This window comes from Rousettus aegyptiacus, unplaced genomic scaffold (genome assembly GCF_014176215.1).
Source record: "Rousettus aegyptiacus isolate mRouAeg1 unplaced genomic scaffold, mRouAeg1.p scaffold_m13_p_7, whole genome shotgun sequence".
Taxonomy (NCBI): domain Eukaryota; kingdom Metazoa; phylum Chordata; class Mammalia; order Chiroptera; family Pteropodidae; genus Rousettus; species Rousettus aegyptiacus.
This window is the reverse complement of record NW_023416310.1, coordinates 81,144,770-81,288,948: the sequence shown is the minus strand read 5'-3', so window position 1 is coordinate 81,288,948 and position 144,179 is coordinate 81,144,770. Positions and strand designations below refer to the sequence as shown.

Here is a 144,179-nt window from a genome sequence, read left to right as displayed (position 1 = left end):
TCTGGAGAGGTGAATATGAAATCCAGGACAGGGGGAGAGAAGATGACCATATTTTCTCTGTTATAGTGATGAATCATTTTAATCTAAACTCACATATTTTTTTAATTGTTGTAATTTTGAGAATACTTAAGAAAACAAGGGAGACCTTCAGGCAAATTTCCATTTGTTGTACTCCCTCTCAAAACTACACTCGAACATCAGAAAAGAACTTTTTTAAAGGGCACAGAACCACAAGGACAAAGAAAAAAGAGACAACTGCGGCAACCTCTTGAAAGCTCGATGAGTGGTAGAGTCTAAAGAAAAAAATCTAAGGAAAGCGTGCTCCTAAACCAGCAGTGTAAGAAGCCAAGAAGAAATGCGGCAGGCTCTGCAGAATCTGCAAGGGCTCTGGAATATGCAACATCAGAACCCCTGGGAATGGACATGCAAGTAAAGTTAAAAACAAGAGGACTGTTTGAAAGACCATGACAGAAGGAGTCAGAGAATCTGGAGAACGAGTTACAACCCGGATCTTTTCTCTACTTCACGCAAACAGTCTGTGCATCATCTCTGCACCCACGGGATAAAGGGGCCTTATCCTCTAGAGGACATAAGTTTACTCACTAGTTAGGAGTGCAAAACGCACAGTTGAAGGAGGAGATAATATACGAGGAAAGGGGATTCTCCATCAGAAATTCCATCCATGAAGACCATGAAGACCATTAAGATCCCACTGTAATGGTGTCCACAGTCCAGAAACCCTCCACATGCACTAAGGTGCTTCCTATAGGCTGTTCGTGGCCCCACTCTTGGGAAGGATCACCATTATCAGGGGGAAAAAAACTCAAGCATGAAAGGTAGGGTTTCAAAGAAATAAAAGCAACTTGGAGGAAACAAAGTCTTTGCAAGAAAAATAAAACTTCAAATAAATTCTCTCTGCTTTACTCAAAATACTAGACAAACTATAACATACATAAAGGAGAATAAGGTACTATGAAAAGAAGGAAGAGGAAAAACAAGGCAGAAGGGAGAGAACGAGGGAGAAAGGAAACAAAGGACAGAACAAAAAAGAGCTACTGGCAAAAATAAATACATATATATTTACATATACACACTTACATAGATATATATGTATACATGGGTATGTATGTGTGCTCTAATCAGGCCATACTGGGAGGTACAGTAGTCAATCTCTGCAATGGCTTTTTTTATAAACACACATGTGACCCAGGGTTGGCCATCCATTATGGGATAACTTTGGGAAAATCCCCTATGTGGGCTTTAGAGCCCTCACCCCTGAATCATAACAAGCATTGAAGAGGATAGTTTAATAGGCTGTAAGTTATTCTTTTTGACTTAATGTTTTCTTAATTTTAGCAAGGTAATAAATACATCCACGTGACTTTAAGTGACAATCGGATGGTGGGGTCAAGACTGGGCCATTTGGTCAGGGAGCAGTCCACTGTCAGCATACCCTCTTGTCTAGGGGAATAAGCCTGGCTCTCAGTATTCTGAAAGCATTTCAGGACAAGAGGGACAGGGGATTTCACTGTTCAAGTTGCAGACATTCAGTCTCACCATGAAACCAGCTGTACAAACCTCTCCTTTGTCAACTTCCTATTTTCTCCCCAAATGAAAAAGTAGCAGTTTCCAGGCTACAAAGGGAGAGAGGAATGATGTGGGGTTCTGCATGCTCATTACACAAAAGTTCAACAAATCCCCATTTTCTACCTTTTGCCATGCCTCATTTTATCTCCAATTCCTAAACCTTTCCAGATTCAAGAACATAATTTTTCTTTTCTCTCATTAGCTTCATCTACTTCAAGCTTTAGGTTCAATTTTCTAAGGCTGGCTAATTGACTTTCTAGTATTCTATCTGCTTTTGGTTTCCCAAATACTGTAGATGTCTTTCCTGTTGTTGATGTTGTCCCTTAAGTTTCATTTCTTAAACGAATACTTCCTTTTTATTCATTTTGGAAGGTTTAGAAAGGTGCAGAAATACATGTATATGCTCAATCCTCCGCATTTAACGAGAATTCTTTTCACAGTGTCCTTAAGTCAATGTCTATGTGCCCTTCTAGGAGATTAGCTGTATGTCTTCACTGAGAAGAGAAAATTTTATTATGTCCTAAAATCTCCTGTTAAAAAACTCTTATATTGAGAAATCATGTGTTTTTGCTTTTCATGGTTTTCGAAAACAACAGTGATCCAAATATCCAAATATGAAAAAAGAATGGATGAGATGTCACCAAAGGTCCATAATGTCTGCTCTAAATAATAAAGAAGGCAGAAAATTCATTTCCCGTCAAACACACACACACAAACACACACACACACACACACACACACACACAGAAGGAAATGGGATTGCTAGAAATCCATCTCCTTTTACTTGTCCATGTCCCTTCTACGAGAACCACACCAGCTCAGAAGCAAAGACTTTTCAAAAAGGTTAAAAAATCCCACTTTCAGGAAATTACAAGTGCTGAATGGGAAATATCTGAAGACTGACTTGGTACTGTTTCATACAGAAAGTAAATGGAGACCAAAACCCTCTGATGGGTCTCTGTCTCTTGATGTCTTAGAATTTGCATTCCATTTGGAATCAGAAAGCATCTAAGTAAGACTTTCTCCAGTGAACCGGCAGCCCTGGCCCAAACTAAGGGGTAGATTGGAAGGGTTTCCTCAATATTATTTCTGGTGTATTGATCTTGCTCCTATCAGATGTCTAGGAGTCAGTCCATTACTACGGTACATACTGCCATAGTATAATATACTATTGATAACACTGACCATCAAGTTTTGGTCCCTTCTTTCTACTTTGCATCCTGGTTCCTGATTCTTAAACCCAATTGTTAATATCCCAGGTTTCCCTATTTCTACATCAAATTCCTGGCTCACAGACCTCAGGCTGTCTCCGAAGACTAATCGATCTGAGGTCTTACACTGCCCCTACAACCAATACCATCAGCTCTATTAGTACCGATCTTAATCCCTCTCTCCTTTTTTCTGATTCATATTTAACAAGTGTTAACCTGTTGCCAGCCATGTTTGTGACACCATCACTCTTGGTCAGAAATCTCTGATGTCATCACAGATAGTCATCATAGAAAAAATCCACTGTACACAGCCTATAAATAAATCCATGCACAAAATATTTTTACCTAAAAATTACCCAAACAGGTGATATGACTTCTTAACCAGCTTCTTTTTCACCAGATATCTACCTAAATATCACTCTGAGGTATCTCCTTAAGGCCTGTTCAATCCTATGTATCTTTAAAGGGGTTAATCATGTGTCACCCTTTCTAACAGTCTCACCTAATATTTTGAGTTTCCTTTCACCCCTCCTTTACCCCTCCTCTCAGTTTTATACGTAATTGTGTACTGTTTTACATTGCTATTAACTCTTCCTGATTAAATAAAGGTCAAAGAGATGAGTTTGATGAGAGTAAATGATAGATGTAGAGAAGTCAGAATGGTGAGTCAAGCTAGGAATTACACATATTCCTGACCAACGAAACAGACCAATTGAGACAAAAGTAATTATTAATGTACACTGTGACAGTTATGTAATCTCGTTATAAAAGAGAAAAAATTACACTGTGCAGTTAAGTCATGATTCTATGATGACCCTTCCCAATTTATTTACAACTAAAGATCTGGACATTATGAAATCAGAATAGCTTAATTCTGCAGTTCCTCTTATTTTTTCTATCAGTTTTACTAATTGCTAACAAACCCTTCCACCCACACACCCATCATCTTCTTGGCCCTAGGGACCTAGATTTCCTTCTAGCATTGAAGTCATGCCACTTGGATGTTCAGAGGCAAGAGATTTATCTTGGATTACAAAATTATGAGAAAAACACCCTTAGGTACTGTTTGCCATGTGTGTCAAAAGAAATGCAACTTAAAAATTTGGGATTCCCCATCTTAGGAAAAGGTGTTTCAGTAATCCACATATAATTGGTTAACATACTCTTTTCAAACATCATATTGTCTCATGATATGGATACTAAAATTCCCCTGGGTCACTAAGAATGAGTTTACTATATTTTCTAGGTAAACTCAATACCTATAAAAGGTCACAGAGGAAGATTTCTGATGTGAAAATGTTAATAAAAACATAATCAAAGGAAATGTTTATTTGTCGAAAAAAATAGGGCTGAGCATGTAGTATGAATGCATTTGCCAATGTCCCAAGAGAAATCAAATAGGAGAGACCCAGATCCAAGCATGTAGTAATGACAAATATTTTGGTTATAACGATAAAGAAAACATCCTAACATCATTTAGGTGGGAGAAAAGAACAGATGACCAACAATAAATAGAAACAAGATTGGCCCTTGACTTAACATTAAATTGTGTTTTGAAGGAAAAATCCAGTGACCCAATAACTTGCTATCCAGATCACTTCTCTTAAATGTATAAAATTATGGTCAGGTGCACAAAATCTCCAAAAACAAACAAACAAAAAATCCTACTTGATGATATACTCAGGTGAACTGAAAGATAAGTCAAAATTAAAAACTACTGAGAAAGACATGCAATAAAATCGATCTCTATACTGAATTTGCAGCAAACATTGGAAATCTGGTTTGATTACATGTTATCCACTGCACCCGAGGATAAAAACTGACTCGGTAGTACCTTGCACCACTCATCTGTGTGTCTCTCTTTCTTCATTCAAGAAAATATATTTTTTCAGCTCTCTAAGAAATGCAGCAAAAAAGGCTGGAGACTGTGAATCATCTTCCCTAAAACTTTACAGCAATTTCTGGCAATCTACGGTAAAAAGAAGGACATTAAGCACTTAAACAATTTGTTCAACCTAATAAACTTGTTATCCTCCAAAAGAAATAGAAACCACAATTCTAGTGCCAAGGCTTTTTTAAAAAATATAAATAATAGGAAAGTTAGAAATATAATGGAAAATCACTGATCATTGTCCAAAGCAGAAATTACAGGGTCTAGGGGAAAATGTGTTATAGCTATTCTCTAAAACTTCTAATATGATGTTTACATATCCATTTAAGCAGGAAAAAAAGATCTATTACCAAAATTATTAAACTTCGGATACTTGCCACAAGTACTTAATTTGGGAGCTTCTGTTATTCGACATGAAGCTACCCAACATAATTGGAAAGCATGGCACTACAGAAAATAATTCTCATTTGTGAGGGAAAATTGAATTTATTTTCAATAGCAGTGTTCCTTTCACTGACTTTAAGGGGAAAAGATGCCATGTGGAGTGTCCAGACAGATGTGTATATCATTTCCCAAGCTATTTATCAACATTTTATAGCAAGAGGAAATCCATATTTAAGAAGTAAATTATCTGTATGTGAGTGTTTTGTTTGGTTCTTTTTTGCAGATGCCACAGCCACATACATAACTCTTGAAAAGAGTTCTTTATTAAAAAAAAAAAATAGTCTCTTTCTACAGTACTTTCTCTTGCCACTCTAAGAAAGTTGTTGGCTGTGCAATGATGCTCATGCTGAGAAGGACAGGGGTATGGACAGGGGATTGAATGCAACTTGAAACCCCTGAACAGAAGAGCAGAATCCAAGAACCTCCTTCCCCTGTCCCCAGGGACCCTGAATCATAACAGAAGAGCCAATAAAGAGAGACTGGAGCTGTTCCAAGGAATTGACCGTTTTAAGTAATGAGAAAAATCTTATCTGCTCTAAAGCCATATCTTAGAGTCCAAACATATTTTCATCTGAAACTTAATGGGAAAAAAAAAATCACATAATATAGCAGAAAGAGTTTAAGCTTTAGAATCGGAAAGACTGGAATTGAAATCCTAACTATCCACCGCTGAGATACAATTTGGACAAGTTATTGAAAATTTCTTATCCTCTGTCTGCTCATTGGCAAAATGGGGATAATGATACCTGCCTCACAGAGTGCTTACAAAGCTTTGAGTTTATATATGTAAACCACAAAGTTACTCCATAAATAGTATTATTATGTCCCCCTTTGACTTAGAGAAAAGAAGAAATCGAGGGGCTTACTATCTGAAATAAATAACAAGATCAACCCGTGAAAATTTATTGTAAACTTACTATGTGTCCTTCAAAGTTCTGGGTATCATAGAGCATTTAAAAATTATGGTTTGCACCACATTAATCAAATAATAGCCTTCCAAGAATCATGGACTAAACTATGAGCACTGGAAAGAGTGGAAATGGGAAATCTCTGTAGGAAGAGGCCTGAGAAGAGGGAGATGGGAGCTGAGCCTTAAAGAATGAGCAAATGAGAGCTAGAGAAAGCAAGGGAGGATAGAGTGACCACAGAGGAAATTAAGGGTGTGTGTGCATGTGTTTGTGTGTACATATGTGTATGACAGGGATAGAGAGAGAGGAAGGGATGGAGGGAGGAATGGAGGGATGGAGGAAGGGAGGGAGAAAAAAAGGGAGAGAGAGAGGACCTATCAAATGAACTCAAAGAGAGTCTGGAGGCTTTGAGTAGAAATAAATGATAAAGATTTATTCAAAGTTCTTAGAGTTTGCAAACTGGGAACACAGCTAGGCAAAAACCCAGAAGTGCTCCAAAGAATAAATTAAAATTAAAATTTCTTTTAGTAGAAAGTACCATCTTGAGAATAATCAGTCCTGCATTCTTAGCCCTAGAAATGGTCCAGGATAGTTATCAGTCAGATGTCATGCAGTCTGGATGCAGATAGTCCAGAAGATGGGCACCAGGAGGTCTGATCATGTCTGATGGTCTGGATAATGGATGTCAGGTGGATATATATGTGAATCCTTCAGGAGGGATCAGGCAGGCTGGATGCCTGAGTCCTTCAGCGGGTAATCAGAGGGTTATCTGGCAGTCCAGATGTATATCCAGGCATTGATGCAAGACAGGAAAGTTGAAAATAGTTTGAGGTCCCAGGCTGGTTAGAACAATCAGTCTTTCCTCATGCCTCAACCTTCATAACGCTACTAATTTTAGCAGCGTGGTTAAAGTGACTCCATTTTATACATTACCCAACTTCACTCAGTCCCCAGACTACATTTCGAATACCTAGCTGAGTACCAGTACTGTATTAATTGCCTTATGTAAAAATCACATTTAATCATCAGAATAACTCTGTGAGAAATTACCTCCATTTTACAGGTAAAGAAACTGAGATTGAGAGAGGTTAGAACAAAATGCTATCAGTGACAGAGTCAGCATTTGAACCCAGATCTGCCCAATTGAATTCTTAGGCTTTTCTCAACAGCATGATTATCTAAAATATGATATATATGAGCAGGCTGGAGAGTCCTGTTCCTGGTGAGAAAGGAGCACTTTTATGTTCAGAGACCTATAAGCATATTTTGTGACAAAATTTTAAATTTTCTAAAATGCCAAGATTGAGATTAATGTCCCATTAGCCACTCTAAAGTGTAGGACTTCAGCTCTTTTCCCCACAGGCAAAATTCACTTAGTAGATCCAAGAACCCCTGGAAAAGACTACTATTCCCTTCACATACTAAATTCTCTTCTCACCTCCTCCTAACCCAAGTAAATATTGTTTCTCACTCAAGAAGGAATCGATTTTCATTGGTATTCATTTGAAGTAGGGAAGGTCACAGCTTAGAACATTGGAAATGTATTGTCTAAAGAGCACAGTTTGTGTTTTGTTTCCTGAGAGATCTTTAAAGGTGCCTTGGCTTAGCTGACTTTCCCTCTCCTCCTGCATCCAAGACACATCCTCCAGGGAGAAAGTCAATTTCAAATCTTCACACTGCAGAGTTTCTGGGGCAGTCAACTGCAGAATGCAGATCAGTCTGTTTCTTCTCTTTTGAGATAAATGGAATCTGGGAAGTTTCGAAGGAGAAGTTTTTGAGCAATCCGAAGGGCCTGGTGATGATGCTTTAATCAGACCAAGAAACAAGGTTCCAATCTGAAAACCAACTTGACTCCAGCTGGATCCCCACTGAGTATTTATTTTATTTCCCCGATCCTCCTCAAGCTTTGCATTTGATATGTAAACATTCTCAATTAGTCTAGTCATTAAACAGCTCCCCTTTGCAAAAGTTCCTCCACGACAGGAGGTTTGTTCTTAAAATGGTGTGTATGAGAAATGAATTATTCTGCAGTTTCCTAAGAAAGAGCTCTGTAGAATCTGGAAGTGTCTGAGGTAGTCTTAATTCCTCAGACACAACATTATCTAAGAACATGGTGGCTCCATATATTCTTTCCTAGTATCTCACTCTAATTTTCTTTTTTATATTGCCGATATTTTACATAAAATTGTCTGGAGAAAAAAAAAAAAAGACTGTACTTTGAAGGAGCAAATGTTAGGCCAGGCTTTCTCTGCTTTGACTGGTGCTGGTAAGGGTCTTGAATATTCATGCAGAATACATTTTTTTTTAATCACATGAACTGAATATCGCTTCTTTTTCCTTTCTCCAACATTTTTTCCACTCTGACTAAAATAATTCAAACCTTGGGGCTGGGCACCAAGGAGATTACATAATTTGTAACTGTCAATTGCTATGAATGGCCTAAGCGAATATATGAGAAGCTATACTGACCTGCAGCTCCATTCAGGTAGTAAGCAAATGAAGATAATCCAAGAGGTGAACTACTAAGAGCCATAATCCAAAACTCCAAAAGAAGAAAGAGCCTCTAGCCTTGTAAAAATAATGCTATATATTAGCATATGTGTCAGGCCTGTGGTAAATTTTTTACAAACATTCCCCCATTTAACCCTCATAACCCTCATAAATGAGGAAATGAGGCATAGATTGTTCACACAGTAAAGTAAGTGGTAGAGCCAAGGTTTGCACCAGGGAGTCTGACACCCCCAAAATGCATTTTTTGCCACTGTGCACTCTCATTTCTTTCACGTTCCAAACTGTTAAGCCCCATGAGATCAAGGACTTGATCCATCTTGTCCATTTATGTACCTCCTGTCAACCAATGGTCCCTGGTTCCAATTCAATGCCAACAGGAATCCCCGATTTGGAGTAAGATGAAGAAGGAAACTCTTATTCAGTACAAACGACTCAACTGTGATACAGCATAGCTGTGAGAACCGCAGGGCTATGGCACAGCAGGGCCATACGGTGGCCCCGGGGCGAGGCAGTCTTGGGGCAAGGAGGCCCTCAGGCTAGACAGCACTGCTCTGCACCAGTCCCGTTTGGTCCACTCCAGCAAGATGTTTTTGGTGTTTCAGCTCCAGCCAGGGAAACACAATCTTCAGTCTTCAGTGGAAAGGGAGAGTACACTCCCCCAGCCAGAAGGGAGCTGCCTGATAATAGAGATAAGGCCCTGCCCTTGGTCCCTAATTACTCCATCCTCATGCAAATAAGGACGCCAAATCCTCACAGTTCGATTGGTCCAAAAAGCACTGTCCTGACTGGTCAAAGCGGAGCTGCTCTGACTGGTTGGTGAAGATGCTGCAGGAGGTAGGCAGTTCAGTGCAAGCTTCTCCCTGAAGTGCACCTTGCATGAGAGGCCCCTGGTTAGAAATGACTGCTGGCCTATGTTTTTAAATTTCAGCCCAGTTAGCCACCAGAAGCCCTTCTTGGTTGGTATCTTCTTTCTCAGGGTAGACACTCCAAAATCCTAGAACAGTGTCTGGCACATCGTAGGTGCCTAATAAACGTTTACTTATTTATTTTGATAATTTAATAATGAAAACATGAATAAAATCCTCAATCTTATTCCCTTGGTCTTCAGATTTATTGAATAATCCCCACCCCAGCTATTTCTATAATGTGGACTCAGTCAATGGACACCTCAAATGGCCACGCCCTCCTTGACCCCACTCCTGTGAATGTTTTGTTCTTCCTTTTGCATAACCCTAATGAGCCTCTAATGTACAATTCCCAAATATCATTATTTTCCAACATTTAACTAAATGGGATTTGAGGGCAACAAAAAGGAAATAGTTTGGTTTTCCACAATTACCCAGTCTTGCAGCATGAGGTCCATGGGACTCCTGCTTGAGAACTACTGAAGGTATTTGCTGGATGCCAGGGGCCTATTTCAGACCTTCAGCTCAGTGAAAAAGCAGAGCTCAACCTCCCCTGTCTTGCTGAATGTGCTACATAAACAAGGGCAGATTATACATTTAAGGATCTTTTTTTCTCCCAGTGATGTCAACAGACCATTCTCACCTTTAACTCATTAAGTACAGAAGCAATGGTCTCAAGATAACTTTATATGTCCCTTTAAGAAGAAATACATTTAGATTATTTTTTATTGGTCTTTTTGTGACTCCTCTGAGTAAGACGAGAAATTAAGAATACTAGAGAACTAGGCAAATTAATTATTTTAAGTGTCAGTCTACCATTAAGTGAGAAGGTTGAATTTAAACTATTCAGCTCTAATAGCCTGTGATGGGCTGGGATCCCGAGCTTTAGCTAACTTCAGATGAGCCACAGAAAATCAAGCCTCCCAATCTTCACTGATCCCACTGCCCTAAGAGCAGGGTATGAACTTTGATTTTCAATCACACACCAGAAAACGTGAGGGGGCCATGGGTGGGAAGAGACAGAAAGTTAGGGAAAGAGACTGGCTGGTTTTAAATGCATTTGTTCATAGATGGTCTATGAATTTATAAACGAGTGTGTAGGGGGCTGAGAGAGGGATTAAGAGAGAATATTTTGATATTTTCCTTCTGTGCATATTCAAGGGTAAAAAATAACAGTAGAATGATTTTTATTTATCTCAATATTTTTATACCTTACATAAGTCCAGATATTCTGATTTCGAAGGATCTGAAAAATTCAAGAAATACAACATAAAAATGCTATTTCTATTTTAATCTCAAAATGCTCAAGAGTTTGATAGGTGTACTTCCTATATCCAGTTCCCTGAGCTTCTTATTATGTTGCTGTTGAATTCCTGAGAGACCAAGATATACCATGTGAATCCATAGAGGGCTTATTTGGCACTGATATTTCCAGGATGCAGCACTTCTTGTCAGTATAGTTGAAGCAACAAAGGTGAGTGTCTCAAATGCTGCTGCTAAGCTTTTTAAATTCTCTCCATAATTTATTGCTATCTAAATGGTAGTGCTTTGAATTTTCCTTTAGAAATGCACCATTTAGGATATTACCTAAGCACTCTTTCCCTGTGAGAAGAATTAGGTGTACTCCACTATTTTATTCACTTGCAAAACCAATGAGATTTACAGACATTTTAGAGGTTAAAAGTTATTTTCACAGGACTTATCAATATGTGAAATCCCAGTGTCTTACAAGATACTATTGTTAAAATACCATTGCAAGGATGATTTTATAATGCAAAACAGAACCCGCTTTTCTGTAGCTACAAGAGACGGTAGGAATTTTTCTCCTTATGGCACAAATATTTTTTGCGCCAGCAATTTAAAAAGGCTACAATTTGAAGGCTAATGCTGGAATTCCATTAGTAGCTCAGTGAGCAAAAGAAGATGACTGAATACGTGGAACTGAAAATTTGGGGGGTTAATGGGAGGGTAGAATAGGATTTTTAGCAAATGTGAACATACAATGTTTTTCATTTCTTTGGGCCAGATCTCACAACACTTAAGTACCCCTGTGCTTAGTGCCATGGCCCCTACCACTGTTCTTTCTCTATACCCTTTCTCACACAATGACATGCATTCCTGTGGCCTTGATTAGCTTCTCTTTGCAGGTGACTCCAGATTATACCACTAGACTGACTTCCCTTCTAGGCTCCTGACAGGTATATATGCAAGTGATCGCTTGGAATCTCTAATTAGAAGACTCGCAAGCATCTCAAAGTGAATATACTCAAAACTGAAATCTTGATTTTTGGTCCATGTAGCCTTCCCTTCCGCTCTGCCATTGGCCTCTAATTAAATGGCACCACTGTGTATCTACCTAATTTTTCAGTCCGGAAATCTAAGAGTCATCCTTAATGCTTCACTTTTCATTGCACTCCTGTAAATTTAGCTACTTTATCATCAAATCTTATCTATTCTGCTTTCAATTTGTCTCTTGATTCTATCAGCTTTGCTTCAGCTCCACTGCCACTACCCAGGTCCAGACTATGATCATGTCTTGCAATCAACTTCTAATTGATTTTCTGCTTTTGTCCTTGCCCCAATCCAACCCATTCTCCCTAAAACGGTCAGCGTGATCCTTCTAAAACTATAGATAAGAAAATGTAAGTCGCTTGCTTAAATCTTTCCAATGGATTCCCCTTATATTTACAAAATCTTCCAAACTCTTTAATGTACCTCCAAGAGCTTGCATGTTCTGTGGCTGCCTGCCTCTGCATGCTTTCTAACCTCATTCCACCCCTGTCTCCCTCCAACAACACTGCAGTCACACTAGCTTTTTCAGTTCCTCTAATACCTGAGCTCTTTCCCACCTCGAAACCTGTAAACACAATAGTCCCACTACCTGGAACATACTTCTGCTCATCCTTTAAAAGACTAGCACCTTCTTACTCTTCAAGGCTTAGCTTTACTGTCACCTCTTCTGAGAGGCTTCCCGGAGTATTGCCTCTAAGGGAAATCTCCTTGATGACATCTCCTCACAGCGCCCTGTTGATTTTCCTTATGACATTTATCTGAAGTTCTGTTAAGTATAACCTCATTTGTTTACCTGTCATTGTCTAACTCATCTGCAATCTGTGAAGACAAAGACGTAACCACTCGGTTCTTCATTACACACCAGCGCCCAGCACTGGGCCTAGAATGGAGTAGGATTTCCATAATCTGTTCATAAAAATCCTGTTTACACACAAATGTATAAATTTTAGGATTACGTAAAGCAGAAAATACCTATAAATATATTCTCTAATTTTTCAATGGGAAAAAGAAAAATCTTTAAGTCCTTTCATGATTATGGTAATTCTTTGATATGGGTGGAAGAAGGGGAGGGTGGAGGCTATCCTGTGCATCACAGGCCATTTAGCATAATGTCTGGCCTTTATCCACCAAATGCCAGTAGCATTGCTTCCCCACCTGACATGTGACAGCTGAAAATGCCTCCAGATATTGCCAAATGTCCACTAGGGTGCAAAATTTCACTCAACTGAGAACCATTGACCTACATAATAAATATTTAATTTGTCATTTTAATTCCCCTTCTCCCCCTCTAAATAAAATATTAAGTAAAGTCAATTCACCAAGAGTAAAAGTTACAAGTTTAATTTTGCATGTAATTAGGAGTAGAAAGGAGAACAAAATCCAGCAAACAGACCTCTGATTTAATGCTAAAGTAGACTCTTGATTCATAAGCACCTGGTTGATCTGCTTTTCTGAATATGAATATATTCACTTTGAAAGATAACAGTAATTACGGTCCCATCAAAATCAACATTAATTAATGTCAATTAATTGGAAAGACAGTTACACTGAATTAACAAAAATTCTTTGAGGCGTGGAAATGTTTTCCCCAGTTTTCGGAAAGCCTTATACCAAATGCTTGGTTTCTAACTATACTGGTATATCACTAAGGCTTTCAGACAAAACGATTTTAAATAATAAATGTATATTTCATAGTTAGCTTTTCCGAGTCAAATCTCAGAATCACATAAATATTTTAGATTTTAGTTGCATTTTAATAATTCATATAATGTGCATTCCCATGTGACTTCAATGGGTGCTTAAAACTCTAAATGTGAATTATTTACTCATATTTCATATATCAGCTTGTCTTATTTCTTAATCAAATTCATTTGTCTTCTGGACCAGGTGTAGCATCATGTTGTCTTAGAGATATTCCCAAAGTTATGTTTAGAAAATATCAACCTATATCGTTAAAGCTATATAAACAGAAGATGGAAAATCGATCCTTATCATAAAATATCTATGACCACTAATTAGTCTTTGTCATGAAGCTAATGCTGTACTAAGTGCCTTACATACTTTATATCGTTTAGGCTTTATAATAAAATGTCCCTTTGATGTAGGGACTATTCCATCTATTTCACAGATGAGGTAAACAAAAATTAAGTAACTCATTTAAGCCATAGTATAAAGTCAGGAGTGGAAACTCAGGTCCCTCTGACTCCAAAGACCAAATTAATAACAACCAAATGGTACGCCCTGCTTGGTGGAGCTGAGAATCAATCCATGTCATATATCTCTGATGGCCAAGTTAGTCACAATACCTGGTCACTGACTTTTTCTGGAAAAAAAAAAAAAACTGAGGCTTAAGGGAAGCCTCATCTCTCATCCTAGAGGAGCTACAAACTAGAAGTGACCAAAGTCAAGTAAATTATTCCCATACTTGTTCATACACCTTGGATTAAATCAGACATGAATCTAGGAAATGGGGAAGGGATACCATATACACTTACTGGTCCTCCCAGAATTCAGCCTTTACTGTTTGGCCATGTGGGCTAGAATGATAAATCATCCTGGTGTGCCCAGGACCATTTGGTTTTAGCACTGAACATCCTACATCTGGGAAACCGTGTCTATGGACGTGTCTCCTCTCTACCTTCTACCAAATCTCCCTGATTCCAGCTGCCTTTCTGCATCTCTAAATATTGCTTTTTGAGGAAACATTATGATTTTACTATGTGGCAAACATTATACTAGATGCAAAGGATATCAAGGCCAAAAAAAAAAAAAAAAATCAAAATCTCCCTACAGGTACTATCTTTCTGCTATATTATCCTTTCAAATCTATCTTTTCAAACACCAGCCAGGACTAAGACATACCACCTGCCATCACACTCTATAAATACCAGGTCCCATCTGCCTGGCTCTTCCTCCTCTAGCTAGTTGCTCTAGCAACTGCCTGTGTCCAACTGCTGTTCCCACATGGGCCAGTCTATTCAGTCACTAATTGAACTCCTCATCCTATGCTGACAGAGTATTCAGGACCTCTTTTCTGAATATATCCATTATTTCTTATTCCAGCATGAGATATTTTGGAAGTCTTTAGAGAATGTGATTATTTTCTTTACAGTGCCGATGACCCTCGACCCCTGATTACTCGGAGAAGAATTGAATTTTTAAGTGCTTCCCCACAAATCGATGTAGATATTTCTTACGAAAGGAAGTAGGAATGACTAAAAAGGGAAAACAGGAAAAATGGGTTCTAAACAGAAGCCACTTGTCTAACTAGCCTACCAAGCTAAGAGGGAAAGCTGGAAGTGGCTAAAAGAAAAAAATATGCCTCAGGAGAGCTGCCAAGTTACTGGTATAAGTATTTTCTAAATTCTAGACCATAGATCCACAAGTAAAACACTAGAAAATAAAATGATTACCAGAGGATCTCCCTTTTAAAAGATAATTGCAATTTCTTGAAATCTTGTTTTCCCATCCTTAGTACTACTTTTCGTTTCTCTGCCCCTTTGTGTTCTGTGTTTGTGCATTTTTCCCTCTACTTGATACAGCATCTAGGTTTGACATCTAGGTCTTCTCGGTACTTCCCTTATCTGCTTTTCATAAAGAACATATTTCTGAGTGTGCTGGTATCAGCTCAGCCATTTATTACCTCTGCTACCTTGAGGAAGCCACTTTATCGTTCAGAATCCCAGTTTCTATAACATGAGTGGAATGATAACATCCTAATAAAATAACTAACATTTGACTTATACGTCATGAATATCTATTGGTTTTACCTACCTTACATATATATATTTATACATATATAAATATATATTCATACATATATATGTGTGTGTATATATGTATATATACACGTGTGTGTGTGTGTGTGTGTGTGTGTGTGTGTGTATCCCTTCACCTTATAGCTAGTAACAGAAGCCATCTTACAAGTGAGAAAGAAAATCATTACTCTAAGTAGTCTGGACTGAGTTTAAACCTTCATAATACACTTCTACCCAGCATTTAACTTACTTTTCCCACCAATATGATTCTGATTTTCTTTGCAGAATATACAGCTCCCCATTCTTAGTCATGTTCTAGCTGAATAAGTGAGCCATTTGGGGCTTAATGCAATTGATGTATCTCACCCTCCAGGCCACAGATATGGTTCAATGGGAGGCATGTGACCCAATGCTAGTCAAATGAGTGGGGGGGTGAAGGCCAGATATCATGTGAGAACACTGACATAGTGTGAGATATAAAATCATTTTGACCCTGTAAAAAGAGAAACTTCAGTTGTCAGGGCCACACAGAGAGGCTGATAATAAAATCAATGACACAGGACACAGAGCAAGAGATGGGGGGAAATCTGATCCTGGATGACATTGTTTGTAAACTGGTCCGTACTTAAATTCAAATCAATTATGAGCCAACAGATTTCCTTTATTTTTTCTAACAGTTTAAATTTAATTTTTTGTCTGTTGCAAACAAAAAAAATTTGAGCCAGCATGAGACCCAGGCCTGGCCAATCGAAGAACATCCATCCCTCAGGTTAAGGTAACTAAGGTTCAAGTGTGCAAAAAGAAGCCGAGGCAGGATTTCCTAGGACTGTTTGGCCAGTGCTGTTGGAGAAAGATGTTTCTTTCCTTCCCCAGGGCTACTAAGCACCCTCTCCTTGCCCTCTGCAAGGAAAGAACCTGTCTCAGAAATGATTCTCTCTTTCTAATCACATTCTTTGAATTATGAAATCCAGCCGTGCCAAATTCAGGTCTAGCCTTTGATTTTTAGTTATGTGAAACTTTCCTTTTGTTTAAGTTAAATTATATTTTTGCTACCTCTAACCGAAAAGATCTTGACTAGCCCCTCTGTGCTAGATACTCTGGAAAGACATTTATGTACATGAAAAACCATAATTATTCCAATTTCATAGATGGGGAAAGTGTGGCTCAGAGAAGTTAAGTGACTTCCCCAAAGTCATACAGCAAGTAATTGAGAGCTCCTGAACGCAAAATTTTGTTCTAAATAATTCGGTTAAATGGCTTCCAGATGATTCCCTAAGGTTGTTCATAATTCTCGAATTCTGATCTAGCAGCTAAGCTCTATGGAACTAAATGAAGTGGGGCAGTCTTAATGGATGACCTCACTGGCACAGCCTCAGAAAATATTTCATCACAGGTTCGCCCTTCTAAATTCCTCAACAGAGCTCCTAACAGAGCTATGGATCTTTGGTTCATCACTGTCAAACTCAAGTAGTTTGGCACTATTCCTTTTCCTCCAAAAGTGAGAGTGCCTCCCAGGTATTTGTTTACTGCTTGGTTTAAAGGAGTATATAATGTCGGTGCCCAAAAGCAGAGGCAGCAACATTCACATTCCACTGCTTATAAACAAAATAAAAAGTAGGCAGCTAAGGATGTCAAATAATATCACTTTCTAGTATTCACTTCAATTCTTGTTGGTGCATAGTGGTGGTGATGGTATATTGGTGAAATTATCTGTAAAATAGACATTTAAATCCAAGCAGGGAGAATTCTACTATGAGAAACAAACAAATAAACAACAAAAAAAAGCAGCCTCAACTAAACCACCCAAAAAAGTAAGCCCATCCCATTCCATGGTATATTATTAAATCACATTCCATTAGTTTTTCCTTCTTTTTCAGAGTAAAGAAAGACCTGAGTGGGATGTAGGTTTGGTTACAACTTTCCTGTACTGCTCAATTATTACTGCCCAGACACTGGACAGCATTTAGAGCTGGCCCTTATTTATTCATAACATTCATCTCTTCTGGCCCAAAGAGGAGAGTAAGGACTTAGTTTAAGCAACTGGACTCAGTCCTGCCTCTCAGCCTCCGGAAATGGGTATATCCACAAAACTCTGTATCAAGGTATCGATCTGGTATTGCTGCCACAACAAATTACTACAAATTTAGTGACTTAAAACATGAATTTATTCTCTTACGCTTTGAAGGTCAGAAATTGAAATGAGTTTTAAGAAACTAATAACAAGGTGTTGGGGAGGCTGGTTCTGTCTAAAGGCACAACGGGAAAATCTATTCTTTGCCAGCTCCTAGAGGCTGCACCATTCCCTGGCCCTTGGCAACATCACTTCAATATCAGCTTCCATCATGATGTAGCCTTCTTCCACCTTTGAGCTCTTACCTCCCTAAGGACCATTATGATTATCTTTAGGGCCCATAAGATAATCCCATACAATCTTCCCCTCTCAGGACCCTTAATTTAATCACATCTCCAAAGTTTATTTCAACAGTTGTAACAGTCATGGGTCCTAGAAATCCAGATATAGATATCTTTGGGGGAATTCCCCAAAGGACGCTTGGATTACATGCACAAAATCTAAAATAAAAAATTTTAAATAATCAGATAAACAGTTGTGAAACCCTAGGTAGTTTTCTAGATGGAGTGGAAATGGTATGAAGGAGAAACATCCATGCATCATCATTAGTAGAGCAGTCTAATTTACAAGGTAGAGTTAGGCCAGACCCAGGCAAACTGGACTTGGAAGCCGAAAAAGAAAAGGTTGTAGTCCTAGTTCCCCCACTTTCCAGCTCTGTGAGACCTTATATGAATTCCTAAACCTCTCTAAACCTTATATTCTCTGTGAAGCAGAGGTACTTACCCCCCTCACAGTGCCACTGTGAGCATAAAATGTAAACCATGTAAAATATTAGCCCAGTGCATGGAAAGTAGTAGGTAACCTATAAATGTTAACCATTTGTATAATATTAATGATAACAATAATGATAATAACTTTTTATTGTTAAACCTGTGAAATAATTGACTATATTGGCCAGGGAGGTTTGGAAATTCTTAGGTTTTTTGTTTGTTTTTTGTTTTTTGTTTTTTTGTTTTTTTAAGCAAGACTAGAAAATTATTTTTTTCTCAAAGACCATCATAATTATTAGAAGCAAAAGGGATCATTTTGCCTGAGGTCCACCTCTAGCAAACAAGAAGAAATTATCGATCCCCAACTTGTTATGCAACCCTGCACTCTTCAGAGCAGGAGATTAAAAAGACTAAGATGTGTCTATGTCCCCAAGAGGCTTGCAACGTAGTTAATGTTGACAAGACAAACTTATTTAAAACACAGGGAAAAATAAGAGACAATATCAAGTTGCATCTAAATTATGCAGCATAGGTTACAAATGCAATAAAATATAAGGAGAAAAAGAGATTATTATAGGCTACAGTGGTCAGACAAGAGAACCGGCACAAACTAGAACTTGAAGGATGAGTAACGTTTTGGTAGCCAGCATTGGGAGATGCGGAAAACTGAATGAGCAAAGAGGCAAAGGGATAGCAATCACTGTAGCCCAGCACCAAAACTATGAATGTTAAAGACTAATTAATGTAAGGACACAGTCCTAAAAGAAAAAAATACATGGCAGTGGTTAAGAATAGAGACTCAAGAGTCAGATGTTTTGGTTTGGATCATGTCTTCACACTTGCTAGCTCTGTGACCTTAGACAATTCCTTTAATTACTGTGATCCTCAATTTTCTCACCTATAAAATAAGGTGGATAGTGCCTACCTTATAGTTTGCTGCAAGATTAAAGAAGATAAAGAATATGAGCACTTAACACAAAGCCTGGAACACATTAATAAACGTGATAAACACTATTTCCAGTTATAACAGAAATAGTAATCACATTTGATTGTAGAATCATAGATATTCAAACACAAAATATAAAAATTATTTTATCCAGTCCCCTCATTTAAAAATGAGAGAAAATATCTGAAACCCAGGGAAATGAGATGACTTTCTCAGGCTGTCATTGGCTGACTTAGAATCCACAGTTCTTTCTACCACACCTGTCAGATTCAGCATTCCTATTCCAAAATAACTGGTTGTTGGTACTCTTGAATATGCTAAATTAGCACTGATTTAAGAATCCTTTTCAAAGAATTGCTGAGTATTAGCTGCCTCCAGTAGTAGGGAAGATATGAGCAAGCCAAAATCAAGAAATAAAAGTTTTCAACTCTGCAATAACCACTCCACCAAGAGAGAAGCTGAACATGGCCACTCTGGACTTAAACTCATCTGCTTGCTTCTCCAGCAGGCTCTTTACCCCATCTTTCAGCTAGAAATATTCCACTTTGGTCTCCTGGAGTTTAAACAAGTCCATTAAAAATCTCTCATATATGTTGGAGAGGTTTTTTTTAAAAAAAAAATGCACTAGGATTTTTCAGCCTTGGAAATGTATATAAAAATAATTTCACAAAATACTTGGTGTGATTCCTAATAAAAACATTCTGAAATGCTTCCCAAAGTTGGTCCAGGAAGGGATGAACAAACAATGTTCTTACACTGCCCTCTTCTGGTGAACAGCCAAAGGAGACAGCATGATGCATGATTTAAGGAACTAGCTCAATTTCATTTTAAACAAAATCTCTTTTGTAATCTCCTTGCCCCAGTCCTATGGATAGGCAGCTGTAGGTAATTTCCTTGCTAGAAATAGTCACATTGAATGAGTAACTCATTAAGGTCAACATGAAAACCACTTCGGTACTCTGGAAGGGCAGTAAGTAGGAAAAATATTCTCAGCTGTCTTTGCATCAGGCAGGAGCAGTAAAGCTGGACAGAAATAGTACTTGCTTCTTGTTTTCTGAGCATAGATGGTGTGAGGTTTCCTCATATACCAAGTTTAGCTAAATCGCAAGAGGATTCCATTAAACATACGGAAAGCAGCAGGAATATCCACCTGAGCTTCCTTTCTTGGTAAGACAGAAGGAAGAAAAGACCGATTTCTACAACACTGTCGCTAAATAGAGATCAATTTGTGGAATGAATCCTGGCCTCTGATACATCTTTCCTCCTGAAATGTGAAAAAAGGCTTGAGAGATGATTTAGGCAGATACGATTCCTCTTTATCCAGATAAATATGTTAGTTAATAAGACGGTCTATGTCGCAGTGACAAACATAAAATCTCAATAGCTCAATCCAAAAAATAAGTTTATTTCTCACTCACATAAAATCCACATTGGCCAAGGTTCATCATCTTTATCACACTGCATTGTAATTGTGTGTGTGTGTGTGTGTCTGTGTGTGTATGTATATATATCTATATACATACACACACACACACACACACATATATTTTTTTTTTCCATAGCAGATCATAAGCTATGTTTGGGTAAGAACTACGTTGATTTGGTCCCCTGTTTTATCCCCAATACTTAACACAAAATCTGGCAAGTAGGTACTCAATGAATATTTGTTGAATGAATAAAAGCATGAAGGAACAGGTAAATAAATGAAGCAAGCTAAAGACCTCCGGGCATCATTTCCATGACCTCCCTTTCTCTATATGTACTTTAGGTGCAGATCACCTGGCAAATGCCTATTTTATATTAAGGTAGTATTACCCTCTTCCCATAGGCCTCTGTCACAGTAAAGTTGTACGATCTCTTTTAAAGGTCTTCTTAGTAAGACCTTGAAAAGCTGGGAATGTGAGTCAACAAGGGTGGGAAGTAACTATTCTTAGCAACCAGGCTTTGTAATGCTTGGGTTAGGGAGAGGGAGATGGATATGGGACACGGCCCTCTAGAGCCCTTAGAGACAGGCAGCTTGGGAAGCCACTTCACAAAACGGTGCCAGCACAAAGCAGGAGAGATCAAAAAGGGAATGCAAGACCCAGCAAGATCACAGGGAGAACATGACAGGGGAAATATTCTAGTTTGGAGGAAAAAAGAAGAAAATGGCACTGTAAGATGTAGTCACTCATCAGAACAAAACATATCCATACATCGTACCAGCAGCATGAAAGACTCTGGAAGATCCTTTTAATTTCTTTTTTCTTTTTGTGCCTCTCCATCTTTCACTGACCAAATACTAACAAGTCATTCTGTAACCAAGCACCTTGAATCCCCTTCCCTAAAAATCTTAACATTTCGGCATGTTTTTAAGCAAAGACCTTTAAAACCTTTATATATTGATGGCTACCCCAAGCTGGCAGCTTTGGCACTCCACATCCCTAAGTTAAGACAAGGAACCCTCCATGTGTTGATTGAAGAATTTACGGATTATTATTTTGCACCTAAAGCAAGGCAGGGAGTGTGTGTGGAATTGCAAAAAGTGCTGCGACATAAAATCTCTGACCCATAAAGTTCGCAGTTCAATAAAAACTCTTCCAAGGAGTACTGAGTCCATCTGTGTATGAGATTTTCAGAAAAGGACCAATTCTATGGATCACAGCCCTATTCTTTGCACTTAGAGATTAAGGATTGGCTTGCAATTTGTGCTGAAAAACAGAAAGTAGCCCAATTCCTTCTTCCTCCTTCCTGGACCAAATGCACTAGATCATTCATCTCCAACAGAAAGTGCAGTTCCCCACTCCCACCCCGTGGTTAGAGGGAGAACTGCACTGTCATTAGGGGCTTATATTTGCCTGACCTTCTGCATACTCACATTAGGCAATGATGACTATTTCTGGACTGCAAAATACTAACTGAAGAACAGATAGATTATATAGTGCGCCTTCTAAGTGGCATGTTGCTATGGTTTCCCACTGAAAGAACTGAATTCTCGCCATTAGGTTATCTGAAATCTGCAGGATTGCTCCAAAATGTTTCTGCAGAGCAACGGACTGTCCTTGGAACACAACTCCATCTATGTGATCAAATCGGCCTCAGATTAGCAGGGAACACGATGTGTTTTGGGAGGAAGGTCTTCACTGAACACAATAAGATTTGCAGAGCATTTATAAGACACCAAAACTGAGGCGCTGACCTCTGTTGATAAGGAACCTTTCCTGTATTTTTTATGTATGTCCCTTATGCCACAATGCTATTGACTCTGAACCACCTGGGCATGAAAATGGGAGCACAGCACTCTGTGCTTAACACTCTCCGAAAGCTCTTAAGATAAAACTCAAATCCTTTCTCATGGCTGGAGTACTTCAACGCTGGACTACTTCTCTATCGTCGCCCTACCTCACTCCACGCTTCCCCCTAGTTCTCAATCTGCTACACTCACTTTCTTTTACTTTCCTAAAGCTTTCTCTAAAACCTCAGGTTTTTCCCTGCAGTAGGGTCTTTGCACATGCTGTTTCTTTTGCACGAAAGGGCCTTGCCCCATAACTGGCCTGCCTTAGCTCTCACAAATCCTCTAGTTCTCAAATTAATGACCACATCCTGGAATACCCATCACTCCAATCTAAAGTTCTTATTTATACCCTCCGACAGGACTCTGCACTTTTATCTCACAGCGTGTGTCAAAATTTGAAATGAATTGTATATTTTTGTGATCATTTAATACATGTCACTTCCACTAAAATAAAGCCTTGAAGACACAGGCAATGTATTTTTTGGTTTCTGCTATGTCCTCAGCATTTACTACAAGACTTGGCATTCAATATTGAATGAATGAATTGCCCCATTGACTTCAATCTCTATTTACTTAGTAATCAGGAGAAACGGAATGTCTATTTATCACTTGAACAAGTATTAAAAACTCAACAAAATGCAAAGATCTGTTGCCCTCAAGTAGCTTAGAAATACAGTAAGGGGAAATATGTAAGGTAAAACAAATAGCCATATACAAGTTAAAGAGCAATTTACATGGGACATTTCTTGTTGTCTCCCAAGAACCGAATGACAGTCATGGGTAATTAATGTCCGCATATGGAACATAGTTGTGCTATACATACATCTGAAAGGCTTATTAAAAATAATACAACCAGTACAGGAGTAACCCTTTGTTCATCACAGACTTCCAAACAGGACGACGAAAGCCCAGGCAAGAAGAGAGAGTACATTTTGAAGGGTATCTGTGGGAACAAAGTGCTGTGACATTTATCCCCTCTTTCCTCAAGTCCCGTGAAGGACCAGCCAGAGAATCCTCAAGGGTATCGGGGAACACAGACCCAGAGTGCAAGTGGAAGGGGAGGCAGTGCTCATACAGAAAGGTAGCAGAGCGAGCATCCCCTCGAAAGGACTCCTGCTTCAGGACAAAGGGAATGCCAGGAGGCACTGCTGATTGACAGTTTCTAAGGGGACGTCGATAGCCCAAGAGGGCAGCAAGTGTTGCTCAAGGGGTATTAAAGAGTCCTTATAAGTGCCCCATGATAGGAAGAGCCAGAAGGCTCTCATCATGAAAGAAAGCACCATCAAATTAACCAGCAGAAAACAAGTAATATTCTTCCCATTCTCTGTAAATTTGGCATACTAGCACACGCATTACACACATACACATGCATACCACATACACACTCTATGCTCAACTCTAGCGCAGACAGAAGCAGCAGAGTGAATGGGAAGACCAGGTGGAATCTACAGAACCAAAGAAGGAGCCATGTTGCCCTTCCCAGCAGAGTACCAGGAACCAGGGGCCAGGACTAGGGGGAAGCGGGTGGGCCAGGAATAAAAGTCAAATTGGATAAGACATTAAAGTTTTTGATTTAGGTTGTACTAGATTTTATAACACCCGATAACAAAATGAGTCAAATACCTGAAAGTGTATGAGATGTGCTGAAGGTATCTTCTGATTTGGAGGTGATCCAAAGAGTCCCGTTGAAGGCAATGCTTGGAAGTAACGATGCTGATTCTTGACCACACTTCCTAGGTCCCGTCTGTCCAACGAGCCAACAACATAAAACAGAAAATGATCATTCCAATGAGAAGAGTAAAAATAAAGTACAAGGGGATATCTAAGTTCATGGGATTAACTCAAAAACCTTCTCTGCTTAGGAAATAACTTACCAACCAAAGTTCTAGAAATATTAGGAATAACAGAATCATACTTGTACCTATTACATATGCAAAATATATTCATATTTTTCTCTTCCTTCAGCAAAAATTATTCATGAAAAACATAAATTTCTCATCAACTCCCAGGAAAATTGTGTATCCTGCAATTGTGGATAATTCAATAATTTTCGTGAATGTGAAATGACAATATATTACATCTGAACATGTCATCCTATGCAAAGAACGTCAATAATAAATGTCTCTCACTTGATAATAACTACCCTGGGTGGTTAGTAGAGAAAATATACTCCCACTTTACAAGCAAGGAATTTGAGAACAAAAGAGGGGTCTGCAAATTATGACTCACTGGCTAAATTCACCCCACCACCTGTTTTTTGTTATGACCCATGAGCTCAGAATGGTTTTTACATATTTTACTCACTGAAAAAATTAAAGGAAGAATATTTCATGACATGAAAATGATATAAAATTCAAATTTCATTATTCATCAAGTTTTATCAAAACAACCAACATTTATGCATTTTATAGCTGCTTCCATGCTACAGTAATAAGAATGAGCACTTGTGACAGAGAGTATATAGATAGAAAAGCTTAAAATATTTACTATCTTATCACAATATTATTGACTATATTCTCTAAAAAGTTAAATGGCATCGAATTTCACATGCTTCACTGCAAAAAAGTCATAACACCGCTGATTCAAGACATAAATAATTTCATCATACTTCCTAAATCATAACAATAAATATTGATAGTGTTTATATGCTTTGATTTACCCCTTCTTTTGGCCCACTGAATTTCTTTTGGAAAACAACATTTTATAAAATTTGTGAAACTTTTGCTTGGAATGCCCTTCTCTCATTCCTGGTATGTCTTAATTCTTACAAAACCTCCAGGACTCAGATTAAATACCACATCCTGAGAAACCCATTGCCTTAAACTAATCTCAACTGTGTGTTTCCTTTTATACTCTCTGACAAGACTGTGCATTTCCTTTTATACTCTCTGACAAGACCTCGCACTTTCACTTCGTAGCATTTATCAATAGAGTGCTGTGACCTGGGCAGGACCTTAGCAATCATGTAATCCAGAGTCAGCAAACCTTCTGTAAAGGGCCAATAGTAAATGTGTCAGGCTTTTCAGGCCATAGAATCTCTAGAGCAACTATTCATTTCCGCTACTGTAGCATAAAAGCAGCTACAGACAATATCTAAATGGGCATGCCTGTATTCCAATAAAACTTTATTTACAAAAACAGGCAACTGGCTAGATTTGGCTAGTGATCTGCAATATGCCAACCCTTGATATAGTTCATACCCTCATCTTAGTTTCATATGATTTTTCACCCCTGGAACTTATCACACAATCTGATTTAGAGCAGATTTATATTTGATAAACTTTTGATAAATAAATGAATAAAGCAAGCAAGAAGAAAGGAAGGAAGGGAAGAATTCAGGAATGCAAGCAAATGTATTTATAGTCCTTTTTTTGAAATGAGCTAGTTAGGGAGACAAGCTATACACATGTGACAATACCCTGTGTTACAAAGCAGTGTATGTAAGAGGCTCAGATAACTGACAGACATCTGAAATCAGAAAAAAAAAAAAAAATCATAGGTAAGGTCAGATATGCACTGAATATAAAAGTTTGTTGCTTGTTTTTGGTGTTTTGGTTGGGTTGGGTTGGGTTGGGCTGAGTGGTGAGAGAAGGTTGAAATCAATTAAAGTTACACAAAGAATAATCACATGTGCATAAAAACTATTTTCTTGTCTACAGCTATGCTACCCTGAACAAGCCTGATCCCATCTGATCTCAGAAGCTAAGCAGGGTTGGGCCTGGTTACTAGTTGGATGTAAGCTCAGGTGCTATAGGCATAAAAAATTAAAATTAAAAAAAAAATGATAAGGGCTTGTAAATTAACGAGGTCCTTGCAATCTGTGAGGTCAACCAAGCGTTGCCTTGCCTAAAAAAAAAAAAAAAACTATTTTCTTTATTAAACTTATTGGAGCAGCACTGGTTAATAACAATATATGACTTTCAAGTGTATAATTCTATACCACCTGTATATCACATTGTGTGCTCACCACCCAAAGCCTTCCATCACCATATATCTGACCTCCTTTATCCTCTTTCTCTTCCCTCCAATCCCGCTCCCCTCTGGTAATCAACATAGAGCTATCGCCACTGTTTTTAAAATGTGACATAAGTCTTTTTGTAGAAAAAGTAATCCTTAAGTGGTGAATATAATCATTTTTAGTTCTAGAATTTGGGTATATTAAATTTTCTTAAGATATAGCATATTTTATTAGAAGCCACAGAATCTCCAACTATAAATTACCTTAGGCCAGTGGTTTTCAAATTTTAGATGCCCACGGATCATCTAGAGATATTTTTAAGAACACAGATTCTTTGGCTCTACCCTAGGCTTTCTGAACCAGAATCTCTAGTGTAAAGCCAGGGTATTTGCATCTTAAACATTTCTCCCTCGTGTAATTCATTTTACAGTTAGTCTGTGAAGAACACTGCTTCAGGCTTTTGTTGTCATGGAAATTGAACTTCTGTATTAATGTAAAGATGTCATGATTCCATGGGAAAAATACTTTTTTTGTAGAGAGTAAATGTCACTACGTCAAAGTCCATTGTTTTCTTAATTTTTCCAAGTATATATTATTGCTAGTACCTTCCAGACACTGATCACCTTCCAAGATTTCAAGTTTTTTGTCTTCAATTGACAATTAATATATTAATTTAAAGGACTACGTGTTGCTTAATATCATTTGCCTTTTTTTCAGAGTTCTCAATGCATTAACCATGCCTCTAAAAATTAGCTTACATATTCTACAGCTATCCTATCAAGTTATAGAAAAATTGAGTGTTGTTTTATTTTGAACCCATTTTTATAATATCAGAAGTCAAACTGTTTCTTAAATATGCACAGTATTATGAATTCAGAGTATCTTTTATTAATATTTGGTATCCCTAACTGGTGACAGGGTCCACTAATTATCATTACCAATGAATGTATGCTAGACACTAACAGGAAGCACACTATTTAAGAACTTAAATTTTTTATTCTCCCTACTGTCTAGCAAAATGTTCTCTATAGAAAGACATTTTCTGCCATCGGGTTAGCAAGATTTGATCACGATACTGAACTATACTATTAGCATGAAGTCAAAATATGCCTGTGCAGATGCTCATGAACAAAATACCATTTCCTTTGGTCCTCCCTCTTATAAGGAACTAATTATTTGCGCCTTAATGTGGACAGATTTAGAGCTATAATGATAAAAGCTAATTAAGTGAACATTTACTTTATACCAGATAGTATACTAAGCACTTTAAATATCAGTATCAATTTGTTGTCATGACAGCCTGTGATAGAGATTCCATTATAATCCTCATTTTACAAATGAGAAAACTGGAGGTTAACTGACCACAGTCAAATAGCTGCTAATAACAGAAATAAGGTTTGGATTTGTGGTCATCTGACTCCAATCCCGTGCTACACGTTTTCCCAAAAAATATGAGATCCTGGTGTACTGGAATGACCACTGGGCTGAGATCCAAGAGATAAATGTTCTTGTCTCAGCTTGACACTAAGTAACTGGGTAGTTTTGACCATGGTATTTCCTCTCTTTGAGTTTCCATTTCCTCTTCTACAAAGAGTAGTAATTGGATGACTAGATGAATAATAAAATTACTTCCAACATTAATACACCACCATTTAAGAGCAGCCACTCTGCACAAAAAGAGGACTAGAAAGACAATGAGAGCCATCTGGATGTGCAAATGATGAATGGCAAAAGCTGTTGGAGGGGATAGTCTCAGATTAGCATTCAGTGCCGCTGGGGTCCACACACCACACTGCCAGTCTCCAGCAAATTGCCTGCAGCTGTACTGATCTAGAGGCCATTTAGAAGGCAGAACCCTTGACAAATTGTTCAAGGTATTTAGTCTTAGGTTTCCCAGGAGCCCATCCAGCTCCATAAAAATTAGTTGTCTTGTGACTTTGCCAACTTTGCTGTTAGAAGTAGAACCGAGTTGTTTTTGTTTGTTTGTCTGAACTTGAATACCACTTCCTTCTAGATAGAAAGGACACCTTTGCAAATTCTTTCTTGAGTAGCTGATGATGGAGGATTTTCACAGTAGTCAACAAATGAAAACCATCTAAATAAATACAATGATGGGAGAAAAGCTGTAGTATTTTTGTCTGCTTCCACTTTTATAGAAGTATGCCTCCAATATGCATGCTCCTAGTTCATAATGCTCTACCAAGATTTGCATAGATTTTTTTAGGACTTATATTCTCATTATTACTATTTATTCGTATTTGAGATCCCACAGAAGTTTCATTGTCACTCACCCTAGCCTTCCATGCCTATCTTTTTCTTTATGTTAACCAAATGTTTCCCGAAGTATGATTCCCAGAGAGCAGTGTTGGAGATGACAAAGAAGTCCCTCGCAGCACACAGAGAAAAGCAAACAGTTCCAAACCTCACACATCCCTATTATTAAATTGTTCAAAGCCATCTTCGCCACTGGTAATTTTTCAATGGCTGTATTTTGTTTCAAAGTCCTGGGCTCCCTTCGCCATGTTATTTGGCTCTTCGCATCTCCGTGGTTCCTTAATCCCTTGAAATACCCTCTCAGAAATCGAATGCCCATAATTTTTATGCAGAAAAAATGTCTATTTCTATTCCTCTCTCCTCCAGACCATGTCCAGAGCCTATTTCTTTATACTCTCAAAGAACTCTGCCATTGGGATGCTTATTTACAGAAAACAATTTGAAGCTCCATTTACTACGACCCAATCTTAGTACAAATATATTACTCAGATATAAGTGGGTCTTCATAGGGCCCAGAATCATAGGAGTGTATTACTCAAAAAAATAAAAAAAGGAATTCTTACTCCTCAACTTATTTTTATAAACTTAAAAAAAAAAAAAAACCTCATTGTATCACATCTTAAAAATCATTTCCCATTTCTCTCCACCCCAATTTTCATGTTAATTGCCCAAAATTGTTCTCCTCCCTACCCAGTCTTCATTTTCTTAAAAAAAAATTTAAATTACACAATAGTCCCATATTCACACTCTTTTCTCATTCCTCTCCAAAACTCTCTTTTGTACAATCACTTTTTTTTTTTTTGGCATATTTCATTTGCAGTACCTCTCAGCTCTTTCTGAAAAAATCTCCCTTCCCACTCCTGGTTCACCAATTGATTTGATCATTGTAATAGGTAAAGAGAGACAAGACAGTGTAGGCAAGAACAAAATTTTCTGGTTCAAGTATTCGGGAAGAAAAGAATGGGATACTCATACATCATGAAGTTTTGCTCCTTTCACAAATAAATTAAAATTTTTTAATGAAGGGAAACAAGACAACAACTGAATTCCAGCTAAATCTTACACTGACGACTGTCACGTCTGGAGTTCTTAGGACTTAAAAGAGATAACATGCCAGAAACAAATTAAAGTTCTTTTTGACATAGTAAAAAATATGATTGAAAAGAGGCTTAACTTGAAAACTGTATCTGAAAAATGACAGCTGTGAATTGATTTGAATGCAAGAACAACTATTAAAGAGAATCAAAAACAACTATTTGCTACAAATGCAAAAGAATCTTATGAAGAATGTATTTGTAGCTCTAGGCAATATTCAGGCAATAGAACAAAACAGGACGCCGTACAAAGAACTTTAGTCCAACTGATTTCTGAGGCCAGAATGCATATGCAATGGAGCTCTTGAATTCAGTTAAGCTGCATTGGTTGCCAACAATAGAAAATAGTTAATTAACTTAATCAAAATAGAATGTTTTTATAAAAAATATAAAGGAATTCAGAGAATGAAGAGGGAGGTTTAAAACCAGCCATCTCTCTCCCTTGCTAGAATGCTCCCTTATGTGAATTTCTTTAAACTATAATCAAGATCGACACCACACCATTGATATTGCCTATACATCATGCATGGCTTGGCCCCTTCAGACCTCTCCAGCAGTTTATTTCACCTCTCTCCCTTACTCTCTAAATTCGACTCACACTGACCACCTATTGGTTTCTCTTCTACCATTGTCCTCTAGCCTCAGGGCCTTTGTACATATTTTTGTCTCTTAATAAATGTATTTCCTCTTCACACCACCTCCTTCAACTACTCCTCATCTACTCATCTTGCAAGCAAAAGCTTAAGTTGCACTTCTCAGGTGAGTTTCAGGTTGAATACATATCTGAAAATCCAAATAACAAGATTATTAATTTCATCAGGAAAAAAGTTGTGAAAGGAACAAAAATAATTATATACCACATGATGAAAGTATGAATAATTTTACAGACAACAATCATATTGCTGAACACTGAATTTTTAAATCAAAATTATGAAATAACTGCATTGGGTGGGAGAGGGAGGGGGAAGGTTAAATAAAGCTAAATCTTTATCTTCCTTAGCAGACAGATCACCAAAAAAAAGTGACTAACTAAAACTGAAAAATCAAGATATAACTCTAAAAGCTTGTTATTTAGAATTTTGGAGATATATACCAAAAGAAATAGATGGAAAAGTTCAAAATATTTACCTCTGGAGAATCAGGGGTAGGGAAAAGCAGGAAATAGAGAGGTGACATTTCTTTAAAAGAAATCTTGAGAAACTATTTGATTCTTAAAGTTATGTATACATATAATTTTAATTTTTAAATGACGGTATTTTTAAAAAGCAGTTCGTGAGCTAATGAGAGATTAAAATATGAAAGATAAGATGAAGACAGGAATGAGACTAATGCATATTGTAAAAACCTGTGCATCTCCAAGGGATGGCCCCTAAATTTATCTCCTCTAACACTACCTTTGGAAAGAAATTTTTGTCAAAACTCTTGTTCTCAGGAAAATATAAATCTCTACGATTGCAATTAGCACCATGTGTCTAAAAGAGCGCCCTCCTTTTAAATTGCCCATTGGTATGCTACTGGCAGAGTTTCCAGCAGTGGAAACTGGGAAAGAACTGTCGAGAAGATTTTCTTCCCCAGAATGCATCACAACCATTGGTAACGTTTTGTTTTGTTTCAAAATGAAAAATGAAATGTGATGGCCAGTGTATGTTCCAAGGCAATTATTTCTAATATGGAATATAATAAGAAGGTCATGTTCTGTAGCAGAGAATACCTAAGTTTGAGGATTAGGAGGACTGAGTTTGAACCTGTCCAATACTGAGTATCTGCAATGTTGCTACTCTGAATTGAAACATTGTGTATGTAAAATATACATACTAGGAAAATTTAAATCTCATTTGTAGTTTGTACTATATTTCTGTTGGACTGTGCCATTCTGGTCTTATCTCTTGCATGTAGTGGTTGCATGGTAATGACATTACTGCAAGTCACTACATTCACTGATCTTTAATTTCCTAAGTGTAAAATGGGGGTTAGATAAATGTCCTCTAAAATCCTTTCCAACTCAGAAATTTTATGAGGGTAGAATCCTAAAATGTGATGGATATTAATAAATTTTAGACTTAAAAAAAAAGTAAATGGCGTGCACGCACACACACACACACACACACACACCCATAATGAACTTACCTCCCTGCCACCATCGACCCCATTCAGATATCTTTACCAAACGTTGCTCTCACCAGTCACTAATGTATGTCCTGTGTGAAATGCTTTACGATTATTTTGTTACATACTAATCTCTGCATGATGGAATTAGTATTATTACCCTGTTTCACAGATAAGGAAGCTGACGCTTGAAAAGAAAAGGGACTTTGGAAGACCTCAGAGCCAGGCTTGAAGGAGTCATGATGAACTTTCCCCTGAATTCTACACCTGAACTTGTCATCATTGTGCTCTCCACCCCTTTACAGAAACCAAATTGGTTTTCCTTTGGAACTTTATAATCACCCCGACGTTTTGAGTCACTACACTTATGCTGTGTTGTTTTTCATCCCTGGATGCTCAGCACCTGAAAAGGATAGTTAATGAACATTATGTACCATAATATTCTAAAATTCTGAGTCGACTTGTTTTAAAATGAATGTTACACTTTAAGGTATGCCTATAAAATAATGTGAGTGGTTGGGATTTTAAGACTAAATAGCTCAAAAAATATATATGCACAATTGTTATCCACTTCAGATGAGTAACTCTGAATAGTTATTCAAACATTGTTGTCTTAATTAAAAAAAAAATTACCTCTCTTTATAAATTGTCTTTGGAGCCTACACTATATTCTTCTGAATGTCTGTGGCACAAATTTTGTCTTTTTCTTTATGTATTGTTTTTGTTGTGCCAGAGAACAAGGTATCAAAAAGGACTCAACAGCCCACCCAAAGAGACTCCTCTTGGTCTACAATGGAACATTTTGAGCATCAAAAAGGGCTAATAATAGCATCTGATTAAAATATTTGAAAAACCATACTTAAAAAAATCAACTCATCTATCACCACTGGAATTCGCTGTATCACCAACCTGTACTCTAAAAATGGGCAAAGAGAATAATAAATCAAGCATTTAGCCCAACTTTATGAATAAATTATTTTTCAGAAAAGCCAAACATTGCTGAGGGAAAAGTCTTTTACTGAACTATTCTAGCTAATAAATGTAAAAAGAATGATAAACTAGGAAAAATCAATATTTTGCAATCCTCTAACAAAATAATGGATCAGAGCAACAATCATCATAGGTGAAATTTGATAAACTTTTTAAGGAAGAAATCAGGCTGATACCACCTGAAAGTAGAATCTTCAAAATTATGTGTCTCCTCATGTAATGCAATAAGAAGTAAATAAAACTTGCTCTAAAAAAGATGAAAAAGAAAAAAAAATAAAGAACCTAAATCTAATCAAATTCAGTTCTAACTTCCTATTTACAAAAAAAAAAAATATGGTGGTTTAGAGAAAAAGTTAAACACCAGAAAAAAACAGTCAGCTGTATACAAAATCTGGTACAGCCTTCTGGAAAATTAACTTGGCTTATTCAACAAATAGACAGCATTCTTTAACAAAAATTTTAAAAGGAGAGACTATTGTAGATTAAATATAAAAACCAAATGTAATGTGCACACCTTGCTTGGACTCTGAATCAAACAAACTAATTTAAAAATATATTTTTTGAAATAATCAGAGAAACTTGAATATGGACTGGGTATTAGATAATAAGAAATTGTTAATTTTTAGGTATGAGAATAGCATTGTGATTGTGCTAACATATACCCTTATATGTTAGAGATGCATAATAAACTAGTAACAAGATAGATAACACAATATTTTGTATTTGTTTTAAAGGATGAAATATTCCAGCAAAAACAGCACCACTGCTACCAATAGTAGTAGTAGTAGAATAGGGATGAGAAATAAGGTTAACAAAATGTTTATAATATGGAAACTGGATGATAAGTACATTAGGGCTCATTATATTTTTCTCTCTACATCCGTAAATGTTTGAAAATTTCTATAACAAAAATAATTTAAGCTCCAAAGAATTTGTAAGTCTCACAAGTGAAGTGCTGATTTAAATGTTTTATTCTGTTTTGCTGAAAACTGTTTGTCTACACTGAGTGGTTTTCTTCTGTGTTTCTGAAAGCAATTCCAAAAGAAGAGAACTGGGCTTTAATTATTACTCTGGTGAACTTGGGCAACTAGGCCTCTACATATCTTGCTTTATCATAGTCAACTCTAAACCTGAATGACTTGATCACCAAGGTCTTTTCAAATAATATTCTAAAGCTGTTTTGCTCTATACTAGAATAACTGTATAAGGGAATAGCTTTTAATGCAATAACAACCATTTAATTATGTAAGTATTCATTTTAAAAATAATTTAAAAGTTAGCTTCATTACCTATAATGACTATGTTTAATATTTGACCACAGTGACTATACAAGTTTGGAAATGTTCAAATAAATCATTTCAATGAACAATAAATTGCCTTCATTTGTACTTTTCAGTAAGAGGAAACCTATAACTCCTGGAAATTCTTACCTGCTAATAGTAATCTAATCTTCACTGTCTACATAGCTCGGAATACCAAATAATAGCTTAATTGGCTACAATCAATGGACTGGTTGCCCCATCATTTGACAAAGATTCTTCAAAACAGTAATCTGCTATACTGTACAGACTAAAAGAAACTGGAGATTTTATACTCTTTGAAAAGTTGTGCTAAGGACTTGACGTTGACTTTGTGGATCAAATATTACCAGTTGAACTAGACATTACATCCTCACTTTCCATACACACAGAGGTGAAGTGAGGCCAGCAGTTCAATCTAGTTTGGGGTTTGGTTTTTAGTTTTTATTTCTGTTTTTGCTTTTTCATTATCACTCCATTATTTTTTTCACAACTCCATTCTATTCACTTTCTATACTCTTTCAATTCCTAGAAATTTTTTAAATTTAGGATCAAACAAAACACTCTTCACATGTAATGTTTCTATTGCTTTCTTTTGATAATTTTACTTAATTCAATCGCTAAATTGCCCCAGGCATGATATGATCCTTAAACTTTTTCATAAGGCAGAGCAATTTTTTATATCTCATGTTATTCCTCTTACTTAAGCTAATTTTAAAACTCCAAGTCATTGCTTTTCAACAGGGGAAGAAATATAACTTGCAATCAGTAAAATAATTAAATATTTGTATTGGAATATTGCAGATATAATTAACTACGATCCTAATTAAGTTTAAATCTGAAATAACTGAGTGATGGGCAATTATCTTAAAAAATAAAATTGCAGTTATTTACCTCTATTACTCAATATGAGTATCTTCTTTACTTAATTGTAAATAATAAACCGACCTGTCAATAATTTTACATGTTAAAAGATGTCAGATCTAGAAGAGAGTAGAATTTGATTCTACAGTTTTGAAGTTTTTAGAAATATCCCTGGTTTCTTTTCCTGCCTTAGGAAATGAATAATCACACTAAGAGTTAGAATTTTGAGGAAGTTTAGGCAAGTACCTTTTGTTTCACTTTTCAAAGTCCTTTCAAGGTAAAATTTTCTATTAGTTTATGAAATGAGAAGTCTGAAGAATTTGAAATAAAGTATTGCTTTTGAATTCCTTCATGAAATTTATATCAAGCTATAAAATCCCTACCACATAATTCTGGGTTGAAATATTTGAATTTCCCTTGAAATGAACTTCCAGATACAAGTTATCACTGTTTTCAAAATTCCGATGGGACACAACTTGCAATTTTTTTGAACTTTAATTGCTAAACCATACAAACATATATCTCAACTTCAAATAGGTCACCACATTGCATACCTTCACAGAGTAGCATGCCATCCTACTCTATGTGAATGATACCTCTTGAGCTATACTATACGGCCATGTGTAGCAGCCCTTACCTCTGGAAATTTCATGTTCAATTCCACAAAAATTTTCTACCAAGAGCAAATACTCAATAACCGCTTATTAACTAGTAGTTTCTGGTGAAGCAGATTCAGTTGAATATTGGTGGGATATTAGAAGACTCATGTTACAGAATTTTTTTAATTAAATGTATTGGGGTGACATTGGTTAACAAAATTATAGAGGTTTCAAGTAGTATAACTCAATAATATATCATCTGTATATTGCATTGTGTGTTCACTCCCCAAAGTCAAATCTCCTTCCATCACCATATATTTGACCAAGTAGTACCTGATGAGACAGTTTTTATCATATTAAACTCTCCTAACCTAGGCTATATCCATGCAGTTCAGTAAATTTTTGGCAATCTTTGTATTCATTCATTAGAAAGAGACAGTCAAACTAGACTTGCAATTCAAATCAACAGTGTAATAGTAGGTGTTGACCAAGCAAATACAATGAATACCAAAATCGTTTTGGTCTAAAAGAAAGATCTAATAATCACTCAGTGACCAACACAATATAAGGTATTGCAGCTATAAGTGCCCTGAAAAATGCTGTCACAAATATCTTTTCTTTTTCTTTTCAACAATGCTATGAGGTGGTATTATCAATATTATTATTATTATTATTACACATTGGAATAAACTGCGACTTTGAGAATTTAAATATATTAACTATAATCACAACAAGCTACTGGTAGCACAAAAATTCTGAAATTCATGCTGTTTAACTCCAAAACTTGAGTACATTCCACCACACAAAGTCAAGTTCTATTTTAGTCATTCTTTAATTCTTCCAACCTGCACTCTTATTACTTGAATGTAACAAAAAAAAAAAAAAAAGTAAAATGAAGAGAATTAGGTTACTTGAAATAACTGTGAAGAAAACTGCCAAAAATAAAGACAGGCAAGTCATTTTGATTTGCATACCTTTGATTTGAAAGTTCATAAAATGAATGACAAGGAACATGTAGCCTACAAGTTGACCTTCATCATTAAGAATTTTTTCCCTTCAGTAATTGGCAGCAGTCTCAGGAACAGGGAGAGGCAAGAGTAGAATATTAGAACTGGAAGCATTCCTTAAAGCCTAGACTTATTCCAAAAATCTGGGTTCAAATCCAACTATGTGTCCTTGAGCAATACTGAATGTCGCTGAGCCTCAATTTCTTTGTCTATAAAATGTAAAGACTAAGATCCACCCTCACAGCAAGTATAATGGGATTAAATGAGATAGCATAAGCATGACATCTCTATATTGAACAGTAATAACTGTTCAATATAATTACATCTAGCCCAATAATCCCCAAATGTTTAAGGGTATTGTTTTACGTATTTCTTTTTACTGTATCTACACATACCACATCATGTGACATTTTGAGGTAGATGCCAAGTATACCGAACAATCATTATTAGGTAGTTTACATTTAACTCATCAGACACTGACCAGCACAGTATCTCAAGAGGCAACCTGTTCGGTCTGATATGGCTGACATTCTCCCCTCTTGCTTATCTATTCTAAAACCACCAGCTTCTCTCATTCCTCCTAAACCTCATCCTCCTCCTGCTCTCACCTCTGAGTACCCCTAGAACTGTCCCCTCCCAGGGCCTCAACTCCCACTCTTCACACCTGAATTTCACTCATGTATTTACCTCTGTGTCCAGTACTTTTTCCATAACCATCTTTGCCAGAGACATCTCTTCAGAAATGATAAAACTGTAATCCAGTGATGTTCCCCGAATTGCTCAAAGTCACACAGGTGACTAAGGCCAGAGCCTGAGCTACCTTTAGCCTTTTTTGCAGCAAGTCTCCCAAAGCAGGAACATATTCATATTAGCTTTGGTTATTCAACACAAAGAGACATGACATGCCCATGGTTATAAAGAGGCCCACTTTTTCCACTCATTTGGATGTAGTTTAATATCCCTCTGCTTGAAGACTTCCTGACCTCTTCTATTCCCCCATTTTAATTATAATCACTAGCAAATTACTATCACACAGTAGACCCTTTGAGTGTCTTTTGGGGGACGACATAAACACACACACACACACACACACAATCCAGACTCAGAGAAGGACCTTGGTTTATGAGTTGTTAAAAAGTGAACACTGCATTTTTCTTTTCCTTTAGTGATAAAGAACTGAAATGAGAAAAAAAAAAAAGTCATACTGGGGATCATTAAAAATGTTGAGTGACAACATTTGTTTTTACAGGGATCTCCAAATATTGTAATCATTCCAATTCTAGAATTTCATGGATTCTTTTTATGAGGAAAAAAGTAAAGGGAATAATCTATTACCTAATTCTGGACTGAGACTGAGTCACTGTATAAACAAACTTCAGCTGCAAGTCAATCAATTGCCTTGAGGAGTGAAAACAGTGAGTCTTCCACGTTTAGATCTGCAAAATAGAACCACTTGACATTGTTCAGCAGAAGAATGAAGTACAAGTCAATATCTCCTGGGTTTGCTGGCTTTCTGCTATTTTGTAATTCTAATTTGTCCAACAAGCCTGCAAAGATGTACAACTAACAGGAGTTTGTACAGTACCATGAAGGTACAAACACTGGGAACTTGGCAACCTGAAATTTTTTTGTGGCCGAAGTTAATAAGATTCCAAAGTTCTTGGAAAAAGAAAACTTATCAATACATTCACGATAAGACACAATGGACTAATTGCACAGCCTGTCCTTCCTACATTTTCAACAAAACTCTGGTCTAGGAAAAGCCAGGATACTACTGTTCTACTGTTCCTTCTATCACTTTTTCTTAGAGAAGTCATCTAAGCTTTATGAACTTCAGCCCTCTCTTCACCTCTAAAATAAGATGATAATTATATTACCTACTATTCTTATGAGAATTAAATGAAATAATACATAATACATCTAAAGCATTCAGCAATATGCCTGGCATACAGTAACAGCCTAAATAATTAGCAGCTATTATTTTTATTATAATATATGGCAATGACAGTGTGACCGGAAAATAGCTTGAAGATTACTCAAGCCAGTTTACATGTGGTTAGGGACAAAGGTAAAGGTAAAAAGTTAAAAAGAAAAGAGATAACATTTCCTTTTCTGTAAGACTGTGCTAAAGAACGATTCCAGGTTTACAATAGTAGGAAGCCAAGGACCTATAACACCCAACCAGTCTTGTAAGAATGGACCCTGGGTTAACCTAAACAGACTGGGTTGCCAGATTTAGCAAATATAAATACTGGACACCCAGTTAAATTTGAATTTCAGGAGAATAACAATTTCTTTTTTGTATGAGTGTTCCATGAAATATTTGATACATATCTTTATATTAAAGGTATTTTCTATATATCTGAAATTCAAATTTAACTGGGCATCTTGTATTTGATTTGAGAACCCTAATGAACACCTAGGCTCCAAAGTCAGGAGAATCTAGATGATGTAACTATAGCAACCTTCAAAAACTACAGGTAGAGATCCATTTCTAACTAAGCAACTCAGAGAAGGCTTCACAAGGAAGTTGATATCTCAGCTACTTTTAAAGGATAAGTAGAAAAGAAGCATTTCAGATAGTGTATAGCATAAGCTTAAAGACTTTCTTTCAGAAGGCTTCCAAGAGCCCTAGAAACTAATATCAAGGTCCCCTCAAATTATGGGGAGACACAAGGATAAACTAAGCAGTAAAATCATAGGTAATAATAGGAAAGATGAGTAACTCCATTAAGTTAGCTTCAATTATGAAAATAGGATTATAAAAATACATTATTTCCCAATATCTTTCAAAAAAATTGCTACCTGCAGAAAGTGTTCCATGCCAGTATAAACAGACACCCTGAACTTATAATATATTATTGCTCTTTCTTTTTATGGACTATATTAGAAAAAAAAAAAGACTTTGTTATAACTGACAGAATGCCAATTGAAACGAGCTTAATCAACTTTATTGAGTCAAGAAACTTAAAACTTTGAATCCAAATGATAATTTCATTCTCTCCTCCTTCCCTCTGTGTGCTTTTGTGGTCCTTTTTCTTATAACACAGAGGCTTATCATAAGGTGTTAGGCAGGCTATGACTTCAGAAAAGTCAATAAGTTTAGTAATCCCAGAGGAAAGTAAAAGCTTCTTTTCCCAACACCTCCTTACTAGTATTTAAAATCCTAGGGAAGGTTCCTGATTGGCTCACTTGTTCATATGCCCACTCTCTGTCCAATCATTGATCACCATTTGATAGGGTAATATGATTGGCCAATTCTCAAAGAAGTAAGTTAATATCAGTGGCACTCCCAACAGAACCACTTGTACTGAAGAAATAACATTTCCTACAAAAAAAAAAAAAAAAAGAGGCAACGGTATTGTAAATGAGAAACAGGGAGAAAGTATTGCTGAGCTGATTAAAAACAAAAACAAACAAAAAAACATGCCAAGCACATAGATATAATGCCTCTGTTTTCAGAACTACAATTTGAACAATGCTCACCCTTTTAAGGGAGGCATACCAATCCTTCCTAATGCATCCTTTCCTCATCCCATCTCAATCTAGTTTGACTGACTCTAGACAAGAAATCATAATCCTTAAGGAGTTAAACAACTTGCACATTGCAAAAAAAGGTCAATAGACCTAGCAACATAACTCACTTTTTCTGAATTCCTGACATATACAGCAAAGGCAAGCACTCAAGCAAAAATACATACTTCGTGAGAATGCAAAATAAAAATATAAACAAAAATAATGTGAAGAATGGATAAATTTTCCACTCCTACACAGCAGATTTTATTTCCAAACATCTCATTCCCTCTCAAAAACTGCAGTGCAGATTTTGCAAGCACGATGGGTTACATAAGTAGGATTATGTACTCTTCATGCAAACTCTGAAGCCAGCTGTCCATCCAGTTCTATTTCCCAGTAAGGAAAAAGGATTACTGCACAGCTCCAACACAATGCTGGATAGATATTGATAAATTCTGACTCTCTCATTTCAAGTTAGGAAAAGAAAAATACATTTGGAAAGCTCATTCAACTCGCTCTCTTAATGAAGGCAATGGAATTTTGACATGATGATGATTTTATAGTTATATAATTAGTATGTATATCAGGAATCCACACAACATATTTGTGTATCATGGGTTTAATTTTGTCCTTCAAAAATTCATTTAAGTTCTAACATCCCCCTCCAATATCTTAGAATGTGACCTTATGTAGAGATAGGGCCTTTACAGAGGTAATCCATTTAATATGAAGCTATTAGCATGAGCTCTAGTCTGACTAGTATCCTTATAAAAAGAGAAAATTTGGAAACTGGCACACACAAGAAGTCTAGGTAAAGATGAAGGTAGTAATTGGGGTGATGCTTCTACAAGTCAGGGAGTACAAAAGATTGCCAGAAAACTGCCAGAAGCTAAGCAAAAGGCATGAAACAGATTCTCCCTCACAACTTCAGAGACAACCGGCTCCACCAAGATCCTGATCTTGGGCTCCAAAATTGTGAGACAACAAATTTCTGTTGTTTAAGCCACCTAGTTTGAGGTATCTTGTTATGGTCGCTGTAGGAAACTAATACAGTAAGTGGGAAATTTTATATCAGGAATGAAAGAATGAGTACATTACCTCTAAGAACTTCAATCTTTTATTATTATTGCAATCACTTTATAAAGAAAGGGTTTAGACTATTCTCCTTGGACCCAATAAAAGTCAGAAATTGAGGTAACTCCCTTCATAACACAGGTCAAAAATTTTACTATTTTATTCAACAAAATTAGATTAATTGAAGCAAAATTAGGTTCCTTCCTATTGTCTAAATCGTCCAGATAATGGTCTTAAACACTCAACTTCGGTTGGTCATTGTGAAGTAAACCCGATTTTAAGTAAAGGAGTTCAGATCACTTTTGACCAAAAAGACTTACGGCTCCACCTGTCTCTATTCATTGGCTCATATGGAAGAGGCAGGGTTTCCTCTCTTAACCTGTGACTACCTGCTAAGCAGTTAGGTCCAGTGCAGGGTCTGATCCTGTCTTCCCTTTCAGTTCCATGTAGGTTCATGTTTCTTTTTGTGCAAGTGGCAGGAGAGGGGTAGGGAAGGGGAGGAGATAAAGCTGGAAATGCAAAAGTAGCAATCTCAACCATCTGTGTCTATGTGTTTACGTGTCAGCTAAAGATCAAGACTCAGTTGCTACCTGGGCAAATATCTAGGTTTTTCGACTTTTCTATTTCTGTTGCACTAGTATCTCACCCAGCCAAGAAAAGGAATCAGAGCTTTTGTGAAAAAAAATTATAAAGCCAATATCCCTGACCCTGTGATCCAACAAATTTCTTTTATAGGCCAGTATACAGTTTTAACAGAACGATATAGTCTCCAGCTACCTTTCTATTCATTGGTCAGTCTGAACATGAAATTCAATTGGTTCTCCAATAGATAGTGAAAAAGCAGAAAGCAGAGAAGGAAGTTCTCATCTGGCCCTAAGGTAGCCTGGACAGTCTGGGATTTGCAGTCATTTCAAGCTCAGTTGGAGTCATCAGCAGGCAATAAAAGTAAAACAGGGTTAAGGTTACTGCCTCATAAGAAACAAGGGTTATGGGAGAAGCATGCCATCCTGTCCTTGTCTCTGCTGTCTTTTTGCTAGAAAATGTGGCTAGTTACCAATTGCAGAAGCCCACATAGGAATGCAAAGAGCATGGCAGATGCGCCAACCTATGCATTCAAAATAGCAAATGTCAAATTGTTTTGTGTAGGTAAATGGAGAGCATTTGGAAAAGGTTTTGAGGTGCATATGTTTTGAGTGAAAGTAAAACTGCAAAGCCTCAAGGATATCTTTACAACTTCAGCCTCTATCCCCCCCACCCTCAAACCTGCGCAATTCCCCCCACACCCCTCGCCTCGCCACCCCCTGCAGAGGACACCTCTTTCACTTCAGGCTTAGTTATTGCCTCTCTGCATGCCCCACCCCCTTGAGACTCAACTCTTCACATTGCCCTTTGGATTTTAGAACTTGCTTCACTTCAATTGCTCTATTCATACCACATTCCCGACCCTTCCTTTGTTTCATCCCTATAGATGAAGATCATCTCTGTCTCATTATCTTATCCCAGTACCAGCTTACCAGCCTGGTGGTTCAAAGCCTTGGTTTGTTGCTATTGTTACTTTAAGCTTGCTCCATACTAATAAACACGAGATTTTATGCCAAATGCTACTTCCTGTTACTTGATAGAGGCTGCTTCAGGTGCTGTGTCAAGACTCTGAGGTCTCATCCTAACATCTTTGGAAAGGATGCCTCAACAATTAGCAATTCTGTCATGCTCACTGGACAGAGAAATGGAAAAGCACTTGATACATATTTACAAATTCTTCTCTGTATCTCTAAATCTTGTGTTTTGGTACAATTATTCTCATTCTCTCTCTCTCTCTCTCCCCCTCTCTTGCATGCACACACCATTTTTAAAAGAGTCATTTTAGTTAGATATTCTTATATTTAGTAGTTGAATCCATGTGATCAAGGCAATTTTAACCACATGGTAGCACCTTTGTGTTGCAAGGCCAGACATTTAAAAATAGGGTCTGCAAATCTAACTTGTAAAAAGATAATAACACAAAAATATTATTAAATGATAATATATACACCTATATTAACCATATTGCCTTGAAAGATTCTAAATCCTGGTTCCACAACTTACTAGGGATGTGACTCTAGACAAGTTATTTAATCTTTGTATCTAAGTTTTTTATTTGTGCAATGAGTATAATAACCTCATAGGGTTGTTATAGAATTGCATGAGTTTTTAGTTGGAACATGTCTGGCACAAAGTAAGTGCTGTATACATGTTTGTGACATAAATAATAAAATTAACAATTAAAAAAAAAGAAGAGGGCATGAAATGACCCATTTTGATGGACTAGGAGGGAAAGAGATCTGGTCTAATGCATGGGGTAGAGCCTGGGAGAGCAAGCCTACAAAAAAAGGACTTTTTTTTTACAAATGAGGCTAAGGAACATCCCAGGAGATCCTGAAGTAAAGGAGGGGGCCTCTGAAGGGAAAAGGCATCAAAATCACGTGGCTTTATTCCAGGGCTTTTGAAGCTGTAGGGAACAGCTTCTGAATGGGATAGTATTAGACTCTGTCCTCAAAATGAATAACCTTGAAACTAAAATCCACAAAAAAAAAAATCATGTGAGTTAAAGTTTCTGTAGTCTATCTTTAAACAGAATTTAGGGAAAAATCTATTTAAAACAAGCATTTAGAAAAACATAATTTCCCTGGCATGATTATTATGTGCTTCATATTGGCAGGAAGACTTCATTTCCAGTGATATTTTCAATTGTTAAAATTAAAAAAAAAAATCCCTGTCGCTTGCTTTGCAATCCATAATTTTGTATTTTTAATTTCAATAACTCAAGTGTCTCTAAGCAGAAATAAGCTGCATATTCATGAGCCCTGATTTGCTGTAATGATTATTTCTGAGGCTCTGTATCTGTGAAGACTCCAAGTACTTGAGTCCTTGTTCTCAGGCAATTATATCATATTGGCTCAAAGCTGAGGGAGTTGAGAGACACCCCACTTCTTCATTTTCTCTTTGAAGGGTTCTGTTGATCTATCTGAGGTCAACTTACCTTGCTCCCAGATGGGGCTAATAATTAGTTGTCCCAACATTAGAAGAGGAATAAAATCTATTTAATATGTTAGCTAGAGGACTGTTAACTTTGCATCAGTCAGTCTCTGGTCATAGACAGCAAAGGGAAAAATCAAGGGGGAAAAGGATAATATTAAAATAAACCAAGCAAAAAGTTAAGGAAGGAAAATATATATCAACAATGTTTTCATGGCGTAAAAGGAGTCAAATATGTGGTGATAGAAAGAAATCTAACTATGGGTGGTGAACACACAATGCAGTGTGTGTGTGTGTGTGTGTGTGTGTGTGCACACACATATATATGCGCCTTACTGTTGAATTGTACCCCTCAAACTTACTGGACTTTGTTAACCGATGTCGGCATAATAAAAATTAAAATTTAAAAAATAATTTTAATTCAAAGAATAGAAAAAGAAATTTTTTTAAAAAAATTTAAAACATAGATGGTCAAAGGAAAAAATTCATACCAGGAACTAGAAAACTATCTAGAAATCATCTATCTTCCTGTCTAAAACTAGCCTAGGTTTGAGGTTCTAAAAAAATGGGAGTTTGAATGTCAACCCCGATACTTACCAGCTATCTATTAAAGGGCAAGTTCCTTAAACCTCTAGACTTTGCTTTCTTCATCAGAACAGCTACCCCCCATCCGTGAAAAGATGATCCCACTTCCCTCTAAGGGTCTGCTGGGAGACTCAAGTGAGAGGTAATGAAAGCATATACGTGGTATGGAGTCTAGCACAAAGTATACACTCAATAAATGCCAGTGTCTTACTCTAATTTCTCTTTTTTGTCCCCCCCCCCCTTCTGGCTTAATATCTATTCGATTTTTAAAGGCCCCTTTAGCAACCATTCCAAACTGTAACAAGTATCCTATTGAGGTAGTTCTTCCTAAAAGATAAATCTCTAGAGGTCATCTGTTGATTTGCCTGGTCTTTCCCTAGATAAAATGGAAAGAACACAAGCCAGGGTTCAAAATCTGGCTCTACCATTTACCAGATATATGACCATGGATTTTCTAACCTTCAGTTTCCTCATCTGCAAAATGGAGAGGAAAAAAAATTATAACTACACTGTATCCTTTAGAATCAAAAAATATAAATTGTATGAAGGGGCTTACCATAGTATTTAGACAAAGTAGTAGATTAACAAATACCACTTGTTGTTATATCTAGTCAATTCTTCCTAGTTACCCAAGAAAATGCCAGCAAGAAGAAAACAGCACTGTGGGGACTGTGTCCTTCCTTTATGCAATTATTTGTCAATAGTTATGTGGCCAAATCGTTCAGTTCCAGAATCAGCTTAAATCAACAGCTAAAGTCCACCCAAAACCACCATTTTTCAGGCGTTACAGTTGACATCAGAAAATTAAACTCCCCTTCTGTGGGTCACAACGCAGAAGAAATAAGAGATTTTAAAGACATGAGATCAAAATAATTACATGTCTTGGGGCAACTGCTCAGTTTCTTGGAGCGGTTCAAATCTACAGCTTTAAAAATCCAACCCGACAAACCATTGTTTTCTGTCATTTGGTCTGTTTCTATGTTTAGAGGAAGTTGAATTTGAGATATACCTTATCAGTATAAACAAAGCCACAGCATTTTTAGCCCTTGATTTAGAGAATAAATCTCTACTAGGGAAATAACCTTTTTCTATATAATTTTGAGAGCAAGGACTATGTTTTAATCTCTGGATTCCTAAAAGTACTTAGTAAAATGCCTCCAAATTAGTATTTGTTAAATGTATCATGGAGAATTACTAAATTGGGGAGGCAGAGAACTCCTCTACTTTTCCCTGGCTCTTTCCTTACTGTACCACTCACAAAGGACAGTGCAGTAAATTTCCCCCTCTGAACCTTTGCACCTGCTGTTCCTCTCTCCCTGTGATGTTGTTCCCCATCTCATCAATTAGGTGGATTATTCTTCTTCCTTCAATTCCTGGCTTAAGTGCCACTTCCTTCCAGAGAACATTCCAGATCATCCACTGTAAACTTCAGTTACTTACTATCTTACCTGCCTGGTAGCTTCTTTAATTGTTCTCATCACAATTAAAATGACCAGATGGTACATTTTACATAAGCAGTGAGATCATCTTGCTTATCTGACTTGTTCTTTGCTATATGCCTAGAGCCTAGCATTGTTCCTGGCAGATAGAAAGGACTCAAAAATTGCCAACAAAAAAGTGAGTAAAATAACACAAAACAGTGACTTAGACTAAAGTTTTGACATAGTATTAGGACTACATAAACTGACTCCTATTTGTCTTCTGTTAGAGTTAGAAAATGTCGACTTATTTTACTTTCTTCATTATTTAAAAACTAATCAATTAATTAAATTTATTCCAGGGTGTAAATTTAGCACATTGGTGGATTCTGCAGGCTTCACACCTCAATCTGAGGCTTCAGCTTGATCCTAGGTAACTATTAAGGCCCCTGAAATCAAGATTGGTAATTACATTGAGCAGTTTTGTGTTTCTGTTGAAAACTGAATCCTACTTACCATTCAAGAGTTCGACACATATGCTTCACTTTTTTCCTGTTTGGTTACAGCAAAAGAGTAGGTCAATTCTCAGTACAATGATTAAAATGGCATTTCCCAACTTTCTCCCAAATCTTTCTATATGAATGAATCAGAGTTGACAGGCCATTACAGCAGTACAGTACCCAGCTGACAATATTGACTGAAAAGCAGCTACCTGGCTTATTTTCTGTTGACTTAATGATGAGACAGGCACAAATGGAGCTTGCTGTCTTAGCTTTTAGTCCTTAATCCTGTCACAGTGCTTAACCACTACCATATTGGTCATGTAGAGAGAGCTATCAAACTAAAAATAAAAGCCTGGCCAGAAAATTTTGAGACTATCACATGGCCATATCGCTCTTGTATCTAAAATTGTCTCTTTCACATATTAATGAATCATAGGAAAATATGCTCCAAATGCCTCAATAAAAATAATTTTTGCTATATAAACATTCTTAACCGTTTTATAATTTTGTTTGTTAAATTATTTGGCTTTATATGGCACATTTAACTTACATCAGCAATCACTGCAAACAGAAATTCCTACGAGGTGAGAAAATCAATCTAAAAAAAGTTTCAAATTGAATAAAATTTTAGGACTAATATATTGAGGAATTATTAAAATTAATGTTATATTTTATAATATTTGATTTAACATTTATTCAATTATGAATTTTTAGCTTCTTCTTGCATTTCTGAGTAAATTAAACAATTTTTTTCAGGTCCCCAAAACAGCCCCTTAAAAAAGCCATAGATCCTACACTTTTAGGGGATAAATCAGCTCTGCATGTGCCTAATCTATGCAAAAGTCAAATTTAGAATTGGTCATTTTCAATAGATAATCATTCCTCTATAGTAAAACCACTAGTGGATTATCTTGAAATTGTGCACAAAAATAAAATAAATAACATTTGATCTATGGAGTAGAGAAATGAATAAGGCTCTTGACCCCCCTCAGAGAAAGCCTTAATGATAATGAAATGTTTGACAGACCTAAGTAGAGTTGACTAAATCATAGGTAGTCAAATTTTTTTACTCATATGAATTTAGATTACATAGAGTGACCAGAAATATCTCTAGTTGTTCTGCATAAACCAAATACCCATGCATTTTTATTTGATGGTGGACGTGACTACATTAAAATATTTTACTCTGAAATTGTTTCTTTGGTGTCTTACTATCTGGAAACTTATGGTACCCTAGATATTTTTGCAAAAGTTGTTACAACTAGTTTCAAAAAATACTTTGCATACTATACATTCTCTTATATATACACTGAAAGGCTTCAAATTACTAATATTTTTTTTAAAGTGTACATGGGACGCAAATAAGAGGAAATAATCGAGGGCATGAGATATCTATATTCCCATTCCCTCACAGCTCAGTATTAGCATCCGTTGTAATTTGAAGCAACCTTTTTAAATCACATTGGTGATTAGGTAATTTTCCTCTTCAGCTATCCAATTTTTCTGAAGCTCGTATCTTGAATCGAGTGCATTAATATTAAAGCTTCAAAATAGCAACCTCAGAAAAAAATGTATGTTCTGACTTTCCCCCTCTCAGAAGTGACTTCATCAGTTGCTGCAGCCATCAGATGCCCAATCAGCTGAATACCAATGACAATGATTAATATTTATTGAGCACTTGTAATATGCCAACACTGTGCCGAGCACTTTACATACATTACTTCATTAAATTTCTACAGCAACACTATGAGACAAGTTATCATCTCCATCCTATAGATGAGGCAACTGAGGATCAGAAAGTTTAACTAAACTGTAGAAGTATCACAGTTGGCAAATAGTGTAATCAGGATTCACAGCCAAGCAGTCTGACCCAAAAGCTCACACTCTTATCCTCTAGTCCAGTTAATTTCTTAAGCAGATAGTTTAATTCAGTTGATTATTTAACAGACACAGGCAAAATTCTATACAATAATGGATTTTTTTAAATTAGATCAACAATCCTGATGTAATGATGAAAACACCACATCTTGAACTCCTGCCAACTAAACTGATTATTTCTTATTGTTAATCATTCAATACGATTTAATTGGTAGTGAATATTGACAAAGCTTTTCTAAATATGAAAGGTAGGGGAGTCCAGGCATCCTCATATTGATGGCATCAGCTTAAAAGATGTACTCTAAGAAAGCTACAGCTTTTAATCTTCAAAGTAAATATTGATTGACATGTTATTTTTCCTCTAACTTTTGAAAAAGATGTGGAAAGAGCATAAAAGGGTGAGCTAAGCTGAGAACATGATTAAGGAGGAGAAGATCAAGGAAGAAAGAAAAGAAGCCCCACTATTCTGTGCTCCTTGATATCTATTTGAATAACTTCACTTGACTTGGGTGATTCGTCAGGGAAATTGATAGTCATAGAACTAGGAATATCCAAACCCACTTGAAAAAAAATCTGCTTTGTCTTCTTGAAGGCTTCTTTTGTGGTCTTTATATTAAACACAAGCAAGAAAAGCACAAAAAAAGGTTTACTGGATTCATTGCAGATCCCCTTTGACCTTCTATCTTAGTTCTTTTAGGTTGCTATGACAAATGCCACAGACCGGTACCTTATAACAATAGAAATTTATTCTGCACAGTTCTGAAGGCTAAAAGTCCAAGATTAAGGTGCCAGTATGAACCAGTTCTAGTGAAGACCCTCTTCCAGGTCACAGAAAGCTAACTTCCCAGTGTGTCCACACTTGTTGGATGAGACAATCTAGCTCTTCAGAGCCTCTTTTCTAAAGGCATCAATCCCACTCACCTCCTAATACCATCACTCTAGGCGTTAGGGTTTCAACTTATGAATTTTGGATGGACACAGCATTCAGACCACAGCACTTTCCTAGACAGATATAATCTCTTCCTCTGCCTCCCCGCTTCTCTTCCTTTAACCCCCCTACATCTCCCCCTCTCCCTCTCCTCTGTCTCTCTCTCTCTCTCTCACACACACACACCACCACCACCACCTGCCACCACCAAAATGACCTTTATTTACCTCACAATTACATACGCACCTCAACTACTTAAGAGCTGCTATGATTCTAATACTCATTCATTTCCACATGCTTTCATCAAAGGTTTATTGAGTATCTGTTAAATCCCAGATACTATGAACAAGAAGTGTACAAAACAAATCATCTATCGTTCATATTGGATTTTAAGGGTCTTTAGTTAAGGAAACAAACTTTCATAAAGAGAGAGTGCTAACATTTTTGAGCACTTATATGCCAAGCTATTTCCATGTATCCTTTCAACCATCCCAAGAGCCTCATAATGTAGTATTATATTTTTTCCATTTGCTAATTGAAGTAATTGCAGCTTAGATAAACCAAGTAATTTATACAGAATCACAGAGCTAGTGACAGAACTACTGCTACTATTACTAGTAGAGATACATATAAATATATTCATTTACTATGTGCCAAGAATTGTTCTAAGCACCTTACATGAATTAGCTTATTTACTCTTATTATCTTCCTTTTACCAATAAGGAAACAGTAGCACAGAAATGTTAAAAAAAGAAAAATATAATTCTCCAGTTACCCTACTAGTATAGCAGATGCATCATACCAGTTCTTAATAACTCACTCATAGAATCTGACCATTCCAAAACCTATGCTTACAACCACTAAGAAACTGAAAAATAATGCATGGTGTCCCCAATTATGCAAATATATCAATATTCCTGGCTGGAATATGAATGAAAGAAGAGGACTTAAGAATAATGGTTTATTGCAACAGATCCAACTTCTTTCACAATACTTTCTGATCTCAATCTACAAATTATATTCAGAAGTTATAAAACCCATCAGAGAAACAGGGCTCCATTACAGTGCCATCCCACGGCTCAGTTTCCATCTATTTTTCCTGTTTATAATGATGAAGTGAGTGACTAATAGCCATTTCCCATATAACAGTGCTTTCCAACTTTGCATAGTGTATTCTGTAAGCTCCATGAGAGCAGAAATTAGGTCCATTTCTACTCACCATTTTGTTTAGAAAACTGAGCATAGTGATTGGCACACAGTAGTCACATAATAAATTTTTAGTGGCTAAATTCTGAGAACACCTGTCAGAAAAAACATTTAGGAGAATTTCTAGGTCTCAGTCCAGAGTTAGGCAAGTGAAGGAAGCACTCATCCTGGCACCGAAAAACTCCTTTTGCCTCAGGCTCCAACATGACACAGATATAGATCTAGATAAAGATCTCATCTTTATATACATTTATATACATTTGCATAAATTTCGATATTTTGTTCCTATGGATTATTTTGCATTTATTTTTCTCCGCCCTGATTACACACTTTCTGATCACCCACAAGCTCAAAAAAGGCAGTTTAAGGCAAGACTATAAATAAGTGATTCAGGCATGGATCCTGTCTTCCTGAACTCACTGGAAAGTATGTGATGTCATCTGTAAACACGACTATATAGTACGAGGGTGTACAGAAGGTGATGTATGCCATGAGAAATCACATGTAACTTTCTATGACCTTTGAAGTTGAAGGGTAAGAATTTTAAAGTCCAACTGGAATCAGAATTTTTTTTTTATTTCTAAGTCCTAATTAAATTGATTTATTTTCGATAACAAATCTAGCAAAGACTAAAATGCCATCCCAGCCAATAAAACCAGTGAAACCTGTGATGTTGGAAGATGGAGAACAGTTATTTTAAAGCTTTATGAATGATTCCTATATTATAAAACTTGGGGTTGAATCTGACTATAATTTACTGAGATTTCAGAAAAATTACTAAGTCCAATGAACATTCCTCCAGGATTTAGTGAGAGTAGTTTACTGGCAAGTTAAGTGAACCTGGATTCCAAACTCAGGTCTACCATTCAGCTGCATAGCCCTGAGCTCACTGCTAAACCCCTCTGACCCTCGGTCTTCTTCAGTGTAAATTGAGAGGTAATAATATTTATTTCATGGGATGTTATGAGAATTAAATGAAATAATTTATGTAAAGTGCATGGCGCATGTTAGTTGCAAAGGCAGTGCCCCCACGGATTTAATTAAAGCTTTGGCTTTCTGCCTCTCAGTGAACAAAAAACTTTGAGTGTCATAATTAATGGAAAAAAAACAAAAAATAGAGTGTCAAAACCATACACAGGATAGAAATGAATGAGCTGGCATCTTTACAAACTCCTAGGCTCCTTTTTTATCTCCTAAATGTAGACTTTTCTGACTGCTCGAAAAGTGGCACAAGACTGCCATCTCGTGATGCAATGCATGAAAACCAAACCCTTTGTGTCTAAGAACCAGAGCTCTAAATCCTTTCAAAAAGGTACCTCTAATTTAAAAAAAAAAAGAAAAGAAAAGAAAAGAAAAGAAAAGAAAAAAAGAGAAAGAAACCTCAATACAAGTCTTGATTGGCAGCAAAGTGCTGTCTTTTTTAGTCACAGCAACAAATATACTGACACAAACGCTTTGAGTTCTGTTCGACCGTGTGCCCCACCTTTGCAGCCAGGGTCTTGCTGTTCTGTGGTCTTAGCCCTGTCTACCCTATCAATGCTGGCTATCAGCCACTGATAACATTGAAAAGAATTTAATTGATTTACAGTGTTTTATTTTTTAAATTTCCTAATGCAAGGTTATTCCTTCGGAGGTTTGCATTCGAATTTGAATTTAATTTGGATTTTTCTCTTTTTTTTGGCATTTCATTTTATTCTGTATTCAGTTAAGGACACAATTGCTTAAGAGAGATTTCCCAAACTTTAATGTGTATCAGAGTTATCCTGAGGGCTTTTAAAACACAGAATATTGGGGCCCATTGTTACACCTTCTGGAAATGTGGATTTCTAATGAATTCCCAAATGATATGATGTTGCTGGTGTGGAGACCATACTTTGGGAACTATTGACCAATTTCTGACAGGATTTCATAATGGGACATGGCTGATGAGAAAGGAAATTTTTAAAGGAGCACCTTTGCAGGCCTCTCCTATAATATCTCCTATATTTCTGAAATCCATCTATTCTCTCCAACCCCACTGCCACTTCAGTACTTGACCTCAGCTTCTCCCCTCCACTCCTGCAATGGTCTCCCTCAGTTCTGCCCCTCTGCAATTGATCCCCCAGATTAAAGTGATGGAAAGCATGTCACCATCAAGCCCCATTAAAGGCTTCCCATGGACTTCAAGGCCCAATTCAAAGGTATCTCTTAAGACCCTTTATAATCCTCCCAGCTTCATGTCCAGTCCAACTCTAGCCAACCCTACACCTCATTTATTGTGCTCTTTCTAGCCCAGTGGTTCTCAGCAAGCAGGTCCCCAGACCAGCATTACCAGCATTACTTGTTAGAAATGTAAATTCTCCAGTCCTTCTAGAACTACTGAATCAGAAACTTGGGGTCAAGTCCAACTATCTGTCTTCATTAAGCCTCCAAATAATTCTGATGCAGCCAAAGTTTAAGAACCAGTGCCCTTGTCATCCTCAACCATTTCTCAAGAATGTCACACATTTTCTCTCACTGCCAAGTTTTCCACATGCTTCTCTAGGAATACCTGCTTCAATGCGGAGAAGACCTGTGAGACTATCTACACCCACTATCCGACATGTCACTGCCCTCTCAAACTCACCAATGGTTGCCTATTGCAAATCTTATATATAAATAGATATATATGTACATAAATGTACAAATACATATTTTATACATAAAAATAGATTATATAAACATACCGATATATATTTGCATATATAGACACATATCTACATACATATATAAAGCCAATGAAATTTGCATTAATTTCTGTATTATTTCCTATTCACTGAAGGATTTTTTTTTTTCTTTGTACCTAAAATCACAGTCATTTCATTACTAACCTGTACTGTGGCACCTATTCAGTTGAATTCTAGGCTTTTGAATGCATTCAGTTGTTACTAAGATAGCCAGTCTTCTTTGACAGATCCTGCAAATTATTTAATTGTGAAATGTTGTTTGCTCTTAGTATCTCTTCAAAGATAACTGTGAGAAATAATCTATTTCAAATGAAAACAAGATAAAAGCTATATGTTTACCCAAAGAAGAACTCCTCAGTCTACCTACTTTGAAACACTTGATCTGCCTCAGCCAAGATTTAATTTTACTTTGAAGATGAATCTTCTCAACCTCCAGGCTAAAGGTCCTCATCATCTTACCCTCAGAAACTCATGCTACATGCAAGCTTTCATAGTTTACCCAATCTAGATAGGATCCAGACTGTAGCAACTCAATATTCACTTAATGCTCTATTCCAGTCAGCAATTCATACCAGAATTAGATTAGAGTTAGCATAAGAATGTCACATGTATCTATTTGTAGAACTTTCTGATTGGCAAAGTAACAATAAAAATTTAAAGTAATTCTTTTCCCCCAGTTATGAGTAACTTTATCAATTCGCACATATTGACCATGAAAGCAATCAGACCTGGTTGCACACATGTAAATCACTTAGACTTTAAGTTCAAAAACATCATAAATAAGGCACACTGTCTATACTCTTGGCACTCAATTACCACAAAGTCATTCTTTCTCCATAGATTCTAGGTGACTTTCAAGTCCATGTCCTTTTCTGACTTTCCTTGACATGTTACTTTTTTTGAACATTCATTTTAGAACTGTCTAATCTTTACCAATTTTATAATTAGATGGTTTCAGAGTTTTAAAAAAGAACCCACACTGATAACATCTTTACCATTTCGGATGGCAATATTCCTGTTGAAGTTTAAGCAGTAATGATAAGGGAACTTATTAGAACATTTCCTTCAAATCCTGAGATTAATGAGTTTGCAAAAATAAATTCCACTTTGCAAGACTTTGCATGGAAAACTTGGCTCACTTAATTCTTCAAAAGTTCACTGTTACCTTTAAGTACTGGACCATGCAGAATGTTATTGAAAGAGCTGCCTAAGTATCTCTGGCAGAGGTATACTTTACTGCCTGACATTCCCACCTTAACAAACATTTCTTCAGGTTTTGATGCTGCCATTTTAAAGTTTGTATATTACCACAGTGAGGTATGGAGATCGTATTTTCCAGAAATAGCCACAGCAATATATCTGGTCTTACATACTCTTCCAGGATCTTACAGGCTATTGGATCATTCCATCAAGAAATGGACACTATTTTCTCTGCCCTTGAACTGGGCTAGGCTACTTGACCAATAGAGAACAAAAGAAGGAATGCGGCATGACTTCAGAAACTAGTTCATGCAATACAATATGGCTCCTCCCTGCTCTTACTCCCTCTCTCAGTGCTTACTCTAGAACCCAGCCACCATGCTGTGAAGAAGCCCAATAGCTACATGGAAATGTCACATGTAAGTACTGTGGCCAGAGTCACAGCAAAAGCTCCAGACAGCCACACATGTGAGTGAATGAGTAAGTGATCCTTCAAAGGATTCCAGCTACCAGACTCCAAGCCACTCAAGCCAACTCTAGCTTAATGTTGATTTGTTAGTAAACGAATAACATCGCAATATATATAGCCATAGATGACCAACAGACAGAAGTAACACATTGATATTGGTACAAGTTTATTTTTGAAATTGGCTAGTAGATAAAAGAATCATGAGGAATTACAACATGAAGAGAAAAAAGAAGACATTCCGTTTATTTTGGGTAGGCTAAAACTATAAAACTCTTAGAAGAAAACAGAAGAAAACCTTAATGACATTGGATTTGGCAATATTTATTAGATATGACACAGAAAGCACAGGCAGCAAAAGAAAAAAAAAAAACAGAAAATTAGACTGCATCTAAACGAAAAACCTCTGTATATCAAAGGACACTATCCAAGTAGAGAAAAGACAACCTACAGAATGGTAGAAAACATTTGAAAATTATATACATGACAAGGGGTTAATATCCAGAATATATGAAGAACACCCACAACTCAACAACAAAAAAATCTGATTAACAAATAAACAAAGGGCCACATAGACATTTCTCCAAAGAAGATATACAAATGTCTAATAAAAACATGAAAAGACAATATCTCTGAGAAAAAGGTGTTATTACTTTTACAGTAAAGAGGGAAAAAACGCTCAGTGAAGTTAATTATGTTCCCAAGTTCACACAGTTAGAGGTACTCTAAATCCATAAAAGTCTAAAACATTATGTACTCAGCTAAGAAGAGCTTCTTGAGGTCCAGGATCATGTATTTTGTTTCTGTGTGCCCAGACCTAGGTCTTAGAAGACACCTAATAAATGTTGGTTCCATTAAAAAAAAAAAATTAAAAGATGCTCAACATCACTAATCGTCAGAGAAAAGAACATCAAAAATACCACTTCACACCCATTAGGATGACTATTATAAAAAACAAAAGTAAAGAGCAAGTGTTGGCAAGGATAGAGAAAAATTAGAATCATTGTGCATTGTTGGTGGAAATATAAAATGGTACAGCCACTATAGAAAATAGTATAGTATATCCTCAAAAAAAAAAAAATAAAAACAAAATTACCATGTGATACAGCAATCCCACTTTAATATACCCAAAAGAATTGAGAGCAGGGTCTCAAAAGATATCTGTACACCAATGTTCACAGAAGCATTGTTCACAACAGCTAAAAGATGGAAACAACCCAAGTGTCCATTGCTGGATAAATGGATAAACAAAATATGGTACATACATACAACGAAATATTATTCACCCTTAAAAAAGAAAAAAAATTATGATACATGATACAACTTGGATGACCACTAGGGACATGCTAAGTGAAATAAGCCAGTCACAAAAAGACAAATGCTATATATGATTCCATTTACCTGAAATACCTAGAATAGTCAAATTCACAGACAAAAATTAGAATGGTAGTTCCCAGGAGCTGGGGAAGAAGGTATGAGATATCTTTTCTTAATGCACACGGAGATTCAGGTAGGGAAGAGGAAAAAGTTCTGGAGATGGGTGGTAGTGAGGGTTATACAACAATGTGAATGTACTTAACGCCACTGAACTGTATACTCAAAAATGGTTAAAATGGTAAATTTTATCTACTGAATATTTTACCAGAATCTTAAAAGTGGGCATAGGATTTGAACATTTTTCTGAAGATACTAAAATGACCAATAAGCACATTAAAAAATGCTCAACGTCAATCATCATTAGGTAAACACAACCCAAAACTATTAGGTACCACGTCACACCCACTAGAATGGCTATCATCAAAACAACAGATAATAAAGAGTGTTGATGAGGATGTGGAGGAATTGGAACCGTAACACACTGCTGGTGGGATGTACAATAATGCAGTTACTTTGAAAAACAGTCTGGCAGTTATTCAGATGTTAAATACAGAGCTATCATTTGACTCATCAATTCCACTGCTGGCTGAATACCCAAAAGAAAATATATGTCTGCACGCAAAAAAAAAAAAAAAATGTACATAAACGTGGCATTATTCATAACTGCCAAAAAGCAGAATGGACTGAATGTGCCTCCTGAAAATGTATGTGTTGATGCCTTCCCTCGAACCTCTCCCAATGTGATGAGCTTTGGAGGTGGAGTGTTTGGCAGGTAATCAGGTTTGGATGAGGTCACGGGGGGGGGGGGGGGGGAGGGGCCTGACTGATGGAATTAGAGAACTCTCTCCTTCCCACTCTCTATCTCCCTAACCCACCTTCCCACCCCCATGCCATGTGAGAATACAACCAAAGATAGCCATATGCACACCAGGAAGAGGGCTCTCACCAGGAAGCAAAACTGCTGGTACCTAGGTCTTAGACTTCCCAAGCTCCAGAACTGCGAGATATAAATCTCTGCTGTTTAAGCCACCCAGTTTGTGGCATTTGATTATAACAGCTAAGCTGACTATAATAAAACTACTCATTAATTGATGAATATACAAAATGTGATGTATTCATATAATGGAAAATTATTTAAAAGAAATGAAGTATTGATACATGCTATAATATGGATGAACCTAGAAAATATCATGTGAAGTGAAAGAAGCTAATCACAAAGGACCACATATTGTTACATTCCATTTATACGAAACATCCAGAATAGGCCGATTTATAGACAGAAAATAAATTATTGATGGCCTAGAGCTGGGAGATTGGAAAGAAGGAATGAAGAATACTGCTAATGGATATGGGGTTTATTTTGGAGTGAAATGTTCTAAACTTAGATGTGGTCATTGTTGCACAATTAAAATCCACTGAATTATGCACTTTAAATAGGCGAATTTTATTGTATGTGAATTAAAATCTTAATAAAGATGTTCAAAAATTGTTTAAATTGAGAGAAAATAGACATGATCAATTATGAAAGGTACATGCATATGAGAACGAGGTATATATTCAGAAACAAACATTCATTAAATTCCCTATAGTTATGATCTCGAATTGCTGCTAGGAGAAGGGAAGTTGGTAGGTATACCTTTTGTATAGAAATCTTTCTAAAGAAAATTGGTATGATTATAGTACTGGCTATGAAAACATGTTTGGTGTGAAATGTACTTTGAATCAGGGATAAGTATGTATTAAATATCTTTTTTTAGGATAGACTGAATCAAGAGTAAATGTGTAAGTGTAATATAAAATATCTGATTTAAAGATGCTTTGAGTGCTAAAATATTACCAAATTCTGCTATCCAAAATAATATAAAAATGTTTGAGCCTTGTGAGAGAGATGAACTGCGAGATTGTGGAGGACGGAAGAACTGAGAGTCTGTATTCCACAGTGGACATTTCATTTGTTTTGATACTCACAAGATATCCCTATTAATTCCACTGTCCAAAAAAAAAAATGAAAATTTGGAACCAAGAAATAATTAATTTATGACCCAAGAAGGATTTTTAACATCACATACCTTACTAGCAATTTCCTAATAGGTTCTTTCCTCAATAGTGATTATCGTTAAAGCATTTGTGTGCTAGGGATTTTTTGAACAAACTAGCCCTTAATTTCTCAAGCTAGTCAATAGCTATTGTGAAATGACCCTTTAAAAATTAACAATAATAAAATCTAAGACAGTGAGTTAAGTTCAATAGAGCAAAGTACAACCAAGAATGAAATCGAGCTTAGATTTCAAGTGTGGCTAAAATAGCATTCTTTTGTCCATGAACGTACAATCACTTTCATTAGGACATACTTTCAAGAAAGCATTTCTGGAGAAGTAATTCCAGAAAGGAATGTGAAATGTACTATGAGGAAAAATAGGAGAATAAAAGTCCACAAGCCAAGTGACTCCGCATAAATCTTTTAAACTCTCTGGCCTTACTGTCCTCTCCAAGAAAATATGGATCACAATCTGTTATGGACTGAATTGTGTCTCCACCAAAAATTCACATATTGAAGCTCTAACCTCAATGTTTCTGTATTTGGAAATAGGATCTTCAAGGAGATAAAGTTAAATGGGGTCATCAGGGTGTGGCTCTAAACCAATATGACAGTTGTCCTTTTAAGAAGCAGAAAAGACACCAGGAAGATGTGAATACAGAGAAAGTCCATGTGAGGACACAGGGAGATGGGGGCCATCTGCAAGCCAAGGAGAGGCCTGAGGAGAGTCTAAATCTGCTGACACTTTGATCTTGGACTTAGGCCTCCAGAACTGTGGGAAAATAAATTTTGTTGGCCCAGTCTATAATATTTTGTTATGCCAGACTAACACACTAACACACAATCTCTGCCCTGAAAATCTGGCAAGAATTCTAGGAAGTTTGGAAGAGAACCTGCATGTAAAAGCTCTCAAAACTATGAAGTTTACTAAAAATAGAAGATATTCTCTCTTGATGGTACTTATCAAACACTTTTCATATATAAGAGAGAGAGACTCCACTTAAGGAAAATGCGTAACAGAAGAAATAAAGAAAAATCTAAAATACTGGTTTCTGTTTATTAGTTTATTTGTATTAAGCCAAAACTCCTCCTAATTTATGAAGTCTTGTATTTGGCATGTTAGGAGATGAATTCTCATTTCAAGGTCAAAACAACTAAAAGATTAACTTATTATAAATAACAAAGGGCAAAAATCCTGATAATATTGCTCAGTTTAAATATAATTAATCATTGATGTCAGCAGTGCCATAAATTATAATTTATTTATCTCTTAGAAGGTTACTTATTTTGACAGAAAATAATAATATTTAACAGTCATTGAGCCCTTAAAAGTGCTCTTTCCAAGTATTTGTTCAATTACTTCTCACAACCTTTGACGTTGACATGGTGCTGTTATTTCCCAATTACAGTAGTCCCTCCTTATCCGCAGGGGGTGTGTTCCACGATGCCCAGCGGATGCCTGAAATCACAGGCAGTACTAAATCCTGCACATACTATTTTTTTCCCAATAACTACATATGCACTATAAAGTTTAATTTATAAATCAGGCATAGTAAGAAATTAACAATGATAACTAATAATAAAAAAGAACAATTATAAGAATATACCGTAATACAAGTTGTGAGTATGGTCTCTCGCTTTCAAAATATCTTGTTGTACTGTACTCACCGTTCTTGTGATGTGAGATGACACAATGCCAATCTGACGAGATAAAGTGAGGTGAACGATGGAGGTTGTGATGTAGCATAAGCTGCAATTGAGCTTCTGACTATACAACGAAAGGAGGATCATCGAGCCACAACAATGTTATCTCTTCTACCCAGAAATTTAATGCCTTTTTCATCTTAACTAAGCACTTACCATGTGCTGTGACCATAACTTTTGCAGTTTGAGGTGCTACAGCAAAACCAGCACAAATTTCTTTTTCTTTCTTCACAACTTCACAGATAGAAGATTCATTCCTACCGAAGATTTTAGCAACCTCAGCAGACGATTTTTTTTTTTTTTTTACTCCTTATTAAGTGAAGAAATTTCGCCTTTTCACTTAAACCAAGTGTTTTTGGGCTTCTCTTTGGCATATCCAAATTGCCAGCATCACTACTCTTGCATTTTAGGGGCCCTGACTAAGTAAAATAAGGGTTAGTCGAACACGACCACTGTGATACCTCCACGGTCGACCTGATAACCGAGACGGCTAAGTGACTAATGCAGGAGGAGCATAGGCAGCGTGGGGAGGCTGGACGGGGGGTTGATTCACGTCCAGGGCCGGAGGGAGCAGAACGCGCGAGATTTCATCACGCTACTCGTGGATCTTGCTTTTGGAATTTTCCATTTAATATATTTGGTTGACCACAGGTAATAAGCCAAGAAAAGTGAGATTACGGAGAAGTGAGGACTACGGTGAAATGTAAAGGGACCGAGGCTGTGACCTGAGAAAACTGAGATCCAGACTATAGCTTCTCCCTCAGTGTCTCAACCATGCCACTGCTTTTAGTTATTAAAAGTTCTACAAGGCCAGGATTGACAGGAAATTTCTTATTAAAAAAACAAAACAAAACAAAACCAAGAAACAAGAAAAAAACATGTTTCAATGCTATTTGGCAGTATTATTTATCACATCCAAGTATTTTCATGCTCACATACACTATATTTATGGTTGCATGATGTAAATATATGTATATTTCCATTAAAAATAGAAACTTCCATAATGTGCCTTAAGTTTGTATTCTATTTGAGCTAAATCTATGCATGGGTGTCTTCCAATAAGAGCTAGATATTTTAAGAAGGCTTGAGCAAATTGGCACCTTGTTCCATCATATTTTAACTACATTTGGGTACATAAAAATGCATGTTTTTACTTGTTACTCTTACATCAGCACTGATAGAATGCTCCTGAACTTGACAAAACAGAATATTTTAAACCAAGAAGAGTCCTTTGAATAATTTGAAACCGTAAATCATGAACATAAAATTAATGTAGAAAACATTGGCATTTATAAAGGATTTAGTGATATTGCTTTACATCTATTTAGAGAATTTTAAGCACGCTAAATACACAGATTTCTGCTCCTTTCTGTTGTTTGCTTCCATTGTAGTCTGTGAATATTTGGCTAGGAGCTTCTATAGCAATACAGCTGACCGAATGTAAATTGACTGATGTCATATGAGCCCTTAGATTGTTCCAGTAGTCAGATAATTCTTTTCCCCTGCTGGCTCTTTGCTATTATTATTTAAACATGCACAAATCTAGTTCATCTTTGAAAAGCAAAATATATTTCTCAGTATCATGTCCACCCTCTGCCCACTGCCTCCACCCCTCACAGTGAAGCTGCTTGCAAGGGTGGTTTATACATACATTGATTTCATTTTTTCTCTTTGTCAATAATACTTCATTGTATCCTCTTTGCAGCATCATATACTGGTCTCGCTCTCTCCTTGACACCCTTTCTCTGGATTCCTATAATATATGCTCTTTTGTCTCTCTTGTCCCTAACTAATCTACTGCTATGACTCAAATTACCTCCTATATTCTGACGAGTCCCAAAACTATCTGCAGCACCAAATATTTCTCAAGGTGCATTTTGGACCTCTCTACCTGGAAGATATCTCTAGCTCACATCAGAGTCTTTCCCCACAAACTGGTCTTTTTCCTATATCGCCTCACCATAGCACATATGTAGAATTCCCATTCAACCTTTTGCTTAAACCAGAAATTTGAACATTATTCCTGACTCCCCCATCTTCCTGATACCCTAATTGATAAAATCTAATCAACTGTCACAATCTATCAGCTTTACCTCCTGTGATTTCTTGAAGCCATCTCCTTCTTTCCATTCCCACTCTCACTTCCTCAGTTCAATCTTGTCACTTTTTTTCTAGGTTAAAGTAATGGACTCTTAACTGCTCTTCCTGACTCCACTCTTGGTCCCCTCTTTCCAATATTCACACTGATGTCAAATGGTCATTCTAAATCACAAATCCAACTGTTGTGGTCTCTTTAAATTCCACGGTTGGTTCCCCAAAGCCTGTAGAATAAAGTCCAAATTTCCAAGAATGGTATATATGACATACATGGCCCTTCAGGATAAGCACCTGCTTCTCTCCTCATCCCATTGCTAGACACACACACACACACACTCTCTCTCTCTCTCTCTCTCTCTCTCTCTCTCTCTCTCTCTCTCTCTCTTTCTCTCCCCCCCCCCACGGTTTAGCCAGAGTAATCCATACTTCATCAGCAGAAATTCGCTTTCTCTTTCTTCTGTTCCTTTGCACATACTGTTGCTTTTGGAATGCCCTTTGCATTAGCCTCTTCACTTGGCTAAATCTTTCAAAACTCAAATCAGGAGTTAAAGAATTAAAAGGTGAAAGAAATCAGGAAAGTGGTGACCTGATATAAGGAAGCCCTTCACCAGTTTAAGATCAACCTAGAGGACAAAAGTTCTGACCTATGAGGTCCTTTATTCTAGTACAATGCAAAGGGACCGGAAAGCTAGATTAGAAAGTACAGTGATCCATTTTCCAAATCTCAGCTATCAAAACCTTCCATGTAGTGTGTGTGTGTGTGTGTGTGTGTGTGTGTGTACACATGAATCCTTTTCTAAGAGGAAGCTTAGCAGCCTAGGCAGAAACCTGAATAAGGAGACTGAATCTCTTCCATTTCCACCCTGTCCTACCAAAGCATCAGACCCGAGACAGCTTCAGTGTGGGCTTCAGACTAGAGAAGAGACACACCTAGAGGATAATGACCCAACTGATCCTTTTAATCCCTTACCTTCACAGAGGACAACAGACAACACAACCTGTGGCCCAAAAATCTTAACATTTTAAATCTGGGACTACAAAATACAATAGTCTGAAACTTAGAAAGTTGTCATAAAATATCTGTTGAATGGTCAAACAGAAAGTAAACAGGAAACATGGGAGAAATATTAATGATTATCGAAGCTGGGTACTGAGTCTGAAATATTCCGAAATAAAAACTTTAAAAAAATGAGTATAATCCAAGTTCAAGTTATGTGAAAAGCATATTTAGTAAACAATAAATAGGAGTTACTGAATAGGAGACATACAAAATACACCTCATTTCTGAAGAGCATGGTAATATCAGAGTTGTAAGAGGACTAAATAAGATCATGTGTATTTAAGTTCAGCACATGGCCTGGCACATGGGAAAATAACATTTAAAATGGTATAGCTTTGGGGCCACAGGGTATGTGGCCCAAATATATAACATGGGAAATGTATAACAAATGCTAACTCTTATTATTATTAGCTGATCTAGGCTTTGAGCTCTGCGCACAACAGTCTATGGTTGTTAGACTAAATGCTAGAGAGCAGATCTCTCCCTAAAGTCTCCAGTGCCTTAACATAGCACTGCTTACCTGAAAAATAAAGTTTAGTTTTTCATGGAATATAGTAAAATCTCAATTAATTGGAAGAGGTTCTTTTATCTAAAGTAGCTAGAATCTCTGAATGGCAAGATATACGTGACATTAGTAATTTGTTTTCTATGTGAACTTCTCCCTGTCCCCCCACCACCACCCAGACTACACACAATTTCTCTGGTATCCCATGGGATAATAAAGACTCGAAGAATCCACCACCAAGCAAGTTCTCTTCCAGTGCATAAGACATAGCAGATCCACTAGATAACAGTTGTAGAAGTAGCAAGGGCTGTAATATGTAGGGCTGTAATAATAAGGAAGTAAAGGGTACAGAGACTTTGCTGAGATCCTTTTGATCCTCACTTCCCCAGCCCTCATCACTGTTGACAAGCCTACCTCCAAACTTCTGGGCGTGTGTCAGGGAGCCTGAACAGAGGGCGAGGTGCAAAGCCTCCTCCAATCTCCAGGATAAAAACAGAACCAATGAGGTATTTCCCTATGAGTCAGGGAAGCACTTCGCACACTAGCACTGCTATGCCTGTGTGTTAAAATTTTTGTTGCTCAAAGGCACTTCTGCAGTCTGCAATGTGGAGAATATGATTAAATCTTCCTGTTACTGCCTGGGATTCTCGCCTAGTCTCAAAGCTATTTTTCTGAGCGCCAGTTCTTGCTGCACTTACCTGTTGTTAATGAAGAACTATGAAGGTGGTAGCTGAATATATCACTGAGCCTAGAAAATACCCTAGAAGTCAGTCATTTGAAAAATTCCTCAGAGAAATTCAATACTAAATCTACACATCTTTAAAAATAAAACCATAGTCAGTGAAGGTCTCGCTTTCTTTTATAAGACTACATAATTGAGTACTTTTGCACATTTTGCTAATTAGTGTTTAAAGCTGTTTAAATGATAGTCTGTATTCTAATATTATGGAATAAAAATGTCAGTGGGGGTGAAAGAAAAGAAGAAAGGTAAACTGTCTCGTTGATTTGATTGTTATTTAACCAAAGTTTCTTCAGTGCTACTGAAATAAATTTCACGTAGAGAATTTTGAATTTAATAAAAGTAAAAACGAGACCCTAATGTCAGAGAAAACATTTTTATCACATAAATAATGATATCTAAATCTTCATGTGAAAATTTCAATTATAAATAAGGTGTAGAAATTAACATGCAATTTAGATATACACCTTAGTGTTAAATAATTCTCTGATTCAAGACAGAATAGAAGATAGTGTGACAATAGAGAAAACAATCAAATGAATGTCTCAATGAGACATTTCAAAAGAAATATTAATAACTTAGTAATTTATTAATAATTACTAAATTAGTAATTTAATAATATAATAAATAATAATAAAGGCTATTATTTATTAAGTACTTACTGTGCCTATCTCATTATGTACTTTGCATTATTTAATCCTCTCAATAACCCTTTTAATAATGTACTTTTACTTCCTACTTTTGAGAAAAGTTTTGTTTTCTAGTCACTAGCCTGTGATTTGAAAATAAGTCAGTTGTATTCCAAATTCTATGTGTTTATATCATCCACACAACTACAGGTTTCGTAAAAACAGGGACGAGTTAATTTTTTTCTCCACTGGCACACTTTATGTGTTCAATAGATATTAGTGAAGTGTGCAGGAATATATATTCGTAATTTTGTTACTAAAGCCAAAAGGAGAAATGTGGGCATTTGTGAACTCACACATTATTGTAATAAGTACTTTTTAAATGTTTTAAACTGCCTGTTTATGTTCATTACATAAGTTTATTTTCAGAGAAGACAAAGGCCCCTTACTCAATTGCAAGGCTACACTTAGTCAAACTGACCTGATTATGTGGCTTAGGTATTATTTTGCAATATTAACTCTTTCTCCTCAGTTTACCCTTCCCTTTCCTCCCCACAACTCTGCCTGCATTGCAGGGCTTGGTTCTGTGGCATCGCCTCAAGGAAGCACATGGTTAGGCCCACAAACCTTTCAGATTTTCACTTTTTCAAGGCCCAGATAACCATTAACCAGGAAGAGGCCACAGGAAGAGAGTCAAGTACAATGCGAGAGCACTGGTACCTGACTCCTTGCTCACCAGTAATGAGGACCTTTTAATGTAGACGGCTCTCATTTGTGACAATCTGGGAGCGGGGTGGGAGAGAGTTCAGAAAGGCAGGTCAATTTTGTTCCCAATAACCTGGCAGAGATTCACAATCAGTGACAGTAAATAAAAAGGATATTCCTTCAGAAAGGGGTCTGTGGGCTGAGAGTCATAGCCACTACAATTATTTTTGCCTATGCATTTCTCTTACGAGTCAACCACATACCTTTCATCTTAAGCCACTGAAAAACTATCAAATTTTCTATTTCAATTTGCTAAAAAACCAAATTCAGAAAATCAGTGTACGCCCAAGAATTGTTGCCCAACTCCATTCTTTGACAAATTATACAAAAAGGAAACTAAGGGACGGGCCAATTAACTTCCAAAGCTCACAAAGAGAAACCTCTGGAATTTAGTAAACTACACCAAAGAAAATCTCCATCTGTAATGAAAAAACTGGCTTAACTTTTTTTTTTTTTTTTTGGTAACTAGCCACTGTGCTTTTAGAAAGGGGGCAGAATGGCTCTACTAAACCGCACGTTCCAAAAACACCCAGTACATTCTGGAATGTTATTCTGGTCAATCCGGCCTCCAGCAGGCACCTTACCAGGGCCAGGGTTGGTGCACGAAGCTTTTAATTCGCCCTCCTCTTCATTGAAGACTCTAGAAAATTCTCCAATGACTGACGCTTATACGTAGGGGGCGTGGTCTCAAGGGGTGCGAAGTTGATTCGTTCCAAGGACCAGTTCTCTTTGGTCCGTGGGACCATCCATCAAAAAGCTTACACCAATCAGCGGCGAAAACTTCCCCCACTCTCTTCGCAGGAAGGCCCCGCCCTCCAATATATTACTCCGGAGGTCGGTCGTGCTCCCTTCGGCTCTGAGCTGACCCAGGGGAGGGCAGTGTCGCTTGGGCGGCGCTGCGGAGCCCTCTACCCAAGACAGCGCCCCCTCCCCGGGCCTCTCCCCTCCTGCCTGCGAGTCCCCTCGCCTCGTAGGCCTCTCGCGTCTGATAGCGTGGGCTGAGGTGAGAGCAGGCCCGGGGAGGGTGATTACGGCTGAGGAGCGGCGTTCGCGGTCAAGGTGAGCGGGGACTGCGGGGTTGGCCTCTGCGTGCAGGTGGGGAGCGAAGCTGGGGGCGCGGGGTGAGGGGTAGGTCTGGCGCGCGCCCGTTTCCTCGACTAGTTCTCTGCTGCTGGAAGCGGCAAGCCCAGGCTAGTTCGAGCCTGGAGGGGCGGGGCCAGGGCCGACCTGTCGTGGATCTGAGGTGTCTCAGAGTCAGGTCGGCGGGGTCTCAGGAACCAGCCCTGCAGCGACACAGTGAGACCCTAAAAGTTAGCCCCCACCCCTCTCGTTACCCAACTCGAAAGATCCCCTGCCTTCTTGTCTTTCAGTTGATGTCGGGAGGGACCGTCCGTGTATCCAGGGCTAAGCTTGTGCCCGAGGCATTGGTGTACAATACCAATAATTAATAAAGTTACTAATAAAAATTTCTTTTAATAAAAGAACCCTGGGTTCATTTTGCAAGCTAAATGAGCCTCCCGCCCCCGGTAGGTGCCTCTTAACACCAATAAAAGGTAGTGATTGAGCGCTGTGTGCCAAGCACTGTGCTAAACTCTGCGTGAATCATCTTGTTTAATCTTCACACAGCCGGGGACAAATAGTCATTTCATTTTATAGACGTAGAAATAAGTTCATTATTATTGTCCAGGGTTGATTAGGCGGTTACTGATGCGCTAAACTCTATAACTAGGTGACCTAATTTATTTCACACAAGTTACTGAGGTAGGTAATAACCTCATACACACTTTACAGATGACGGCCTAAGGACTAAAAATTAACTTGAACAGTGTACATCGTTAATATGTAGCAGAATACATAAGGCCATCTAATTTCAAACTTGTGGTATTTTAACCTATAGCATCTGTTCATAGATCTTTTGACAATGAATGACTTGAACAAGTGTTTCTTGAATATTTGCATTTTTATTTTAAAGCATGACTCCTACCCTCTAGAAACTCATAATTTAAGATGTGACCAACTGATTGGGGGTGCATGACAGACAGCACCTTGCAATGACTTAGATTCACTAGCAGCACTGGGGGAGGGGAGACTTGCCTTATAAAGCACTTGGCACAATACAGTGCAGGAAGGGTTATTCTTACACTCCTTTCTGGGCTTTGTTCTATATATAGATGATAGAGGTACTGACAGCAACTGACTCCCAGAAACTGCTACACCAGCTAAATGCCCTGTTGGAACAGGAGTCGAAATGTCAGCCAAAGGTCTGCGGCTTGAGACTAATTGAATCTGCACATGATAATGGCCTCAGGATGACTGCAAGACTAAGGGACTTTGAAGTAAAAGATCTTCTTAGTCTAACTCAGTTCTTTGGCTTCGACACGGAAACATTTTCTCTAGCTGTGAATTTGCTGGACAGATTTCTGTCCAAAATGAAGGTATGTTTAAAGCTACACTACCCTGAGTGTTCCTTAGTTTTGCTCAATGTGCTTTGGAGATAGAATTGCTAGCTTTGGGCTGGCATTCATAAAATTGACCTTTTTTTTATTTAGCAAGTAGCAAAAACATGCTGTTCTGTATACTACAGCATTAGTAAATGCTCTTATACTCGAGTGATGCGTTATTAGATTTAACTTCTGACACTGAAAAATCAGTCTAAATCATTGCAGTCTCAGTAGAAGAATTGACTTGTTTTTAAGAAATTTTTCTTGATATGCTGGGTATTTTCATTTATTTACTGTTGTTTTTCAATTTAAAAAATGTTACTGGAATGCAATTGTGGTTGATAACTAACATCATATTTCTTTTTTTCTGATGCTGTCAACCACTTGGTCAACAGAATATATTTCCTAATCTCTATTCATGTATAAAGTTCTGTTTTAGCCTTAGATTTCTAGCATCAGTTTGCATACAGTAGAGAGTATCTTCTGAAGGAATGATATAATTATTTCCCTATATTGGAAAAGAAGCTCATCGGTGTAGCTTTCCGAGCTAGCTTGGCCTTTAAATGCCTTCGTTTTGAGTCCATGGTCAATGGTGAATAATGAGATGATCTGACAATTGAAATGAAACTCATCTTTTAGTCCTCAAGTACTTAACACAAGGAATCATATACAGGAGGAATTCAATAATTGGTTTATTGGAACAGACAAGAAATTTATTGAACAGACTAAACAACTCTTGAGACAGCATGTGCAGGCACTACCTTTGCATCTGTAAATGTGCACAGATGAATAATATACATCAGTCTTTTAAGTATATCAGTCTTATGTGAGAATGTTTGTGCCAATAGCTATCATACAGTACAAGGCATAAGAAAAATAATTATACCTCTAAAGAGGCATCAATATAGTGCTGAAGGGGTTCCAAGAAGACATTACAGACACTGGTAAAGGCTTCTTAAAGAAGAGATTGCTAGTGGATAGAGCTTTACAGGCAGAGTAAAAAGTATGTGCTATAGTGTTTTAAATTACTTTGTATGTGACTTTGTATGTGTTACTGCAAAGAAAACAGCCTGGAAAAACAACTTTCTGGAAAGAAATTGTACGTATAAGCTGTAAGGTGTTTCAGTCCTTTGTAAGCCTTTGACTAGTTAACTTAATTTGGTCCAACTAAAACACAGCGCTTATAGTTTACAGAGATTTAAAAAAAAAAAAAAGTTTATGTGCTAAACCCAAACATTCTGAAACTTAGTCCAGTTACTCCAAAATCGTTTCCAAGTGGGTCGATAGGCTATAATTGATTTTGTTAATTCCCTCTTAGTTGAGAAATATACCTCAGACACGTTTTTTATAATGATGGGTCTGAATTCAAGATTATCCTTTTTATTGAAATAAGATAAACACATGGGCTTGTCTTTTTAGGTACAGCCCAAGCACCTGGGGTGTGTGGGACTGAGCTGCTTCTACTTGGCTGTAAAATCAATAGAAGAAGAAAGGAATGTCCCACTGGCAACTGACTTGATCCGAATAAGCCAATATAGGTTCACAGTTTCAGACTTGATGAGAATGGAAAAGATTGTGTTGGAGAAGGTGTGTTGGAAAGTCAAAGCTACTACTGCCTTTCAATTTCTGCAACTCTATTATTCTCTCATTCAAGAAAACTTGCCATTTGAAAGGTATGTGATTTTGTTTTGAACAAAGATTTAGAAATCAGAGTGGTATTGTCTGAATGTTGCTTAAAATCAGTATTCTGGGAGAATTCCAATTCAAAATAAGTAAAATGGCAGCTGCAGCTCCTTGAATTTCACCTCACTGTCCAGCAGAAGTGAGAAGACTTGCAGTTATCAAAAGCTTCTTGAAGACTGAAGGCTAATTCTTGGGATTAAAGAACATTTCAACTTTTATTTATACTGTTTTCTATTTATAGATTATTTATAGACTCTAGTGGGTAATCATCTATGTGGAGAAAGGAACTTCAGTAGTTACAGAAACATATTAAAATGAAAAGAAGCCTTTATAGTTGTGGCATTATACCTTTTAATTTTGGGCCCAAATCATTTAAAATTCATGTGTGATATCCTTAAGGAATTAATGTCTCTAAAGGAAAGGTTTAGAGACATTAAGGTCTTTACCTTAAATAATTTATTCTCTATGAAAAGTGTACATAAACTTTCAAATTGACGTCAGTGTTTTTTTTAAAAATTTGTCTTTTGGCTAGATATAAAATTAGTAAAATAAAATTAATCTCTCATTTTCTTTTTAAAGGAGGAATAGCCTTAATTTTGAAAGACTAGAAGCTCAACTTAAGGCATGCCACTGCAGGATCATATTTTCTAAAGCAAAGGTATACTTCATATAAAGAGTAAAACTATTTATATATACCTGTTTTTATATTCAACATTTACTTTAAAATTTATCTCTTTTAGCCTTCTGTATTGGCATTGTCTATCATTGCATTGGAGATCCAAGCACAGAAGTGTGTAGAATTAACAGAAGGAGTAGGATGTCTTCAGAAACATTCCAAGGTATGTCATTGTGTAAATCCTGTTAACAGCTATAAAAGAAACTAAACTACTTGTACTGCCTCCTGAAATAAAATGAGATACCATGTGTTTGAAACTTAAATAGCTTATCCTCAAATTTTTTTGACAAGGGTATGTGTTAATAAGATTGCAATTATTACTATAGTTAAACACCATACGACTTTTAATTAACATATGTTTTTAAATGTATGTACAGATAAATGGCAGAGATTTGACCTTCTGGCAAGAGCTTGTATCCAAGTGTTTAACTGAATATTCATCAAACAAGTGTTCCAAACCAAATGTTCAGAAGTTGAAATGGATCGTTTCTGGGCGTACTGCAAGGCAACTGAAGCATAGTTACTACAGGATAACCCACCTTCCAACAATTCCTGAAACGGTCCCTTAATTGGTAAATTTAGTTCATAGTTACTCTCCATATAAAGAAAATTTTCTAATGCTATAATTTTCTTCTACAATTCAAGAATTAAAATCTGAGTTATTTTCAAAATAAACAAAATGGAGTTGGAATACCAAATGGAAAAATGACTTCACTGATCTAGTCAGCTAATATTTAAGGGCATTTACTGTATTGAAGACACAACACCCTAAGAGTAAGGAATTATATAACCTTTGATATGTACATTAGCTATGTTTTAAAATTATCAGTTTAGAAAACAGCACCCTCTTTAATAACCTGAATTTTAAAAGTAGCATTAAAACAGTGATTCTTAATCACACATTATTTTGCTATATGTAGACTCAAGCTCTGGCTCACTTAAAGTTACACAAGCCTCAGTAACATAATAGGACCAAAAGTTTGAACCATAATTTGAGACTGTTAAGCTTATAAGCAAAATCAGTATGATCTTGGATTTATACTTAAAGAAAATGTTAAGTATGGCAGATGGATTTCACATTGGGTGTCTGAAAAATGCCAGGGTATCCCAACCCTATAGTTGTTTATCATTGCTATAGCAATTGGAACACTGGAAAGTAGTTAAATGCAGTTGTCACTGACATATACATTCTTTACATCTAAATCTAACTCAGTGATTTAACCTTTTTTCCTGTTTAAAACTAACATTTAGCAAATCTACATATGGCATGATTATAAATCTTAGATATAAATAGTTCATTTTTAACAGTAATATTTGTTTGGTGGACTTCTGATAACTTGATTCTTTGTTTGTTTAAATAGGATTATTAAAACAAACTCCTCTGAAGCCTTTCTCTACAATCCTGAGCTGTGGATTCCATGTTGTCGTGGATTTAAGCTGTGAAGCCTCAAAACATCACAACTAGATTAGCACTGATGTTCTCAGATTTGGGAAAACTGCCTAATTAACATCATGCTATAGTGAAATTATGCTTAAATTTGAGTTTACCTGTGGGGTATACAAACAAAGCCAAGAGCATAAATGTGAAATGCTAATGACAAGTCTAGGAAGGTAAACTGTGAATCTTCATTTCTGATGCTGACCCAACTTTCTATTTGGGTCAGTATATTTAGGTGGTATTAAAAATGGTAACCTATTTGGTATAAACTTTAATCTTAAATTATGAGGTTTACATCAAAACATTTCACGAATGCACTTTTAAGGCATAACAAGGGTCATTACTGTAGGCAGTGAAAATGGTTTCTTGGCACCCGTAATGCAAGGAATAGATAACCCAGAGATGTGGACTTTATCCAGGAAATACACTTAAAATTTTTTATAGAAAGCAGGTGATGTTTATACCTATGATAAAAATGTTTTTATACAAAATATGCTTCAATCCATTTTTGTTGTATTAGTAACTCAAAATAAATTAACGTCACTCTGAAAACTTGGGGATTTAACACCCTAGAAGTTTTTACTAAGGACTTTTTATAAAACTGCCATTGCTTCTAATTTAGAATTTTGTTTAAAATGAAGAAACAATACTTTCACTAATTGCCCCTGCTGTGCCAACAGAAAGTCTTAAGTAAATAAGTGTCTTCATAATCTTGAGGTTGCTGAGGTAGTGTTCAGGATTTTCTATTAAGTCAGTGAATATAAAGAGATATACAGTGTTAAAAGTGTTGTAAATGGTTACTCAATGCAATCTGTAGCCTGAGTCCATCCAGGATGGCTGTACCCAATTTTAACATCATGTTAAGGGTAAATATGCACTGGAAAATAAACCAAAGAACCACAGTGTATCTTATACTTTTGTAAACCATATTTTGTAGATAACTTTTCAGTTTTCCCAAAAGGCTAATATCTTTTGATTATACCAGTGTTAATTTTGAGTTGGCAGAGGTACCCAAACCAACTACCATTGTTTTGGTTCTGAGGGATACACATTTCAATAAAGTTACTGAAATGCATTATGTTTTTTATTTATCCCTCTTCTGATTTAATAACTATCTTGGCAATGTTGATGGCAGAAGAAGCTCTCTCTACTTAGTATATTTAAATGTAACACTAAAGTAAGATGCATGATAGGAGAAACAAAATCTTTAAATGTATGGCGATTACTACTTAATGCTCTACTCGCTAATGGTTTTTTAAAACAGATACACGATGACACATATGCTTAGTGTGCATTAAAAAAGTGGATTTTTATTTACTGCAGTCACTTTTGTCATTAGATTTGTCACTACTGTGGATATCCTTAATACAAATTCACCTTAAAGTCAGCACATCTGAAGTTCTGTGCAAACCTTCTCACCTAGTTAAACAGCATTCCAGCAAGGTGGTTGGTAAGAACAGGTAACTGCCAAGTATTGTGTTAGTCTGCTTAGATCAATTGATAGTTATTATTGAGCTGACACAATATATAATTTTGAATGTTCATGTTTAATTAAACTAACGACATAAAAGTGGATACTACAAGGAGTTACTGATGAAAGAAAAACAAAAAAAGGTTCCTTTTGCACTTGACTCAGATTAGATATTTAATAACTCCTTTTCACAAGTGTTATTTTTAAAAAGGGCACTTGAACCTTATATATATTTCCGATTGTGCAACATACTACCTAAATTTCTGATCTAATAATTGTGGTTAGCAACAGTACAGTAGTTTTTACTGTCAGGTGCTACTGTCAGATATTTTACATGAATCATCTTACATAATCCTCCAAATTTGAGGTTATCCCCATTTATAAATGAGCCACAGAAAAGGTAAGTGATTATTAGCTCAAGGTCACATACCTGGTACTTAGAGGTGGGGTTCAAATGCAGGCAGTTCTGACCCAAAGGCTGTGCTCTTAACCACTGGCCACATCAATGATCATAGAACACTTGAGAATTTACTTTCCCTATGTTATACTAACATTAACTGTTTATAAAATGTGTTATTGCTTACTCTGTGAAACCTATAATTTTTCATAAACCAAAAACTAAGCATAAGTTAAATAAGATGAATTACAAGATAAGCCAATTTTTTATTAATCCAACAAAGTAGATTTAGGAGCAATCAAAGTGAGCAGTGAAAAAGAGGGACATTGAATAATGATAAAATTAATTCACCAAAGAAGACATGGCAATCCTAAATACTTATGCACCTAACATCAGAGCTTAAAATAAAAGCAAAAAAAGACAGCAATGAAAGAAAAAATAGACAAAGCTGCAATTATAACTACTTAAAACACTCCTCACTATCAGAAAATCAGCAAAGATGTGGAAGAGCTGAGTAAAACCACCAACCAACTGTATCTACTGGACAAAGAAACTTCATCCTAAAATAGCAGAATAAGCATTCTTTTCAAGTGCACATAGAACACTCACCAACATAGACCATATCCTGGGGCATAAAACCTTAAGAAATTTAAAAGAACTGAAGTCATACAAAGTATGGTTTCTGATCATAAACTAGAAATAAAGGGAAAAATCTCTCTAAACACTGGAAATTACAGACTTCTAATTCATGGTTCTAAGGTGTAGTCTCCAGGGAAATAATATATTTAAAACTAAATTAAAATGAAAATACCATAATAAATGGAATAGAACTAAATCAGTGCTTAGGAAATAATGTATAAGCATCAATGCTTTTATTGGAGGATGGGGGGGGGGGGTGAGTCTCAGTAATGTAAGCTTCCATTTTAAGAAACTAGAAAAAGCAAAATAAACCCAAAGCAAGTAAAAGGAAGAAAGTCATTAAAAAGGAGAGGTTTAAAAAAAAAAACAATAAAAAAACAAGGGAAAAAAACCAAAAACAACTTAGTGCTTTGAAAACAGCAATACAATCAATAAACCTCTAGCTATATTGACAAAAAGACAAATGACAAAACTTAGGAATGGAAGAGAGGTCACTACAAACTCTAAAGACGTTATGAGGATTCTAAGGAGATACCACAAACAAATCTATGCTCACTGATTCATTCTATGGATCAATTCCATAAAAGACAAAATTTAAATAAATTAAACAATCTGAATAAGTACTATAATTATTTTTAAAAACTGACTCCATTATTTAAAACCATACTGGCAAATCACAAAACCCATTTACAGAAGACTTTACACAAACCCTACAAATCTCTTCCAAATTAGAAGAATCACTTCTTGATTCATTTTATAAGTCTAGCATCACCCTGATACCAAATCAAGATAAATACAAAAAAAAAAAACACCCTGTTGACCAATATCACAAATGAACAGACATAAAAATCCTCAACAATTAAATCCAGATATATAAATTGAATAATACACCATGACCAAGTTGAGAATGGGGGGAAGGGAGGGGGAGAATGCAAGCTGGTTGAAAATCAATCAATATAACCCACCACATTAACCATCTAAAAAATGTATAATCAACACAAAAAAAGCATTTGAGAACATTCAAATCTCATAAGAAAAATTCAGCTAATTAGAAATAGATGAGAATTTCTTCAATCTAATAATGGTCATCTATGAAAATCTACAGCTAACAAAATGGTAAACTACTGAATGCTTTAGAAACATCCAGAACAAGACAGGGATGGCTGCTTTCATCACTTCTGGTCTAGGAGGAGCAATAAGGAAAGAAAAAGAAAAGACCAAGAGACTAGAACAAACAAAACTGTTCTTATTTGTGGTTTATGCAGAAAATTCCAAAGAATCAACAAAAACCTACAACTAATATGTGACTTTAACAAGGTCACAGGATACAAAGTCAACAAATATAAATCAAACATATTTTTAAGCACTAGCAATGTGCAATTAGAAAAGAACATTTCAAAAAAATATATCATTTACAACAGCTTCAGAAAATGAACACTTAAGAACAAATCTAACACAAGATGTAAAGGTTCTATATGCCGAAAACCACAAAATGCTGATGACTGAATCAAAGAGATCCTAAATGGAGATCCCATGTTCATAGGCTGGAAGACTTACACACTATTCCAATGGAAACAAACAAACCAACCAACCCCAGTAGGACTTTTTGTAGCTATAGACTAGCTGATTCTAAACTTTATACAGAAAGGCAAAGATACTTAAAATAGCCTAAACAATAACTGCACATAAAAAAAACTTGCACTTGAACGTTTATAACATTATTCATAATAGCCAAAAGGTGGAAATTTCCCAAATGTCCATCAACTGACAGATAAACAATGTGTGTTAGTCACACAAGATTTTAGCCATACATACAAAAAGAATGAAGTAGTGGCACATAACATGGAAGAACTTCTAAAATACATATTGTGAAAGAAGCCAGTAAACAAAGACCATATATTATTAGTCATGCATATGAAATGCCCAAAACAGGGAAATTTATGAGATGAAAAGTAAATCAGTGGTTGCTTGGGGTGGGAAATGGGGGGAAGACGACAGCTAAAAGGCATGGGATTTCTTTTTGAGGTAATGAAAATGAGGACTATGATAATGGTTGAATACATATGACTATACTAAAAACCACTGAATTAATACATATGAAATGGGTGAAACGTATGGTATGCGAATTATATCTCAATAAAACTGATTTTAAACAAAGATTATATATGATTCTATTTATATGGAATTCTTGAAGTCCAATCTCACATAAGGAATTTTTGTGCTGACTGACCTGTTCAATCTAATTTTGGAGCTAACACATCTGTATGTTAAAATCCACAAAAATATTAATTTTACTGTATGTTTATTCAAAATATAATTTTTTAATGTCAAAATGAGAAGCCAATTAAAAGAAAAAAACGCCTCTTCCTCAACAATTCATTTCTAAAGTTATTAGATAACATGAACAAGACAAGCATCTTGACAAATGGTGTGGCTGGGCTTCAGTGGCCCACAGTGGAGTGTTAGGGTTCAACCCAAGTGAGAAAGATATTTCTGCTTGGCAGAGGGAGGGTTTTGGAGCCTGAAGAGAGTGACAAAAGCATTCATGTAGGTGGATGGCCTCGAACAGGGAACCAAATATATTAAGGATAATAGGAATAAGGTTTCTTACTGTTGAAAAGTTACAGAAAAGGTGAAAACGAAAATGAATCTCATGAGATTAAAAATAGAATTTTATGTGTGAACGCATGGTTGTTGATGTATAAACACATAAATGTAAATGTATGCACTACTTACACACATCATCAGGAATTGCTCACCAGCATACAGGTCTCGACTTCTAAAAAAATATTTTTCATTAAAGAGAACCAGAACTCCTTGGAAAAATGGCTGATTCTTGGACTACGGCAGGGAAAGCATAATAGGCCTGGTATATCGTGTGACAGAGAGTAAGAAATTGCTCAAATAATGATGCAGACATGTCAAAAGGATAAAGAAATCACCTAGACCAGTCTTCCACTGGCCAAATCTAGAAAATTTTTGAGCACCAAAGTAATGGGAATAATAGATTTAACCCAACGAATAAAGTAGAAAATTATGAGTCTATAAAGATATAAAATGAAAATTTGATGAAAAACAAGGCAGTACTTTGAAACTACCTTCCACAGAATAAACCTAGAGTGGCTTTACAATGGACACCACTTAATCAGTGATCTAAAGTAAATACCATCAACAAAAGGACAAAATGAAATTATGAACTCATGACCAGATGCAATAAGAAGCATCACTTGTTTAACATTCTTGCCAAAGATGCATAACCTGAATCTAATCATGAAGAAACATCAGATAAAAATCAAAATGAGAGATGTACAAAACTAGCCTGTAATCTTCAGAAGTGCCAAGGGTTTTGTGAGGAAAGAATGAAGACTTGTTCTAACAACATATGACATCTAAAGGAAAGGCACAATTCTGATTGGACCCTTTACTGTAAAAGACATTATTTGAACAATCAATTAAACCTGAATGGAATAGCGGTCTGCGTAGAAGGTCAAAATGTGTCAATGCTCATTTCCTAATTTTAATGGTTGCATTGTCACGTAAAACATGTCCTTTCAAAGAAATACACACGAACGTACTCAGATGAGATGGGGCATCATGCCATAAACTTACACACGAATGGTTCAGGAAAAAAAATTCTGTGTACTTTACTTGTAATTTCTCTGTATATCAGAGATTGTTTATAATATATATATATTTTTTTTAATTAGAAAGGATGTAAAGAAGATGAAGTAAAATTTCTTACCTATATGTCTGGATCACTGAAGATCAAAATGACTGTTATTTACTTATAATCACTGACCATAATTTGTTTTCTGTCACTAATGATGGAACTCACCCAATAACCACATTCACTTCAGCAAATCTCCTTTGTATTAAATCCATTACTACTGTTAGGTTTTTAATTATTTTTCAACTTTTTGACATAAAGTCATCTCTCAAGAAATAATATACTAATTCAGAAATTTTCATTAACTCAAAATTAACTTACTCAGAGTGTATCTGTGAATTGTTTTTTTCCTTTCTAAAAAAATTTTTTCAGTAATATAATTTCTTTGTGTGAATTAGTATACTTGAACAAAGGGGTACACAATTCCTATTTAGAAAAGTTTATTGAACATTATTCCTGTATCACACTTATTGAAAAAAAAGAAAACCTTCATTTTCCCTGAAGGCACCCTGTCAGTCACATGATTTATACTCTAATATATTGTTCTGTAATAAAAATACAAATTAAATATGAAATTAGTAAAATGCAGCATATAAAACTTCATGCTGAGCAAAAACAAGTTCAATTAAGTTACCATATATCAATAGAATAATCCCCACAGTATTTAAGATGTTTCCTATGTAAAATATATTTGAATGCAATTTTTAGAACCATAATTAAATATATTTTGCAATTTGTTAACTGTCGGCATCCACATTTTTCTTCCACCACATAATCTGTTCTTTTGACCAAGTTGGCAACATCCACTAGGATCCATAGCATGTAGCAAAAAAAATAGAGGTTATTTCTCAAGATTTGAGAAATCTGGTCCACCTTTAGTATAGTTTCCTGAGATTTCTGCTCCACTGAAGTCAAAACCAGGATTCTAAAAGAAATACAAAAAAATTTTGATAAAACATAAGGAAATATATAAGTAACCCAAAAAGAAAATTGTAATATGAAAATGGCAAGTGACACAAACTCTAAATGGCCAATAAACATATAAAAAGATACCGAACGTCATTGTAATCACCAAAATGGAACTTAAAACTATGAAGTATTTTCCAATTTTCAGACTTATAAATACTTAGAAGATCACTGTATGTACTATAATGTACACAAGTCTATGGGCAAAGGCACATTTTAATATCTGTTTATAAAGAGATTTCAATAGCTAGCATTAAAATCACTAGCATATTTGAAACCTTATGTCAGAATGGGTTCTAAAAGCTCTACATATAAGTGTACATTTAATTTTCATAACAATCCTATGAAGTACGCACTACTTCAAGGCCTTAGTCTTTCTGAATAGCATTTTATTTATTGAGTTCCTACTGTTTAGGAGACATCATTAGAGGCATGTGAAATTCAAGACTGAGCAAAGATCTCTGCTTTGGTGGAGCTACATTTTAACGGGAGCTCACTCAGGATAAACCATTAAATTATCTAGTGCAGGAGTCAGCAAACTTTTTTGTGAAGAGCCAAGTCGTAAATAATTTAGAATTTGAAGGCCATATAGTCTCTACCATAACTATTTAATTCTGCTGTTGCTGTATGAAAGACAACACACAAATAAGCATAACTATGTTAAAGTAGAACTAACTTTACTTCAAAAACAGGCAGTGGGCTGGATTTGACCCATGGGCCATAGTTTGTAGGCCCCTTACCTAGTATATTAAAAGTTGGTAGCTAATATGTTAAAAGTTGGCTAAGTGTGATATAAAAGAGAGAAAAGTAGGGCAAAATAAGGGAAATGAAGACATTACAGTTTTTAAATAGGATAATCAAAGCTCAAAGAATGCTCAATGAGCAATGACTTGAAAACAGTGAAGAAATTAGCCAAGCTCTGGGAAAAGAGCATTGCAGTCAAAGGACTGGCCTGACGTGTTTAAGACATGGCAAAAAGGCCTGTATGGCTAGAGCAGAATGATTAAGGGAGACAAGACAGGAGGTCAGAGAGACCATGGAAGACCAGATCAGATAGAGCCTTATAAAAGACCTTGTCTTTTACCACAGTGAAGGAGTTCTGAGAAGAGAAATGATGTAATCTGACTTGTGTTTTAGAAGATTGTGTTAACTGCTATTTTGAAAAGACAAAGGTAGAAATGAAAAAAAGAATTACAGGTAATCTAGACAAGACGTTAGAGGTAGTCTTCAGAGTGGTAGCAGAGTTGGTGGTAAGAAATGGTAAGATTCTAAATATCTGTGGAAGGCAATACCAGAAAAGCTTCCTGACAAAATGGATAGGATGAGAGAGACAGACAGGAAATGATGATTCCCTAACTTTATGTTTGGTCTGAACAACTAGTTTCCTTCAACTGAGATAAGGTGAGAGGTAGAACAAATAGGGAGGCAAGTTAAGGAGTTTATGTTGGACATGCTGAGTTTAATATGTCTGTTAGCCAACTGGAGATATTAAAAAGGCGGCTAGATAGGTGAGTCTAAAATATGGGAGAAAAGTCTAGGCTAGAGATATACATTGGGAGTCATTGTATAGATTGAAATTATCCATCAAAACTTTAACAGTGCTTTGATACAGTAATTCTTGTCCTCGATATCTATTTTAAAGAAATGTTTGAACAGTTTCACAGAGATGAAAGCACAAACTTTGATTTAAATAGTAAACACGAATGGAGAAATCTAAATCTTATCAAAGAAAAATAGCTAAATTATTAAGATACAAAGTAGAAAACACCTTAAAGAAGCTAAAATAAGTGAGTTTCATCTATGATTTAGTAGAGAAAGAGATCCAAGACATATTATTTAAAAAGTAACATGAACAATACACAGTGTAATTCTTCATTTATGCTAAAAACAAAACAAACCAACATGTTGATGAGATGAGAATGAGAGAGGCGTGGAATGCAGAGATGTTGATGAAAGGGCCTTTCACCTTTTTACACTATATAAGTCTATACTGATTGAATTTTTGAGTTTATTCATACATTACTGATGTACATTAAATAAATTTAAACTTAGAAATCATTACACTACAAATTCTTCTCAAGAAAATATTTTAAAAATCAAATCCACACATAGAAAGGCCATTTTTCTAACCATTTAGCTTTAAAAAAGTCCTCTACAGAATTTTTATAATTTTTATAACCACATTTGAGTTTTAAGTTCAAATTATTATTATTCTATAATTTTAAGATGTTTAGCTACATATAGTCATATATTTATGTGACTTACTTCTTTCTGGAATCTTTCTAATGTAAGTTTTCTTTGCATTTGGTCTTGCACCCAAGGATCAGCAGCATATTCAGATTCTAGAAGAGAAGTCCAACAATTTGCTGCGTCTCTCTTTGTCTTTGTAAGAACAATACGAACCATTTTTCTGTCCTCTAAACAAACAACAATCACAAAGAAATTAGAGTTCATTAAATTTTATATTTTCAAAAACCAGTAGGTTATCTTAACATACAATTGTTTTCAATACATTTCTAATACTCTATGCAAGTCTATATTGATTGAATTTTTCCAAAGCTGCAAAGACAAAGGACCTACTATAACAGGGAAAAGGTCTAAGACAAAATTAATTTTTAAAAAGGTTCTAAGATTTATAATAGATTACCCTTACCCAAAGTCCACGTTCCCTCATCAGCTATTGTAGAATCAAAGAGTTTGCCCTGAAAAACAAACATATAAGGTTCTAAAAATATAGATATTTCATTAACTTTTATACATCTTTTATGACTTAAGACTTAATTTTCTATCCAACCCACATATGATTGTCTAATTTGGTTCGAATAGGGAGATACAATTTTATAGCATTTCAACACATTTATAGGTGCTCAACCCCAAGTTTCCTCCTAGCGAGCATAAAGGAACCTCAATTACAATGCTTGGAATGTTTCTGAGAAAGAACACATGGCTCTCTAAAGAAAGATCGGAGCTCCTTCATTTTTAGAAGATGCAGAAATACTACTGATCACTGATGAGCCAAATATAAAATTTAATATCTGAAATGATTTATCAATTAAAATGAATTACGAGAGCTCTCCTGAAAGAAAAAATGTCTTTTAAAATAAACTTAAAAAAACTTTTAATCTATTTGTTGGGTGATTTGGCATTAAAAAAAAAAAGAATTAAGCACATACTATAGACCTGATGTCAGATTAGCTATGCATGATTATTCAGAAACTTGTTTTAAGAAAGAAATAAATGAAATGTAAATTTAAAAGAGAATGCATCTGTTCAAGTCCATTGTAATTTGTTGTTACTTGCCAAATTTAAGTTTTATGAAATGAAAATGTCACATAAAAAATAGAAGGAAACCCATTTTATTTCATGTCAGTATTTGGGATGGCGGGAATCTTACTGGTCTAAATGTATACTTAAAATCTTAGATTTAAGAGTTTCTGCTAAATTCCCAAATTATTAGAATTACTAAAGTAAATCTGAATGTGTGAACTATTATTCAGGCAATTGTGAATTGCACATCTATTCAGAAAGGTCATTAACACCCAAACTGAAATAAATCGATGTCTTTCATATCAATCTCTCTTTTCTGTAAGGCACTCGAATTACTCCTATATAAAATAATAGCTAATAGGCAGTGTGCGCTTATTACATACCAGGCACTACTCTAAACTCTTCATTTACATGGATACCATGTTATGCTCAAAAGGATCCTAAAAGGGTACTATAATTACTGCACTTTTTGGATAAAAGCTTAGAGACACTGAATGATGTCTTGCCCAAAGTTACAAAACTAGAAAAATGAAAGAGCCAGGTATTCCAAGCAGTTCCCTTCACCACTACACTACACTGCCATCAAACATCTTGAGCATCTAATCTAAGAAAGGAATTTAACTTCAACTTTTAACTATAACGTTTAACAAAGTGAATTCCAGATCCAAACAGCACTGGTGAGAATAAAAGGGGTATTATTCTCCTCACACACTTAACTATCCACTTAATCACACTAGAAACATGCAGAATTTTTCTAATTTTTAGATCTTACTGTATCCAAAAATCACATGACATCATCCCTGAATCCTCATCCCAATGTCCTTATTCTTTATTTCCTTCTTTACTTTCTTGTAACTGCCTAAATCTCTTTTATTTCAATGGTATTACGCCTCCCTACAGGAACATAACCTCTCTGAGCGCCGGAACCTTATCCGTCTCATTCTCCGCTGTTCTCCCAGCACTTAAGAGTAGAGCCTGGAAGAAAGTATATATAAGATAAATATGTCTCTTTGACCATCTAGTTAAGTTGTTGCCACCTGAAGACCCCAGAGGAACAAAAGTAGCTCCATTAGGTTTAGAAATAAAGCCAGAAAAATGGGCTCAAATGTCCCCGTTAATGGAGGACTGGTTCCGACCGGACCAAAACTAGGCCAACTTTATGGCTCTTTCAGCCAGCCAGAAAAGTCAAACGGCCATCCAACAAACCGTCTTTCTAAGGAAATCATGAACCTTAGGACTCGGGGATTTATGGAGACAGGAAGAAACTGAGCACCCGCCCCGACCGGCCGCTACCTTGAGGATTTCGCGGCCACCCACCGCCAGCGCCACATGCCGGCTCTGCAGGCCGCACTGGATATCCTGGGCGCGAGTGCCTGGCGGCACCTGAACTTCAATAAACACCTCCTCCAAAGTCTGGTACCACTGGCCCCACGGCGTCCCGCACGGAACTACCCCACTGCGCTCCTCGAACGGGGCCGACATACTCCCAGAGCCTCCCAGTGGCAGCGGCCCGGAGCGAGCAGAGCGCAAGCGCCAAAGCTCCACATCAGGCCCCGCCCCAGCCCCGCCCCTCGGGTCACTGCCCATGCGCAGGGGTGCAAGCTGGTGTCAGCGGGTTTTTGTTTTTCCCTTCCAACGGCCATTTGGGACACTGGCAGGACCCAGGCTGAGAAAACCCGAAATCTAGAAAAGTTTGCATCCAAGGAATGGTGGGAAAGCACTGGAACCCGTGAGGCTGGAACTCATTGCACCATCACCTATGTGATGCCACAGACGGACTTAAAAACTCAGCTATGAAGTGCGTTTGCGCAAATGCTGCTAGCGCGTAGGTTGCAGTTGAGTAACGCCGGAAGTGATTGGGTACAGAGGGTTGAGGGAGGAGACAGTAATAGTCTCCTATTGGCTGATAGCCCAAACTCACAGGCGATCTAATTGGACACAGAGAGAGCTGAGTGCGCATGCTCTTTGCGGGTTCCTTGCCAGGATTGGTGTGCAAAAGGTTTTGGTTTTCCCATTGGCTAACGTCAATGTGGAGGGGAATGAGCAAGAGATTTGAATTTGAAGCTAGTAGGCTAAAATTCGGACCAGGAAGTTTCCGAGGAACGCTAGCGACCTTCGGTTTGTGGAGTTGGTGGTCAGCATGTCTTTTCCGAAGGCGCCCCTCAAACGATTCAATGACCCTTCTGGTGCGTATGGGGAAAGGAACTGGGGGACGGGAGTTGCTCTTAACGTCCCTTGCCCCTCTCGGTTCTCTTTATCAAAGGCAAATAAGCAAATTTAGGGCTGTTATGGGGTTTGTTCATTTGAATCTTTTTTTTCTGAAATAAATACTAATCATTTACTACATGACAAACACTATTTAGGTTGGTAACGATACAGTAGTGAGCAAAGCAAAGTCCTTGTCCCACGGAGCTTAAGTTCAGTTGAAGAATACAGCCAGTAAACAATTACTGCTGTGTAGAAACTAAAGCAGAAAGAAGGAATGGGAATAAGAAAGCGTTGGTAGTTAGTTTAATGGTCAAGTACGGAAGCCCTCATTGATAAAAAGCATTTGACCATTGTTTTCTGTCTGTACTTGTGGATTTATTTTTGGTTGTTTCATTTGGGCAAAAGAGAATTCGGAAGATTGGCAAAGGCAGTTTATGGGTGTAAAATTATGGCAGTAGCACTTACTGAAAACACTGTCAAGTAATGACAGCTAACACTGACGGTACTACAGATACCGTAGCACATCTTTACATAGGTTATTAGGTCTTTTTTAATTCCTCAACATCCCCGAGGGAGAATCCCGTTATTCATTATTTTATTGGTAAAAAGACTGAGACTTAGATTTCCTCAGTGTCACATAACCAAATTGGCAAAGCTGGGGTGTGAAACCAGGCCTCCATGAATTCATCCCATGCTCTTAACCAGCGCAGTGCATGAGCACAATAATCGGGAAGCCTTGGATGTGGTTGGTAAGGCACTCATCATTTAGTAGATGCTGTGTGCAGGGACTGTGCTAAAGTTTTTCCTACTAGTTCTGGTTTATTTTTTCCAAGTCAGATAAAGAAGGTACTGATATTGTCCTTATTTTGCAAAAGAGGAAGCTAAGGGATTTTGTAACTGTATTAAGCAGCTGGTAAGTGGTAGAGCTGAACGCAAAGCCCATGATTTGTAGATTATTATATGCACTATTTAATGATCACTCATTACATGTTTAATTCCTGTCAGACAACATGCAAATGGATTGCGAACCCCACCCCCCCCCACACACACACACTCACAAAGAAAGACAAGTGAGAAATTGGATCAGCACAGGCTTATTTTCCTAATTAAAAAATTCTAGAACCACATTATTTTATTATTTTCCAGATATTCAGAACCTACTCCTAAGTTCTGCCAGCAGTGTGGCTTTGAAGGAGAATTTTTTTTTCTTTATAATAAATGGGCTTTACCAATGACAATATTTCAGGCTCACAATTTCGGGAATAATATAGTTACCATTTATTTGATGCTGCGTGTGTGTGTGCGTGTGTGTGTGGCACTGTGGCGATTTTTCATATTACTCCAGTAACCCTAACATCCATATTGTGAAGTAGATGCTACTTTTCATTCTTGTTTCCTGAATGAACAATCAGCCTCAAATAGAAATAACTTTCCAGGTGTCTTAAAGCTAGACAGGAAAAGATAGAGTATAATAGTCTTATTCCCCATCTTCTCCCTATGGCTGCACAGTACCTGGCGTATAGTCATGTCTACTGATTGGCAGACAAAGCTGTATTTGAACTCTGATATGGATGATTACAAAGCCCTATTCCCATTGTCACATCCCCAATAACCTTAACCTGCTACGTTTTTTCATTTGTTTTTGTTTTTCCTATCCTACTAACCTCAACCTTGAGCTAAATACTGAGGATACAGTCATGATTAAGACAATCCCTACCTCCAAGCAGCTTTGTCTAATGTGGAAAGTGGATAAATACATTATTATAAGCCATACAAAATTATGAGAAGTTTTATGATACGAACGCTATGCACAGGCTTTTATAGCATGGAGGTTCTAACCTGATTCGGGGATTCAGAGACAACTGGAAGAGGTGACATTACGCTGAGATCTAAAGGCTAAGTGAGGATTAGCCTTGCAAAATGGAAGGCAGACTATCCATTTTAGGTGGGGGAAATAGAAAACAAAAGTATCGCGAAGTTTGAAGCATTTAATGCAATACATAAAATGCTTCGTTTGTATGCAAATGTTAACTGCTTGGATTAGCTGATCATGGTTGATCAAAATATAAGTTGTTCCAGAAAGTTTGTGATATCTCCTAAGATATCTCATTTCTGTTGTCTTACATTCCCTCTCCCCAGATTTCTAACAAGTAGTATCTATGATGTTATACACTTAAGTGTTAGTAAAGAAAAGACGTAGAGCATGAAAACCATGTGCTCGGGTCTCACAAACAGGTAGTAGCGATAAGACAGGATTTCAGCCTAGTTCTTCTTGACTCTAAATACCTAAAACTATCACATTCGACTCTTCAGTCTTTAGGAAGGAGTGTTTAATTATGGGGTTTTAACGTTCTTGACTTGCATAATTTGGCTTAGTTACTGTCCACAATTCCATCTTTTGCTGATCCTTATCCCCTTTTGAGAGTGTAGACCTAATGATGAACTAGAATACTAGAATTCAATATCACTTTTTTTTCTGGCCGCTTTGCCAAGTCTAGAACAGTTCTTCTCAAACTTTTCCAGAGAATCATCCCCAAAAGCAGAGAGTAAAGGAAATTAATCATCTTCTCACCCCTAACTTCCCCCAAAAGGAATGGCGTACACTGGTGATTATAGCTTTCTTTGAAGTCTCCTGTTTGCTTTAAAATATGATATGCTCCCCATTACCTCCCCAACACCTATTCCAAATCAGTAAAATAGGTGCTCTAAAGTGAGCCACTCAACCTGATTTTAGGGAAACCCCTGTCACCTTGCTGTTCACCCCATGGTGTTAACAGTTGTGCAGTGTGAGAAATCTGAGCTAGCTAAAATTAATGCTTTTTGCTAATCTGTTTTGACTTTATATTCCCCAGTGAATTCTACACTTCATTTTAATCCACTATCCCTACCCCTTATTGACCACATTTTGATTTGAAAGCTCCCAGGATTGGAATCTTTGTGTCAGTATATATAAATAATCATTGTTTTAGGTAGAGAAATGGAAACTTAAATCCATCCTTGATGTTTTTATGGCCACTTAGAATTGAAAGCAATAACCGTAATACTTTTTAGTGTGTCCCAGGGTGAGAAATGAATTGTATATCTCTGTGTGGGATGTATTTTTATATTTCTACATATAAACTGCAACAAAAGTACCACAAAACAATGTTTAACTTTGCTACCCTTGAGTCACCCTGATATTTTCTATTGTTTGTTGTTGTTGTTTTCTTTTTTTAATGCTAGTCAAGCTATGTTAATAGCTTGGAAAACACTTATGAAAATACTTAGGGGACAGTAGGAATTGTCTTGAAATGGTCATACTCCTTGCTGTTCTTATTTATTTGCATGAAACTCTGGACTGAAGTAAATAGCTTTTCAGAGAATAGTATAAATTTAATGACTCCCAATCAACTAAAGCTTTGTGCTAATGACTTCTTTATTATCGTCAGTCCTGGGAACCAGATCTCAAGTCTGCTATCCATGAGCACTCCAAAATGCTTTCGGTTTGGGACTCTGGTTACTCACATGAGATTATACAGTATAAATTTCTAGAACATAGAAATATAATCTATAGCTTTATAAATCTTCTAATGTATTGCTAGTAGCCAGAGACAGATTGTCACTGTAAATTTTTATTCCAGGCTAGATCTTGAGGTCTAGAAATTCTTAGTTACTTCGGTTGTAGAGTCTGATGATAGTTAACCTCAGTAACTCTAAGTAGATTCCAAATATTTCATTTCTTATAGTCAGTTTTTAGTAAGAAAGCCATATTGCTTGTTCTTACATGATGTTCATCTCAAGACTGTCTTTGCTGTTTTGCTCAGTTGCCTGTGTTCCTTTGATTCGGGTGAAAAAGGACATTCGGGATGATAACGATATTGTTCTTCATAGAGAGGCCTACTTTACAATATCAAATGGGTGCTATTTTTACAGTTGAAAAAAAACAAAGAAACAATTTATCAATGGCGATTTTTCATTTATGTTACTCACTTTACTATGGCATGCTCTTAAGATCATAAGTAACATTAGATGAGACGTTAATGTTTTGTTTCCTCTAGGTTGTGCACCATCTCCAGGTGCTTATGATGTTAAAACTTCAGAAGTATTGAAAGGACCAGTATTTCAAAAATCACAAAGATTCAAAAAAGAAAAAGGTAATGGATCCCAAAATAAAATAATGGTTATGTGATCTCATAAAGTTTAAAGTTATAATAACAGTATATAAATTAAAAGATGCTATAGTATCTCAAAAATGTGAAGCTACAGCTATATTTAATTTTTTGTATTTGATGGATTTAAAAAGGGATCAACTTTAGAATAACGCTTTCATCATCACGCTGTTAGGATCATGATATAGCCAGGAAAATTAAGCAAGCCACTTATATACATATGTAGTCCCCCTTTATTTATTACCTTATCCTGCCAGAGAATAATAGGAAAATTGAAACAGTACTAGATGTATAAAAATATTGTGCAACTAATATTTGAAAATGTGCAATCAAGAAAAGAATAACTTTACCTTGTTTCGCTAATAGTTGCAATAAAAAATTTTGAAATTGTGTTTTGTCTGTGGTTCAATTTATTGCAGTATCTCAGCAAAATCTTACTTTTGACAAAGATACTACCTTGCCTGCTTCAGCAAGAAAAGTTAAGACTTTGGGGTTAAAGGTGAGGAGCTCTTATATTCTACCTGTGAATATAAGCTGTATGAACTGTATCATAAAAAATGTTTCTGAAAGGTATTGTATTTGACCAGAATGGGTTAAGTATATAAATTAAGGTTATAAGTAAATCTGTAAGGAAACCTGTTATCATTAGGACTCTAATATGCTTTACATTTCTGCCTGTCATTAATAAACATATTGTACTTAAATGTGCCCTTAATTCAGAATTATTAAACAGTCTCCACTTCTCAGTCATTTATATATCTAGATAAGTCTTATTATACCTAGTAAGCCTTTAAAAATTGTGTAATGCTTTGATTTGTTAGTTACCATCATTTGAGTTGTTTCATTTTTATTTGTTTGTGGGGAGGGATACATTCTGGTAAAGAAAAAGGGGAGAAACATTATAAAGCCTAAAAGATCTTTACCATTCAGAAACTACCAAGGAGTGGCGGGGAGATTAAAATTCTTAATAGCTTCATTCTACTGTGCAAGAGCCTACCCTTACTGTTCATAAAAGCAAATTGTATAAATTGATATTTTAATGTGAAAAAGATACAGAGTTGGGAAACCAAAGCCATCAGTTAAGCTTAGACTTGTTCATTCATTTAGCAATTGCAACTAAGTCTCTTGTTCTGTAGTGTAGAGCTGTGTAGTCCAATAAGGAAGTGATTAGCCAGCCACATGTGGCTATTGAACACATGAAAGTGAACTAAATTTTTAATGTTATTTAATTTTAATTAATGTATATTTAAAAACTAATACTTGATTCTGTTATTGGAAAATTCTTAAATGTTTTCAGAACAACTTGGATATGCGAATCTACTTTTTCAACTGTATGTTTTATAAAATCTAAATATGGATAAGTATTTCTGATGAAAATTTAGCATCCGAATTGAGGTGCTATGATTGTAAAATACACAGCAAATTTTAAAGACCTGGAACAAAAAAATAAAAGATCTCACTAATAATTTTATATTAATTTACATTATAATTTAATTTATATTAATTTCACGTTGAAAAAATATTTTTGATATTTTGAGTTAAGTAAAAGATATTAAAATTTTTACTTCTTAAGTATAGCTACTGAAACATTTGAAAACACATATGGTTTGCATTGTATTTTTATTGGTAGCACTGATGTATAGACACTCATTTCTTAGAAAGTGATATCAATTTCTTGACTTAAATTTCTTGGAGAAACAGATCTGAATTTTTGAATTAATTATAAAATTTGCAAGCCTTCTTAGATAACTAAATTACATACAAGTGTGAAAGTTTGCATAAAACCCCCAAATAACAGGCTCTCCTTGATAGAAAATATTGTTAGGTGGTAAATTAATAAAGAGGAGACTGGTGCGTCGCCCCACTCCAACTCTGAAACATGTAAAACAGATTCATTCAAGATGTTTATGCATTTTCTTCTGTTTTTAGATGGAAAAGATAGAAATTCTATTTTTGGTCATCATCTCAAAAAAACTGTTGGATATAAAAAGATGTAGTGTGAACACTGAGTCTTATTTAGAATAAAGGCAATAAGTAGATTAAATCAGAGCTTGTACTATTTTAGTTTTTATCTCTTGCATTTTTTTCCCCTCTCTTTGGGTATCTAAGTTTAAGTTGATTCCTCTTTGTAAGATTCTTTTCTTTCTGAGATAGCATAATTAAATATTTAAAACGTATTGCATTTTAACATTAAAAAGAAGCACTCAGTAACTTTATTCATAAAATAACTATTCACAAAATGCCAAGTCTTTTCAATGGACTTGTTAGAGAAAAAAATCCTACTCTATTAGGATGAAAACTTAAACCTGAAATATTTTGTGATTTAAAGAACCTTTCTTTAATTTACCAGGTAAGTCAGCTACAAAATATTTAATAGGCTCAGGGAAATGTTCACAATAGAAACTAACTATTTGGAACCGCTAATCTTTTTTAATAACTAAAAATCAAATTTGGCTATGATATTTGTGCCACTTAAATTTGATTATCACTGTTCTTTTAAACAGAAGGAATCTCAAAAGAATGATAAAGATTTGAAGATACTAGAAAAAGAGGTGAGTAATGCTTTCAACTTACTGAAAAATAAATGTGCTGTATAATGGAATGACAGAGAGTTAAGAGACAGGGATTCTGTTGCATTTGCAAAGGCACACAGTAAGGCAAATATGCCATCCAGACCAGTGCTTACAGGGTAATTTTTCCCTGGCCTAGATACCTTATTTTAGAGCCTGATCGTCCATGTGGTGTGTTGGCAAAGTGAAGTTGTTAGCATCTTAAGGGACAGATTCAAGATAACCTACTTAATGAAAAAAATGATAACTAAAAATCAGTTTGCTGGTTTGCTAACATTGTGTAGACAAAGTATTTATATTTACTTTTCTTGTATCGTACTCTATACATTAAAATAGTGACTATCTAGATAATTGCTTAGCATGAAATCCTATCAGGTTAGTTGGATTGTGATGGAGTTATACTAACCTGATGCATTCCTCTGCACCATCACTATATGCCTTCCTCAAGGATAGAATGACCTAGAGCTACTCGCTACATGTGGCTATTGTAATTAAATAAATTTGAGAACTCAGTTATTCAGTTGCACTAATCATAGTTCAGGTGCCAGTAGCCACATATGGCTATAGGCTATCATTTTGGACAGGACATTTCCACCATAGCAGAAATCCCTATTGAGCAGAGATGACCTTAAAAACCCACTTACTTCCCTAAGCAGGGCTAAGCTGGTCACTGCCAGCTTCACTTTTCTGGCATTCTTCTTTTCCATGTTTTATTACTGACTCTTCTATGGACATATTCTTTTGATATATTAAAGCTTTCTATTGATCACAGTTAAATATTGCCTTAGGACCAAGAATATGTCAAGGTTACATTGTAAATCTCTGCCTTGATTGCTCTGATCCTTTTTGTATTTTTTAAAAATAATATTGGCTATCATTTTATTGAGGATACATGTCTATGATATAGAGATGAATACTTAGAAATATAATAAGTGAATCTCAGGTAGAAAGCTGGTAAGTGAGTAGCAGTGCCAAGATTGGAACTGGTGATTTGCATCAGTTAATTAATCTTTTGGAATAGAGATTTTTGAAAAAATAGAGCTCTAATTTATTTAAGCACAACAATATTTGTTGTTTGTTTGTTTTTAATTTGAATTATTTACCAGTATCTATAAGTAAAATTTCATAAAAAACAAATTTAGATTTTTGACTTCTGTTGTAAAATTGAGTCTGACAACACTGCTTCCACATTCCTCTCCAGGGTAAAAGTCTGCCAGGGCTATGCAGGGCTGCCTCCTTTAGATGCCACATTTGCTCTCCAGTCTTCACCTGGCCTTCTTTGCTTATTTATATTATCTACTTGGCCGTGTAGGTATTTGAGTGTATAAACACTTTTTATGGAATTTAAGCTTCTTTAGCTACAAAAAGTGTGATATAGATAATTTCAATGTCCTTTTTTCTGCCATATAAAACTATTCTATAAACACTGGTTATAAACAATAATGTAAGCGTAGAGAATCTTACGGTAAGCGTAGAGAATCTTATGGTAGGGATTCTTTAAGCTCGTTTGGTCTCTGGAGTCTAGGTCATGGCTGTATATGTAAGTGGGGCTTGACACATTTTTAATTAAGCAATGTTGGCTTAAAATACAGAGATTAGTATGAATATAAAGTCAGTAAGAGTAAAAAAAAAAAATACTTTTCATGTTACTTAATACAGCTATGCTCTCTTTAACTTTTATACCCAGAAAATAGTCTATTTTGGTGAATGTTTTATGTGCACTGAAAAAAATGTATATGCACTCATTGGGTATAGTGATATGTATATGTTAAGTAGTTCAATTAAATAGTTTTGTTTAAATCGTCATCTGTACTGATATTTATTTCTGCTTATTATTTACCAAGAGCGGTACTTTTAAATTTCTAACACTGTGGATTAGTCTATTTCTCTTCTTAATTCTATCAGTTTTTCCTTTGTATATTTTGAAGTTACGATATTAGGTGAACAGCAAATTTAAGAGTATGTCTTCCTCTTGAAATGGCCTTTTTATGATAAAATTGCCTCTATCACTAGTAATACTTTTTGCCTTAAAGTGTACTTTATATGACATTAAAATAGCCATACCAGCGTTCTTTTGTTGAATACTTACATAATAATTCCTCTTTGATCCCTTTATTGCCAATCTATGTCTTTATATTTAATAAAATGCCTATCCTGTAAACATCTGGGATCATTCTCCTTTAGCCTGAAAAGTTCCTCTAGTGTTTCTTGTTTCACAGGCCTACTAATTGCTAAATACTCTCAGCTTTTTTTCTTCTCCAAAACCATCTGTATGTTACCTTCATATTTGAAGTATATTTTCATTGAGAATAGAAAGTTATATTGACAGGTTTCCCTCCTACATTTTATTTTATTATTACTATTTTTTTTATTAAGTTTATTGGAGTAACATTGGTTAATACAATCATATAATCTTCAGGTGTACATTATCATTTGACATCTGTATATTCTATTGTGTGTTCACCACCCAAAGTCCAGTTCCCCTCAGCTACCATATATTTGATCCCCTTTACCCTCCCCTCTGCATTTTAAACATGTCATTTCATTGTCTTCTGGTTTCTACATTTCTGTTGACTATGTGGTTTTGTTTTTATCTAGTAATTGCAGCAGAAATGATGGCTTGCTGATGCCCACAGCCTCCTACCAAGAATTCTAGTTCTACCTTCTTAAAGATATTTAGCATTTTAAGCTGTAATTTGATTTCATATAATTAGAACTAGAGAAAATAAGAGCACTTATAGATAGAAATACCTTAAAAGTGATTTAAAAGTTTAATTACACTGAATAGTTTATGGCAATTAAAAACCTGCATTTTTAAAATGCTTACAGATTTTTAAGGTGTATCATAAAGTAAATATGATTGATTAAACAGCTAGTGAAATTAGAATATCTAAGAGCATCATGTCACAATCAGAGTTTTCTAGGACTTTAATGTTTCAATTATCAGTAGCAGCTAGATACATTGGCATCATATCAGTGAATCATTCATTTATCACCTGTCTCCATCCTCCAGATTCGTGCCCTTGTACAGGAACGTGGTGCTCAGGACAAGCGGATCCAGGAACTGGAAGCTGAGTTGGAGAAGGTGGAAGCAAAGCTAAGCACTGCAGTGAGAGAAAAAACATCTCTCTCTGCAAGTAACACGACGCTGGAAAAACAGCTTACCGAACTATCCAGGACCAACGAGCTACTAAAATCTAAGGTATTTGAACCTCATAATAATATTTATAATTGAAGATATAATAAATGTGGTTTTTTTCTCTTATACTAGTTGTTTGGGAATTTTAGGCTTTGGTTTAGTTTTTTTCCTTTACTAAATATACTTTAAATATTAAGCTGCTTTCAACAGGAATTATTATTGTATTTTTCTTACTATGGTGCCTGATACATAAGAAGTTATAAACAAATAAGTTGTTTTTGTTTTAATGTCTGACATTTTTTCACTCTCCTTCAAAGTAATCCCCATAATAAGGCCATTAACGAAAGACTCAGAATTTACATTTAGAATTTACATTTAAAGATCCTTCTCTGAAATAAATAATAGCATAATATCAGCTTCCCATTTCAAATCTTTTGGGGAATGAAGTGGGGAGTGAATAACTTTGAAGACGAAATGTGTTCAATAAATTGTGTTTGTCAATATCAATATACTAATAGATATCAAAGGACTTAATATGGTCATCTTGCTTTTTACAGAAGTAGAAGGAGGCTATAAATCACTGTTCAGTTTAATAAGACTCATTGATTCATGTCTTGTAATGTGTTGGGCCCTTTGCTTACAAAGGGAGTTAGAGTACATGAGAATCAAGCATGTGGAATGGAGTTGATTCCTGAGCCCAGGCCTGGAAGATCTGATTTAATTGGCCTGGGATGAACCCTGTAGTCTGCATATTTCACAGACCAGGGAATTCAGATGTGTTTTGTTAACTAAACACCCTTTACGAAATCATTTCTAAGAAGCTTGTTTTAGAGCCTTGAGATGTACTTTTCAGCATATAGAGGTAAGTGATCACTCAAGCTACTTTCAAAAATAAACCAGAAAGTCACATTAAGAAAAAGGAGGGATGAGAACAATACTAGAATAAAATCAGTAATCCTGGCATTGTTCAAAGGCCATTTTCTCTACCAGAGAAATAATAGGCAAATAATAGTCCCAACACTTGGTAGAATGGTCAATATTTAAATGATTTTATATATGGCTTAGAAAATATTTCTGAGTGTTTTACTTGTTTGTTGTACTTAGTTTTCTGAAGATGGTAACCAGAAGAATATGAGAATTCTGAGCCTTGAGTTGATGAAACTTAGAAACAAAAGGGAAACTAAAATGAGGGTGAGTAATACCTATGCTAGTTTGCTGTGTCTGGATCTGTGGATTTGAACAACTTTTTATTTCCTAAAACATATTTCTGTTGTGTGTAGAGTGTGATGGCTAAACAGCAAGGCATGGAGGTGAAACTGCAGGTCACCCAGAAGAATCTAGAAGAGTCTCAGGGGAAAATAGCGCAACTTGAGGGGAAACTGTGAGTGACTGAAAGAAAAGAGAAAGTGTTATGTGTAACCAGTTCTTGATTTACCTCTCAAACCTCGCTGTTGTCTATTGAGACTTTAAACTTCCCTCAATACTTATCTCATTGCCTTCCTCTAATTGCCCGATTTCTTTTCAGAAGTGACAGTCGAGACTTAATCATTCCCAAATATCTTATGCTGAAAAGATGTATAAATGTTATTACTTTTGTACATCTTCTATATCAATGATGAGGAAAGGCCTCATAATCTTTGTAATAGTATAGGCTTCTAGAGCTGGTAAAACTGACCAAAACTGAGAAACACTGGTATAAGAGGTTGTGGTTAATGCACTATCCTAGCCTTCTTTTAATTACTGAGCTGTAATCTGCACACAATAAAATGCACAGATCACAAGTATTCAGTCTGATGACTTCTGATAATTGTATATACCTAATTAACCACCACACAAACATGATAAGGAACATTGCCTCCCCCTCAGAAAGTTCCTTTGTGCCTCTTCCTGCTCTTCCACTTGCACTGGCTCCCATCCTGAAACCACTTTTTGACTTCTATCATCATAAATTCATCTGGCTTTTTGCAGAACGTTTATCACAGCATTTGTGTGTGCGTGCGTGCATGCGTGCATGTGTGTGTGTGTGTGGCTTCTGTTGTTGAACATAATTTTTTGAGATTCATCCGTGCTGTTGTGTGCATTATAATTCATTCCTTTTAATTTCTGAGTAGTATTTCAGTGTATGAATATTTCTCATTTGTTTAGTGTTCTCCTGTTGATCAATATTTGGGTTTCTAATTTCAAACTATTATGAATAAGACTGCTGTATATGCCTTTTTTGGACATATGTTTTTATTTCTCTTGAGTAAATATCTAGGAGTGGTATTCCTGAGTCATAGGGTAATATGTGCATAACATTTTCAAGAACTGAAAGTAGATGTACCATTTTACATACCTACTTGGTGGTGTATGATAGTTCCAGTTATTCTGCATCCTCAGCAATATTTAATGTTGTCAGTTTGATTTCAGCCTTTCTAGTAGGTGAGAAGTAGTTTCTCATTTGTGATTTTTAATGTATTGTTATTGATGTTAAGCCTATTTTTACGTGCTTGTTAATCTTCGTATATATCCTTTTGTAAAGTGTATATTTATATCTCTTGCCCAATTCTTAAATTGAGGTGTTTGGAGGAGGTAAACACATAAGTAACTGAATATGAGGAAGCCTGAAACAAAGGCTTTAATGCGCACAAAGTGCTGTTTTGTATGTGTCATTGGTGGGGAACCCAGGAAAGCCAAAAAAAAAAAAAAAAGATTATTTCTAACCCTTGGAGTGTTGTTGATAATGACTCTCATCATCATAGTCCTTTTATCAATATATTTGGAAAGCTTTCTCATTTAAAAAAAAAACTTGAGTCTCTTATTTGCATATATGAAATTGTTAACTTGAGAGGCCACATAAACGACTGGTTAAGAGTTTGTACTCAAGTCAGCCTGCCCGAGACAACAGTATCTGGTACAGAGTAAGCGTTACATGTGATTATTGTATTTATTAATATATGTAACATTTTTTTAGTGTTTCAATAGAGAAAGAAAAGATTGATGAAAAATCTGAAACAGAAAAACTCTTAGAATACATCGAAGAAATAAGGTAACATAAATAGTAGTTTGAAATTGGACCTTATTTTGTTGAAGTGAGATAAATATGAATACATCCCTATGCTTAAATAGATGTGCTCTTCAAAATAATTTGTTTTAATGCAGTTGTACAGCAGATCAAGTGGAGAAATACAAGCTAGATATTGCCCAGTTAGAAGAGAATTTGAAAGAGAAGAATCATGAAGTTTTAAGTCTTAAGCAATCTCTTGAAGAAAATGTTATATTGTCTAAACAGGTAGAAGACCTGAATGCTAGATGTCACTTGCTTGAAAAAGAAAAAGGTATTCTAGTGTTTATAGTATTACTTTCTTTAGAGGAGTACTACGTACAATATTTACAAAAAGCACAGCTATGTTAAAACAACATTTTAAAATAATTATATAAACAACAGCAAAAGTAATTCTGTTTCATATGGGAGAATTTTTGTTTTTTATAATGTTCGTTCCCTGTTTATTTCAATATATTGCTTGTCTTGATTAAAATCAAGTTCTTCCCCATTTGGTGGCCATTTAAAATTGGTGGAAACATTGCAGTTGATTTGGGATATTTATTGTATGACATGTATAGTAAAGATACAAACTTCAGAGTTTTTGTTTTCCCCCTTTGAAAATACTTGGTCTCTGTTAACATGCTAAAAGTCATCTATATAATGAAATATTATGGGAATCTGGGTTTTTCAAAGTTAATATTAGTACCTAATTATAGCATCATTAATGTTTTCTTTTTATAGAAGATCTCATCAACAGAGATAGAGAACGGGAAGAAAATCTAAATTCTGAAATGCAAAACTTAAAGCAAAAGTTTATTCTTGAAAAACAAGAACATGAAAAGCTGCAACAAAAAGAGTTGCAGATTGATTTATTTCTGCAACAAGAGAAGGTATATTTCACTACAACGTAAAATAAAACTAGTGCTTATTTTTATCATACATGTCTCCTTGATCAGAAAACCTTTAAATTGTATCTTTTCATCCAACAGTTCTGTTTTTAGAATCTTATCCTGAGGAAATAATCATGGTGGTGCTGCAGATTTAACTACAGTGATGTTCACCATTGTAGTTAAATTGAAAAAATTATAAACAATGGAGGAGGCAAAATAAGGAAATTGTTTAAAAAACTTTCCCAGCGCATTCTTATTTTAGATTAATACATAAGCATTTACAATTCTGTCGTAGAAGAGAGTCTCAATACATGAGAAACAAAACTGACAAATTTTTAAAATCCAGGTTACATAAAGAACATTTTACATATCAATGAGAAAAAATCAGTTTAGTAAAAAAAAAAAAAAATGAACGTAGGATGGAAATAGAAAATTTTAGAAGTAGGGATTTAGATAGCCCATAAACACTAATGGATGCTCTACCTTAATAGTAAACAAAGAAATGGAAATGCTTTTTTTATTCACTTATAAGATTGGCACATTTGGTGAAAAATCGTTGAGAGTTGGGCAAGCAGGTACTCACAAGCACTGATGTGAAATATTATATTGTTGAGCAACCAATGACAAGTAAAGGAATTAATTATATCTATATATACTGACTTCAAAAGATCTCAAAAACTATTTTTATGTTTTTTAATGACCTTTATGTACACAGTATATATTATATTAAAATATATATATATGTACAAGAAAAGATGATAAGGCATATGTACGTGTGTATGTGTGTATATATATATACATATGCATATGTGTGTGTGTGTGTGTGTGTGTGTGTATATATCTATATATATATATACACACATGTATGCCTATATAATGGTTATCTCTGGAATGGGAAAATTAAGATGGGAGTATGGTATCGTCAAAAGCAATTTTCACTTTATTTATAATGTTAGAGTTTTTTTTACAATGGTGATTAACTTTACTTATTGGTATTTACTCATCTAACTTTAAAATAGTTTATATAACATTGGAATCGTAGTTCTTTTTATATATTATATGCGAAAAATATGATAAAAACCAGTTGTAGAATATGATTTTAGTTTTATAAGACATGTGTTTTTGTGTATGTGTGTTTCATAGAAAAAAGATTGAAATGTTTACCACAATGATAACAAGGTATAGGATATGATCTTAACAAAAAAATACATATATATATATCTTTATATTTTTATATTTTTTCAAATTTTCTTGAGGTTATTGAATTTAGTGTTCATACTTCATTATCTGTATTTCTTTTTTTAAATCTCTTTTTCTTTTCTGTCTTTAATAAAACCTCACAAATTATTAAATTAAATTATAAAAAACTTAAAAACTAAGAATCCCATCCTTTAATAAAAAATATTTCCATTTTTGACTATATGATTTTATATTTGGATATAGGAATTATCTTCTAGTCTTCAGCAGAAGCTCTGTTCTTTTCAAGAGGCAATGATTAAAGAGAGGAATCTCTTTGAGGAAGAATTAAAGCAAGCTCTGGATGAGCTAGATAAATTACAGGAAAAGGAGGAGCAGGCTGAAAAGCTGGTCAAGCAACTGGAAGAGGAAACGAAAGCTAGAGCTGAAGAACTGAAACTTCTAGAAGAAAAGCTAAAAGAGTTTGTATTACTAGGAATAATTGTAATAAGTTTATCATTAAAAGTAGAAAGAAAGACTGAGATTTTATGCTTTTTTTTTTTTTAACTCAAGTTTCATATTCTTTTTATCACATGTGTCCTCCACTACATTTACTTAAGTTTAAATATCCAGGTTGACTATTAGGTTCAAATTACAAATAAAATAATTATTTGAATCCTTGGGATTTTATTACCAAAAAAAATTTCTAGGAAGGAACCATGGTTTAGATGTGAGATATGTCTCACAACTGTATTTTTATCTCTTGTTGGTTACTTTTGTTATTAATCTCTTTTTTGTTTTCGTGAGTAGTGATTAAAAATAAATAAATAAAAAGATTACCGAGGTTTTATATATGCCTGCTTTTTGAGTAGAAGCACCAGATGTAAGAAGTGGGGTTGTTCTATACTGCAGCCAGTCTCAGGGAATAGGCGCTGTGAGAAGATGAGTAGATGTCAATTTAAAAAAAAAAAGAGTTGAAATTCATTTATTCTTACTCAAAGAACTGAGTCCAGAAGTCAGGAGGTAAGGATTTTTACTACTAGGTCTGTTAACTAGTGTGATTTTGAGCAAGACCGTCTTAAGCAATTTAATTTTCTGTTTCATTAGATATAAAGGCTTTTTGAGATGGTTCCTATGGTCTCTTCCAGTATGGAAATTTTAGGCTTAAGAGAAAAACTGAGTAGAAAGTGATTCCTCTAGGGGACAGGCAAGAGAATATTATTATAAACCCTTTAATACTATGTGATTGCTTTTAGTGGCTGTGTGTTTATTTTTTAAATCCCATACTCATTACAGAATGAATTTGACCAGTTGTTTATCTTGTCCCAGTGTCAAACTTATTCTGTAAGTGAATAATGCTTCTTATTTAGAGTTTTTAGTTTCAGATGTTTTTTAAAAAAATCATAGGTTCATGTGCTTCTCTAAAATGTTATATCACCATTTAGGTGATATACACTATTATTTTTTAAAATCTCTGAGATTTGTAGTACATATTTATAAAGATGACTTAAAAGCCATCCTGTCTATACAGAATAATCTATATAAGTTGTTCAGTCTTTGAATAAAAATCTATTATGTGGGTTATTGATATAATCAAAGTAAATGTACATATTCCTGTAACTTTTTTCAAAAAGACTTTTAAAATGAAGTGTTCTTAATTATGCTTAGTATTTCTTCAGTGTCTACATGCAGAAAATTAAATTTCATTTCGTCCAGGGGTATTTTAACTGGTAATCCTTCACATTCCTTAGTCTTGGCTGCTGCTTCTAAGATTCTGTTTGAGTCTTTTCACCCTTTCTTCCAAAAAAGTTTTAAAGTACCTACATAAATACATAAGATAAGAAAAGCGAAATTTAGAAACAAGTAAATAAGGATGAAAACAAAAGTAAAATAAGAGCAAAGAAAGATCAGATGAAGCCACACATAAATAAACATGATATTAGATGTAGGCCACAATTTTGGATCTAAACTATCCAGTGCTATTGTATACATGAAAATTTGGGAACCACCTTTGACACCAACAGTGTCAAAGGTAAATAATAATCTCTTTCTTAAGATGATGATTTATAGTTAGCAGTTTTATCTTTTAATTGTTCCTTTTTAAAAATTAATTATTATCTTTTTTTTTTTAAGGAAAGAAGCTGAACTGGAGAAAAGCAATGCTACTCACTCTCAAGCCACCCTGCTTTTGCAGGAAAGGTGTAATAGTATGCTGCAAAACCTTGGAGAAGTTACTGCTCAGTTTGAAAGGTATGTTTATTGGGAGACTTCACCCTCAAGCATAGTGAGAACAGGGAGTGGTGTCTAACTAGCGAAAATTGTGAACGAATCAATCATACAAATAAAATTACTGGTATCACTCTAAATTCCATAATGACCAACCATAAATGGGCATTTAGAGTTACATGGTATTCTTAGTATATATAATAATATACTTTTTATTTTAATGTGGTTGAATTTATAGATTATATGAACACTTTTGCATCTCATTTAAAAACTCTGTCCCAAGAATATAAAGACATTCACCTATTTTTCTTCTAGAAGTTTCAAAGTTTTACTTTTCACTTTTTCACCTGAAACTGATTTGTGTATGTGCATAGTGACATAGGGACCAAATTTATTTTTGTTTTTCGATATAATTAATTGCCTAGTGTCTATTCATTGGATAGCACCTTGCTTCCCCACTGATCTGTTCCTGCATGTGATATATTATAATCTGTAGGTCATGTATATATTCACATAGAATATTTGTATGTACATATTTAATTATAATTTTATGCCAGAGTGTATACATATATATGTATATATTTACGTGTACATATGTAAAATTTTTAGTTCTTGTTTCAACCCTGTAAAAGGATTCTCCTTTTCGCCGCTTTGAAAAATAGTGCCTTAGGAGATTTTTAGCCATTCTATGACTTCACTCAGCATCAGTATGCTAATAGCATTAAAATTTATTTCTTTAAACTGCACCTCTCCTTACAGCTCTTGTACTCATATCCAACTGCCTACCTGACATCTGCAAGTATATATCTCATTATCATCTAATATCAACCTGTCTAAACAACTCTTGATCTTCCTTCTATCTCTTTCTACTCCTAGTCTCTTATTCTTTATCTCAGTCAGCAACATCTTCCTAGCTTCTCATTCCATAAATATTAGAGTCAACTTTGATCATTGTTTCCTCCTTTTTTCCCAACATCTAATTCATTTCAGGAATTTTAAAGTTTTGTCTCCAAAAATATCTCATATCTTTCCATGGTCACCTCCTCAGTCTAAGCCCACTTTATTACTCACTTGGACTAATAAGAAATTGTCTTGTAGTTTATCTTCTAATTTTGCACTCCTGCCACTTCCCCAATCCATTCTCTACAGATCTCCAGAGTAACCACACAGTAACGTAGAGACCTCAAGGCGAATACTGTCCTCGGGCCTCTCTAGCTTCTGCTCCTGCTTCTTTGTTCATTAGGCTCCAGTCTCATCTCTTAATGCACTGTCCTCTACCTCCATCTGAGCCTGTGTGCATCTTTTCCATCTGAAGTACTTTCCTGTAACTGCCTAGCTAAATCCTCCTTATCCATCATGTCTCAGCTTTTAACTATGAATTCTTCAGAAGGGAATTATATACTTAATTATAAGTATATAATTAAAGCTAATAGAACGGGAGACCCAACCAAAATGTACAGTCCCCTGTTCTATATTAGCTTTAATTATATACTTATTTTTCCAGTTCTTCTTCTTCTTCTTCTTTTTTTTTTCTTTTTTTTTTTAATAAAATCCCAGAGAGGCATCTCCCTATTTTCCACTCACACCATAAACTCTGACAGTAAGTTCAGAGATGGTTGAATTTTTTGTTTTGAAAAACTTTTATGTTTGGTAGTTTTATTTTTTATCTCCGCGTATATATTTCATACACATAGTAGGCACTTGATTTTTTTTCCTTTGAATGAGCAGCATATGCCATATAAGTTCATTAGTACTGACCTCAGAACACTAAATTCTTACTGTATAAATGCATAAATAGATACTAAGCTTTTTTGTTTGTTTTACCTGTTTATAAAATATGAATTTATCAGCCATGTATTTGTCATGTGTATAGTAGTTAGAAAAATTCTTTAACTTTTTTTTTCTTTTTTATAAGCTATAAAGCATTATCAGCTAGTGAAATAGAAGACCTTAAGCTGGAGAATTCATCACTTAAGGAAAAAGTGGCCGAGGCCGAGAAAAGTACAGAGGATGTTCAGCGTCAAATATTGGCAACTGAGAGCTCCAATCAAGAATATGCAAGGTATGTAGTGGAAGAAAATCTTCGCACACTTGTGGCCCTTATAATCATAGTGATTTTCAGTGTTGTTAAAAGCCAGCTACTAAGTGATACACAGGGACTTGTAGGTCACTGGCTTGCTTTGGATGATCTTAAATTGCAAATTTAGAATTGCCCATTTAAAAGAGTACTCATTTAAATTACTCATTTAAAAATGAGTACAATTCTTGAAGAAGTTCTTAAGTTAGGAAGGAAAGGAGGGAGGGAGGGAGGGAGGGAGGGAGGAAGGAAGGAAGGAAGGAAGGAAGGAAGGAAGGAAGGAAGGAAGGAAGGAAAGGAAGGAAATTAAAATAACAGTAAAATATTTAGTGGACTCGTCTCTCTCAAACTCAAGGATGCTTCTAGATCTGCAGACCAAATCAGCCCTTAAAGAAGCAGAAATTAAAGAAATCACAGTTTCTTCTCTTAAAAAAATAACTGATTTGGAGAACCAACTCAAGCAACAAGGTGAAGACTTTAAGAAGCAACTGGAAGAGGAACAAGCAAGGTAATCTAGGTTTTGAACCTGAGTGCCATGTACTGCCGTCATTTTTTTCTAATACACTATGTCTTTTAATTTAATTTTTTTCCTTACAGAAAAGCTGGTAAAGAAAATTCAGCGGCAGAATTAACTGAGGAAATGAATAAGTGGCGTCTCCTTTATGAAGAACTATATAATAAAACAAAACCTTTTCAGGTTTGTCAAATAGGATTAAACCCTCTTGTGTTTCTATTAGGAATTTACTTTGTTCTGCATCACATTTATGACAGTGACTTGATTTTCCTGTGAAAGGATTTTGCTGTGCATTCACAGTGCCAATTTAACTTTAAGAGGGCCTAGAAATTTTATTTAATTATTTTACATACATTTTTAATATAGCCTTTATAGATGAAACATACCTTCTAATAAGAGACTTAAAGTTAATAGCTTAGAAGGCTCTTTTGATAATTACTCTGTTCAAATTTGTTGTTATTATATTGCTATGATCTTTCTCAGTGTCTCTCAGATTAATATACTGATCTTAAAAGAAAAAGGATAAATGTTAATTTGGGGACTTAAATAGAGTAAGAGGTCAGTATTGGTTATGATGTGATCCAATTGATAACAGATTTGGCTGACTAGCTGGCCTTCTAACTTCATTTCTGTCCCTGTTTTTATGATCTGTGAGATGAAAAACAAAGGTTTTTAAAAGAGTCTTACAGAGAATTTATGGAGAGCTCTGAGAATATCTCAGCCTATATTATTTTTCTTTTTTAGTTTCCTTTTACTTTTATTTTCTTTATAGTTTTATATATTTAACAGTTTCAAGTTTTAACTTTATATAAAAAAAATATATTTTTCAGCTACAACTGGATGCATTTGAAGCAGAGAAGCAAGCTTTGTTGAATGAACATGGTGCAGCCCAGGAACAGCTAAATAAACTAAGAGATTCGTATGCTAAGTTATTGGGTCATCAGAATCTAAAGCAAAAAATTAAGCATGTTGTGAAACTGAAAGATGAAAATAGCCAACTCAAGTCGGTGTGTAAAATAACACAGTTTTACTGAAGATATTGGGGTGGGGTAGTTTTTATTTTAAGTATAACATTTAAGGACTTTGGCATCAGAAAAGTAGCAGTTTATAGAGGAAAATTTATTTGAGAATTGGAATTTATTTTAGAGTGTTGACCAGATGGGTATTAAGGTCCTCAGGTTTTCCAACTACTTCATTAATGTATAGGAAATTACTAGTATAATAGGAAGAATTCATAAAGCTTTACATATCCTTTTCTGTTTGCAAAATAACAAAGTCCTTAATGTAAATGAATACTATAAAGATAAGCAGTGTTCAAAAATAGTTAGACATTTAAGTTTTTTAACAACTTTATTGAGATATAATTCACACACCATACGATTCACTCGACGTGAACAACTCAGTGGTTTTTAGTATGGTCACACATGGGTGCAAGCTGCCACCACAATTCATTCTAGAGTATTTTAATCACCTCAAAAGTGAAACCTCTTACCCTCTAGCGCCCATCTCCCTATCTCCTCATTTACTCCTCCCACCACTAATCTACTTTCTGTCTCTATAAATTTCTCTATTCTGGACATTTCTTATTTGTGGAGTCAAATAATATGTGGTCTTTTGTAACTGGCTTCTTTTCATTCAGCATAATGTTTACAGAATTCATCCATGTTATGGCATGTATTAGTACTTCATTCTTTTTTCAGACCTGGTAATATTTCACTGGGTGGATATGCCATATTTTATTTATTCATTTGTTAGTTGATGGACATTTGGGTGGTTTCCACCTTCGGACTGTTATGAATAATGCTACTATAAACATTCATGGATGAGTTTTTGTGTGGACGTATGTTTTTGTTTCTCCTGGGTTATATATATGAGTGAAATTGTTGGGTTGGGTGGTAACTCTGTGCTTAATCATTTGAGGAACTGTTGGATTGTTTTCCTAAACAGCTATATCATTTTACATCCCAGCAGCAGTGGATGAGGGTTCCAATTTCTCCACATCCTAAAGGCTTGTTATTATCTGACTTTTTGATTCTAGCCATCCTAGTGGGTGTGAAATGATACCTAATTATGGTTTCGACTTACGTTTCTTGGATGACTAATAATGTTGAGCATTTTTCCATGTGCTTCCTGGAGGAAATGTCTTTTGAGATTCATTGTCTGTTTTTGAATTGGGTTATTTGTTTTTAATGAAGAGTGAGAGTTCCTTACATATTCTGTATACTAGTCCCTTATCAGATGTATTATTTCAAAGTATTTCCTCCAATTCTGTGCACTGTCTTTTCCTTTCTTGATGATGTTCTTTGAAGCCCAAAATTTGATGAAGTCTAATGTATCTATTTTTTCCTTTGTTGCTTGTTCTTTGATGTCTAACAGCTCTTTGCCAAATCCAGGGTCATGAAGATTACCCCTGTGTTTCTCCCAAGAGTTTTGTAGTGTTAGCTCTTATCTTTGGGTGTATCCATTTTAAATTCATTCTTGTACTCAGTGTGAGGTACGGTTCCAACTTCATTCTTTAGCATATAGATATCTAGCTGTTCCCACACTGTTTGCTGAGTAGCTAGCCTGTTCTTTCCGCCAGTGAATGGCCTTAGCACTCTTGTTGGAAATCAGTTGACCATATGTGTAAGGGTTTATTTCTAGACTCTCAAATGTATTTCATTGGTTTATATACCTATTCTTGTGCTACCACACCATCTTAATTACTGTTGGTTTGTTGTACCTTTTGAAACCAGTAAGCATGAGTCATCCTACTTTGTTCTTTTTCAAGATTGTTTTGGCTATCCTGGGTCCCTTGTATTTCCATATGAATTCTAGAATCAGCTTTTTAAATTTCTACAAAGAAGTCATCTGAGATTCCCAAGAGAATTGTTAAGTATGTTAAGTATTTATATCTACGGGATGTTTTTTACAATTATCTAGATTTTTAATTTCTTTCTACAATGTCTTTTAGTTTTCAGAGTGTAAGTTTCGCCCATCTTTTGCTAAATCTATTCCTCGGTATTTTATCTTTTTTGATGTTATTATAAAGGAAATAGTTTTCTGAATTTTATTTTTGGATAATTCCCTGCAAGTATATAGAAATACTGTTGACTTTTATATACTGATCTTTTCTCCTGCAACCTTGCTGAACTGGTTTATTAGTTGTAATAGTTCTTTAGTGGTTTCATTAGGATTTTCTGTATAGAAGATTATCTGTAAATTGATTGTTTTAACTTCTTTTCTAATCTGAATGCCTTTGCTTTCTTTTTCTTGCCTAAATTCTGTGGCTAAAACCATCGGTCATGGTTTGAGTGGACATCTTCCTGATTTGAGGGAAAGCATTCAGACTTCCATCATTGAGCATGATATCAGCTGTGATTTTATCAGATATGCTCTTTATCAAACTGAGGAAGTTTCCTTCTATTCCTAGTTTTTTCAGTGTTTTAATCATGAAAAAGTATTTAATTTCATCAAATGCCTTTTCTAATTCGTTTGTCATGGTCGCATGTTTTTTTTCTTTAATTTTATTGCTATTATTTCTTAAATTAATTGGCTTTTGGAGATTAAAGCGACCTTGCATTCCTGATCATTTTTTTGTGGTCATGGCGTGTAATTCATTTTAGATGTTGCTGGATTCACTTTGCTCGTATTTGCTGGGGATTTTTAGATCCATATTCCCAGCATATACCGGCCTGTAGATTTCATGTAATCTCTTTGTCTGATTTTGGTATGAAGGAATACTGACCTCATGAAATGAGTTCTAAAGTGTTTTATTTTTTCTATTTTTTGGAATAGTTTGTGAATAATTAGTTAATTCTTCATTGCGTGTGCAGTGCCGTCATGCCCTGGGCTTTTCTTTGTGGATAGTTTTTGATTAGTAATTCATTCTCTTTACTTTTTATAAGTCTATTTAGATTGACTGTTTCTCCTTGACAGTTTCAGTTGTTTGTGTGTTTCTAGGAATTGATCCATTTTATTTAAGTTATCTGGTTCGTTGGTATTCAATTATTCGTACTATTCCTTTACGATCCTTCTTATTTTGGTAAAATCAGTAGTAATGCCCCTCTTTCATTTCCAATTCCACTAAGTTAAGTCCTCTCACTTTTTTTTTTTTTTTTTTTAGTTCCTTTAAGCTTGTGAACATATTTATAATGGCTTCCCTAAAATCTTCTTTGGATAAATACCATATCTGATTACTCTCACAGGCAGTTTTTTTTCTCCCCCTTGTTTTTTCCCAATATGTAGATCATGCTTTCCTGTTTATCTGCACACATTGAGAAGTGGATATTTTAGATAATATATTGTAGTACCTCTAGGTACTGCCCTCTCTTCCAGGTGTGTTCTTATTATCTTGTTATTTGTTTCTGGATTGTTTTAATGAAATCTGTTTCTCCTCCTTGATGCCAACGGTGCTGTACCTCTGGTGCTGCAATTCAGGGAAATTCAGTTTTAAGTATGCACACAGTTTCCTAGGATGACACTAGTTGTGGTAATAGAGCTGTCTTCCTCTCTTTCCCTGACCTCAAGGTAAACTCACCTAGTTGTTAGATGACTAATAGTGTATTGCTCTATTGTTTTTAACAAAGCCTGGGGGCATAAATTTCCCTACAAACTAATCCATTACATTCTGGCTCTTTAGCTGGAATTGTGGCTGAGGTCAGTGATTGATTTTTGTGACTCCAGAAGGGCTCCTCCTAGCTGTCTTATTCACCAGTTCTCTCCTACAAACTACAAGACCTACACTTTAGCCTATATTTTGAATCACCTCCCAGTTCCCTTGCATCGCAACCTCTACCATCATTTAGAGCACCCTTCGGCTTGAACTTCTTGAAGCTCTGATTCAAATGAAGTCAATTTCTTTGGGAAGAAATTAGAAGCTTTGCATTTTACTCTACCCCCAGGTAAAATCTCTGAGGCAGGGCTCTAGAAGCTGAAGTTGGGGACAATGGCAGATTTTTCTTTGATACTTCTGCCCTAGGAGCTGAGGGCTCTGCAGACTTAGGGGAAAGGGAGGGTTCTCTCAGTTGGCCTGTCCAGGCATGAAACCATCACCTCATAAGCCAGGTCAAGGGTGGAGCTACTGCACCCAGGCAGAGCCTCTGTTCTAAAGAAGAAAAAGATTCCCTACCTCTCAACCACAGTACTATAGGTGCCTAAGGGCAAGAAATGCTGATGTCCTGCTCTTACTGGCAGGAAAAGCCTCTGGCGGGAGCCGAGGGAAGAGGGAGCCCTGTATTCTTGCTGCAGCAGTCTGGCCTGGCGTTTCTACCTTCCTAAGCTGGGAGTGAGGCTAGAAGGAGCAGGCTTGGTTCAAAGACCCCTGACTTCTACCTTTTTTTTCTTTTGGACCTCATTTTTATAGATTTGCTTGAATAGATGTATCCTCATTGGCTATTTTGCCTTAGGACCATTTTTATAGGCTTTAAATGGATGCCTTTTTCTGATTTTAGTTCCACTAAAAAGCAGGTCAGTGGAGCCTCATGTGTCATCTTGGAAGTTGATCTTGCCGTTTAAGTTAGAAATGAACTTTATCAGAAACAGCTTGAACCTGTAAAGAGGCAAGAAGATGTAAATGACTCATTATTTCCTTTCTCACAGCTGTGCCAAGTCATTTTGTAATTCAGTCTTAAAGCCTGGATTTAGTGGTGGTTTTTGCCATTTGGTTTGATGCATGAGCGACTTTAGAATTTGTCAATAACACCAGTAACACATTTCACCAACACAAACTTAAGTAATTGTTTATTGTCTATATTTTTCTTACATAGGAAGTGTCAAAACTCCGTTCTCAGCTTGCTAAAAAAAAACAAAGCGAGAGAAAACTTCAGGAGGAATTGAATAAAGTGCTGGGTATCAAACACTTTGATCCTTCAAAGGCTTTTCTTCATGAAAGTAAAGAAAATTTTGCTCTCAAAACCCCATTGAAAGAAGGTAAGAAATGAATAAATGTATAAAAGTACCATCTTCCTTTGGATTTGCTTTTTAACATTTAGCCAGTCATCCATTTTTATGAACTGTGAAAATTTGTTGATAGTTTCTGATATAAAAGAGATTCTTTCTGAGCTTTTTGTGTAAAATGCCTTTTCTCTTTCCATACTCTTATTTTCCATATGTCCAGACCCCACCCGTCTGTCAAGCCCCATTCATACTCCATCTTCTTGAAGCCTTGTCTGGCTTTTGTGCTCCTACCTGCCTTCCACCGGAATTATTCCCTCTAACCTACCTTAGAATTTTAACCTAAATATCTAATTTGTAGTTTTGGAGAAGTAGATGTTCTCCTTCTTGACTATTTATTTAACAATAAATCAGAATTGGTTGAAATAGGAAATGAAGAAATATAAATAAAATGATGCTATTAGAACACAAACATAGCTCTGTCTGCCTTACAGGCCATAGGAGATGCTCGTTTTTAGTTTCTAACGACTGATGAATTAGTTTTAATTTAGAATACTAATACCTCTTTTTAATAATCATTCCAGGCAACACAAACTGCTGTTGAGCTCCTATGGACTTTGAAGAATCATGCAAGTAAACATCTGAGAAACCCGTTGAAGATTATTTTATTCTTATTATTTTTGTTGTTGCTGTTATTACTGTTTATAATGAATATTTTTAATGTATTTAATATTAACTTCCTATCCTTAGATGTCTGAAAGGAAGGTCAGCTTTTTTACTGATATATCTTCTGACATTTTATTTCCTATTGTCAGTACCTCCTTCTTGATGCTCATTTTTATCGCCTCATTCTAAACTTTCTACCTGGCTTTCCATCTTTCTAGTTCATCCCACCAAACCAACATTCTTTTAAAAATCACTCTCATATTATTATTGCCCTAGTCTGAAACTTTAAATGATTTCAAGGTTCTAATACCCAGGTTTTGTAGGTCGATACTGACGGGCTTTCCTAATTTGAACCTGTTAAGCTAGGATAAAATACCTTGGCTTGTTCTTGCCTCTACTTTGATTCTCCTAATAATGTTCATTCTGTCTTATCCAGCTTTCATTTACCCAGTTCAAGTAAGAAATTAGGGAATGCTTAATTCCATAGTAAACTCTTTACCCCTCTTATCAGAGTCACCGAATGGTCAATAATTTGCAGGTTCCCAGATTCCATCTTAGTCCTACCAAATGAAAATCTGGGTCTTGACATGAGAATCTGCATTTCAAATAAATCCTGCAGTTAATTCTTACATACGCTAAAATTGGAGAAACTCTGCTCTTAATCTCTTTAGAGAATTTTTCTTATACGGCTTAGCATTGGCCTGACTACTGGGTATTTGATTAGTATTTCTGTAGTATGATATAAAAATCACACATTAAGTCATGAACTCAGTTATTCAACTTGTATTATATGAAGTTAATGCTTCTATTTAAGATGTATTGTTTTCTCTGCCCTCCCCTCTCCACCTTGTCCCTAGAATTACAAATAGTAATATATTATTTAGAGAGTGGTAAATGTCCATCTAAAATGTGTCTGATTTATATAATTAGTATATTATAAGCACATTTTTATTATTTCCCCATTAATGGGCCTAAAGAGACTATTATATTCAGAATAGTTTTTCATAATAAATTATTTTATTGGATCTTAATATATAGTTGAATTTTTAAATATCATTCTTCGAATTAAGTTTAGAGGAAATGTAGAAATTAGGAAACTCATCTAATAAAAGGAAATAATTAGTCTACGGCACTGCCACTCTGAACATGCTGGATCTCATCTGATCTCGGAAGCTAAGCAAGGTCGGACCTGGTTAGTATTTGAATGAGAGACCACCTAGGAAGACCAGGTGCTGTAGGTGTTAAAAAGAAAAGAAAAGAAAGAATTTAAGGCTTCTGCTTTTAGCCAAGATGGAGTAACAAGGATGGATTTATTGCTCCTGCCCCGCCCTACCCTACACACACACACACACACATACACACACACACACACTCTAAAACTCAAAAACCTAGACTAAATGTACAAAAGAATGATTTTTCAAGATCGTAGACATGAAATAACGAAAGACAACAATCTCTGAGAGAGAGAAAATCAAGGTGCTTTCTATTTATAGCCCTGAGAGAATTTCCAGATGTAAGGAAGGAGAACACAGGTAGGGTCCAGCCAACTACCTGAGTTGAAAAGACAGAGCTGAGATCTGGGGAGATCCAAGTGGCTAGAATTTTCAGGACAGAGCACCAGAAAGGAGAAAATTGTTCACAGAGAGAACTCTGGAGATCTACAAAGGGTCTCGCAGGTATTTTCTAGTCATGCATATGAGGAAACTGCCTGAAGCCTGGGAAAGAACCACACCCCCAAAAAAGATGTTACAGTGCTCAAAGACTGTGGAAGGCTAGAAATACTGCCTGTTTCTACCAGCCAAGCTGGAAAACCTCACGATTTATAGGGTATTGAGTAGGATATACAGAAGGGTTTAGCCTCAGTGTTCGAGAATACAGGCATACTTCATGTTACCGTGCTTCACTTTATCGTGCTTTGCAGATATTGTGGTTGTTACAAATTGAAGGTTTCTGGCAACCCCGTGCTAAGCAAGTCTGTTGGTACCAAAAAGATTACGATTTGTTGAAAGCTCAGATGATGGTTTTCAGCATTTTGGGGTAATAACATTTTTTAATTAAGGTATATACATTTTTTTTCAGACATAGTGCTATTACACCCTACTAGGCTAGAGTACAGTGTAAACATAACTTTTCTGTGCACTGGGAAACCAAAACATTTGTGTGACTTGCTTTATTACAATATTTGCTTTATTGTGGTAATCTGAAACCGAACCTACAACATCACTGAGGTGTTAGTCCTAAAGTGGGCACTGCTCTGCTACCACCTAAAAAGCCTTAAAAGGAAAAACCAAAATGATCAAACTCTTTCTAAGTAACATAATTATATCTCAGGATAAAGCTCAAGAATATTTATAAGGCTCAAAAGTAAATTTCAGTTTATAACATTGAATTGAAAGATTACCAGACATTCAGAGAGGTAAGAAACATCACCCATAATGAAGAAAATAATCAGTCTGTTGTGGTGCGTTTAAATCTGAGACCCACGGAGGCTGGCCATCGACTGACTCTCCCCACTAGAGAATCAACCCCGAGCTTTCAGAGGAGGTAGCTTATAAAACCTAAAACCACATCAAACAAGCAAGCAGGTTTACAGAAGCAGAAGTTAGCCATTAGTATATCTTTGCACAGGACATCTCCTAGAACTACACCCTAGTTACACATTAAGCAGATTATAAAAGCAGAAGTTGGCTGTTATTGTCTGGTGCAAAAATGTTGTTTCTGGGTGACTCTTAAATCTTATAGCAAACAGGGCCTGGTAGCCAATTCTGTTATCTGCATCCTGGTGGTGATGTTGTTTGCTTTTTTTTTTTTTCCTTGGGAGCTGGCACTTGAAGATATTACTGCTCCTTGTCTTGCCCTAGTGGCTAATTTACTGGAGAATTTTTCACTCTTACAAGTCAACCCAGAACTAACCCAGAGGTTAGAATCAGCAGAAGGCATCAAAATAGTCTTTCTTATATTTCATATATGCCAAAACTTTAGAAAAGACATGTAATATATTTTTTAAAAAGACTTAAACTTACAAAGGTAAAAATGATAACGTGAGATTAAAAAAAAAAAAGTACTCTATTTGCCTCATCTAGGAGTAACAGCAGATTAGACATTGCAAAAGGAAAGATGAGTGAACCTGAAAACATTTCAGTAGGAACTATCCAAAATGAATAGAAACAAGAATCAAAAAATGAACAGAGCAGGGAGGGAGGGGGATTGAGGTTTGGGTAAAAAGATAAAGGGGAATATAGTCAATAATATTGTAATAAGTTTTCACAATTGACAGATGAATACTAGACTTGGTGGATGATTACATTGTAAAGTATAAAAATGTGAAATTACCATATTGTACACTTGAAACTGATACCACTAATATGTTATGTACCAACTAGACTTCAATTCAAAAACAAACAAAAAACTTAAGCACCAAGTTACTCTGGGACAACTGCAAGCTGGCTGATATTTATGTAATTGGAGTTCCCAGAAGAGTGAAGGAGGGGACATAAAAATTATCTGAATAAATATTGCTGGTAAAACTTCCAAATTTGATGAAAACCATAAACCCACAGAGTCAAGGAACATAATGAACCCTAAGAACAAGAAAAATGAAACATCACAATCAAATTGCTGGAAAGCAATGATAAAGAAAGACTGTCAAGCTAGAACTATCTCAACAAAAATAGTTTTCAGAAACAAAGATGATAAAATGATTTAGAGACATTAAAAAAAAAAAAATAGCTAGAAAAGATTATCTCCAGCACACCCACACTACAAGAAATCTTAAAGCGAGTCCTTCAAGCAGGAGAAAAATGATACCAACTAGAAATAAGAATCTACACTGAGGAATGAAGAACACCAGAAATGCTAACTGCATGGATAAATATGACTTCTTTATTACTTTAGTCTCCTTAAAAGGTAATTGAATGTTTAAACAAAAATAACAGCATAGTTTGGAGTTTACACGTATTTAAAATTAGAGCATGACAGCAATAGCTCAAAGCCCAGGAGGGAAAAAATGGAAGTGTGTAATTGTAAGGTTCTTGCACTATGTGTAAAGTGGTATAATGTTGCTTAAAAATGGATTGCAATAACTTCATAATGTGTACTATAAACCGTAAAGCAATCACATAAAATACTTGTAGCCATAAGCCAACACATAAAGTAAAATAGAATTATAAAGAATATTCCGTTAATTCAAAAGATGGCAGAAAAAGAGGGAAAAGGAAACAAAGGACAGATGGGGAAAATGGAAATCAAATAGCAATATGGTGAATTTAAACTTAACCATATCAACAGTCAACATTAAATGTAAATGGTCTATGTACCCCAATTAAAATATAGAAATGATCAAATAAATATGAAAGCAAGATTGACTCTATGCTGCCCACAAAAATTCACTTCAAATATAAAGACAAAATTAGGTGAAAAGTAGAAGGATGTTAAAAGATACACCAAGCTGAGGTGACATCCACAAGATGGCTGATTAGGAAGCCCTGACACTCCCTTCCCCCCGCCCCTCCCTCCACAGACACTGATTCAATGACAATAAAGAAGCAAATTCCCTTTGGGAGAAATACAGAAACTAGCTGAGAAGGTCAATAATACACAATGAGGAAGAGAGAGTCTCTTCAACAAATAGTGTTGAAAAAACTGGTTATCCAGGTACAATAGGATGAAATTGGAAACTTATTTTAATCCATACACAAAAAAACAACTCAAACAAGATTAAAGATTTAAATATAAGACCTTAATCTGTAAAACTATTAGAAGAAAATATAGGGGAAAAGCATGATATTGGTCTTGGCAATAATTTCTTGGTTGTGATACCAAAAGCACAGTCAATAAAAGCAAAAATGGACAAGTGAGACTATAGCCAACTAAAAAGTTTCTGCATACCAATGGAAACTGAAAATACAACTTACAAAATTTGAGAAAATATTTGCAAGCTAAAAAAAAACAAAACCTTATAACCTGCTTAAAAATGAGCAAGGATTTGAATAGACATTTCTCCAAAGACTACATATGACTGGCCAACAGATATATGAAAAGATGCTTAGCATCCCTAATCATCAGAGAAATGTACATGAAAACCACAATGAGATATTACCTACTAAGATGGCTATTATCAAAAAACAAACATAAGTATAGGTGAAGATGTTGAAAACTTGCAGAAATGTAAAATGGTACAGCCTCTATGGAAAATAGTGTGGAGGTTCCTCAAATAATAAAAGTAGAACTACCATAGGATCCAAGATTCTCATTTGTGAGTGTTTAACACAAATAAGTGAAATGAAGATTGTTAAGGGTGGAAAATTTACAAATGGCCAACTTCTGCTTCTATAATCTGCTTGCTTTTTTAATGTTTAACCAGGGTGTAGTTCTAGGAGATATCCTGTGCAAAGATATGCTAATGGAAACTTCTGCTTCTGTAAACCTGCTTGCTTGTTTGATATGGTTTTAGGCCTTATAAGCTACCTCCTCCGGAAGCTCGGAAGCTCGGAAGCTCGGAAGCTGGAGAGTGATCTCCTCTAACTCTGCATGGTAGGGTCTTAGATTGGATTGCTCCACAACAAAGATCTCAAAGAACTATTTATACTTCCATGTTCATTGCAACATCATGCTAGCTAAGATATGGGAACCACCTAAATGTCCATCAATGGATAAATGGAGAAATAAACTGTGATACTTCCAGACAATAGAATACTATTCAGCATTAAAAAGAATAAGCTATGAAGCCACGAAAAGAGGAGGAGGAAATTTAAATGCATATTACTAAGTGAAAAAAGCCAGTCAGAAAAGGCTACATGCAGTATGATTCCAAATCTGACATTTTGGAAAAGGCAAACTTATGGGGACAGTAAAAAGATCAGTAGTTGCCAGAGGCTGAGGGATGGGGTGAGGTGAACAGGAGGAGCTTGGCATTTTTAGGGTGGTACGGATACTCTGTACAATACCAGAATGATGAATACATATCATAGTACATTTGTCTAAACCTATAGAATGTGCAACAGCAAGACTGTACGCTAGTGCAAACTGTGGACTTTGGGTGATAATGATGTGTCAATGTAGGTTCATCAGTTGTAACTTGTACCACTGTGGGGTGGATGTTGATCTTGGGGGAGGCTATGCATATATGGGGATATTTGGGAAACCTCTGTATCTTACCTTCAGTTTTGCTGTGAACCCAAAACTTCTCTGAAAAATTAAAGGCTTAAGTTTTTAAAAAGCAGGAGGGCTGATTTAGATAAGAAGAGAACTAACACAATTTGGATAGAAAGTATAAGGGTATTCGTTAGGCTATTCTTTAAGCTTTTCTGTAAGTTTGCAATTTTTTGTAATAAAAAGTTTTACAATTCCCCTATATTAGCTAAAAAAGTTATAAATATATATAATTTTAGCTCAGGCCTCTCTTCAAAGTTCTGACTCGTGAATCCCTCCTCCCTCCTCACCCTCGGCTGGCGGCATTACAACATACTTAACTGAAAATGGAAATAGTTGGACAAGGACTTCCTCATCTTTCCTCTATTACATTTGCCAACAGGAATACATGTGTACTCATATCCTCTGCCTTTACGCCTTGTAGCACCTTGGACTATTGTTCGAAATACAGTAATTCCATGGGGAGAATTATCCTTCTCCACTCCATTCATGTGAACCTGGGTGGTGACACTTGCACTTATACACCCCTGGCCTGGTAAATATGAGGCACGATGACCCAATTTCCAAATAAGGTCATATGGTTAGGGGCTGGGGGTTAGGACTTCAACATATCATTTTGGGGAGCACGATTCAACCTATTATTCCCACTGTCATAGAAACGTGGACTTTCTAAGACAAAACCAACACTCCTCCTTGGACCTTATATCACCCTCCAGTTTTCATGCCTTTACCCCTACCCAGCAAAAGTGCTTGGAAGAGTTTTCTACGGTATCGGGGTCCATGTCTTTGTTTCCCATTCTCTTTTCTCATCCTTCAGCTGAACTTTTGTTCCCCTACTCCATTAACCTGCCAGTTCCATGGCCACTTCACAGAATTGGGCAGTGTTCACAGGATGGTAGTGATGGTTCGACAACTGACTACGTTAATATACTGAAAAAATTGTGTACTTTAAAAGGTCGAATTTGATGAAATGTGAATTATATACAAACAAAGCGGTTCTTTTTTCTAAAGATAGACTTATAGTGACCTGTCAAGTTCCCTAGAGATAAACCATACAACATGTTACCTCTTAGGATGCAAATTTTCTTGCCCATACAATATAAAAATAAATAGTCTTATGTAAACAGAAGCTACAAATGGTCTGGTTTTTTTTTTTGTCTTTTACAGTAAACATTTTAACTATTTGTCTTTTAAATATAGTTTAATTTCATTATTAGCAGTCATCAGTAGAGATCAACTCTCCTCTTTTTCTACTATTCTGCCTTTTCCTAGAGTGATATCTTTTCACATTCAAGATGTGCTGTCTCTTTAACTACTGTACTTAGATCAAACCAAGTTATCTTTAACAATGCAATAATGATACACGTATAGCTTAATAATTGGAATTGTTTAAAACAAAGTGTTTTTTGAAAATCAAAGTATTATGTATTTATGCAGTTGAGAAGCTAGTAGTATGAGGATAAAATAAATTCACCTATAAATTATGCTTTCGATATAGATTTTAATCCATTCATTTATTCATTGATTTATATATTCAAAAAATGTTTATGAAGGATTTATTCTGTGCCAGGCACTGAGTTTGGAGCTGATACACAGAGGTGAAAAAACTTTGCCCTTAAGTTTATAATTGAGCAGAAGGGGACAAACATGAAGTAAATGATGGTAGTCGCGCATTTAAAATATGCTATAAAATAAAGCCACAGAATGCTGCGAGAGAGGAAAGCATGAAGGCCTGATTAGGATTGTGTGTGTGCTTGTGTCTGTCTGTCTGTGTCTATTTAAGGAGAGGCTGACAATGAGGGTAGAGTCAAAGACGGGATACAGATCCTATAGGCCTTACAGATGTGACAGGTTCTAAGCGCGTAGTAAATCAACCTGGTCTATGTCTGAAAACGGTTCTTCAGTCTGTAGTAAGCGAAGTCAGATGTGAGGAGATACCAAGAGTAAAAACCAAAGTTGTTGCAGCACCCAAATGGCCCCAACAAAATCTTTGTCCCTACACTCCCCCTCCTTTCCTCTGGCTTCACCTCTTACCACCCTCTCCCCTACTTTATTTTCAGCCACACTGGATTCCTCGCAGTTGCTTAAGCACAGCTGGCAGCATAGACCTGTGTTCTGTGTATTTGGTGTTTCCTCTGCTTGGAATGTTCTTTTACTAAATATTCTTGGAGTGATAGAGTGGAGGAGACTCCTTCAACCCGGATCTCTGGGTGACTGTGAAGCAGAGTCCTGGCTGGCTGACCTGCAGGAAATGCATATATAGCCTGAGTGGGAAGTGAAAGCTTGTTAATATTAAGGCCCCTGAGATGTTGGATTTAATGTGCTACCTTAGTGTAAACTAACCTGTCTTGGCTAATAAATATAATAGTTAACAAAACAGACAAATTAATTTAAAAAATAATAGCTTTAATCTTTAAATGTTTTTCAATCTCCTGGAGGATTTAAAATATTGTCAATTTAATCTTCATTTTCCTGACTAATGGTGAGGTTGAGCATATTGTCATATGTGTTTTGGCCATTCAAATTTTGTCATCTTGAATTGCTCTCTAATTTCAATACTCAATTTCTGTGTATTGTTTGTTTGTTTTTTTTGCCTGTTGATTTTCCTAAGTTCCCTATGTAGCATGACAGTCAGCACTGCATCTCTTATGCAACATGTATATTTCCTCCCAATTGGTCTTTTGACTTTGTTAGTTACCATTATTGTTATGCGGATATTTACAAAAATCTGTATAGCCCGCTTTGTTGATATTTTTACTTTTGGCTCCTGAATGTCATGATGTGCTTATACAAGGTGACAAGAGAAAATGCTGACATGTTCTAAATTAATTTCCAGCAGGCCTGAAGGCGAGAGGAAGCAGCAAGGGAAGTTAATAAACAGCTGCAGTCCAAAACCAACGAAAGGCTGCTCACTTTCCTGTATGTATGTTGAAACTTCGAATTAACTTCCAGCAGTTATTTCAGCTCTTATCTAAAAGGAATAGGGGACCACCAGACACCCCCTGACTTGCAACTTGCTTCAGGATGAACCTTCCGGACTGTTGCCCACAACCAGTCCCAACGCGTCAAGTACTTTCTCCTTATGGACTATTTACCTATTTTAGAACTTTCCCCTCATCACCTTTTCCCGCCCTCCCCCTTATCTACACCCAATGTAAATTCTTTCAATACAACTTAGATTTGTCTTCCCCAAATTCATTGCATAAAAGAGCCCCATCGCCCCCAAGATTGGGCACATGTTTGCCTTCTCCATCTAGTCCTGCTGTTGGTGATTCAGACCGCGTGTCCCCAGACCTAGCATGTGGCTCAATAAAACCCTCTCTTCCAGAACAACTTTGGGCATCAAAAGTTTTTGTTTAACAAAGGCTTCTTCACACCAAGATTATTCTATAAATTTTTCTCTAGAACTTTTGTTCCGCATTTTAATTAAACATTTTTAATCTGTCAGGAACTCATTTTAGTGTAGTTAAGTAGGAATCCTGTATTATGGTTTTTATCTTTATCCTCTAATAAATTTCTATATGCATATTTAAATTGAGCTGAGTTTATTAGTATAATTGCATCTTTCATGCAAACCTGGGAGGTTAAGAGGAAGATGATGAATTAATATTAAATTTACTTTTAGTTTCTTGGACATATGATTTCTATACACCAGAGGAACATACAGGTAAATATTTCTTTAGGCATTTAGAATGGAGAAACTGTAACTTTGGGGTTTGGATCAAAGCTATTCATGTGGGTATTAGTCACAAAAAGGAACTACTGGGATGGTCGAAGCAGAGGGTAGTTTATGAAATGAGAGGAGGTTGTAAAAAAGAAAAAAACCACTTTTTTCTGTCTTTAGGGTATTACAATAACTTAGAGGTAGAATTCTCACACTTAAAAAATATATGCATAGCCTGTTAAGGAAAAAAGATTTTGATTTCTTAGATCTTAATGACTTCAGAAATTTAAATACTGTCCATCACTCAGTACCAATGCAGTGGTTAGCACTGCCTCAAACTAGTATCTTGAGAACTTTTGTCTGCATCTATGATTGTTACCAAATGATCCAAAATATGACTATATTATTGCTTTAAAATTGAGGTATAAATTACATATAGTAATTCAGACAGTCAAATGAACAGATCTTAATTGTTATAGTTTGATGAGTTTTGATAAAAACGTATACCCCTGTTACCAACACCCCCTTAATCAAGATATGAAACATACCCATTACTTCAGAAAGTTCATTTATGGCCTTCACAGTCCATCCCTACCCTTCCTTCAAGACAGTGTAATTTCTTTCGCCGTTGATTAGTTTCACTTACTTTAGAATTTCACATAAATGGAATCGTACTCTTTTGTGTCCAGCTTCTTTCACTCAGCATAACAATTTTGTGATTCATTCCTATAGTTCATTTCTGTGTATAGCTGAGCAGTGTTCCACAGTATGGATATACCACAATTCATCCATTTATCTGTTGATGGATGTTTGGGTTATCTCCAGTTTTAGGTTATTTGAATTAAGCTGCTGTAAATATACTTTTTTTTTTTTTAGTTTATAAATATTTTTTATTTTGTGTATTTGCATACATTCACTTTTACTGTTTTTTCCTACACATTTTATTTTGCTTACTTTGCTTTTTGCTCAAATATTTCACCAGCAGAGCAGAATTTATTTAGAAGCTCTATTTTTCTCTATACACTACATCAATTTTAACAGCATAAAATTATTTTTTTCCTATGAGTTTGTACACTTTATGCAGACTTTCATTTCTTTTTTTTTTTTAATCGAAGAAATGATTTAAATTCCCCCCTCCCCCATCTACCTCCCCCTCCGGTAACCTGCTGCGGGGTCTGGAAATGCATTAACTAACATGGATAAGGGAGAAGGGATGAATGGCAACGCTAGCTTCCCCAGCCCTGTCTCCATGGCTTTTTATTCTCTCTAGCACAAAGCTGGCTTTGTTATTATTATCAGTTACTCTCAGATTAGTAATTACAGAGTACAGCCAACTCTCAAATTCAGCCTCAAGGCCACCACCATGTTATCAGCTACTCCCTCTCCTTTTCTTATCCTTGCGCCTAGTGCAAGGAGTCCCAGAATAGGTAAAGTGTGTGCACCCTCCCTTTAGTGTGACCTTGTTGCTCCAAGCACCAGGCATCCTGCCAGGACTGCAGGCTTCTCTCACAACAGTAACCACTAGTCCATAGTCCAAACCCATGAGTCTGTCCTGTTCATTTGTCGCTTTTAGGTTTATATCCCACATATAAGTGATATCATGTGATTTTCAACTTTTCTGTCTGGCTTATTTCACTTAGTCAGATTATTTCGAGGTCTATCCATGTTGTTGCAAATGGCAGTAATTCATCTTATGTTATGGCTAAAAAGCTGCTATAAATATTGTTGCGCAAGTCTTTATGGATATATACTTTCATTTCTCTTGGGTGAAATGGGTTATTGGGTTATGGAGTAGGTGTCTATTTAACTTTGTAATAAACTGCCAAACCATTTTTCTAAAGTGGTTGTATTGTTATACTCCCCCCTAGCAATGAATGAGTATTCTAGTTGCTCAAAATGATTGTTAGTATATGATGTTATGGGTCTTTTTAATTTTAACCATTCTGTTAGATATGTAATGATATCTCAGCATGATTGTAATGTACATTTTCCTAATGTTGAGCATCTTCCTGTTACATAACTCAAGGGGTTCACTACTTGGGATGTAAGAAGGAGATATGGTGGTTATTAGGTAGTTTTGTTTGATTACAAGTAAAGGAGACAAGGGATTCACATTCACAGTTGTTGTTTTGTTTTGTTTTGTTTTTTTCCCTGAGGGGAGGCTCAGTCATTGTTTATATACACTGTTTGCTTAATGATTTCTTTTTTGCAGTTGGCTAAACCTATCTGGTTCTGTTCCCAGTCAAGTTCATCAGTCAAGTTCACTGGGTTACAGCTAGGTCCCAGAAGGTACTGTGCTACATTTTAACAATTAGCGAGACTTGTATTTAGTAAGAATCACCAAGGCCTTGAGACCCTTGTCCTGTCTAACATTTTTATGTGATTATTGACCATTCTTTGTTTTCATTTTGTGAAGTATCTTTTCAGAACATGTCCATTTTTATTTTTTTTAAACTCTGTAGTTTTTAAAATATAAATCCTTTGCATATATATGTATCGAGATTATTTTTTATAGCCCTTTTTTTATTTTCTAATATCTTTTGATGAACAGAAACTTTGTTGAATTTTAATTTGTCAAGTGCTAAAAATTATGTTCTTCCTATTATAGACTCTCCTCATGCCACATAGAACTTACCATGTGCAATGTACTTTAAGTGAGTAGTGTATAAAGAGTTTGTTTTTAGCTTTATCTGAATGGCAATTTTGTTGTTTCTGTTCTTAAATTGTTATAGAGTCATAATCCAGAGCAGTGGTTCCAAATTTAATTGAGCATCATCAGCACCCTTGAAATTGCTAAAAAAAAAAAAAAAAAAAAAAAAAAAAAAAAAAAAAAAAAAAAAAAAAAGATTGCCAGCCTCTACTCCTTCGGAATGATTTTGTTTCATAGGTTCTATGGTGCAGGCTGTTCTAGGAATCACTGATCTACAAGTCCTTAATGCTTGATCAAACCTAAGGCTATCCTCCTACCATCTTCTCAGAGGACAGGACATGTTAACAGAAATGATCTGTCGCTTTTTAACTTCTGCATGCTGTTACCACTTTTACTGTCCTTTGAAATAGTTAATTAGAAAGCAGTGGCAGAAAAGCACTGGACAACTTTACTGAATAGGTTCTGTTGTAATAAGGCAAAACTGAATAAAATATTTCGGAACAGGAATCAGTTGCATGGCTGGCATGCTTTCCAGCCACTGGCTCTTGTTTTTCTTCTGTGAAAGAAAATTGCAACAAGTCTTCATAGTAAGGTGTTTTGTTTGTTTGTTTGTTTGGGTGGGGTTTTGAGGGGGTTCTTTTGGCTGTTTTTTTTTAAAAATATGTTGGTTCTCCTAATGGTTTTGCAAATGAACCCTACTAGTCTGGCAATTAAACATGAAACTTCTCATTGGGTATTTTCAAGTCTGCCACAGGGAATCAGCTGCCAGTTTACTGCAATGTAGGAAACTGCACGAGATTCCGGGATTGGCATCAAAATGCTAATTTAAAAGGTCGAGGGAAGCTGCAGTTCACGTTTTTCGTGCCTCCGCTCTCGGCAGGAAGAACAAAGACCCAGACGGAGAAGACAGAGGCTGAAACTCATCCCAAATCTGTCTTCCTGAGATAATTTTGGAACCATGCCTGAAATGCCGGAAGACATGGAGCAGGTAAGAACTAGCAGTTCAAGAAATTAAGCGTTCTGGAGTTAGAGTTTCTATAAAAGCACCCCAGTGAATGTCTGCTAAAAGCCAAAAGGGTGTTTAGAAAAAATAGAAGTGGGTATCATTCATTTCTTTAAAACATGTAACTTTGGTATATGAAAGAATAAACCAACTTTAATTTTCGACCCTGTATGGAGAACTCACTAATTCTCATTAATTGACAAATATAAAATGTAGAACAGCATTTACCAGATGAAATACAATGATGTAGGTGATAGTTCTGTATATATAAGGATTTTATATATAGTATGTGTTCCAGCCTTTCTTTGTCTTGCATTAAATTCAGTTTGCTAATGTAATGTTTAGCTCCAGATTGCTCTCTCATGTATAGACTTAGCCACAGTACAAACTTGGATGTTGTCTGTATAACTATAGCATTTTTATTTACTGAGACTGATTAAAAACCGTAAACGACCGTATGCCCCTAGAACTAGACTCATGTTTTACCTGCAAGTATCAAAGATTCTCAAATGTAAGCAGGTAAACTCTTTTTTTGTTCCTTACTCTACACAGGGCTGCTCTGAGAATCAAAATGCTAATTGATGTCCTTAACATTTTCTTCACATGGACTACTTAATTTTTTCTTATAAAGATTAAATTGCATCACACGTTGTAACTGGAGACTTTTTAAAAAATACCAGTTTTCAAACATAGGAGAATTAAGAGTATCTTGAATCTTTTCCCCCATTCCCATCCCCCTTTTCTTTGTTTGCAGATCAGGCATGTTTCCAGCTGGGGCAGTCCTCTCAAGGACTCTGTAAATTATGCTAAACTGATAATTTTAACAGACTGGATTAAAACAAAACCCAAAAAGTGAGTGGCCTCAGTTTCTCTTCCATTACTGTTCCAAAGAAAGTCTATGTTTATACACATAAGGAATGAGTTCTTGTTGGGGGTTGGGTAGCAAGGAAAGTCAGGGGCTCAGACGCGCAGAAACTTTTTTAAAAGGCCTCTTAGGGTTTAGCTGTAAGACTAAACCAAAAAGGATTTTGAAAATAAGGTATTTTTAGACAGATCCAAGCAGCAGTCACGATTGTGGGCTACTTTTAGGTCTTGGTATTCTGCGTGTCTGGACAAGAACACTTAAAATGTTCCAGTGTATGCTGTTTTTCTCCCTAAGTTTCATAGGCATCCCGGCTGGCGGGGGATTTTCTGGTTTTGAAGTGATAGGGAAATCGGTTGCGTGTTAGGTTCGTCTCAACACCTATGGCCGAATAGAAATGATTTGTCTCTTTAAAAAGGCGTGATACAGGTGGTCTAGCATAGCTCTCGCTTCGGTTCCTTCTTCGGTTTTCGGTGGTGGCGGAAGGCTAGGCTGATGTAGCCAAACGCTGCTGCCCTTAAGGCGGTGCTGCTCCAAGGGTGCTCTGACTCTTGTTATACCCACTACACCGTAGAGTCCTGGGCTCTACTATCACAGATTCTCATTCTGTAATTGCTGACAAAGTCCGAGAATCGGAGTTTGAAGGAGCATCCAATAATTCATCCCCCAACCCTGTACCAGCCCCTCCCCACCCCTCTATTTTCAACTAGTTAAAAAGTTTGGCATCTTTGGAATTTCACATGTATAACGTTTTAGCATCTCAGAAAAACAAATGAGTTCTTAAGGTGTTAACGACTCACATGGCGATACTTTTATTTGTATTCTTTGTCTCTTTCTGAATCGCTCAAAAAACACCCCTAATGCTCTACACATATATGCCTATTGTGCTTTCTTCCTCTCGTCTCACTCCCGGACTCCATGACTTTAAAAGTGTTTTATCCCACTTTATGTATTATTACATGCCCAGTTGCTTCTCATAGGTTGGGCAGTTCTGTAAACTTGAAACTCCAGGTCATCCAATTCAATCCTTCCCTAGTCAAGAAGAAAAAAAAAATACAAAAGAATGTAATAAAGCACAAAATATAAACCCCTCAACACCAATCTCGTATTTACAGCTTAAGGCCAAGGCCTTTGTTTTGTGTATCCCTTTAAGAGTTGGCGCGTGGGCTGAGAGTGCCCGGAGTGTGTGCCCGCCCCCTTTCTGGGGCGTCGGCAGAGCGTGACCAATCAACGGGCACAACCTTGGCGGCGGAAGCCGGAAGCGGTGAGCGGGGGCTGGTCCGGACCTAGGGGAGGTGGGCTGAGGGCGGCGGAGCGGAGGCGCGCGTCGGTCTTGGGCTGTGAAGGTGGTGGTCGCTGCTACGGCGGCGGCTGCTGCGCTGTGAAGACGGCGGGCATGGTGGGGCGGGAGAACGAGCTCTCCATCCACTTCGTTCCTGGGGACTGCCGGCTGGTTGAGGTGAAGGAGTCGTCCTGGGGGTCTCGTGGGAACTGGGGGTGCAGAGTGGGACGACCTAGATCTCGGAGGCCCAAGTTGTTTTCTGTGCATCTCCTGCCTGGAGCTCCCGGCGCAGAGTTTACTGGTGCAACCTTTCCAGCTCTTGGAGACCTGGGCGGCGCCATTGAGTTTGTTTACCTCAACGCACACCGTTTAGTGTTTTCTCTTTCAGCCTCTGCTGCAGGAAATGGGTAGATCGGGTTTCATTTCGGAGACTCCTGTCACCCCTCCAAGGAATGAAGAGGGGTTTTCAGAGCTCTTTTGGTTTGGATTCTATCTTAATTTTTTTCATCTTTTGTTCGTATCCCTCGATTTTACCCGTGTGTATTTCTTAGGAAGGAAGGGAAAGGTGCGTTTGCAGAAATAACAGTATCAGAGATGACGATTTACTGAAATCTTGGTATATACAAGAGTCTTATGCATTGTACATACATTATGTAAGTGTAATTTTTGAGGTTATTTTTGCTCTGTTTTAAAGATGAGAAAATGGAGGCTTAGTGGGTACGTTGTTGACCCAAGTTCATTCCGTACCTTTAGAGCCGGAATTCAAACGCAGCTCTGTTTGTTTGGTACTTTGAACCACTTTGGAGGTTACCTAAGAGAAGGAAGGCTAATTACCGTGCTTGGCACAGCCCCTCACCTTGCCCCGCCCACCCCGACATCCCCGTCACTCCCCTTAATTCTATTCCAGGCCTCCCAGCATTCATCAATCAACAGAATATATTGTGGGGGCTAAAAATAAATACTTTTATTCCCACCTTCTAAATTCTTTTAGCTGAGCCAATAATCACATTACCAGAGACAGTTAACTGGAGAATGTTAGTTTAAAAACATGTATGGAGAATTCACATAAGCATGAATCTTCCAAAGACTGAGGCAGCGTTGGGTATGCAAAACATTTTGGATAAAGGAGAAAAAGGGCGAGTGGGGGTGGGGGGGACAACAAGATTTTAGATTTCAGAAGAATGAGTGATTTACAAGTGGTTGAGGAAAATTCTTGTTGGGCAACTTAAACACTGGGACACAGGTGTCTAGCTGGCAGGCTTGGAGTGTTCCCAGCTAATGCTAGGATGAAAATTCTTATGGTGATTAAACCAAGGCTCCCATCCTAACGCAGATTTTTCTTTCCGAATCTCTTGGGCAGGGAAGGTGGGAAGAGCAAAGACCTTTCTGAGTCTTGTTTCTTATTAAACAAGACTTTGTATGCCAAAAAGCAGCTTCAGGATAGCAAAATTTTGGTTCCCGTCAATACGCAACACCTGGGAGAAGGAGACTGGTAATTGCCAGACCAATATGTCTTACGGATATAAGAAAGGATATAGAATATAGGAGATGGCAGTTTTTATGCCTCCAGAATGTAGCAAATTTAGTGTTTTCAAATCACTTGGATTTTGGGGGTAAAGTTAGATGGGCTATTTAAGCCTCTGTATTGTTCCTGTGTACCCCAAACAGTGCTGAGTACATGTTACCTGGTGTTAGTCTCTGTTTATGTATATCCATGTGTATGTGTCTGCATAAAACTCAATTTTCAAGATAGGAGTTCAGTAGTCTAATGAAAATGAGTTTTCTCTTACAAATGGTGCAGCCAAAACATTGACATGCATTTGCTGCTCTTAAAACCTGTAAAATTAAAACACTCGTGAGCATGAGGACTTTCTTATAGTTTACATTCGAGAAACAGACTAGTGGTTTCTGTTAATAATAACTGGCTGGGGCATACAATAGGGTAACAGTGGGAGTTAGACCAATGTCACCTAAGTAGTCATGGGATCTTAAAAAGTTTCTTAAAGTCCAGTAATGTCTACTCAAAGATCTGCCTTGAGCGGAATGTTGTGAGGCTCAAAGAAAGGAATATGAAATTCTGCTAAATCTGAAAGTTTCCAAAAATAGCGAAGTGTTATTAAGTTTACTGCTAAAATTTAAGAAGATCTCTCTTCAGATATTTGATGTTACACCCGGCTTTTTCTAGGACATTTTTAATGCAAGTGACTCTTCCAGAGTACCACCTGGGTCATTATGAAAGAGCCACTTGTCTTTCATTGCTTATACAATTTGATATTATTTGATTAGATCGCGTAAGAGTGGTAGTGCCATGTCTATTTATATGTGTTAAATCTTTTAAGAATTTTTCTTGGTGTCAAAAATCTGGTTGCTTGAAGATACTGAATTCTGTATGACAGTTTATCTGATAAGAGGCAAACATGTTCAGAGTAATTTAAAGTGATTTTTGATATAATTTACCTTAAGGTAATACAGATTGAGAAAGAAGACTTTTCAGGCAGGCAGAATATTTTCAGCTCTTTATTGTGGTTTGGATTAACTAGACAGCTTTTTATTCTTTCATTCTGAGTTCTTTGGACATTCCTGTGTTTTGCAGGACTAAATTTATAAAATAACAGTCCAAAGTAATTTTCAGAGGAATATTTATTTAACAAAGAAGAAAATCAAAATGGTGTACTTTAAAAAGCTTTAGGTAGAGTCCTGTTTACATATAAGAACTCAAAAATAGAAGAGTTTTGTGTGGCCATCTTTTAATTTTAGAACACTGCATATTTTATTTATCAACCACCAATAAACTTGTAATCCAAATGGAAAAGTCTCATTCTAGCTGTATACTGGTGACAGAAGGTGCTCCTTGCGTCTCTCAGAGACTATGTGAAAAAAGAGTTAACTTTAAGTAAATTTATTTTTTTCAGACCCATTCATGGTAAGGATAATATGGAAAATGTTAGAATTGTAGAACTATAAACCTGGAATAGTCATAGTCTTTTTGTCCAGATGTCTTATTTTACCAATAAGGAATTAGATCAATAAAGTAATTTCTCAATAACTCAGTTTCTGGCAGATTGGGGAAAATTTAGTCATTATGAAACCAAATATAAATTCAAAGGACTGAGACAAAATTCAGTATGCATTTGTTTAGCTGGACCGTAAAAAAGCGAGAAAACCCAAGTTCTGGCCTCAACCCCTTCCCTTTTACTGTGGGCAAACCTTCAACATGTCTAGACTTCAGATTTCTTACTTTGGAAATATATCTTCAGTGCCTAACAAGGCTGTTTCTATGATCAAAAGTATGATTCTGATCAAAAGGTATGATGTAAGTTTATGTAACACTTGGTGATTTTCATATACAACAATGTGCAGAATTATTTCCATTTCAGAAAGTGCTTACCCTTCAGATTTCTGCTCTTCTTAATAAAGACAATTCTTGAGCATTGACATCCAACCATATTACCCCAGGGTATAAGGATTTAAGATGGTATTTTTTCCACGTATGTCCCATCTTTTTTTAAAGCTAGCTGTATTCCCAAAAGAGCCTTGTGATGCAATACTGTATTTCACCAACTTTAAGATATTCTTGATTATAAGATCGTATGAGCTCTTATTTTAAGATGCACTGAAAAGCAGAAAGTACTGCCAAACCGACACATTCATAAGATGGCATCTCTCTTTTATTCATTTAACAAAGATGTTAAAATGAGGAAAATGTGTGCTACACAGAATCAATGAAGTGTGCAGAAATCTTAATTTGCTGTGTAGTAACCTTTGTGGATTACATAATGCTTGTTCTTTGACTTTTTCTAATTTTCCTTTTTAACGAGAACAATGGGAAAGTTACTGTCACTTTTAGCAAGGTAGATGGCAATTTTTAGGCTTGTTTGAATTAGAGAAATTTATCTGCAGGAAAGCCTTGGACTTTACTGGAGTTCAAAATTACAGTTCTAAAAGTGCAGTTCCCAAATCGCCATCAAAGTGTAGTCCCTGGGCACCACCTTGGCACTTGTCAGAAATTCGTCTGAAATTCGTATTATCAGGCCTTAGCTCAGTTCTGGATCTGAGAGCCTTCCAGAGGATTCTGATCCTACTCTGAAGCCTGAGAACCACTAGTCTAAGAACTGCTGTCCTTTCCTTTGTTTCAGGTAAAGTAAAAAGTGAGAAATGCAAGAGACTAAATCATAGCTCCTTATAGAATTTTCTTAAGGATCCTTATAGTATTATCCTTGTAAATTGTTTTCTGATTGTATCTCTCCTAGGCTTTGTGTGTTTTTTCCTCTTTACAATTAAGTCTTTGTAGAGCTGTTTTCTTGCCACACTTCAAAGAAAATATTTTGCTAGCTGAAATCCTTGTTTTCCTACATCACTTGGTTTAGGACCAAGTTTTACAACAAAGCACTTAGATGAATTTTCCAACTTTTAAAATGTCTTGAAATTGGTTGAACTGAGGAGGGTGGGGAATGTCTTTAAGAATTTACCTTTATACTGTATCTTATTTCAGGTTTTTCCTATGATAAAACTACCTGATGGCCTTTGGGTGGCCTTTTCTTTTTTGTAAATATGTAGTCTTCTAAGTTGGTTGTTGTTCTAAATAAGGGCTAAAAGAGAAAAACCTTCAGTTATTGTTATGACTATTTAAAGTTTTCGACAGCTCAGAATTAGGTAACTATAACAACACTTGAAATAAAAAGTCTTCAACATGATAAAATGCAATAAAACTTTGGCTATTTTTTAATAGTAAATGTTGACATTATTCAAGAATCTGGGAGGAAATTTGGTGTTACCCATCTTGAGAAGAAGGAATTTTAGAAAATATGCTTTGGAAACAGAACTTAAATTGTTTCTTAAATGGTAGTTCCTTTTCGTTTCAGTGTGTAGGGATTTTTTTTTTCTTTTGCACAATAGCAGCATAGTTTAAAATATTTTAGAAGTTTTTTTTTCTTTTCCTCTATATCTGTGTTTATTAGTTTTAATTGGTCTATGTTGGTAAATTTAGAGTTAACTCAGGAATATTTATCAATTTATTTAAACTTGGAAAGCATATTAGTGCTATAAGGATCAAATTTATTTTTCCTTCTTATATATAAATTTCTATGAAATGTAAATTCTCACTCTGACTCAAAATGCAATATATTAGTGATATTTGAAAGAAAACTTGGGATTAAAAACTGAAAACCAAAAATGTCAACATATTAGGGGACTATAGCCCAAATACTTAAGCTGTAAAGCAAGCATAAAACTAATTGTACATTTGATAAACTGAATATCATAATTAAAGTTATTACTCATGTGGATATCATTGATCATAAAATCAAGGTTTTTATTATTAACATAGGATATCTAAATCTTTTTGACTAGATAGTTCCTTGCAGTATCATTTTAGGTTCTTTTTCTTAGGAAAGATTATTAAAACTTTTTCTTAAGAGATGTAGTTGTTAATGCAGTTTGATTGATTTTTGTTCTAACTTAAGAAATTGCTTACAGGTATGGGACATGAAGCAAGCTACTTAGGAAGTATTAAGTGAATGATGATGGCGACTAACTTTGCTGAGAAACTATTTTCAGAGTAAACAACCTTTTTTCTCCTTTACCTTTTAGGAGGAAGTTAACATCCCCAGTAGGCGGGTTCTGATTACTGGTGCCACTGGGCTTCTTGGCAGAGCTGTATACAAAGAATTTCGTCAGAATAATTGGCATGCCTTGGGCTGTGGTTTTAGAAGAGCAAGACCAAAATTTGAACAGGTTAATCTTTTGGATTCTGATGCAGTTCATCACATCATTTATGATTTTCAGGTATGGTCATGCTAACACATATGTAAACTATATTAAGAATCGCCTGGATGATACAGAAAATGTTCTTGCTTGAGGAAATTACTGTACTTAAACTCTAACCTATTAAGCAACGATGTTTAGTGCACTTTTTTTTTTTAGCATGGCAGAGGATGTGCAATCCTTAAAAAAGACTTTTGAAACACAGATTGACAAAAGACAGAAATGAAACATTTTATGAAAAGCTTATGTTTATAAAGCATTCTTTTAAGTACCACTTTCCGTGGAACTGTTTTTTCAATATTACCTGTAAACTTTACAACAATGAAGGATGGATACTATCACTTTCACTCTAGTGAAGATAAAAGCTCAGAGAGGTCAAATCACTTGGCCATGGTTACAGTAAAGTTACAGAAATATTTAGGTTCTGTTTTTATCCATAATCAGATTGAGAGTTTAAGTTCTTTCTAAAAATATGATTCAGTTAACACCTACATCAGAATCCTTCGGGAAACTTGGTCTTAGACCTATCTCCCAGAGATTTTAACTCAGCAAGCCAGTAGTGGGACCCGGCACGCTACATTTTAAGAAGCGTTCCAGCTTGTGGGCACTCAAGTTTGAAAATAACTTCCTCTAGTAATTGCTGAGAAGGAGAAAGTTTTAGTATGTGGTACACTAGCCCTGCCTGTCAGTGGTCTTCCCAAACCTTAGCTCTGGCTCAGCTCCGGGGTGTGGGTGCGCTCCTCTCCAAATGACCCTGTGTACTCTTCTCTCTCGACGTCTGTCACAGTATACTGAAACAGTCCCCTCATGTGTCTGTTTTTTCTACAAGGTAATGAAATCCTTGTTCTTGTCACAGTGCTTAGCATACAGATGGCATATTAAATCCTCAACTGGGAATATAATTTTTATGTATCGTTTATTTTCTTTAAATGATTGGCCTAAGATTTTAATTTATGCATTTGATTTGCAATTGAACTTTCTTTCCCATTAACATAGATTTATTAATACTCAGGTCATATTAATCACACTAATGATAGCTCTTCTCCCATCCATATTAGGGGCTAAAGGTTATTTTGATTTAGAATTATAGCTGTTGACACAGAGGTTTGTCTGGCCTTGCCTAGGGCCTAATTGCTCTTTCCTTTTCAGAGCCTATATATATTTTTAAGGAAGTTCAAACCTTGAAAAAGGGAAGCATGACAAAACTACATCAGACCTAACATTTTTCTTTGAATTAATTTACTGTTGGAAGGCTGTAGTTCCTCTCTTTCATTCCTTTTTTGGGTTAAAAATCGATGCTTAATTTCTAGCCCCATGTCATAGTACATTGTGCAGCAGAGAGAAGGCCAGATGTTGTAGAAAATCAGCCAGATGCTGCAGCTCAACTTAACGTGGATGCTTCTGGGAATTTAGCAAAGGAAGCAGGTAATGGTGACATTATAAAATCTTTATAAAATATTAAATGATTGCTGAGCTTGTAAAGATTAAAGTTTTGTGGATTGCTTAGATTTGTTTTTATATTTAATGAATAAGCCGTTACAAATTTTAGTAAAGAGTAATGTCATACTAAGTAGTTTTTTTCCTATCTTTTTTTGTAGCTGCAATTGGAGCATTTCTAATCTATATTAGCTCAGATTATGTATTTGATGGAACCGATCCTCCTTATGGAGAGGAAGACATACCAAGTCCCCTAAATCTGTATGGCAAAACAAAATTAGAAGGAGAAAAGGCTGTCCTGGAGAACAATTTAGGTAAGATACAATCTCTTTAGCCCATGAGGATTCCTTTTTGCTTATTTATATATATTTTTTTTAATTTAAAAAAATTAGGGAACAAACCATTGGAGAAAAATTAGAGAATGTAGTTAATGAAAAACAAAAAATAAAAATTTTAGAAATCTTGAAGAATTTATGACTCCTTCAAGACTTTTTTCCAGTGTCGTTGGAAACATACATATCATAGTATATAAAAGAACAAATCATATAGTACAAATTTTGCAATCTAATTTCAAAAAATAGGTTAATATCATTTCCCTTAGATTGAGATATTCTTTTTTTTCCCATGTGTGTTCATATACATACATACACACACATATGTATCGATTGTAAAAGGCATACCTTGCTTGAAAAAAATTTTTAAAAATTTTAAAATTATAAAAAGTATAAGTTTCTTCAGAGAGAAAAGCACCAAATGTGGTTATATATGGAAGCACTAATTCTGATTTTTAAAAAATGTATGTGTATTGTTTTGTAATCTGTTACCCCACCCACATATTTGCATTTCAATACGTTTAGAGCCATCTCTCGGATATCTTTCCTATCAGTGGCTGCATAGTACTTGATTTAGTGATTCCCCTTCCCCAAAAGTACTGCCTAAGACTGTACTGTGTCCTTGAGAAACATCCTCTAGTATTGATAGCATACTAATGGACATTTTGTTTTTCACTTTTTTTGTATAATAAATTATCTTGCAGAAATTATCCTTGAATATACATACATACCACTCACACAGAGTTGTCCAATAAGTTAATATAATTAAAAAGTTTGATTTTCAATTAAAGGGTTAATCGTCCAGAGTCTGTTGTAACCTCTTTGTAGGGACCAGCATAAAATCTAAATGCCTCATAATTCTTTAATCAATGGTTTCAAGAATTATATGGTGAATACTCACATAACCTTTATGTAGAGTCACCAGTGAATGTTTCGCTACATGTCTTTGATCATACGATTTTTTTTTTTTCTGAACTCATTAATTGAGTTAGTGGAATTTAACCCCAAAATTCTTTGCCATGTATCTTCTCACAGAGATGTTCTTTACATAAGTACAGTGCAGTTGTCATACTCCGGAAATTTAATATTACTGTAATATGTAGTCTACATAGGAGTTTTCCCAATTGTACCAATGATTTTTTTTACTAAATTTTATTGTTTAGGATTCAATCAATAATCTATCATTGCTTGTTGTCATGATCAGTTTAACTTATAATGATTGTAATCATTAAGAAATTCTATGTAAAATACCCCAAATGAGAATATTTAAAACCATTCAGGATCACATTGGTTAAATGGGCATCAGTATAGGTAAGCTGTGTCATTTTGGTATATTACAAATTTCCTGCTATAACATTGTTTAAATCCACATACTTTGCTCTTACATCAAAATTTAAGAACCAGTCACTTTTTTTTCAGTTAGAGTTGACAGTCAGTGTATTAGTTTTAGGTGCACAGCATAGTGGTTAGACATTTTTATAACTTAGGAAGTGATCCCCCAAGTAAGTCTAGTACCCACCTGGCACCGTACATAGTTACTAAAGAACAGGTAAGCTTTAAAATACTATCTGCTTTTCTTCATCTCTAGGAGCTGCTGTTTTGAGAATTCCTGTGCTGTATGGAGAAGTTGAAAAGCTTGAAGAAAGTGCCGTGACAGTTATGTTTGATAAAATACAGTTCAGCAACAAGTCAGCAAACATGGACCACTGGCAGCAGAGGTTCCCCACGCATGTCAAAGATGTAGCCACTGTGTGTCGTCAGTTAGCAGAGAAGAGAATGCTGGTGAGACTCTTAGAAGGAAGATTTCCTAATTTCCATCATAGTAAAAATCCTGATGATGAGTGAAACTACAAGGAGACCAGACAAAAACAGTTCACAGATAGGCTGTATTTATGAATAATAAAAATATACTCTCGTGTTTGCATTTATTTTTCAAATACTACAGACTCCATCTGTCATTCTTTTATTCCAAGATGATTGAAAACCTATATTTTTTCTTTGGGTAACAGAGTAATCTCATGTCTTTTAAGAAGTTACTCTGTTTAAGATCTATTTAATGTCAAAGAACATTATACATAGGAATATGTATTCAGCCATTTTAAGAATAATTTGTTTTTTTCCTTTTTGGAATAGGAGTTAATTTTAAACATTAGAAAAAGTTGGAGCTAAATAGAATATCCGTAAAAAGAAAGATTAAAGAGTGATCTATTTTACAATATTAAGAGCAGCATGACTAATTTTTTAATACGTGAAACATATCTTAAATATGTACAATGACAATATTAGAGGATGTCGTGATTAATTAGCTCATCCTGAAAAATGGTTCCATTAAGTTTTGTTTTTAGCTGCTTATAATAATTAGAAATACTCATTAAATTGGGCTGTTTCCATAACAATGTAATCATTTTTAGGATTCCCACTAAAATTGGAGTCATATTTTTTAAATATTTCTTATTTTAAAAAATTCTCAAGGCTAAATTCTAGAAATTGCTTTTCATGTTTAGCTGAGAAACAGAGATTCGACTTTAGTTCCCTTGTAAAGAGCATTCCAGAAAGGAGAGACATATTTTAATTTCTGGGCATTTTAAATTACCTTTCTTGTCAAACCTACCATTCAACTCAGAAAGTTGAAACTGTTTTGAATTGTGTCCTTCTTAGGATCCATCAATTAAAGGAACTTTTCATTGGTCTGGCAACGAACAGATGACAAAGTATGAAATGGCATGTGCAATTGCAGATGCATTCAATCTCCCCAGCAGTCACTTAAGACCTGTAAGTACATGTCATTTAAAATCACCTCGCTTTTCAAAAGTCCAGAATGGAACCATCACCGTAGTGTTTATTACTGATAACATTTTCTTATTGCTTTGCTTTAGGAGTATTGGCAACTTCATTTTCTTGTAGGAATTAAAGTGAACTTTGTATGTTGGCAGTTTATATTGATACTTTTCTCTACATATATGTATAAAGAAGGCTATGAGTATTGGTGAAGTTTATAGAAAAAGCGTTTTGATTGTGGCAGACTTTTTCTATAGTTTTCCATGGGACAAATTAGATTTCTTAGACTGAGGGCAGAGCAAAATAGAAAATAAAAAACCTCAATATGAAGCTTTTCATTTATTTTTGATTTTTTTTTTGTTTTTATTTTTCTTTAAAGATAACCGACAGTCCTGTCTTAGGAGCACAACGTCCAAGAAATTCTCAGCTTGACTGCTCCAAATTAGAGACCTTAGGCATTGGTCAGCGAACACCATTTCGAATTGGAATCAAAGAATCACTCTGGCCTTTCCTCATTGATAAGAGATGGAGACAAACGGTCTTTCATTAGTGTATGTGTCATCTTTTTGTTTTTTGTTTTTTTATGTTTTTTTTTAAATGATAAATATAGTATGTGGCACTTTTTAATGAAAAAAAGGAAATAGTTTTGTATGAGTGCTCTTTAATTGTGACTCATGATCTTTCAGGTAAATGATGCTCTTGCACTAGTGAAATTGTGTAAAGAACTACAGTCAGTAATACCCTGTTTGAAGTAATGCCTTTTTTTTTTTTTTTTTATCATTGTGTTTGTTCTGGCTCTTTTTGAGTATAGTAGATCATTCCTAAATATTTGAGAGCCAGGATGAAATGTGCTCTAGACTTTTGGGTGGGTGGGGGCTTGGGAATGAAATGCATCATTCATTCCTATAACCTCTGCATTTTCAGGACTTTTGCAATTGTTGATCATTTTATGTTTTAAAGTGTGTTAAATAGTATGAAAATCATTGATGTTCCTTACTTTGCTTGAGCTCAGATCAAAATGTTTGAAGAAAGAAACTTTATTTTTGCAACTTAAGTACAGTTTTTATGCTTGAGATATATCAACATGTTATGTATATGGGAACTACTGCAGCTTGTTGTAGCAGTATATGGTTGATACTTGAGAGAAAGGGAGAATGTGTGTATGTATGCATTTTTTAAAATATGAAACTGTCCTTTTCACTTAAGGTCACAAATGATGTTTCATATGTGTGTTATACTACTAGCAATGGGCCTTGTAAGACTTTTGACCATTTATGAATAATAAATATGTACTGCTGGCATGATAATGCTAAGTTTTCTTGTATTCTCTTTTTAAATGTAAGGAATGAATGACCATCTAAACTAATTGTTATTTTGTTAAATTTTTTTTAATTATGTTCTTATGTACCGTCTGATGCATACAAGAAGTTATAGTTAATGTGTATTGAGATATAAAACAATAATAAAATGAACACCCGTGACCCCATGGCTTGAGATCTAAAATGTTACAGTTATTGTATTTACTTGTGTCAGCAGATTGTTTTTTAACTAAAAGTAACTATATAATCTTTTTACGTATTTATACACAATGTTCCTTCTGAAGAATACAGAGTATTTGAATGTATTATCTATACTAAGTAATACTTCGTTAGAAGGAAGATCCTTGTGAAGAAAGCGAAGAAAGCGTAAAGGTAGAGTGACTTGTATGACTTGACTTCTATTCAGGGGTCAGTGCAAACCCTGGTTTCAAATTTTCTGATTCCACTTGTGTGGTAGTCTTTCCCTAGATTATGATCTTATTCTCTCATTGGACAAAAAGTTTTTCTTACTAATTTTCTAATTTAGTTAGAATCTTGGGTTTCGATAGGATCAAATTTGGGTGATTTGGTTAAAGCATCAATCCCCAAAACATGCTGTTTTATAATTCAGAGAGTTTTATCAATAACCTGAACCCTACCCTAGACCCACTGAAATAGAATCTGAAACTGATGCCTGCTAATATAGGTTTAATGTTCCCCAGGTGCTTCTGAGGTAGCCAGCCTGGCACTTGTATTATGCAACCACTGAATCAAAGCATTCTGTTTGGTTTTGGGTTTTTTTTTTTTTTTTTTTTTTTTTTTTTTTTGTGACTTCATTTCATGTAGTCCAAAATTCAAATTTTCAGAGTAAAAATACCTTTCTCATTGATCTCCTCTAGCCACCTATTTTCCAATTATAAAAAACCATTTTAGTTCAGATTCTGATGTTTCTAGATGTACTCTGCATATATAGCAGAATATACTCTCGTAACGTAGGTACATGTGTTCATGCTCTCACTCATCCCCTTAATTTACAAGAAGAGTAGCATAAAACACATGTTTCTGCACTTTGTGGGTTTTTTTTTTTTTCATTTAATATGCCTTGGGATTTGTTCTATATTAGTTGTAATGTCCATATTCTTTTTTTTTTTCTTTCACTACCCATTTTGAAATCTCAGTCTTAACAGATAACTTGCCATAATAGCATAGAGACTGCCTGTATTCCCTTTTCCAGAGTCCCAGTTGTTAGCATTTAGCCACATTTATCCAATCATTTTCTCCTCTCTTTATTATATCCACATGTGATATAATATTTTTTTTCCCTGAACTATTTAAGAACAAGTTGCAGGCTTGATAGCCACTTCATGGTATATAAACTTAAGTACGTGTTTTCTAAAAATAAGAATACACTTCTACATAACCACATGATGAAACCATTAAATCAAGAAGTTAACATTGGAACAGCGTTATCATCTAACCCACAGACCCTATTCACATTTCATCAGTTGTCCCAGTAATGTCCTCCATAAATCTGTGTAGCCCAGGCTTACTCTTGGCATTTATCATCTTACTTTAGGTTCAGTCTGGAACAGTTTCTCAGTCTTCCGTTTTCTTTCATGATGCTGATATTTTTGACATCTCTCAATATAAGAAACCATAAATTCACATTGATAACTTCCAATTCCATCATTGCTCCACAGGGTTTATTTTATCTTCTCTGTTTCCGTATTTGTAGCTCTAATCATTTGTTCAAGTCATCAGTAAGAATCATTCTTCTGATCACACCTAGTAACCCCTGCTTCCCTCATTACCCAGGCCTCCATGAGCCAATTGAGCATCCCTGACCCCCTGAGCATTGTCCTGATGTCAATGACTGTACGGGCTAAATCATATCATTAGCAGTAAACATGGCAGTAGATTTTAATTCAAGTGTATCAGTTAGTAGTCTAGAGAATTTTCTGACTTCAAGGTAGTAGTATGTATAGTGAAAAGAATCAAATCTGGATTTGAATAATGATTCAACCCTTTGGCTCCAAGCAAGTTTTTTTTCTTTCTGAGTTTCAGGTTCTTCATAGAGTTAAGTGGGAGAAATACCACCTATCTCACCAGTCTATTGTGGAATTGCTGATAACACAGATGATTAACGGATGTAGCATTGGACTTAGCATGTGCCTAGGGGTGAGGTCTTTGGGGAATGAGAGTTTGGGACTGTCCGCATTATCTTCACTTTCTAACATGAGAACGTAGGAGTTTTCTCCTGTAAGTAGAATTACCAATGGTTTTGTTTTCTCCGTGACTTAAAAAAAAATATTTTCTTAATTTTCTGCAATGAGCGTATTTTTAGCATTTTGAAAATTTTAAAAGAGTTTTAAAAGATTTTAAAGAAGATAACGTTATTTTCGAAACTGGTCTAGCAATTTCTAAAAGGTTTGTATTTTGCCACACAAATGGCAAAATACTTGAATTTATATACATGTAATTATATCCGTGGACATTGTATATTAAAATTTGTGTATTTGCAAATGATTTACAGCAAAAGATGTTCATGAAATTGCTCATCTCATACCATACCGACAGCTGTTTTACTTTCCAGGGCCACATTTTTATTCTAATATTTGACAAACAAACTATAATTGATCAATTCTAATTATTCCCCTGTTTGTTACAGAACTCTAAAAGTGGTGCTTTTGAAATGTAAACGATATAGAGGCTTCAGAATGTTTCGATGTGAGATACTAGAACTCATCTAATCTAGGATAAGTCTAAGACTTGGGCGTGTGGAAGGTCTGGGGATAAATTTTTACTCTCATTATACTGTATCACCCCCAGGCTTTATGTGCTTAGTACATATTAGGTTGATGGATAATTGAATTGAAAGAGTGATGAGGATTCTGGCCTTTAGAAGTGTTCTAGTTAGAATGCACCCCGAAACTAGAGGATGAGGATGAATAATGGAAAAAGTACATGCTGTATGAGATGGTACCATTGTGTATCTAGTTTGATAACATCACTCTCGGTAGATCAAGGATGGTCATCTTTGATAAGATTAAACCCCCCGAATTCCTGAGTTCTCTTAATGACTCATCACAGACCCACCATCCATGATTCACTTATGTCTGCCAAACCAGTTTAAGTTAATATCATCTCCAATTACAGAAAAGTTTATCAGGCCCACCCAGGTTGTTTACTTAAAATTTTGAAGGGTTAAGAAATCTAGATGTGAATTTTGGTAAATAGATTGGTTTCATCCCAATCTTAGATTAAAAATAAAAAAAACGTTTTTAATTGTGAAAAGAATCGTCTATACAGGAATATATAAAATCTATGTACAGTTTAAAGAATAATGATAAACATCCACATACTGACTACTACCCAGGCTAAGAACTGAAACATTATGGGTACCTTAGAAAAGCTCTACATGCCTTTCCCTTTTTGTCCCTGTAATTAGGGCTCTCTAGAGAATCAGAATCAATAGGATGTATATATATGCAGAAAGATACTTATTAGAAGGAATTGATTTGCATGATTATGAAGGCTGACAGATTAAAAATCTGCAGGGTGGGTCGGCAGTCTGGACACCTAGGAGAGCCAGTGCTCCAGCTGATGTCCAAAGGAGCTCTGCTGTAGAGCCAGGAAGAGCTGATGTTGCAGATGAATCAGAAGGCGGTCTGCTGGAGAATTCTGTCTTGCTAGGGCGAGGCCAGTCCTTTTGTTCTTTTAAGGCCTTCAGCTGATTGGATAAGGCCCATGCACATTATGGTTATCAACCTGTTTTTCTTGGAGTCCACTGAGTTAAATGTTAATTTCATCCAAAACACCTTTAAAGAAATACCCAGAATAATGTTCAACCAAATATTGCAGCCTAGCCAAGTTGATAGAAAATTAACCACCCCACTGCCACTTCTACTCCCCAGAGGTAATTAGTATTGTCACTTAATTGTTTTTTTTTTTTTATTGTAAAATACACATAGCATAAAACATCATCTTAACCATTCTACTGTGTATAGTTCAGTAGTGTTAATTTCAGTTCACATTGTTGTGCAACAGGTTAACAAAACTCTCTACATCTTTCAAAATGAAAACTGCCCATTAAACAGATCCTTGTTCCCTCCTCACCTTAGCCCTTGGCAGCCACCGTTTCACTTTTTCTCTCTAGGAGTTTGGCTGTTCTAAGCACCTAATGTCAGTGGAACCATACAATATTAGTCTTTTTGTGACGGCCTTATTTTACTTAGCGTAATGTTCTCAACTTTTATTCATGTTATAGCATGTGTCAGAATTTCTTTTTGGAGGCTTGAATATATACTACATTTTGTCCATTTGTCCATAGATAGACACTTGGGGTTGCTTCCATTTTCTTGGCTATTGTGAATAATGCTGCAATAAACATGGCTGGCAAATATCTCTTTGAGACCCTGCTTTTAATTATTTTGGGTATGTAACTCTAAAATGGAATTGCTGGAGCATATGGTAATTCTATTTTTCCACTTTTTAAGGAGCCACCGTTTACATCCCCACCAACAGTGCACAATGGTTCTCGATTCTTTGCATCCTCACCAACGCTTGCTGTGTGTGTGTGTGTGTGTGTGTGTGTGTGTGTGTGTGTGTGTTTATAGTTATTCTAATGCGTGTGATGTAGTATCCTGACTTTTCTATTAGCGACTGTTTTGATTGTCTTTATAGTTATTTACAATCTATATATGTATTTCCAACTATATGTGTTTGGTTTTGAAAAGTAGCTAAAAAGCACACAGGCAGGGGAGAAAAGGGCTGTAATAAGCATTGTCAATGCTGAGTGACAGCTCCCAGACAATAACTAATGGAGTGTCTGACTTCAGCTTTCTTAAAAATTTAAAGAGCTCCTTCTAGGGATTCAGTGGGCAAGGGTATGAATAAATCTTAGAGAACATCAGGTCTACCACAGGATAGTACTTTGAGCCAGGGACTGGATGGCCAGTAAGAATATGGTAAAGAGAACTAGGTTGCTTTGTATTTTCTGTTTCTAAGCTCATTATGTCCTACCTCTGGCTCTGAGGCATATTCTTTGGGAGTAAGTATGGATCCTCACCTATTGCAGGCATCATGGCATGAAGGGCAGAGCGGGAACGGATCAATCTGGGCCAGCCTCATCTGCCATTCTCAGGTTTAAATAAAAAGATGGTAGAATTACAGAAGCAATCCTGGGCCAGACAGCCCTCAACTTCTTCTCTAGTCATATTGCTCCAGCATGGACTTATCACTTTGTAGTTTCTCATCTTCCTTCACTACTGTTTTGAAATTTCTTCTCTCTCTTCTGTGTTGGGTCTCCCGTTGCCTATATTTCATTTCTCTCACTTTATAGTGCTTTTTAGTTTTGGTTGTACTTTCTTTAGTAGCTTCCTGGGAAAGATACAAAAATGCTGAGTTGACTGAGTGCCTGGGTATAAAATTTTAATTGGGAAATCATTTTCCCCAGAATTTTGAAGATATTATTCCGTTGTGTTTGTGCTTCCAATTTTGGTATCTGGAAGTCCAGACCTATTATGATTCCTTTTCTTTTGTATGTTTATTTCCCCCTCTCTGGAAGCTTATTGAATTTTCCTTTTGTCTTTGTATTCCAAAATATCCGTGTGCCTTGTAGGTCTGTTTTCATTCAT

The 144,179-nt window shown here is 35.8% G+C and overlaps 4 protein-coding genes and 1 pseudogene across 7 annotated transcripts; 4 read left to right on the top strand and 1 right to left on the bottom strand.

Moving 5' to 3' along the window:
• The first annotated feature begins 66,993 nt into the window (after nt 1-66,993).
• CCNG1 (cyclin G1) lies at nt 66,994-73,479 on the top strand. Its single transcript, XM_016167080.2, has 7 exons — nt 66,994-67,225; nt 68,338-68,601; nt 70,027-70,280; nt 70,870-70,948; nt 71,031-71,129; nt 71,344-71,538; nt 72,328-73,479. Exons 2-6 carry the CDS (start codon nt 68,338-68,340, stop codon nt 71,533-71,535), a joined length of 888 nt encoding a protein of 295 aa, XP_016022566.1. The 5' UTR covers nt 66,994-67,225; the 3' UTR covers nt 71,536-71,538; nt 72,328-73,479.
• A 3,128-nt stretch (nt 73,480-76,607) lies between these two features.
• On the bottom strand, nt 76,608-84,375 carry NUDCD2 (NudC domain containing 2). Of its 2 annotated transcripts, none has more exons than XM_016167081.2 (4): nt 84,105-84,375; nt 82,198-82,246; nt 81,810-81,961; nt 76,608-79,503 (listed from the first exon to the last, which is right to left on the bottom strand). In XM_016167081.2, exons 1-4 carry the CDS (start codon nt 84,291-84,293, stop codon nt 79,420-79,422), a joined length of 474 nt encoding a protein of 157 aa, XP_016022567.1. In that variant the 5' UTR covers nt 84,294-84,375; the 3' UTR covers nt 76,608-79,419. The 2 variants fall into 2 exon arrangements, with proteins under 2 accessions (XP_016022567.1, XP_036080034.1); XM_036224141.1 differs by having other exon boundaries at nt 81,810-81,886; nt 84,105-84,347.
• A 436-nt stretch (nt 84,376-84,811) lies between these two features.
• Nucleotides 84,812-112,355, top strand: HMMR (hyaluronan mediated motility receptor). The gene is made up of 18 exons (XM_016167075.2): nt 84,812-84,997; nt 89,057-89,152; nt 89,587-89,666; nt 91,672-91,719; nt 94,751-94,939; nt 95,981-96,067; nt 96,157-96,257; nt 97,830-97,904; nt 98,018-98,193; nt 98,643-98,791; nt 100,235-100,449; nt 102,101-102,217; nt 104,109-104,255; nt 104,626-104,778; nt 104,868-104,967; nt 105,615-105,791; nt 110,532-110,694; nt 111,243-112,355. The coding sequence occupies exons 1-18, from the start codon at nt 84,952-84,954 to the stop codon at nt 111,260-111,262; spliced, it is 2,139 nt and encodes a 712-aa protein (XP_016022561.2). The 5' UTR covers nt 84,812-84,951; the 3' UTR covers nt 111,263-112,355.
• Nucleotides 112,356-112,446: 91 nt separating this feature from the next.
• LOC118605692 lies at nt 112,447-112,565 on the top strand (annotated as a pseudogene).
• A 12,007-nt stretch (nt 112,566-124,572) lies between these two features.
• Nucleotides 124,573-138,734, top strand: MAT2B (methionine adenosyltransferase 2B). Of its 3 annotated transcripts, none has more exons than XM_016167077.2 (7): nt 124,573-124,776; nt 132,525-132,719; nt 134,009-134,123; nt 134,297-134,449; nt 136,056-136,249; nt 137,126-137,239; nt 137,625-138,734. In XM_016167077.2, the coding sequence occupies exons 1-7, from the start codon at nt 124,747-124,749 to the stop codon at nt 137,793-137,795; spliced, it is 972 nt and encodes a 323-aa protein (XP_016022563.1). In that variant the 5' UTR covers nt 124,573-124,746; the 3' UTR covers nt 137,796-138,734. The 3 variants fall into 3 exon arrangements, with proteins under 3 accessions (XP_016022563.1, XP_016022562.1, XP_016022564.1); XM_016167076.2 differs by lacking the exon at nt 124,573-124,776 and adding an exon at nt 126,938-127,112; XM_016167078.2 differs by lacking the exons at nt 124,573-124,776; nt 137,625-138,734 and adding exons at nt 126,951-127,112; nt 137,321-137,358 and having other exon boundaries at nt 137,126-137,285.
• Nucleotides 138,735-144,179: the final 5,445 nt, after the last annotated feature.

Coding starts and splice junctions, on each gene's coding strand:
- MAT2B (XM_016167076.2), top strand. CDS start 127,050: ATGGTGGGGCGGGAGAACGAGCTCTCCATCCACTTCGTTCCTGGGGAC. Junction 134,124..134,296: donor GAATTTAGCAAAGGAAGCAG/GTAATGGTGACA, acceptor CTTTTTTTGTAG/CTGCAATTGGAGCATTTCTA. Junction 134,450..136,055: donor TGTCCTGGAGAACAATTTAG/GTAAGATACAAT, acceptor CTTCATCTCTAG/GAGCTGCTGTTTTGAGAATT.
- HMMR (XM_016167075.2), top strand. CDS start 84,952: ATGTCTTTTCCGAAGGCGCCCCTCAAACGATTCAATGACCCTTCTG. Junction 105,792..110,531: donor AAAATAGCCAACTCAAGTCG/GTGTGTAAAATA, acceptor TTTCTTACATAG/GAAGTGTCAAAACTCCGTTC. Junction 110,695..111,242: donor CAAAACCCCATTGAAAGAAG/GTAAGAAATGAA, acceptor TAATCATTCCAG/GCAACACAAACTGCTGTTGA.
- CCNG1 (XM_016167080.2), top strand. CDS start 68,338: ATGATAGAGGTACTGACAGCAACTGACTCCCAGAAACTGCTACACCAG. Junction 68,602..70,026: donor GATTTCTGTCCAAAATGAAG/GTATGTTTAAAG, acceptor TTGTCTTTTTAG/GTACAGCCCAAGCACCTGGG. Junction 70,281..70,869: donor GAAAACTTGCCATTTGAAAG/GTATGTGATTTT, acceptor TTCTTTTTAAAG/GAGGAATAGCCTTAATTTTG.
- NUDCD2 (XM_016167081.2), bottom strand. CDS start 84,293: ATGTCGGCCCCGTTCGAGGAGCGCAGTGGGGTAGTTCCGTGCGGGACG. Junction 82,247..84,104: donor GTGGCCGCGAAATCCTCAAG/GTAGCGGCCGGT, acceptor TTTGTTTTTCAG/GGCAAACTCTTTGATTCTAC. Junction 79,504..81,809: donor TAGAAAGATTCCAGAAAGAA/GTAAGTCACATA, acceptor TATTTCTTTTAG/AATCCTGGTTTTGACTTCAG.